This window comes from Nymphaea colorata, chromosome 7, assembly GCF_008831285.2.
Source record: "Nymphaea colorata isolate Beijing-Zhang1983 chromosome 7, ASM883128v2, whole genome shotgun sequence".
In the NCBI taxonomy this organism is placed as follows: Eukaryota; Viridiplantae; Streptophyta; class Magnoliopsida; order Nymphaeales; family Nymphaeaceae; genus Nymphaea; species Nymphaea colorata.
The window spans coordinates 1,951,998-2,073,297 of record NC_045144.1 but is presented as its reverse complement, the minus strand read 5'-3'; the positions used below and the strand labels follow the sequence as shown (position 1 = coordinate 2,073,297).

The 121,300-nt window shown below is 37.1% G+C and overlaps 3 protein-coding genes across 18 annotated transcripts in view; 2 read left to right on the top strand and 1 right to left on the bottom strand.

Annotated features, from left to right (window-relative positions):
• The first annotated feature begins 24,455 nt into the window (after window positions 1-24,455).
• Window positions 24,456-31,704, top strand: LOC116257774 (uncharacterized). Of its 4 annotated transcripts, none has more exons than XR_004173466.2 (6): window positions 24,456-24,629; window positions 24,954-25,040; window positions 27,789-27,855; window positions 27,929-28,020; window positions 29,661-29,713; window positions 31,083-31,462. XR_004173466.2 is itself a non-coding variant. In XM_031634750.2 (5 exons), the coding sequence occupies exons 1-5, from the start codon at window positions 24,492-24,494 to the stop codon at window positions 31,123-31,125; spliced, it is 408 nt and encodes a 135-aa protein (XP_031490610.1). In that variant the 5' UTR covers window positions 24,457-24,491; the 3' UTR covers window positions 31,126-31,462. The 4 variants fall into 4 exon arrangements, 2 of the variants coding, with proteins under 2 accessions (XP_031490610.1, XP_031490611.1); XR_004173465.2 differs by lacking the exon at window positions 24,954-25,040 and adding an exon at window positions 31,487-31,704 and having other exon boundaries at window positions 24,457-24,629; window positions 27,929-28,035; window positions 31,083-31,383; XM_031634750.2 differs by lacking the exon at window positions 24,954-25,040 and having other exon boundaries at window positions 24,457-24,629; window positions 27,929-28,035.
• Window positions 31,705-65,674: 33,970 nt separating this feature from the next.
• Window positions 65,675-95,695, top strand: LOC116257434 (zinc finger protein BRUTUS-like). Of its 8 annotated transcripts, none has more exons than XR_007573824.1 (16): window positions 65,676-66,266; window positions 68,454-68,663; window positions 74,538-74,732; window positions 74,820-75,130; window positions 75,976-76,213; window positions 76,292-76,460; window positions 76,560-77,813; window positions 77,998-78,169; window positions 78,272-78,490; window positions 78,579-78,716; window positions 81,406-81,640; window positions 81,749-81,808; window positions 83,361-83,432; window positions 84,756-85,058; window positions 94,867-95,069; window positions 95,249-95,695. XR_007573824.1 is itself a non-coding variant. In XM_050078687.1 (15 exons), the coding sequence occupies exons 1-15, from the start codon at window positions 65,871-65,873 to the stop codon at window positions 94,966-94,968; spliced, it is 4,056 nt and encodes a 1,351-aa protein (XP_049934644.1). In that variant the 5' UTR covers window positions 65,675-65,870; the 3' UTR covers window positions 94,969-95,695. The 8 variants fall into 8 exon arrangements, 4 of the variants coding, with proteins under 4 accessions (XP_049934644.1, XP_049934643.1, XP_049934645.1 ...); XR_007573823.1 differs by having other exon boundaries at window positions 95,244-95,695; XR_007573822.1 differs by having other exon boundaries at window positions 94,867-95,080.
• Window positions 95,696-114,041: 18,346 nt separating this feature from the next.
• Window positions 114,042-121,300, bottom strand: part of LOC116257391 (uncharacterized) — a 12,872-nt gene continuing 5,613 nt past the window's right edge. For 2 of the 6 annotated variants that reach the window (XM_031634104.2, XM_050078713.1), the window contains 2 exons: window positions 119,678-120,952; window positions 114,042-114,626 (listed from right to left, as the gene is read on the bottom strand). In XM_031634104.2, coding sequence (XP_031489964.1) covers window positions 114,145-114,612 — 468 coding nt within the window. In that variant the 5' untranslated portion in view covers window positions 114,613-114,626; window positions 119,678-120,952 and the 3' untranslated portion in view covers window positions 114,042-114,144. Of the gene's footprint in view, window positions 114,665-119,677; window positions 120,953-121,300 lie in introns of all 6 variants that reach the window. The other 4 variants (XM_031634102.2, XM_050078711.1, XM_031634103.2 and 1 more) reach the window with 2 other exon arrangements.

Here is a 121,300-nt window from a genome sequence, read left to right as displayed (position 1 = left end):
TGTTCAATGGGGGAGCTCAACAAGAAACCACTTATTGATGACCTTCATCAATAAAAATTAAGTTCATTAATGCTTCAATTGCAATATATGACTTAGTTAGATGCTACTGCTGATGGTGGAACAAGGGCGAGCTCAACAATAAACCACTTATTGATGACCTTCATCAGTAAAAATTAAGCTCATTAATACTTCAATTGAAATATATGACTTTGTTAGATGCTACTGCTGATGGCAACTTTGTTAATGACTTCTAGTCGCCATCGTTGTTAATGCCTTGCAGCCTTCGTTGTCACAGATCATCATTAGCTGAAGGGAGGATCGATATTTCCTTGTAATGGGATTAGGTTAAGGATTTTTATTCTTGAAGGATTTTTGTATGTGCTTATAGTATGAACTTGGAAAATATTTTCCTTTTAGGATTTTCAGTACTAGTGCAAGTTGGAATACTTTATTTGCTTGCTACTTTTTCTATTTCTAGTGCTGAGATGGTCCAAATTTCAACTTCTGCCACTCTTTATTCTCATTTTTCTTTTCTTTTGCTTATACTTAATTTGCAATATTGAAATTGACACAAGGGATTTTCAAGCTATTTACATCATATGTGTATCTTATGATAGATAATTTCATGATTGCATTCTCTATATTTTTTTTATATTCATTTTATTGATGACGGTTACTTGTTTTGTTTGTGGTAATATACTTATTTTTCTAATACAGTCATCATTAAATTTATATAGTGATGAGAAACAATGAAGGTACAATTGAAAAAGACAAAGACATATTAGTATGGAATGATGGTCAATAACAATTTTTATTTGATTTCTTATTAGAACAATCTTGTGTTCCCGGTATGAAAATTAATGGAGGGTTAAGAGATGCAGCCATGAAGGAATTGGAGAGATATATGATATGAAAATATGGTGAAGAATATACGATAGAGAAAATAAAAAACAAATTAAAGCATGCTAGAACAAATATAACTGTTTTGGGTGAAATTTTAAATGCTCGTGGATTTGGATGGGATGCAGACAATAAAATGGTCTTGGCTCACAAGAATGTGTGCGATGAGTATGTAAAAAAATATCCAGATAGAAAGAAGTACCGAAGGCCATCTACATGAAAATTTTATGAGCATGTAGTAGAATATGGGGTAAATCTACTGCTATGGGTATCACAAAAATGCATATTCAAATATACTAATACTGTCAATAGAAGTCCCACATATTACTCCATTAGTTGAGAAAGTGTCTCAAGCAAATAATTTTGATGATCCCATGAGTAACTCATTAGGCGACCAAGCTTCATCATCAAGGGGAATATGCATAAAGAGAAAGTCATCAGGGAATGCTTCTATATGTGATATGATAAGTAGTTTAACTGAATAAGTAAGAGCTTTTAATGACGCTACTCCATATCATTGACAAAACAAGCTAGTGATATTTTATTGGAATTATTCAGAATTGATAAAATTGATTCATCTACTTGTTTGAAAATGACTAAATTTGTATAAGATTCACAACATGCAACCACATTTCTTTGTGTTCCACCAGAGTTGAGGACTGAGTGGTTGTGTCGCAAAATTAGAAGATATTAGGTATGCTTATTTTTTCATTACACATGCTAAAGTTAATTTTGTTTGCTTGATATTTCATTTTTTTATTCCATATGATTTGTTTTACGCATGTTTATAATGAGTAATTGAGTAGATATATTTATGTTAGTTCATTTTTTAGTATACTTGTTTATCTTAGTTGAGTTAATATGTTTCCTTCTCATCTTATGCATATTAATTTATGTTGTCATTAGCATGCTTTATATAAGTTGACTTTATATTACTTTTTTTGTCTATTCATTAAGTTTATGGATCATTTATTATTGATTTCTCATATGTTATACCAGAAATGGGAACTCATGTGCAAGAAATGATTATTTTTCAAGTGGCAATAGTTCTTGTACTTATTTTGCATGAGGCAACTGTGCCATAGGGTCATGGTCTATCATAGGAAAAATGCTGGTCAACAATTTGTCTATGATTGTATTTATGGTCACCCACAGAACTCTTATGATCTTGTGCGAATGGAACAAGCAACCTACGTAAGATTGTCTGAAATATTTCGAGTTAGAGGATTACTAAACGATTCTTGTCATATATCAATTGAAGAATAAGTTGTTATGTTTTTGCTTATTATGGGACATGATTCACAAAATCGAAGAATTCAATATGATTTTCAACATTCAGGAGAAACAGACAGCAAATACTTTAATTTGGTTTTACAAAAATTACTTTTCATTGGTCATGAAGATATGGGGGCGACATGATGAGACACACCTCCAAAGATTAGAAGAGAACCATGCTTTTATCGATATTTTAAGGTATTTAAACCTGCAAAATAATTTTTTAAATAATGTCTTTTTTATATAGTTAATGTTTTTTAATGATAGGATTGTTTGGGCGCAATAGATGGGATCCATATTCCTGCATACATGAAAAAAGAGAATCAATGCCGTTAGAGAAATAGAAAAGATTTTCTATCGCAGAATGTCATTGTTGTTGTAAGCTTCGATATGCACTTCCATTATGTCCTTGCTGATTGGGAAGGAAGCACAGTAGATGCAAAAGTGTTATATAGTGCATTAGATGATGAACATAATCCTTCAAAAGTATCTCATGGTGAGGTTTGAATCTTAAATAAGTTATATGATTTATAATTTGTCATTTATAACAACTAAAGATACTTTTTGTTTTTGTAGGAAAATATTATCTTGTCGATACTAGATATGCTAATATTGTGGGTGTTTTGACTCCTTATCATCGATATCAGTATCATTTATCTGAATACAATGTCTTTGGTGCATGACCAATCCAAAATAAATAAGAATTATTCAATCATAGGCATTCATCTCTACATACTATAATAGAACGAGTTTTTGCTTTGTTGAAAGAAAGATTTCCAATTCTTGAAAACCATGTGCAATATCCAATTGACACACAAGTCAAAATTGTATATGCTGCATGTATGCTTCATAACTTTATAATAGAAAGCAATCCAAATGCACTGCTGCATAAAGAAGAACTTATTGACAATCGATTCACACAATTTGAGAATGATGATGAAAGTCTACAACAAGAACAAGCTTGAGGAAGTAATAATGTGCTTAGCGATGCAATAACAAATGATATGTGGACTGGTGCAAGTAAGTAATTTTGAGGTTTTACAATTATTTTTTATTGTTGACGATGTGTATAGTGGTTGAGGTTTTGTTTATAAATTGTTATTGAAATTTTTATTGATATATTATCGTGAAATAGCAATTGATTCCGATGTTTGTTCATTGTCAATGTAAAGCATATTCTTATATGTTTTCTCTTTATTAGTGTCTACTGTATTATCACTAATATTCACATAAATTGTTGTTGAAATGCAAGGATCAAGGTGAACATGCAATAAACAAGTATTATTTTATGGTTGCAGTGGGCTGCTTTGATTACATACGAATCGTCATCATTTTCAAGTCATGAACTTCACTGAAGAATATGAAAGCTTTCCTTTTAGTCATATAATATCATGATATACATTTGGTTGTTTATGAAAGCTTGTATCTAAATATTTTTGTATGGTTTGTGTCTAACAATTACTCTTCAATCATGTTTTTTGTTGTTTATAATTGGATGATGTTTTTTTTTATAATATATGGATTTTATGTCATTTATAGGAGAGAGAGTGAGCGAGTGAGTGAGAGATAAAAAAACAAGAATAAGATAAGACAGAGAATATTATGTTGGTTAGTATATTTTAGGTTGTTTGTATTTGTAGAGATAGAAAGAGAGAGCACTTTTTTTAGCTTAAATGTTTTTTATTGTTTTTTAATTATATTTTGATTTTAATTCTCTCATTTACAGAGAAAGAAAAAGAAAGAGAGTGAATATTTCTATTTTTTTGTATTTTTAATATGTTTTCTGAAATATTTTCTTTTGTCATATGTGAATCTTTTATTGAGATAAAACAATATTTTTATTAGTCATATATTTTTCATTTGTTTTGTTATGTATTTTAGATAGAGATATATATATAAAGATAAGAAAATACAAAACATGTGTTAAACTTGTCCCTCTAGTTATTTAAACAAATGGCGGACAAAATAAGTTGAAAAGAAATATCTTTATAAACAAACTTTGGACAGAATTACAGCTTGTCCATATGAAGAAGAACTCTTTGTTCTTAGGACACTTTTTCATTTTGTTATGTAACCGACATCAAACACTCACTCTTGAAACTATGGCATCATTTCTCGCCTCTCGACTTTACTCTCTTGTTATAATAGTTGTGAATGTAACCATCTCCCATCCCCCCCATCCCTTTCTCTCTTTTTCTTCATTGTTCATTCCCCTAATTTGGTGGAGAGCACTCTCTCTTGTGCTGTTCACCTCCTCTTCTTCGTTACTCCTCAACATCATCATCTTCTTCTACATTCCCCCTCCTCATCATCATCTTCTTCTCCAAGCATCTTGTTTCTTCTACCAACATATACAGGTGAGTCTGATCCCTTGATCCATCGGACCTTCAACTGATACACTCATCAAGAAAGTTTTCCACTAAAATTGGCATGCATTTCCTTTGCTTAATTATTTTTTTTGTTTATTCCATTGTATCTTATGTGCTCCTGGTGGAAGTTGAGTAAGTTTGATGTTGTGAGGGTGTTCTTTTATGCACCTATGAAGTGTGTGTTGAACTTCCAAAGTGACTAACATTTAAAAAAATAAAAATCATCCATATGTCTTTGGATTTTAGTTCGTCTAGACCACATTTGTCTTCTGTTCTTTTTTTCCTTTAATTATGTAAACCATGGCTCTGTTGCTGCTTATGGATTAACATTCTTGACCAACTATTTGGTGCCCTTCCCTCTGGCAGTATGCCCATTGCAACAACTTACGCTAATGAGTTTCATTTTCAAGATATTTTGAGTGGACGATACTATTCTCTCTTCCCTTAAAGCATTCAAGTTGAAGGATATCAAGATTTTGATATGCTTCACTAGGTAGCATGGGCCAATGGAAAATATAACCCTTGTAAAGCAGAGAAATGTTTCTAGAGCTTGATTAAGTAACAGCCTCATCTTTATATGTTCAGAACAATGACAGACACTAGTTCATTATGTTGAATACATGAATGGATGACATGTTGCTGATCCTACCAGCAGAGTTATTTACAATTCAGATTGAAGTCCCTCACCATGCATTTGGCTCAACGAAATATCGTTAGTTCAAAATGTAGATTTCTATTGAGAGTTAAAACCTTACCAAGTTCCCTCAATCCTAGATAGTTCTCTTTGTGCAATGGAGGAAACCTTAGTCACTTACTACACAAATCAACTAATGGTAGTACATGATTTAGTGGATTGGATCCACAGTAGTTCTCATTTCAAATGGGTCAGTTAATTTTCAAGAAAACTTGAAAATAGAAGTTACATGCTGTTTTTCACCAGTCCTTCTTTAGACACTAATTTTTTGATAAGGTGGATCATTCTAGCTGGCTTTCTCTCGTTGCTATTAGCTCTTAATTTCTTTCCTCCTTTTGGACTAACCATTGATCCTTTTGTCCGAAAAAAAAAATTGCATAAAATTTGTATAAAAGTACCAACAATTTTTGAAGGAATGGCAAAGATAGGCTCATCTTTGCATATTCGACCTTCCTCTGCATGAATTTGGAACTATTAAAAGAATATTTTTTGAACTTAAGAATATACATCTTTCTTATATCAACAAAATTTAAACACCTTTTGATTTGTTTATTGAATTTTCCAATTGCCTTTATTACAAATGCATAGTTATCTGCAAACAGGAAGTATCCTTATGGCCTTCCTCTATTGTTTATTTCATTTTCAATTTGTTATTTCCTTTCGTTCCACTGTTTTCTGTGTAGAAAGGACAATCACGTGAATTGATGTATGGCTGAAAGGAAAATAAGAAGAATATGCATTTCCAATGGATGCGCTGTTGGGCTGGTTGATTACATGGCAATCATTGTCATTTTCAAGTCATGAACTTTTATCAGAAAAGAAAGTCTCCTTTTTAGTCATGTGCATTTAGTTGTTTTATGAAGAATTGTATCAAACACTTTCAAGTGGTTTGTATTCAACAAATTGAAAACTTAAGCGTCAGAGTATAGGTCGTTTGTATCTGTGGGCAGAGAAAGAACAAGAGAAAGAAAAGATAGGAAGGGCTTTTTTTTCTTGTATTTTATATATATATATATATTTCAAGAGAGAGAAAGAGCAAGAGCGAGAGAGAGATTAAAACAACGAGTGAGAGCATATTTTTATTAGCTTACATGTTTTTTATATATTTTACCAAGTACTTTCTTTTATTATATGGACATTTTGGGTCGTTTATATGAAAAAGAAAAGAGAGAGAGAGAGAGATAAGTTACATGCTTTTATGAGGTTTTTTTTTAGTATATAGTTTTCTAGGTTGTTCATATTTATACAAGGAAAGAGAGTGAGAGAGATTATATTTATTGGCTAGGATATTTTTTACATATTTATTAGGTATTTTATTTCATTGTGTGTTGATTTTAGGCCTCTCATATGTCTGGAGAGGGAAAGAGAAGGGGAGAGAAAATATTTTTATTGGCTTATTTTTAATATGCTTTATTGAAAACTTTTCTTCCTTGTATGGGAATTTTAATTAGTTCATCTATGTAGAGAGAGAACAAAGAAAGTATTTTTATTAGTTAGTATGTTCTTTATATGTTTTATCATGTGCTTTATTTCATGTTTGATGGATATATATATATATATATATATATATAAAGAGAGAGGGAGAGAGCAAGAGAGAGAGTGAGATGCAAGCCATGTGTTAAATATGTCGGTCCAATAATTCAAATAAATGTTGGACAAGAAATTGAATATGTTATCTAAGCAAATAAATGTCAGGCAGAATTGCAACTTGTTTATATGGCCAAGAATTTCTTGTTCTCATAACACAAATTCCAAGGACGTGTTCCAGGAACAATTGTTCATGCAATCAAACAGTATCAAATAAACGTGGGATACAGGTTTATATATAAAAAGGCCAGAATGATATAGCTCAGTCTTGTAGTAGCAAAATGGTTCCAGATGTGTGCATACCTTGATAAATTGCATCAGGGACTGTGTGCTAAAGCCTACCAATGCATTACGTTAGGCAATTGTTAATGGTAATGCATTGGGCAGTAGGCAATTGTTAGCAGAAGTGCATCTGGCAGTTGTTAGCAGTCGGATCATTGATGTGGTTCTTGATATGTACTTTTAAAATCAACAATTTTATTTTTAAAATCAATTTTTAATTGTGATACAAAGTGAAACACACACAAAGAATAATTTATTTGTCAAGTAGAGAGTACCAAACAGAACTCAAGGAATGGTTTATTGAGAAGAAAAATAAACTGTGAAATTGAATTTTTGTTGCTTCACTATATAAAATTAACAAATTGAAGCCTGACTTCAAGGGAAAAAAACCAAAAATTTGACCAAGAGTCTTGCTTCAAGATAACTAGCAAATCAAAAATAGAATTTCGATAGCTCGTGCAAGCAATGGAATAGTGTTAAAAACAAAACAAAAAAAGAAAAAAAAAACCCTAAATATAATGGGAAAAAGTTAGTAGCACAAGCAAAATGGTGACTACTTAAATAAAATGATTTCATTTGTAAGCTATATGAATGCAAACTTACATCACACTGAACATAATTCTAAGTAAAACACTAAATTGTAAATTAAGAATGATGAAATCACAAAACACAAGCAAATGAATCATAAAGAGGCCGAACTAGCTCAAATAAAGACTAAAAACATAGAAAAACCATTTTAGAATCCTAGACACCAATAAAAAGTGATAAATGGCACACTATGACACTACAAAAGGCCACTTACACATACGAGAGACATGACATGAATCTTGTAGGATAGAACTAAAAATTACAAAAAATACCCTAAACTATTTCCAAATTACTCCTAAAACCCCTAAAATGCCTATGGAACTAAGACTCATGGTCAGATTCTAACAACCTCCGATAACACTAGACCTGTAAACCAAAGGCTTAGGGTGTGTAAAACACCTTAACCACAATAAAAACACAAATGAACAGAATCAATCATGAGTATATGGGAAAGAAAGACTTAACCTATACACAAAAAAGTCTTAACAAACTGAGTCACGATGAAGGAAAGTGACATTGGGCAACGTGACTTCTAAATGAGATTACTGCGCTCATTGAAAAGTTCCAACAACAACACAAGTCTCATACTTTGTTATTGCGCAGGTGAGAAGTACTTTCCATACAGAATGTCCCATTCCTGACTTCTTTATGATGCACGCACTTGGCTTCTAGTCGGCACAAGCTATCACGTAAATTACCAGCTGAAAGCTATTGCCCATACCATGCCCATCCTCATGACATGGATTTATATAGTTAACAACTAACAGAAATTCAAGGTATCCATTAACAGGAGAAAATGACATGTAACCATTCATAACATTCGTAGATAACTTGTATGTTCAAACAGTTTACAATGCCCTCTGATCCACATTATTATCACAATTACATTTCTGTATCTCAAACCCAAAGGTGGGTTGTGCCACATTTATCCAAACTTCATCATGCCCTCCATTTTTACCATCAACAACTAATATGGTGTGCAATGAGTGGTACAAAATTAGAGGGTCTTCAATGTGTGTGGCAGAGCAACATAAGTCATTATGGTGCCCAACTGCATTAGATCAGTGCATTCGATGCATAATTGGTGGCCCTTGCATGATTAATAGTGACATGAACTTGGTTTTGTCCACCCACCTATGGGTTAACACCGGGCGATAGCCACACATTGTAGAGACCTAGATGAATCTAATGGCATAAATGGGAACTTGAAAATCCATTTGCCAAATCTTACAAACTTAAATGCAAAGTAAACTGTAGGACATCTGTATTTTTAATGCATTAGCTCATATTTCATGTGGTCTGAAGATGCCATGAGGACAAAGCATGAAAGGTGCATCCATTGCACCTGCAAGAGTTTGAGGTAACCAGGCATAGCTTTCCCTATCTGGCCATGGTTGACCTTTGCCAAGCCATGGTTGGGCAATGACCCGACAATGGCCTGTTCAAAGCGATTCATGGCTAGCCATATCTCACCAACGTAGGCCACACCCAACATATGTAGGTGACTTCACATAAACATAGAGTTAACAGAGTTCACTTGTAAAATCATGCTATGGCAAGCTCAATTAAGGCATAGGGGTCTGTTTTGTACAAACCACTATGCATGCAAAAGCCTCCAAAGGTTTGGATGTCATCTACACCTAGGGTTTGACACAACCCATTAATTTAGAAATAAAACCAAAGTTTGTGGTCCTAAATCATGCAATCGATGCTCAACATGTTGAAAATTAATCTACTAATGCAAAAATCACTTTAACATAGTTGAATCTTCGACTTAAAAAAAAAACCAAGAAGCTGCCCTCTCCCCCCTAATCTATTTATTTTGATTTTGTGGATCCTAGGCCGGGTCTAGGTCTGCCTAAGATCCAAGGTCAAGTTTCTCATAATTAGTAGTATTAATCATGATTAATGAATAGTAAATTTACTAACTTAGTCGGTGCTTAATGACTTGATCCTTACTAAGTGGTCTCTAAGTCGATATCTGTGTCTCAAATCCTGTCATTATCGAGTAATAATCTACCCTTTTGTTTAAATTTCATCTGTAACCCTTCCTTATTTATGTCAGTACTCTTGGTCTTTTAGGGATTTCCTAATGTGGCCTCAGAGTTTGACTAAGTATTAACTGGTACTACGATGTCCAATTTTCTCCTATTTTGAACTGTCAGTTAGCTAAGGTTTTGCTCTCTTTTCTAGGCTCTAACTCACAAACAAAAGGTAAAACACGAGAAAAAATGTTGGAAAGTCAAAAGCAAGTTCTGGCAATAACTTCATGAACTCAATAAAGTTAGGAATGAGATGTACCTAAAAGGTAGGACGTTACAGTCATGTGGTCACTATTGTTTGCTACATGATTGTGACTAATCGTAAGATATATATTCTGATGATCTCAATGTGTGCTCCTTATGAATATGTGGAGACGGAAGGTGCTTTTGCTAGCTTCTTTATTTGGTTTGCTCAATCATTTTCTAGGCTTTCAAGGATGGAATGCAACATATTGGGAAACTTAAATGTAGCAGCATGGGTGCAAGAATGGACTCTAAGCCAAAAATGGTGGAAGACTTTATGTCCTTCTTCGTCTTATTACTGCAAAATAGGTCTTCATTTTCATATTAAGAAATTTAAAATCTTTTGCATGTAGCAATGTAGAATTATGTTTTTCCCTACAGCAGATATGTCTATGATTTTGGGACTGGATTGGAAGTTCTTTCTTCTTTATTCCATCATTTTTTCTTGAAATGGCTGGAATTGGAAATTTGTAAATTCTAACTTCTTGACGCGCTTCTTTTTTATTCTTATTGGCCACATTTGGAAAAATGTTTTTTCATTCCGTGATTTGTTTTACTATTTTCTTCTTTGGTGTCAATAACTTATTTCATTGCCTTTGGATATATTCTTCCTTTACTAAAATAGAACAATCTTAGCAATCCCTTTGCTAAAATAGAAGTAATCTCAACACCGTTTAATGTGGTGGGGATGGGAGTGGACATTCAGTTAGCATATACAATATGTGCATGCATCAATGTAAATTTTATCATCTTCATTGAGTTGCACAACATTTAATTGACATCTTCATTGATTTTTATTGATTTAAAGAAATGTTGACAAGCATTTTATGATTTTTTTCTGAGTAATTTGGAGAACCTCCTAATTCTACTCAAGAAGCAAAGTATGAAATGCATAAATGCTTAGAGTTCATATGAAGCACTATCAGAATGTATTTCTGTACAATATATCCAACAAAATTATTTTCAATTAATGTTGGCAATTATTCAACAAATGGTAATGTAATAAGTACATTAAGAAAGAATTTAGGAGGAACTTATTCCATTGAGGGGGGTATCACTTCTATATTAGTTGTAGTATACTTATTTTAAATCTCATAGTTTAAAAAGGTATGCAAGATATGCATGTACAATTTCAAAAATCTGTGAAAGACTTAAGTATGTAAAGGGATCACCAAAATGTCTGCATTGTTTTGTAGATTTGCAAAAGCAATGTGTTTGAATGTTGTAAATAAATTATCATATAATGTTTCGATACAATGGAACTGTACTTATATGTATTAAAAAATGCATTATTCTATAAACATACCTTTCAACAATTGACTTTTCTTGATGCTAATTATACAAGCTTGCTTTCTCAAGATGAACATGTATAGTTTTTTATGATATCCGATGACGTAATAGATATCTTTTCTACCACTAAGCAGGTAGCAACCCATTTGCTTTTTATGAATTGTATGAGATTTACAACCATTTGCATGAACATAGTGTAGTAGCTAATAGTATATAAAACATTGACATATAAAATGTGAGAAAAGTTTGACAAATATTGGAAAAAATATAGTGTCATGTTTGCAATCACGTTTATCCTGGATCCAAGATATAAGTTGTTACATATGAAGTTTTTACACAAGAGTTTGGATGAGCTTGATACAATAAGTCAAAATTGCAAAATTGAGAACTGCCATTATGAATTTTGTGATGAGCACAGACGTATGTATTCTGTGTGATATAAAACAACTGCATTTAGTAGCAACATGATAGTTGAAGCTAGAGGTCCTTTGGCTAGTGGTTAATGCCTTCCGAGCAAATTTGTTTCTACTCAAGCAGCTCGCATAGATCTAGAAATATATTTAACTGATAGGCTATATGAAATATAGAGACACACACACACACATCTCATTTAAGTCATAGTGGGTAGGTTATGAAGAAGTAAATGGTATGCACTAAAGCAGGAGTTATAACTTTTGATACAGGAATTAGTAGAAGATGATAATGGGGGCATTAAAGAGGATGGTAACTAAATGAAGAGCCATTATCAACAAATTCATAATTGAGTGTTTACCCATAGTCACAAATAACGTCTTGAAGTTTTAAACAGCGAGATTTTTCTCTGGTATAATACGACAAACTTAAAAAATATGAGAAAAAATGGTGCTTTTTAAAAAATTAAAAAAACTAAAAATGGGGAAAATAAAATAAGTGAGAAAATAATAACACAAACATCAAAATATAACTAGATTTGCAAAAAATAAAAAATGAAAAATGAAAAGAAAAACTATTTGGCATTAAAAAATGAAAAAAGTGAAAATGCAAAAAAAAAAGCGTTGGAAACACATTTTTTTCGTTTTTCACATTCTTTTCAAAAAAACTCGTTTTTTAAAGTTTTAAACGGCATTTCATTTTCTCGCATTTTTTCGCTTTTTTCCTGAAAAAACTTGTTTTTTGTGATTATAATAACCTATTTGGCAGCATTCTAGATTCCCATTTGCTACAGCTTGAGGGAGAAGCTACCTGCAATAAGAATTTGGGGAAAATGAGAGACATAGACCAGTATTTTGCTGCATAATGGGTCAGTTCCAAAGCTTGGTATTGATAATTCTTCTATCATCTCAGCCTTATATTAATGTGGAGAGCAAGACACGATTGGAGGAGTTGTTGGTTGATACCAAGGCTGTCCCTATTTAAAGGAGACTCAAGGAGGAAGATCGGAATAAGTTCTAGTGAAAGGAAGGTCTTTAGGTATTGACAGTCATGCATGTTATTGGACTTGACTCATCTCTAATTCAATAGGTACAGAGTCATAGGTGCAAAATGTACTTCATGTATGTTTTGTTGAGCTTATGTGCACATATATATATATATATATATATATATATATATATATAATTACGTACTCATGTAGTATAAGAATAGGGATTAGAGTAGGGTCCATGTTGATTATGAGAGCATCATATTGATAACGATACAATGCATCAAAATCATGGTTATAATAAACTAGGCATGTTTGCAAGTTTTCTAAAAGTTCATGATGTCATCATGATATAATACAGAAATTCACATACTTATTAATTTTATATGAATATATATGCTTTATAACAGATTTCATGGTTGCTTGTGGTATTCATCATTAAGAAACTTTGATGTTCTTTTGTACATTTTGATGTATGTATAAGCATTCAAGAAAGGTGTGTGTATATGTGTGTGTGTGTGTGTAGATATACATGTTCATGTAGATATTGATATGAGAATATGCTTGGAAATTTAAAAGTTCATAGAGCTTAAAAAGAACTCCCTATAATAAGTTATGCTAAATGGAAATCCTTAATGGTAAATTATTAGATTTTATAATCATGTATGTTTGTGCTTTATTACAAGTTATTTTAAATGAATGTGTGTGTGATATGAGCATGCTTGAACTTCGTATTGCTCAAATTGAGTTTAGTGGACTCCATTATCCACCCTACTGACTAAAAAGGACACAGACAAGTACCTTTTATGAACTGAACCAACAAGCTGAGTAGGAAGAAAACTATTGCTTGTTTATTAGTATTCCCCTCAAGAAACTCATCTTAGGTACAAATTAATCTCCAAATTTGGAAATGTGTAACAGGATCACAACAACCTATATGTCTTAGAACGGAAACTATACCATCAAGAATCCAATAGTAATAAGGATGTGTGAAGTGTTTCGAAGAGACGAGTTATGTGTGTTTTTTTTTTATCTATGAAGTGATCAGGTTGTAACAGAAACTCTATGATTTCATTAAGGTAGTGACACATGTACATGATTGTGTTCTATGTTTTATTTGAATGAAACAACAATTGAGACATCAGAAAGTTTGAGTTTCAAAATTTTTTAATCAGAGATACCAATTATACCTTTTGATCATTTTTACTGAACAACAGTTTTGCAGAAGGTCTCCTGTGCAGAATAAGCAAAGAGATAGAACATAGAAAAGATATTGTTCACTTGTTATGATTCTATTGGCATAGTTATTAAAAAAGTGTTGTACTCTGATAATTCAAAAAGTTGTAGTAGAATGGAAACATCCTGCATTTATTTTTGCCAGCAATTGTATGGTAGAGTATTCAACATTAATAAAGAGTACATAACATTAAGGGTACAACTAACCACATGAAATTTATAGTGTGATAGGTTGACTTCCATGATCAATATTTAACGTACACTTTTGGTCTACAACATGATTAGTATGGGATGTTAAGACATTGATTCAACATGTGGTTCATGTAAACTTTATTGTATTCATATAATATTCATATATTTATTTTCATATATACTGAAGTGCAAGCATGAGGTCATTTTCATGGTTCTCACAAGGACTATGTTGTTGTGAGAACATCATGATTGGTGCAATACCATGGTTCAAGATATGTCTATAAGGAGCTAGGCAAGGCTACGTGACCTTATGGCATCCATGTTTCATCCAGGTCATAGCATACTGAAGTTTCATGAATGTGCATGTCTAATATATGGTCAAAGTCTAGCATGAATGAGTAATATGCAAGAACATGCCGAAAGTCCAGTAATTCTAAAAGAAAAAAGCTTAAATAGTTGAAATCAGATTTGACAAGTAATGAATGCTATAATAAGTTTACAAAAAACTTTACTATTTTTGAATTAAATAGAGAAAAAGGTTGCCTAATTCTATGCAATCAGAACCACTTTTATTGAAAGTAGCATGCGTAGGTCTGTGGCTGCTGTTCTTTTTTCGATCTACTGACTTGTCAATGGTGAACTAAACCTAACCTAGTTTGAATGATAAGATTGCAAGAAACTTTAAATATCCTCCTTGCCATTATGCTGATTATACAAATAGTGACCTCTCTAGAAAGAAAATTAGAAGACATAATTAAGGAAGAATACAAAAATTTGACTGATGATGGATTACTATCACAATCAAGGGAAGTGGACCCTGATTAGCATCATAGAATCCTAACCAGAGGAAAGAGCAAAACATAAATTAAAGTGGGCCCAACTAAGCAAGGGCTGTCAGTAGGTGGACCGCCTTAAGGTCCAAGCATGGAGTCTTAATGTTACAAATAAGATAATCTTGCTAGGATTTATTGGAAATAGTCATCTCCTTTATTCTGAAATAGACAGCCCAGTAAGAGAGTTATGATGCATGTATATATATATATATATATATATATATATATATATATATATATATATATATATATATATATATATATATATATATATATATATACACATGCAATTGTAGCCTCAATGCTTAATTGAATTCAGTTAAGAGTTGAGACATGAATAGTAAAGACCCTGTCATAAAATATATATGAATGTGTGTGTGTGTATGTGCACATAAAAGAATAAAAGTGTGACTATAATCAGTACAAAATACATGTAGCAAGGTACTGCTAAAAAACAGTGTAAACAAATTATAAATGTTCTTGCTTAAGAAGGTGCATTTATTCTACAATGTTTGACACCAGCCTCTTTCTGAATTTGTGGTTAGTCAAGCTGAAACAGTCTTGGTGATGTTCCCACCGTACATCCATGATTATTATTAGAACATGGAAAATCCTCAAAGTCGGTGCATAGTAAGGAAACACCAACCATGCTTTGAGCTATGGAACATGTGAGTGCAAGCTGAGTTCAGTGGATGGTTTTTTATGGAGATGTAAATGGTGTGACATGAGCTTACTGGGGTCACGCTTTCCTCTATCTGCATTGGACTGCCCACAGGGTAGAGTGACACAAGGGTACGGGATTATATTTTTGTTGGAGAGCAAGGCATCTTCTGATCCCTCAACCCGAGTGCCTAGAGGAACTAGTGTGCCACTGTGGGTGATACCGATACTGTTACCAAGCTGCAGCTGCTGTGATGTAGGATATCTGTGGAGGTTTTATTGCAAGTTACCCTCAATTTATGTGGATGACTTAGTAAAGACTTGATCTTTTTTTCCCTGTGTATTGTGCCAACAAGATCTTCTATTGGTGCTCATCACAATGATCACATTGGTAGCCAATAGACTACTGGCGTGTTTAGGTAAAGATATGATTTTTGCAACCATCTCATGTTATCAATTGTTATGATAAATGATAATTCTTTTGGTATCACAAAATGTATGACCCATGGCAGTGGCCATAAGTCTCCATGTTGATTTGTTTTAACTATGAATTTTATACTTTGCTGAACCATGCTTTAATATTGGTTGGATATTATTGTATGAGAGCAATCTGACCTTGTTTTTTGCTCTACAAGTAGTTCTTGATGATCATTGACTATCAAACTGACATCTCAACTTTCACGATAGATTGACATTAGTGATTTAGGCACTGCATTGAGTTCGGTTTTTGTGAATGTTTTGTTAGTTGAGTCTAAGTGCCTTTGTGTGGGATCCGATGATACATAAAAAGAAAAAGTGAAGGCTTTGTTAGTTTTTAAGTGGTCTTGTACTTGTCATTCATCTAGTTGTGGTTTGGTTTTAATGGTATGATGTTTATACTTGTTGTATAAAAAAATTGTGTCAAAAAGTTGGGTTGTGGCAGTCTCAATTAATAAAGATTGCAGCATACTATCTTGATGGAAGCTTTAACATTTCAAAAGTGTCGGGATAAGTCCTCCCCGGCTGACCACCCCAACCACGGGCCAGCTCGGCCTGTCTAGGCCTGGTGTCCAGGCCTAGGCTGGTGAGCCTTGGGTAAGCAAGCTGCTCCTGGTGTGGTCAACCCCCCAATCAACATATTTTTGGACAGATTTGACCCTTTTAGTGTTTGTAAGCTATTTTAAGCCAACAATAACCAATTAATGACTATTTTCATTTTAAAAAAAAAAACCACAATGCTCTTGAGTGTTCTTCCTCTATAAATACCTCCTCATTTCTCTTATTTAACATGGAAAATCAATCATCTTTTCAAGCCTTTGAATTTTCTCTCTTCTTCTTTCTCTTCTTCTTCTTGTTCATTTTTTCTTGTTTGGCTCTCCCAATTTTCAACCTCAAACCTTTATTTCTAACAAGCGGAGACCTTAGAGGAGCTTGTGATAGACTCTTGGGGAGCATCTTCAACCCATTCATGCCACCGTCAAAGAGTTCTCTTTGCCTAGAAGAGCTAGGGAGCTGCCTCTACATCAAATCCTTTTTTTTAGGAAATTTATAACTATTCTTTCTACCATTTTTTTTCTCTTTTCTTCAGAACAAGCCATTGAAGGTCTAGAGTCTCTCTGGAGCTAAGGATTCTCTTTAAAGCTCTGGAGAACATGACCAAGGCAAACATTTTTCTCAATATCATTTTCCCTCTCTTTTAAACTCATCTTTTTTATCATTTTAACTAGCTTCTTCATTTCTTTTAACTCATTTATCTCTTTTAAATTTGTTTTTCTCTCATTTTAACTTTTCTCTCTTTCATCTTAACTTTTCTTTCTCTCATTCTTTAGTCCTCTCATTTCTATCTTTTAATGTTTATTTTTTTTCATTCTTAACCTTCATCTATCATTTTAACTTATATTTCTCTCATTTTAATTTCTCATCTTTATTTTTTTTATTTTATTCTTCTTCTTATTTCTCTCCCATTTATTTCTTTCTCTTTCAAATATCTCTCTTTTTCTCTCCCTCTTTTATCTTTATTTCTCTCTATGTATTTTCAATTTTTTCTCTCTTTTAATTTTTCTCTACCTATTCTTGCTCTCTTATCATATATTTATCTTTTTATTTCTCTATCTAATTCTCTATTTTGATGATTTGATTGTATATGGATGTGTATTATGATGTGAGGATTTTGGGTGGGTCATTTTGCTATTTTTGTCATTTTGAAGTTGGGACATGTCCAACCCGAGAAACACCCAAACACACCTGATATACATGTTAATTTGCATTGACCATGTCATTTTCGATTTTTCAAATTGCAAAACCATCTTTCATATTTTTCTCATTCATTCTTCTAGAGTGACTCGCTAGATGAAATCTTAGCTTTGTCACTTTGTATCAAAATTTTCTTTCCATTGCTCCATAGATGTATGTTATGGTAGCAACGGTTTATTTCTTATTATGCGTATACAATTTATGTAATCATGCATACACAATCACTTGTAGGAATCATGAATGCTCACAAGCACATCCCTAAGAAACTTAAGCAAGACAAGATCAAACCCTAATGAGGTGATAATCAAATCTAGGCAAAATCTTGAAACTTACTTAATATTCAAGGGAAACACCCTACAAATTATAATGCTTTCTTGTTTCAAATATCAAATTTTTACATTTTTCAACATATTATTTTGATATTTGCAATATTTCAAAGTCTCTCTCTTCGGCCCTATGATGAAGAAAAACTATGGTCATCATTCATCTATTTTGATATCTTATTTTCAAACAAAACTTGAAAAACTTGTTTTTGCAAAGCATGACAAGTTGAAGTCATGTTTTGCAAAATAAGTAATTTAAATCATATTTCCTCAAAAAAGTTGAAAACTTCAATTTTCAGAACTATCTTCAAATACAAGTTATCTTCTAGTTGACTTCTAGTGACAATATTTAAAGAACTCAAATGATCTTACAAGTGTTTCTTTTAAACAATTCGTTTTTTATGTTATTTAGCTATTTCAATAATTCAATCTCAAGTTTCTAAAGTTATTAATTATTAAGGGTTTGTTAACCCTTAAGACTATAGTTCTAGACCTGTGGGCACCACCACTTTTTTCTAAAACCAAACCATATTTAATCATTTCAAAATTTGTCTCAATACATTTATACTTGAACACACATGCATGTAAGATTTATGATAACATTTTAAATACATTAATGTGCAAAGCAAGAGGCTAGTTTTTGGTTGGGTTACCCCCAATAAAGGCGTTGGGAACGGCCGGACCTCATACCGACGAGCGAATCCATTTCTCTCTCATTTCAAAATAAAACCTTATTTTTCTGAAGCACTCCAATGACCAAAATAAATTTTGGAGATACACATACACACACACACACACACACACACATATATATATATATATATATATATATTGAATCTTATTTTTAAAAGAATTTCAAAAATAAAAACCTCTTTAATGGGGCAATGAAAACTTAGCCTAGGCTCTCTCATGAACCCTAGTTCATCTCCGGCCTACATAGAAAGATTAAAGTCAAAAAATCCTCAAATATATCTCATGTCTATAGAACAAAAAAAAAGTTAGAGATTATCATAGGCATTTTTCTCGTCTTAATTTTTTCTCTTCCTTACTAATCTTTCTTTCTCTCTACATCTTTCTTTATTTTAAGATTTACATCTCCTTCTCTCTTATTCTTTGTTGAAATCTCTTTCTTTCACTCTTTAATTACTTTCTTTTAACAAGTTTTACTACTTTATCTCTCTCACCCTCTAAAATTTCTTTCTTAACTCTAAAATCTCTCTTTTTACAAGTTTCCTATTTTATTTCTCTCTCTCTTAAACATCTTTTTCTCTCTCACTCCTTAATTTTAATCTCTCTCTTTCTTACAACTCTCTTTTTCTCTTGGATTCTCTTCCTCATTAACTCTTCCATTTTTCTCTCTTATGTTGTTAACGATCATCTTTTTTTTTACTATCACCTTTTTCTTCCAATCTTTTCTCCAACATCTATAATTTTGATTTTTGTGTATAAACTTCAACAGGAAGAAAACTCAAGTAATGCATTCAACATTGAAGCCATGTTTGGTGGCCTACAACCCAAATCTATTTCAAAAACTTTTTCTTGAAAAGTATTATGGTAACAAGATTTTTCAATAGGAAACATAAAAAGAAAGTATGAAAGTCTAGATGCATGTGGTGGTAGGAATCATGCATCCACAATCACTTATGAAATTTATGAATAATCACAAACACTTCTCTAAGGAACTTAAATAAGTTGATGTGAAACTTTAATTAGGTAGTAACCGAATTAGGACAATACCTTGAGCCTACTTAAAGATTCCAAGAGAACACTAATTCATTGCAAAAAAAAAAAATTCAAAATATAAACCTTATTTTTCAAAATTTCAAATCTACTTGCAAAAGATTTCTCAATTATAAAAGATTTCTCAATTCTAAAAGATTTCTCAAATCAAAATATTTTATTAACTCGAAATTACTTCAAATTTTTCTCATATTTTGATAAAAGTTTATGAGATGCTTATCTTTAAAACGATTTTCTTGTTAGGTATGCACTACATTTAGGTTGAAGAAGTTGTTCAAGTGAATATGATATATATCAAGAATAAGCATAGCTCTTGAATTAGTTACCTCAGGTAAAAGCACTGGGAATGGTCAATTTTTGTATCGATAGATGAGTTGCTTTTTCCTCTTCAAAATAATTTTTTTTTATTTGCACTCTAAAAATCAAATCAAATTTTGAGATGTAAATAAAGACCATGTTTTTATGTGAAAGGTAAGATGTTCAATATTATATTGATTATTGCAGTTGTATTTCATAACATACTAAGATAGTAATATGATTTAAAAGTTTGTTTGTTATAGTTCATTGGAGGGAGAGGAATATTCTAGCAAAGGTTTTGATGTATGATCTGATTCAGTATGGTAAATCTTCTATATTTTTGAGGTGTTTAGTCTTCATTTTCATTCCACCGTTGTATTGAAGTAGTTTGTAGACTAACAGTGGCCATATCTTCATGATTTGTTAGGAATAGAGCAATCTATAAAAGCTTTGGTGGTTCAAAATTGATTGGACGTGTTGCTTTTTGATGTAAACTAATTATTATAAAAATCTTGATAATCCCTGGGTATGTTTTTGTTAAAACTCACAAACTAACATTGCGCATAATTTATTGATGTAAACTGTATTTGCTTATTGATATAAATAATGCTAGTGATAGGTAAGAATTATTAGACATTATGTTATTTCTATCACCCTAAATTTTTCCAAAATGACTGTATTTCATTTTCACTCAAACCAAATTCTCAGTTATTTCATTTGGATCTAATGTTTAGACCCGACACCCAACCCTAGACCCTAAACAAACTTCTATATTCATACATAAGTCCAATTCATGACTATTTGATCTAAAACGAATCTCTAGACCCATGTCTGAGTTCAAACACAAGATTCACACTCAAAATTTTACTTTAGATGCAATATTCAAATCCGAAATCCAACTCTCAGGTCCAAGTTAGATTTGAAACCAAAGTCTAGATCCAAATTGAGAATTTCAACTCAAAATCCAAAGTTGAGACAAAAATAACAAAATTTGATGCTATCGAGTGCCACATGCGCATGTAAAAAACTTTCCTTTGTTTTATGTCTCGTTGTCGTGCCAAAAATGTGTTTTTGAGCTTAAACTACTCACTAGAACGTGTCAGTGACCAATCGAACCCAATCCGGATCTAAAACGAGTCTGGAATCACTGAAAACAAAGATTTCTAACAAAAATCATTTTACCCCTTTTAAATACACATTTAAAGACATAATTTTTATGTTTTTTTTTTTTTATGAACGGACCCCTTGGAGGTCAGGTTGGCAAAATACACCCCTTATTAGTCCAAACGAGATAATAAGAGGGGCATTTTGCCCCTCATTTGAGCTCAGTGCATTGCAACATGCTACCATGTGTGGCAGGGCCGTGCCAGCATGCTGCCGAGCTCTGGCGCACGTGGCAAGGATGTGCCAAGCACATCAGTGCTTGGCCCACTGCCACACAACAGTCGTGCCCAGCAGCACGTGTGCTGCACAGGCCCTCTTTTTAGTTAAAAAACTTGGGGATGGTTTTGGGTCTATTGGGTGGGCACTAACCCTGCCCACATCTCAAATGGGCATTTGCAGGGCTAAAGGCCAATTCCACTTGGTCAAAACTTATTTTAAAAAAATAAAATTATTTAAAAATACTTGATTTGCATGAAAATATTTTTAAATTAAAGAAAATTAGAATTTTGAGTTTTGGCTCCAAAACTCCATATAAATACCTTCACAATCTTCTCTCTTGGGCATGAGCTAATTCTTGAGGAATCTCTAGTGCTTTCCCATTTGAAGATTTAGAGTTTTTCCCTACCTCTCTCTCTCTTCATTTCTCTCTTCTTCTTCTCCAATCTTGAGAGCAAGCTTCTCTAAGTTTAAACTCTTCAAGGGAGCATGAGATCTCTTAGAAGAATATTTTCATCACCTTGGAGCTTCATTCGAGAAAACCCTAAGATCATTTGAAGAAAGAGATTTGTTTCTAAAATCATTTCTATTAGAGATATGTAGTCCTCCTCTTGATTTTTTTTTTTTTATTCATTTTCGTTTCTCTTTGCCACTTCCCAATGGTCATGCAAGATTAAAAATTTCATATCTGGAGTCGAGAGCTACTCTTGAGTGCACCGGTAGTATAAGGAAGACGAAATAAATTCTTTTTCTTCATTTATTTTCGAAATATGCTCGTTATATTGTTTGTTTTGTTCATCGTGTATATTTGTGATGATGTTCATGCATGATAGACTAATTTTTCCTATTTAATAGGCAAATTAATAGTATGAATGAGCATTTGGGTTGGGATTCATTCATTATTATGTTGATTTTGAGGTTGAAATTTGTCTAACCTGGAAAAACCATTGACTAATGTGTACTAAAATGCATCTTCATGACATTCTAACGTTTAGCTTATCTCTTAAGCATCTGATTAGGGATCCCAACGAGTGTCTTATTGTGCTCTATATTTTATGTGTGTTTGATTTTTTTCCATACCCAATGGTGGGAGAAATAGATTTCTTTATAATAAACAAAATAATTATAGTTTTATGCTCACATATAAAAATATTTGGAACCATGTTTTCAAAAAATTTTTGAAATCAAGACCCTCTTTAATGAGGCATTATAGTTTTGCCTAGACTCTTGCATGAGCCCAAAGTCCAATATTTTATAAGTTATTTCTTGATTTCTATTTTTATAAAGGCAAACATGTATATACATGTTATATATGTAGACATGCACATAATTATCTCTCTTTGTCCTTTTCTCTCTATGGTCTAACATATTCTTCTACAAATTTTCATATACATATAAATGAATATATATATATGTTCTATTTTTTCTCTTTAGAATCTTTTATCTTTCTCTTCAAGTTAAATGTCTTCTTTTATAAATTTATATATATATATATATATATATATATATATATATATATATATATACATATATATATATATATATTCCTCTGTCTCTTTCTCTCTATAAACTTACTCTTCTCTCTTTCTAAAATCTTTTTCTCCCCCTCCATTCAAGTTAATACTTTCCTTTCATAAGCTTTCACATACGTATACACACACACACACACATATCTCTCTCTTTTTTTAAAACCTTGTATTTTGTGATTTTCAAAATTTCTTTCTCTTTTTCTTTTTCTCTGTTCCTTTCAGATTAAAGTTTTCATCTTTTCCATTCTTTCACATATTCTTCTACCAAGACTTAAAATTTTAACCTTTTATTTGTTGACTTCACCAAGACCAAAATTCAATCAATGACCGAATTGCAAAAAAATTTCAAACCTACTTAAATTCTTAAGAGAACACTAAATCGACATAAAAATGTGATCTTCAAAGGGTTATAAATTATGTTTGTAAAGATTTTCAAATCAAAATAGGTTACACTCTTAAATGATTCTGCAAAACTTTTTGGAAAATTTGAAACATCAAATCTTTAACATTTTCTCAAACACTATACCGCATTTAGAATTAAAAGATGTTCAAACAAAAACGAAATGCATCAAGAATAAACATAGCTCCTAGATTGGTTACCGTAGGTAAAAGCACTGGGAATAGTCAATTCTCGTTCCGACGGATGAGTCCATTTTTCTCTCATGTTAAAAATAAATTTTTTTTGAAGCACTCCAAAAACTAAAATAAACCTTGGGGATGCAAACAATTATGTAGATGACTATTTGCTTATTAATTATTAATGTTGTTAATGCTAGTGACTTGCTTCGTGTTCGTACTAATGTCTCTATGTGTACTTTGAATGGTTACGTTTAAAGACAACATTGACAGGTTCAAATTATGGACCTTCCTTTTTCTCCTTTGTAAATAGCATTTTTTTTATTTAATATTGCCAACATCTTTTATTTTGTTATTCTGAATGACACAAACTTATAAATATTGGCGGTTTGTTGTTATTTTAAATAGGAAAAGCTTGTAAAGGAAGTGAATGGGAAAAACTCGTGAAGCATGCTAATTTTTTTATGTGTGAAGCTACAAACTGGAAAGATAGAAAACAGTTTTTTTTTATAATAAAGATATTAAATTTTGTTTCTATTGTAATTTATGTAAGCATTTTGTTATAGGTTACTTGTTCAATGGGCTGTATATCAGGAGGGTAAAAGCCGGCTGATATTCTTAACAGCCCGGGTGGCTTGGCCTGACTGGGCTGGGCACTGGGCTACCCAGTACTAGAATACGCCTCGGGCCTGGCCCGGCCCAGCCCAGCCCGATTATTATGGGTGTGCAGTTGTCGGATCCACATCTCTATTTCACGTGGATCCGCGCACATAAAAGCCGATGTTTCAAGCCTCTCTCTCTCTCTCTTTCCATTTCCACCAGACATGGGGAAGAGCATAGGAGAAGGGGCGATGGCAGACGACCACGACGACCCACGTGAGGCAGCGATGGCGGCAGCCCCCGCTCTGCATCCCGATTTCCTTTCCTCGAGAGTCACCCGTGGCCAGATCGACAAGCTCAAGGTTCCCTCTTCTTACTTGTTTTTCCCCTGTGCAATCAATTTTCAGTTTCTTCTTTCATGCCGGAATTTAATTATCGTTTGCCCCATGTGTCTTACTTTCTGTATTCACATTGAATTTTGATATACTCACTTGGTTTCATTCCTTGGTTTTGTAACCAATAATTTTCTGAGCTCCGTTATTTTCTGCATCTGGTTTCTGTGGGAAAGTCTTGAAGATTTCGGCTTTAGTTAGTTTATTTTCGCTTTTTCCTTTAATCTTTTGAAAATACGTTCAGCTTCTTTTCACGGTAATATCCTTCTTACCACTCCTTTCTGATAATCACAGCACAGGGACTTGACTTCACTTCATTTTTGCTGAACGAGTTAACTTCTTACGAGATAAATTTCCCGCGGCCATTTGATTTCTCGATGAGTATGATTTCTTGATTTTCTTTTCTATATCTGTCGTTTCTTCTGCATCTGTTTCTTTTCATGTTTTAGTGTTGACCAGTGACCACAGTGTTGAAATTAAATATTTATATCTTTTGTGTTCATCACGTCCAAGTTAACAGTCCAAGTTTGTGCTGGGAAGATTTTTTTTTTACGGTATAATTATTCAGTTTTTACTAGATTGACAACCAAATAAAGTTATAATATTTTGGAAAAACTCGTGACGAAATAGGAGTTCACATATGAAGTTGCTAACATGTTTAGGTTCCCTACAAAGTTAAACATTTCCTCAATAAGGAATTGCATTGCATGAAGTTTTATGAGCCTCCTATACGAAAGGGATGAGGCTTGTTACATATAAAATACCCTAACTGCAATAGTCCAGTCCTTGTTGATAAATCTTCCATACGGCAACGTTTAAAGAGATATACTCAGAAGATGACCACAGTTCTTGTATGACATATAGGTCCGAGTAACTTTTATCCATCTAATATGTAATTCTTTGTGAGGCTATTTCACAAAAAGGAAAGAGAAAGATAAAAATAGGTTTAGGAATTGATTTGATGCGCTAACTGTGAAACTGAGATTGAATGTCACTGGATGCTAGGAACAGCTCTTAACAATGACAAGACAGACATTGTCACATTCCTAATTTCCTATAGGTATAGTTTACTGAGTATCTGGTAAATGGTAATAGATTGGTAAAAGTTTCTTGTACAACTTCACTTAATATACATATGAATATCTGTGCTTTCTTCGAGCCACTGGGGCGTGCCTGATACTACTCCTGGACCTAAGAAAGGGGCATTGTGTGGGTTTCAGGAGGAGATGAGCCAGACGAGCCATCTCTGACATGGACCTGGTGAAATTGAATTCTCCATGACACATATTGTTCTGTAACTGTTATCAGAAAAGACTAAGGAACCCAGAGGCCTCCTAATGCTCTTTGGGGCTTTGCTCGTGATTGCACAAAGCACTCGCCAAGGATTTCCTCCAAGCTTGTAAAAATACTAACTTCTTTTTTTTTTTTTTTTTGCGAGGTCGTTATCATGATAGTGAGACTTGTAAAATCTTAGTTGTGTTAATACTGTTAGTGGTAAATAAAGTCATTGATTACATGTGGTCTGGATAGGAAGTTTAACATTGAGTTAGTAGTGTAATACTTTTTCAGTTAAAATACCAACCAACAGGTGACTCAAGGTCATACATGAATCCTTTTCCTGTTTTTGAAAAACAGAGAGCTGTAGACATTTTTAATTCAACGAGAAACTACTGTTTGTTGTTTAAATATATAAAAAATGCAGACATGCTGAAATATTGTTAAACACAAGAAAACTTCTGAACAATTAAAATTTTCACTCGTGCTTGGCTAGGTCGTGTTAGTGTACCATAGCATGTCCAACTTCTATCACCTATTTTCACACACCCTGAGTAGCATGTCATTGTGATGTATATTAGCTAGTTTTTACTTGGAATAAATTCCTTACTGTAAGGTTCCCTTTGTGAACTCTGTTATGTCTCATAATAGCCTTTGACAACCACATTAACAGTAATTTGTTGGTTGATCCTTTGTCTATCATTCTTCTACCTTCTATGCTTTTGCTTCTTCCTCTTTTGGATGGTGCATTGGCTATGCCATCAAGAAACTGAAGATATATCCCAATAGGTTGTCTCTGTTATTAATGTCAAACAAGATGAAGTGCTTTTAAATTTATATGCACCACTCTCAAGTTCTACAATGGCTGCAAGCCACAGTCTCAAACATTGGGTTCAGCTGTATCTCATCAAGGTAAAATCAATAACAGTAGCTTCTCTATACAATCTTGGGAAAATCTATGCTACATAAAAATTGAAAAGCATAAAAAGTGCAGAGATGAGTAAGAAAAAAGTATTTTTGCATGGAAAAACATATGTTGATAAAATATAATAGAGAATAACTAAAGAATATAGAGGAAAAACTAACACATGCCTAGAGTATTATGATAACTGAAACAAAAAAATTATGAAGAAACTAGTCTTAGAACAACCATCATTTTGCCCCCAAAATTATTGAGGAGCTACCAGATTTAAAGCAAAGAAGCTCACGCTGAGCAGGAGATGCTAGTTGGAAAACTCAACATGCCGACTTGTAGCTTATCCAGGATGACACAATTGGACCCCAAGTAAGTTATTAGTTCAGGAGTGGTTATAACCAGACTGAAACTTTTAGCAAAATGCTTTTCTATATATGCATCATGTCTTCTGGAAGATCATAAATAAAAGTTTGAGCATGCCTTTCCATTATCATTGGATCCTTGATCTCTGCCAACCTGATGGGCTTAAGTTCTACTTCCTAGCCAAGTGAACAAGGCTCTTGTTGACATACAGACACACTCCAACCAAAAGAAAAAAAAAGAGAAAAGTCTAAAAAATTTATATGTTAAACCCTTTGAAGGAAACTTGTCTAAATCTCATGACAATCACATGAAACAAAACCATAGATTTTGTGAAGCAAATGAGGGGCATATGAAATATTAAGTATGAATAAACTTGTCATTGTACGTCTCACTATCACAAGGCTATACATGGCATTTTTTATATGTTATGCTTGTAATTATGTCTATTTCTTGGCAATTGGCATGTTTTTTGTTTTTCTCTTTTCTGCTGTTCTAGTTCTTTATATTATGATGAGCTTTGGTGTTGTCATTGCCCGTGATCCAGCCATGATATTAGTTGTCATAAATTTTGGCAGGAGTTGCATCAAAGACGCTTAAAAATGAAACAACTGGTTAGCTCTAAAAGCCAGAAGAACTCAAAAGGTGATGTGTGACGAGACTCAATGCACTTTTTTTCTGAAGTTCATACTTTATCTTATTTCTGTTGTGATTGCAGGTGTGAAGGAAGCAAGCACCAAGAAGATTGATGCAGATTTACAACAACCAGTGGCTCACGCTTCTATGCAACCCACTTGTATCACAGACAAAGTAAGAGTGGCTCTGGTGATTACTCCATTTTCTCTTTTGACTAATCCATTTGCATCCCTCTTCTTTTGGTAGTAAAAACTATATGTAGAAAGTCACAGGCTTCACTCCATGCATGAAATCAGCAGACAGTGTTCAATTTTCACTTGGTTCCCTATGTTGGATATTGTGCTAGTCTTGTCTCTAATTCACTGGGTTATAAATTGTTTTTATGGCTAAATTCAAGTTGACAACATATTTTTCTGAACACTGTGCATCTGTTTGGTAATATTGAATAGGATTTCTTCCCTTTACACAATAAACTTCAAAAAAGTTTTGGCTTAATTCAAGTTGGTCAGACACTCTGCATTATTCAACATATTTTTTGTAAACACGTAAAGCAGTTATTGGTAATATTGGATAAGATTGAAAAACAAGGAATTGTACAAACAAATGCCTAACTTTTGGTGGTATACCAGATCACACTTAAGTTTACTTCCTTTTATTAACTGCTTCTTTATGTGCAATTTAAGCAGTTAAAGTAACATATTCAAACCTCATTTTTTAGTTAGCTGTTCAAAAGTCATACCTGTTTATGTAAATCTTTCACAAGAAAACAAAACGTGGACCCAAAACCTCAGGACTGTATCAGATATAGCAGTTGAGGGAATGTTAACCTTGTATATCTACAATCAAATATTGTCATTTATTTGTTAAACTGATTTAGATAATCATTTAGTTGGTTTTGCTTCCATTTATCTTGTTCTTGTTTCTCATAATGTGAAGGACAGAACCACTTTGTATCATATCACCAGTATTTTGAAACTATTGGGATGATATTATTGGCCTTTTGAAGTCACAAATATCCTTAAGTATCATAAAACCTTTTAAAAGAGTTACCATAAACATAGATACCGCAATATCATATCAAGGTATACCTGACATTTCTCAGGGTATTCCAAAGACTTTCAAGAGTTCCCCTTTTTTAATATTTTTAAGAATATGATTTACTTTTGTTTTTCCCTTTTATGTTGCAAAGAAACTAACTTTTTTTTTTGCAGAAAAAAATTATTCCGAAATCTATTATGTTACAAATATAAACATGTCGAGTTTTTTATGTTTGTCCTAGGAAACCACATTTTGAAAAGAAAAAGGCCCCAAAGAAAAACCTTGCCTAGAAGGCTAGAACAGTACTGATGACAATTGCTTTGAAGTTTTACCAATCAAAAATCATACCTTCAAGGCTTCAATGTATTGAGGAGGAAATTTAAAATTTCTGCTTGAGCAGAGTAAATGGACCATTTATCTTTATTATGATCGCTTCCTAATCCTCGCTGTTGCCGTTGCATGAATTTTTTTAAAGGTGCCATAACGTGTTGCTAAGATTGGAAATGCAAGAATAATCCAATTGCGGTAACTCCTAAAATTGACAAGATATAAGATGGTATTTCCTCTTTTTCCGAAAACTTTTGAAATATTTTTCCTTGTGATATCATTTTTATTAGTAATTTTTTTTGGATTCTAAATATGCCTCTATTCTGCACTGTTTGAAATTTATTCATTTTCTCTTTATAGTTGTTGGGTTGCATTTATAGTAATTTATAACTTTATATCTAGTTAGGCTATGGTTTTTATCTCTCTAATGCAGATTATCTTTTGGCCAGAATGAAGATTCACCATCTTATCCATGGAGAAAACGCCAGAAATTACACTGGGGGTATTATCTCTTCTATCTTTTCCTTTCGCATGGGTTGACCAGTAATGATAATTCCAGATATGATATATCCATGGATATGAGGTTGGTGGCACCATTTTTGAGATGTTTTTTGACTTCACAAAGTCAAGATTGGCACAAATTTTAACTCATTGGTTCCAAAGTCCAAGCTGTTCACGTTTTCTGTGCTTCCTGGGTAATGGATGAACAGTTTTCTGTTATGGACTACCGACTTATTGGTTTATGGGTAACTGAAAGTAATCTCGTGAAATGAACAAGTTGAACCTGTAGTTGGATATTGAGAACCACCTAGGAACAAGCTTGCTTTTTTTCCTTAACACAAAACTTGTTCGGTGTTCACAGGCTCAGGCAGATTTAAAATGTATAATTCATGATATTTCCCTTTGGTGCTTTTGCTTTGCCAACAGAAACATAGTTAATTTCAAAACGAGACAGGCAGTGAACGATACACTCTTGCAAATGCAACCCCCAGGTCATGACCGGAACGGTGTTTGTCCTTCATCATCTTAAATAGTTCAGCTCCGGTGTCTTGTAAAAGGGCTACACTGGATTGAGTTGCTTGGCCTACATTCCATTCTTAGAGATGAGCCGAACAGTCATTTGAAATCGTATGCAGGACAAACTTGACAGAGAGTCAATCAGACCCATCATGCTCGTATTGCTGCTAGTTATTCCTGATTGGTGCATAAGACAAATAAAGAATCCAAAATTCTATGGTTTTGATTTGTTCACTGAGTCAGCTACATGCACGTATTTAAACCAGACAGGATTGTTACATAATTTTGGAACTTAGTTTTCTGTTTGGTCAAAGATCGGATCTCCACTTGAATGGACACAAATGATATCAATTAGTATTGACCATGATTTTGTGTTTCTGACTGTCGTATGCAAAACATATAGTTAGTGTATCATAGTGATCATTGAACCTGATAACCTTATTCGTCAGTACATACTCTGATATATGATGAGCAGGAATTCGTGGTGTATAAATACAGATCCAGTGTTTGATATGAAATGGTGATGGTTATATGGTTCTGGCCGGTGTCGAGTTCTGAAATGTTCTGAAGTATGACTTGGTTTAGGAAATCAATGCGAGTTTTTAAAAATGTGGGCCTTGTGTGTGCCTTCTAAGATGAACCTTTTACTAACGCATGGTACTGGCAAGGCTGATAGAGGTTATGCAGGAGTGTCAACCATCAATTTGTCTGTACCTCAAACATATGCTGTTGTCACTGATTGTTCGTCTCTTTTTCTCATTATGTGATCGTTTACTGTTTTCGTTCCAACGAATTATCGTTTTTATCACCTGCTTATCATAGCTAATTTTATACGATATTTTTTTTTTTTCCAGACTTGATACAAAAGAGAGATGGGAGAGGAAGGCCAACATGTAAATTGTCTGGCTGGCTTAAAGTTGTGAGGAGGCCAGACTCCAGTGGACCAGCATATCAGTTGCTGGTTCTCTTATAGTGTCGGAACTGTCAGACGAGATTATGTTCCGGTGGATTTTGATGGCCAGTTGGATCAATCGCGGCTGACGTGTAGATCGACTAGGCGGGCATCAACTCTTGCATTCCGTGTGCCGTACAGGTTTTTATGGAAAGATGGACTCAGACTGTTGGCAACAATCACATGAGCTGATCATGTATGAGGTAAATTTTCCGTGGGCGAATTTAAGATGTCAAATGTTTATCTAGGCAATGGAAAATCTCTCTCTCTCTCTCTCTCTCACGCTTGTGTGCACATCTTTCACAGGCTAGCTGGTTTGGCACCCTCTTGACCTTCGTCTAGTAGAAAGACAACTAGGACCAAGTGCCAATGGCATGAGCGGAGGCTCCCTCTCTCTCTCTTGAGGCTAACAACTAGGAAAATGTGATTCACTTGTCAATAATAAAAGTAATGCAAGTCGAATAAAAGTACTCCAAAAGGATTTCTCAAATTGTACAAGACTCAATTAATAGCAAAACGTCACACACAGAAGGAGGGTATAAATTACAACACGCTTTTGACAGTAGTCAAGATGACCTTTATTGGTTGATCTTCGCATTTGTGTTGTATATGAATCTGAAATTGCACTAAATGGTTGTGACAATCTGTTTTTCCCGATGAAAACTTGATAAATAAGCACTGAATAAAACAATCATAATGGTTTGTTATCGAAATAAAGGACAAAGTTTCAAGGTCAAATGGCTAATTTGTAACCATAAACAATCATCCTAACGCGCATTTCATAGATGAAACTATATTAATGGATGTTAAGACTAGCTTTCTCAGTAGATTATTGAATGAAAATGATTGATTCTGATTTCCTTAGCTCTTTAAGGGGCGTTTGATCGTTTCAGATTTGAGATCCAAAAGTTTGATGTGGATTTGGTAAGACATTCTTTTGCTGATGTAGCAAAAAGTCCATAGTAAAATCCTTGTTCTTAAACTTAGCATTTTAGGTTTGACCTAAGATCCACACCTGAAACCTTTCTTTTGTCCTTTTTTCCATTGAGAAAAGGTCTAATTTAATATTACAAGGGCCATGGCCTGACCTTAAATCTGTATATCTCAAATCTTGAGGATTTTAGATTAGGTGCAATGAAACATCCCTTCGAGGATTTTTCTTCCGCTGCAGACGGGCTGGGGAGACCCTTCCATTAATAGTGAAAAAAGTATGCAATGAATAAATAATCAAAGAATTACAAGCATAAAAAAGCAAAGCTCATAGAGACAAGGGTGCAAACAAGGTACGAAATCGGCAGAACCTACTAAAAGCAAAAGGATTTCCTTAGACATAAAGCTATCAGCAATTACTAATCACCCCATCATATTCCAGAGGCAAGGTAGTTAGGCAGCATCAAAAGACTGCTTGACCGTGGAGTCTCGAAGCCATATCTTCCATCCCTTGTTATTTGATCTAACCTCCACAATGAAAGGAGGATCTGTGATTACTAGAAACATTTGATTCAGGAAGACAATTCCCTCAAGAATTATATCACTCGAGGAAAGACACCTTTGAGCACTAATTTGTTGACTGTCATGCAATAAAATCCCTGCATGAATCCTCTCATGTTTGGCTAGAAAAAGAAACAATGTCTATCACCCATCCATTTCTAGTAGGTGCCATCCAAGTAGGGCTGAAGATTTTCCTACATAGCCATAATTGAATGGCCAAATGAACCTGAGCAGGCCATTTGTGCTCCAAAATAGGTCTGCTAGACCTCCTTCTGCAACAAAGGGAGAGGTCTAGTCCTTCCAAGCTACAGAGACTGATTATAAAAGGTTAAGGCTTTCTAAATCACAATATTAAAATAGCTCTGCCAGCATCTCTTCTACTCTTTGCAACAGTTTTTTCCTCATCCACCATAAGAAATTGGCACAAAAGTCTGGAGGCATAGTTCTGGACATGACAAACCATGATAAGATCAAAATACCATATTCCAGCTGCAATAGAACAACAAAATAACTAGTGCCCCTGAGACTCTATAGCTGCAAAGCAACATCTACATCTTGATGCAAGAAAAATGCCTATACGGTGCAGCCTAGTTTCAGTAAGCAATCTACCAAAGTTGCCTAAAAAACCAAGATGCCCTTGGAATGGAGGCACAAAGCCAATCAACATGGCTGTTGGTCCTATGTTTTTCCTAGAGTTGACATCTAGAAACAATAGGTTAGTTATTGGCAGACCACACAAGATCTTTGCCCTCACAAAAGTTGGTTTGTAAACATTTTGCAACATAAGACCGTCAACAAACTTTCCACTCTTTTTAGATAACAAGACACCTCTCTTTAATAGGAGAATGAAGTCAGGCAATGCCAAAGTATTTAGCTAATCACCTAAAGTAAAGTTAGTCCAAAGATCAACCTAGAATTTAGCATAGATGCCAACTTTTATCTTCCATTGAATATCAGGAATGGAATTCATCCATTCTTTAATAATATCAAGTGCGGGGACCAACCACTCTTTATTTTGCATTTGGATAATTAGAAGAACTCAAGTTTTTATTTTTGTTTTTACATAAATATTCCCATTGACATTGTTGAGACATTATCACACATCCCATATATACTACACAAGCATTATTAGTTTTAGCAATTTTCCAAAGATTACATCCTTCGTCACTAGTGGGAAGAGTCAACGCTTTTCAAGCCACTATATGGATTTTGTGATTATCCTCAGTATCTTCCCATAAGAATCTAGCAAAGAGATCTTCTAGCTTCTTAATTACATATTTAGGACATTTGATTGTTGTTAACCAAGAGGCAGGAACTGGATAAATGACAACCTTAATGAGGCAAAGTCTGCGTGAAGACTATAGTAACTTGGAATTTCATATGAAAAGTTTTTTCTGCACCTTAACCACAACTTCATCCTAGACTTCAACTGACAAGGCATAAAGTGAGAGAGACAGACCTAGATACTTGTAATAAAGTTTACCCTTCTCCAACCCATGGTAGATTCCAGCTGGTTACACATAGAATGATTCAAGTTGAAGGAAGATAACTAGGTTCCTTTTTTTAGTTTACCATCATCCCTGCGTGGTGCATAAAATCATTCAATAATTTTTTGAATACCTTGATATTTTTCATTGAGGCCTTGAGAAAAAACAAGAGATCATCTACATAGGCAAGTAAGTGAGTAGACTGAATGTATTTTCCTCTCTGAGGTGACTTCTTTTGATGATTATGAGTAGCATATTGAGTTCTCCAATAAAAAATTTCCATATTGATGAAGATTTCTCTTTCCATAAAACAAATGTTTTGCTTCCATTTATCAACATCACTTAAGAAGTGGTGGAACCACATTTGAGAACTCTAACCATTGAAGTTGGATGAAACCCAAATATGAAAGAGACTCTTCTAAGTACCTCAATTTGACCCTATCATATGTCTTAAATAAGTCAATTTTAGTGTAAACACTATGAGAAGACCGCTTTGACATAGAATGAATCGTTTCATGGGCCAAAAAAACAATGATTAATGATTCCCCCTTCCAAGAACCGCCATGAGTGCTAGCAATAATTCTAAAGAGAATATCTTTCATTCAAGGCACCATCACTTTGGAAATGAACTTGAATATATTGTTCCTTAAGGCAATTGACCTAAAATTGGATAACGAATCACATTCTCATTCCTCCTTATCAAAATAATATGGTTTCTATCAATTGTTTTGAACATCTTACCATGTTGAAATAAATTTTTGATTGCTATAGAGGCATCTTTCCCAGAAACATCCCCATAATGCTGAAAAAAACATTTAGAAAAGCCATCCGTACCTGAAGACCTATCCGAATTAGCTTCCATAACTGCTTAACAGATTTATTCATTAGAGATTGGAGCAAATAATTTGGCATTCTCCTCTTTAGCACTCTAGGTCCATCCCATAAGTCTGCCATCAGCTGCCCAAATGAAGAATCCTTAGCAAAGAAACCCTTGAATTGTTGGAAACATGCGTATGAGCCAGATCCATGCCAACAAAAAAGCCCAAACTTGATTCAAACATATCTATGGTATTCCTAAATTTCTCCTATTAACAACTGAGTGGAAAAAGACATTATGACCATCACCCTCTTTGATATAGTGAGATTTAATTTTTTGGTTCAGCATTATCTCATCTTTCCTCATAGCATGGATGAGCTCCGATGAAATTTGCTTCTCCTTAACAATCCAGTCTTGATTATGACAGCAATTGACTCATATAAATCTAATAGCTCATTTCTCAAAAAATAAACCAAAAATCAATTCTTCCAACTGAGAGCTTATTTCATCTACTAGGCCATCTTCTCATCCAATTAAGCTTAGGTACCAGCTAGACCATAAGGTACCCTCTAGTAGGAGTATTCCATGTTTTAATGATTACCAGCGCAACCAACATGTTCCTACAATGTTTAAAATATAAGAAAATGCCTTTTTACAAATTGATTTGCATTGAAGGCATAAACTGGAACAATAAGACATAACAATTAGATGATGTTGTCATTTTAACCCAAAGACTGCATCAATCATCTAACTAATCAAGTCATAATTTGTTGACAAAACACCTATCAATTTTACTATAGATAAAAAAGTAAACATATGTTTATTAGACTAAGTAAATTGATATTTCTCTTGATTGATCTCTTTAAGGCCAGAGAATGAAAGTAGCTAAAAACATATGCACATATTGTTGCAGCTGGCAGACTTAGAAAGAGAGAAAAGTAATCCATTGACTAACCCTAATCTCCATAATAAAGAGATTAAGGTGGAAGAGAGATTTACAAATTACATCAACAAAAAATAGAGAAATGTTTAAAGAGACCTCATAACTATTAAATTTTACAAAGAATCACCTAGAAACATAAACTCTTCTAATTCAACACTCCTTCTCAAGCTGGAGCATACATGTTAAACATGTCTAGCTTGTCACAACATCTAGAGAAATCACCAATAGGTAGAGCTTTGGTGAAGACATCTGCAGCTTGATCTTCTGATGGTACATGAATAGTGGCAATGGTTCCTCCTTGAACGAGATCCTAAATGTAATGGCAGTCCACTTCAATATGTAGAGTTCCCTCGTGGAAAACTGGATTGTTTGTAATGTATGTGGCTGCTCGATTGTCACAATACATCTTCATGGGAAGCGAAATTGACACACTTAGGCTAGATAGCATGGATTTAGCCCAAGTCATTTCAGTGGCAGTTTGAGTCATAGGTCTGTATTTGAATTCAGCACTAGATCTTGACACCACACCTTGCTTTTTGCTTCTCCAATATATAAGGTTGCCTCCCACAAATACACAGAATCCTGTGGTAGATTTCTTGTCTTCGACTTAACCAGCATAGTCAGCATCACTATAGGCTTCCACTTCTAGGGTTTTCCCTTTGGTGAACAAAAACCCTTTTTCAGGAGATGATTTCATATATTTGACCACCATTAAAACAACATCCCGATGAACTTTTTTGTGTTTTTCCATAAATTAACTTAGCTTCCTCACTGCAAAGCTAATGTTCGGTCATGTCACAGTAACATAGAGGAGCTTTCCAATAAGGGATCTACATGATCGAGAATCCACTAATTTTGATTGGTCATCATGAAGATGTATGTGTGGATTCATAGGTAGATTGGCCGGTTTAGCTCCTAGCATTCCGGTGTCTTGCAATAAATCAAGAACATACTTCTGTTGAAAGAGACTACACCTTCCCTGTTGTGAGCAACATCTATTCTCAAGAAATATGGCAGTGAACCAAGATCTTTCGTCACAAAATGTTTTTGAAGGAACAGTTTTGTATCATAAATTTTTTGATCGAAGTCACCTATCAGGATAATATCATCTACATAAATCACTAGAACGGTCATACCCTTGGACGTCTTCTTGATAAATAGAGAATGATCATGAGGGGATCTCGCAAATCCACACTTTGAGACTTCTTTAGAGAACTTGTGAAACTACGCAGGAGGACTCTGCTTGAGTCACATAAATAGCTTTCTTCAGTTTGCACACTTTTCCACACTCCCCCTATCGTTCAAACCCTTATGGTTGTTGCATATAGATAGTTTCATTGAGATCACCACACAAAAAGACATTTTTGACATCAAGCTGATATATGTGCGAGTTATAGTGTACAATCACATAGATGATAAGACGAATGGTTTCCAACTGACCAACAGGAGAGAAAGTCTCAAAGAAATCAACCTCGTAAGTCTACGTGTAGCCCTTAGCAACCAACCAAGCTTTGTATCTTTTCATAGAATTATCAGAGTTCTATTTCACTGTAAATACCCACTTGGAGCCAACAATGTCATAATCAGGAGGAGGATCAACAAGTTCTCAGGTGTCTTACTGAACTAATATATCCACCTCATCTTGCATAGCCTATCTCCACTGGGTATCTAATAAAGCCTGTTGGTGACAAGTAGGAATTACATGGGTAGTCAGAGCGTGAATAGACTATTGTATATTTTTACCAACACCATCAGTAGAAACATAGGATGCAGAGTACATTGTCGCTTGCCTTTGCGAAAAGCAATAGGTAAGTCTTTACGGGGATCAGATGGACTAGGTCTACATACTTCAGATGTACTTACCTCCTGAAAAGCGGTTGGGGAAGGAGCATGAGAAGGGTCTTGTCGATCTGTGTAGACCAGCAAAGGATCACGAAACTTGGGCACTACATAAGGAGAATCTCTAGAAAGAGACTCAAAAGGGACTGACTCCAAAGGAATAGGAGGAATAGGTAGTGGGTGAGGTGACAGTGGCATTTCAATAGACATAGGAGATGGACTATAATAGGGCTAAGACTCAAAAAAAGTCACATCCGCACTGATATACTCCTTTTAAGTCAATAGGTCAAAGCATTTGTAGCCTTTATAGTTTCTGGAGTAGCCAATAAAGATACACTTAATGGCTTAAGCACCAAATTTATCATGTGTGGGTCCAAGTATGTGAACAAAACATATGCAACAAAATACTTTGGGAGCTACTAAAAACAACGGTCGTTGTGGATGCACAAGTTTAATGGGAACCTGCTTGCCAATGGAGGATGAAAGTAAATAATTGGTCAAGTAACAAGCAGTGAGGATGACATATCTCTAAAAATATGCTTGTAGATTAGTATAAAGCATTAGGGAACGAGCCACATTTAAAAGTTGGCGATGTTTTCGCTCATCTACTCCATTTTGCTGAGAGGTATCAGACAAGTAAACTCAGAAGAAATGCCATTATCAGAGTAAAATTTCATTAAGGTAGATGTCTTGAACTCAAGAGTGTTATCATTGCAAATGCTTTTAACAAGAATACCAAACTGGGTCTTAATTTCAATAATAAGGTTTTTGATCAATAATAAGGTTTTTGAGAGTATATATGACTTCAGACATTTCTTTCAAAAGAAAAACCCAAGTGACTCGAAAATAATCATTAACAATGACAAAAAAATAATGAAATCTAAACCGACTAGCAACTCTGCTAGGGTCCTACACATCAACATGAAGAAGACCAAATAGTCCACAACTGGACGAACTAAAACTCAATGAATAACTTCTACGATGTGTTTGCCAAGTTGACAGGCTTGACACTGGAACGACTCTGGTACTGAAAGATGAGGAAAAAGGTGACCAAGCTTTGAGACACATGGATGACCAAGTCTAAGTTGCCACTGGAAGTAGGAGGACAATGAAGTAGTCGAAAAAGCTACAATACCCACAAAATCTGACAAGAAGTAGATGTCTCCTTTCTCATAGCCTCCACCAATCGTCTTCCCAGTTTGCAAGTCCTGAAATGAACATAAACTAGAGTCAAATGTAACATGACAATGTAAATCATTAATCAATTATCCAACTGATAAAAGATTAGTGGGTAACTTAAGAACATATAACACATTAGGAATTGTTATAGACTGAGAAATCTTAATATCTCCATAACCCATAATAGGAGATCATTTACCATCCGCAAGTCTCATATGACGTGTTTGAGGTAATGAGTGTAGCACGATAAACATAGAAGGTCTACTACAAAAGTGTCTCGATGCTCCTGAATCAATAATCCAAGTAGTACATGTATCATGCGGGGTACTATCAATGGACGTAGCATTGTTTGTCATAACTGTAGAGGCTGATGGCTGGGTAGATTTGTGTGCTAATAACTCTTCATACTCTAACTTGTTGATATTCACAGTCACAGTCGTAGGGTGGGGAGAAGAAGATAAAGACCCCTCTACTATTGAGGAAGCAGCCTATAAAGATCCAATAGGAGATTGTAAATAATTCTTGCCCTACTTAGATGCAACGCTTCTTCCTAAGGATGCAGTAGAAGGACGACCATGTTTATCCCAACATCTGACTTTCAAATGCCCTATTTTCCCATAGTAGGTGCACTGAAATCTCTCCCGACCTCCTCCTGACCCTCGACCTATGCCCTAATCCTTGGAAAAACTACGTTCACGATCTCTTGAAGTCACCAAGGAAGAGGCATGGGCATCACTAGAAGGCGGAGAAATGGTTACAGCAAGGCGGTTGAGTCTATTGTAAGGTTCAGCTAGGTCATGGATTTCTACTCCAGTCAACATTTGCGCCTTTGCTACTGCATATACAGAATAGAGACCTTGTAGAACTTTGCAAACATAGACTGTTCACTATGAGTCTTACAGCATGTTGGACATGGGGGATGTAATGCTTTAAGCCGTCCATAGATTGACTTGAGATAAGCAAAGTACTGAGCAAGACTTTGGACATCTTGCTGCAAATTAAGTAGTTCCTCTTCCACCTATAATATCTTGCTAACATTCTTGTTATTTGAGTACGTTTGTTTCAAAAAATCCCACATTTGTTTGGCAGAGGTATAGTATGCAATAATAGAAGTAATCTACGGTTATACACTATTCATGATCCATGACTATTATCTTCCTTCCATGAACTATATTTCCACTCTTCTCCACATGTTCATTTTCATCTATAACATGCTCCTTTCAATGTCCAATCATAGACATCATAAACACATAGAACCAAATCTCATAGTTAGATTCATTTAACTTTATAATAGAACCATAAGAGAATGAGTTTCCTCCAATTTTAAACTCATGAGAGAAATCAACTTTGGGATTTTCAGCCATAGTAAATCTGTCCACAAGAGTTCAGCAAAAAACAACGAATAATATATATATATATATATATATATATATATATATATATATATATAATGAGACTGATCAGCAATGAACAATTGTCCAACACCACACAACAAGAGTAAACATTATCATGCAGATGTGTAGCACTTCTCCAAACAAAATTACAAACAATCTGATAGTAGAAGTGAATAATATTGTAAGGATGAAACAACCATTCTTAAATAAAAATAAGTACCACCACAGCAGACTCCTATCTACCTGCTAACAGCACCCCATGACAACAGGTTGTTATTCACCTGCTGACAACAACCCCATGACAGAAGTTTGCTGTCCACCTGACTGCTGCCCACCTGTTAACAGCAACCCCACGACAGCAGAAACTAATCCACAACTGCTTGTACTGTTTGCTCAAACCAACAACTTGTTGTTTAATGCATATAACAATGCCGTATCAGCCGACTATCCTCCACAAATCATCAACAACAACAGAAAAAAAAGATTCAACATTGACTGCCGCAGCATTCATAAAGAGCAGTCCTCCACTTAGCTTCTTTGAGCATAGAACAATGTCAGTCCATAATATGTTAATCAACATATACTCCCACATAGCTGTGATACTATATATTGTTGTTGAAATCCAAGGTTGGAGTCTATTCAGGCATATTTTAGAGCCTGAATAGACTCCTTCACACAGTTTCCTTACTCAAAATCATCAACTAGAACAGACGAAAGAGGAGGGGAAGAAAAATTAAAGGAAAAGAAGGAGAAGATGATGGAAGAGATATCACCTGAGAAGAGACAGCCTGATTCATGTTGCCAGTTTCAAGTCGCTGGCTCTGATACCATGTTGCAGCTGACAGACTTAGAGAGAGAGAAAAGTTAATCCATTCACTAACCCTAATCTCCATAATAAAGAGATTAGGGTAGAAGAGATATTTACAAAGTACATCAACCAAAAATAGAGAAATGTTTCAAGAGACCTCATAACTATTAAATATTACAAAGAACCACCTAGAAACATAAACTCTTCTAATTCAACACATATAAAGTCGAAAAGAACCCTACCAGCTTTTTAAAAGCACCTAAGTAGGGTCTCTATCAAGCATAAGAAACTGAGTTCTATGTGCCATAAAAAAATGTGGGAAGATAAAATCCCACAACATCAACCATGCAAGTAGAAGCTATAATTTCAAATATACAGTTGACTCAATAGAGATTAAATATGTAGGAAATGAATTTGAATAGCTGACAATTCCAACCATAGATGATGCATCCCAAATTTTGATGAGCTGTCAAATTTGAGTCAATGTCATTACTACTAAACTCACAAGCAAATCTATCCAACCTCTCATTTGATATCATTGTATCAAATAAGAAAAATGTACATGCTTTTAACTCTCTAATTAGTAGAAACCACCCATGTTGGGATACAAGACTCAAGCCTTCTCACATTCCAGCCAAGAATGTTCATGGGGTAGGCGTGTTAGATATATTTTTCATCCCTCTACCAAGGTCTACATAGACTCCCCAAAAACAAAAATGAACTCATGCACAAGGATCAAACAGTTCGAAGAAACCTTGTAAAGAACCTAGATGTCAAGCAATTTCTTCATCTTTCGCTTTTCTCTCATAGAAACTCTCATTTCCTTAATAGTACTAACTTCTTTACATTTGAGAATGCGCTTTTTCCCTACAGCCCCTGTAGTCGAAGTACGTTCCCTTCCTCCAACCACCTCCATTTCTATTCAAAAAACAATCTCCTTAACTAAGCTTCCATCAAACTCATATGAGGCTAATGGACTCAATGCAACTTCCCTAGCCCTCTCAGCATTGTCAGATTTCTAAACATCCACAGCTATCACGGGATCATCAATCTAAGCATCTATATCATTCCTTAAGACTAGATCATCATTATTCATAAATCTGCATGCATTCTGGGGATATCAGAGACAGTTTTGTCATCAATATGCACACATGAATCATTAATATTTTCTTTCCATTAGGATCAACAACAAGTTACAATCAGTGTCAATCTTCAACCTGCTTGGGCACATTCTTGGGTTGCCTCATAACAAAAAAGACCAGGCCCACCTTGAGCCTGACCATCATAATGAGATACTTTAATAGGAGAATATGCTGCCCCACGTAGCTCCACATTTGTTATAGAATTATATTTTCCCATCATAAACTTCTTGTTGTTTCAGAAAAATATCACCATGAAAAACAAAAAATCAAGCAACATGCATAAAATCAATAGGAATAGAAGAAAGCATTCTTGCATACTTTTATCTGCACAACTTTTGGTAAAAGCATTTGCATCTACGAAGACGTCCCCAACCAATTTTGCTATCTCAATTAACACCTAGTGGTTCCAGATATGAACTGGAAAATTCAAAAGCAGAGTCTATAGGGAAACCTTGGATGCAGCTTCAATCTTGAAAGACATCTCCAACTGCCATTTGATAGATAGCAAATCATTTTTAGCAACCCTCCATAATAGTGGTTGAAGAATCGTCTCTAAATCCTCCTTTGATGCAATTCTAATAAGAAACAACCTTTTTGAGAGAATTGTGAACCATATAGATTTGATCCAATTTCATAACCCGTGCAATTCCACAATGATCTGAGAGAGTCCCAACCAATAGGGTTGCCTTCCCATAGGGTAGCTATCACTATCCATTGAAAAGAGGCCAACATTCTTTTCCTAGTATTTGGAGAGACGAATAGGTTTTTCTTGCCCTTAATCTCCTAAATACATAGATCTGGAATAGCCAGACTCTCCTCCCAGTTTGCTTCACTTCAATCACCAGTGCTATCAACAACTTGAACCCAAGAACACTTCTTACTCTAAAAATTATTCTTGCCTCCATTAGAAGAAGGGGCTGCCATTCTGAACGTATGAGAGTCTTTTCCAGGTTGAATGCCATCTCTTGGATCGATCGCTTCAGAGAGTCCTGTATACAAGCCCTCAATGAACGCTTGCCCCCTAAGACCCTAGAAGCCCAAAGCAGAGACCCTCTCGAAGCTTCTATCAACTACACCTGCTAGTCGAAACTTGGAGGGAACAAAATTAAGAGCACATGGCTCAAACAATGTCCCTTAGAGGTTACGTGACCATGTCTTGAGAAGATAACTTAATGTGCAATATAAAACCAAAATTGAGTTATTCAAGTAAAATATATCTATGGAAACAACTAATTTTAATTCAAGAAGTATAGAAGAGGTACAAAGTCGTTTGTGTTGGGAAATTAAGTCACTTCATAGGAAAGTTTGATGTAACTACAAATATGAAGTACATAATACATGCCTTAGTTGAGTATACTTATCATCAATCATGTTGAGGAATCAAGTGTGCTAGGGGCTTACAAAGTAAACATAATCTAAAGCATAGTGGACAATTTTAGTTGTCATAGGGTGTGCTGGCTTTAGTTTATTACAAGCTATTATGTCACTCTAACTAATGCCTAATATGCTTTCACTCTTTCATTCAACTTGCATGATTCATTTTGCCCATACAAAAATCTAAAAGCCAAAATGCATCAAGTGAAAGAAAATAGTGTGAAAAAAACTAAATAGAAAATAAAATAAAGATATTCCCAAACCAAATCTCTAAGCAGTTGATTACGGCAAATTGTTTGATTTTCCAATCTTTGCTGCATCCCTTGAGTCTTTTAATTAGGAACAACTATGTGAATCGTTTGGATTGTGAAATAGTGCGAAATTACCAAATTGTATATTTTGTTGGCCCATTTGAGCCTTTGAGAACAACTTGACTTGCAAGAGGTGATCAAACATAATATATATGTTTATTTAAATCAAATTTTTTGGATATATAGCGTGTAGGGGAAACCAGGAACATTGTATATATGAAAATCATTAAGGACCTTTTGGCCTCTTTTCTTCACACAGCTCAAGTAAATAAGCGGCTCCCTTTTGTGGTGCTTCTAGAGAGCCAAAGGAAATCTCAATCGATTCCTATTGAGATCTTTTGCAGTGCATGCTTAGTTATGAAGGGAGGAGCTTACTATACACTAGGAGTCCACGTCTCCAAATACTATTAGCCTTTATAAATAACTAAACATGCTATTGGCATCTGTAGGTTTCGATCTAGTTGGTTTTTCATTTGTTCATTATTTTGAAAACAAACCTTATAAATGTAATATACAGAGTTGGCTTCATGAAGATCAGTTCTTGAATAGATAACCAAAACTTAATGCATTCCAAGGTTTACAATGCACTTACAAAATTCGACTTGTAATCCTCTATTTGCATTTTTAAAATTTTTTAGTATGATGATCAAAGTTCTAAAGACAACACTTACCTCCTTGAAATCGATTCATTCCATAAAGAAAAGAAGTACTCATGGAGATTTGCCAAACCTCAGCTAGATACAAAAAAAAAATTGATTTTAAAAGGCAAATTGATTAAAAAATATTGTGAATTTTCAACTCTATTTATGAGGAATGAGTGCAATTCTCATGAAAGAAGACTCGTCAAATTGCACTTGGTGACAATTTTTTTTTCTGCTAAAAAGGAAAAAAGTAATTTCCTAAAAACACACTCAAATATTTCAGAATAATGAAAACACACATAACTTTTTTATATTGCCAAAAAGACAATTAACCATTTTCATAGTTAATTAAGATGTTCATAAATTTATTTTTGTCAGCTTAATTGTGATATTAATAAAAATTTTCTTTTTGGCCATCTAAAAGGACTTGAACACAATACTCATTTTGCAAGTAGATGCACTTGAGTTATTCTTGCATTAACTTTTAAGGCTTAATAAAAAAGTACTCCAATAATTTTGATATTAATAAAAACAATTAATTTAGGTTAGGCATTAATCTACAATATAGTTGGTGTAGTCTTAAAGGGCTAATAGAAACAACAAACATAATTTTTTTTTTTGTAATAATATTTTAGTTTTTTTTTTACCACATTAGCGCAACCTAAGTGATATTCAACCTAGCGTTTAATTGATAGAGCATTATATTTTTTATCGTTGGTGCAAAAGTTGAACATGCTTTTACTAGTATTAAAAAGTTAGGTGTGATTTTTGTTATTGTATTTTTTATTATTGTCAAATCTTTAGGTATACTTTTGAAAAATTTCTAAAACTGAAAAGGTAGTTCGTTCATATGGCTGGAGGTTTTGTCCCGTGCAGGTGCTGGAAACTTTAGATTTATTCCGGATCTAGTCAAGAAGGCTTGTTGAATTCAACATGGCCAATTAGGCAGGTAAGGTGTGAAGCAGTTGTTATCAGTGAAGGCCCAGTACTAGCAAACCAATAAAAGTATTAGACTAAACCAAGGGGGTCAAGTAAAATTAAGAGGTAAAAATGACGTCGATGATGGCCTGGGAGATATCCAAATTATATGAACCCTAAGGGGCAGTTTAGCAACTTAACACACTATTGTTGTCATATATATCTAACCCCAAAAATTGGGCAGATTCATGGAACACTTTAATGAGCGTTTTTTTTTTTTGGGGAGTACACTATGGGATAAGAACAATGTGTTACTGTCACCAAACAATCCCAATGGACTATTTGACATTAGTAATACATTGTTACTATTTCATAAATCTACCCAAAGAAAATGTTGCAGATCCATGAAGCACTTTTTAAAGTATCCAATGGATCTAACCAATTTTTTGGGTTAGGTGCGTGAGATAACAATACATTGTTACTCTTCCCCAATAATGAAGCAGATTCATGTAACATTCATTACAGTGTCCTATGAATTTACCTCATTATTTAGGTTAGATTCATGAAACAGTAACAGAGTATTACTGTTGCCAAGCGACCCCCAAGGGGCACGCATCAACCTCAATCTCTCATCTTACAAGAAAACTTGAGTTATGTGTGGCCCAAAGTCTAAATTGTTGTAGTAGACTTTACAATCATGATAACGTTCAGTCAGAATCATATAGATTATGTTGAAAGTTCATGCAACTTTCACCATTTTTTCATGTAATTGAAGCACAACAAGCCAAATGCATATGATACCGATTAATTCTGTAGCAAGGCTAGAATTTTAACCTATGAACAGATCGGTTAATTATTCTAATGTATGTAGATGTGCATTTGTCAAGTGTGTGTGAGGATCATCACCATTTTATCCTCTGTCTGGTCATTCTACAAGAGAGGAGCTTCTGAAAGGCATTTGTCAAGTTGACATCTTAGGGGCTTTCAAGATTGTGTGTGTTGGTATCTAAGCATGCATGGGCATTTATAGGTTTGTAGTTTGATCCAAAGAACCAAATTACACCGAAGAACGCCAATATTATCGCAAACTTGAAGCAGTTGAGTTTTAAGGACTAAGAGTGACACGAGGAAGTGATCTATAGAAGGATACTACTGATCACCAAACTAGAAGCAGGATGTTCTAGTTCAGCAAAACACCAAGGTCCATAGATGCACATTTCATTATCTATCAGTAATCCATACAAGTGTATGGGCAGGTCTTGGACAGTTGGAAAAATGGAAAACTGCTGAAGAAGTTGCTGCATTAGTACAGCACTTGCCTATGGAAGGGCAGCGGAACAAGTTATTGTTACTTGTGAAGGCATTCTTGTTCCTTTGGAGATTCATTTAGTTTGCTTGATTTTTCAAATATTGTGATCAAGGGGAGTGAGTTGCAGTTGCCCTAATTTCCAGGCTTGCTTGAAGATCGAGAAATTTGGTGATTTAATTATCAAGGCTATAGAGCTGCAGATGGTTATTTGCAATATATTTGATGATTGGCTGAAGAGGATTTCACTATATATTGCATTGGCTTTTTGTTGTTTAATATTTTTATGTAATTTTGAAATATGTAAAGAATAACAATTACAATTACTTATTTTTTATCTCTCTCTCTCTTTATATATATATATATATATTAATGACCATGGTTTTTTTCATGGTTAATGCATAGGTAAACCATGGTTGGCGGATGTAACAACCACAGTCTAAACCATGGCCCAAGGTCAATAGCCACAAGGGCTATTGCCACGGTCACTTTAGTTAACGGCCGCAACAGTCATGGTTTTTAGCTTCATTATCCATGGTTTTGACTGCAGCTACCTAGCAAACCTTTTTTTGTTGTAGTGGAAGCTGTTCAAACGACCCGTTAGCCCATGTTGTGCAACTTGGTTCATTAGTAGATGCATCTCCCTCCAAGTTGATGATGATCTCCACCAAGTCAAATAACCCTCTATGTGAACTCAGCTTCTCGATTTCCTCAAGTATGAAGTGGTTTATTCTTTTTCCTTGAGAGCTCCTTAGATGATAGTTGTACACCGCAATCAGTTTTCCTTCAGTTGCAACATGCCATTGAGTCCCTTTCCTAAATTTTGATGGGGTTTTATTACCAATTAAGGTCATAAGCCTACTTCCTAAAAGCAGCTATAACTGTATGAAAATGACAGTCCACCCAAACATCACAAGCATTGGTGCAAAGTTACAATCCAAATACAAAGAAAGCAAACCTAAGAAAAGGGCATTGATCGTCTGCTGTTTGCGCAAAGTCACAAAATAAATACAAAGAAAGCAAGACCAAGAAAAGAAAAGCACAACGCTGTGGACTTAGCAGAAAAAAAAGAAAACATTACGAAGATCAAATAAAATGTACAAAGTAAGCAAAAGAAAGCAGGTGAAGAGATAGTCAAAGCTTTGCAAACAGAGCTGTCATGGCCAAGTACCATGTGTTTGCATGCATATATTTACGCATGCACTCAACTAGATCGAAATGCAAACATTAACTTCTTCTATCCATTTAGTTAACTCAATTCACACAAGTCACTATTTCCTACTCGTTAAGCAACTTGACTTTATGGGAGCTTAAGTTTTCGACCACAATTTTTTTTCCTCTTTTGCATTATATGCACACATTGACTTTTTTCTTGCTTGAAAAACACATTTAAACATATAAGTGGTCATTCCTTGGGTTTTACAGATTTTTTTCAGTTTAATTGCAAAAAAAAACATGTCTATGAGAAACAAAACCAAAGTCAGGGCATCTTGTAATAGGAGGATCACTGTAAGAAGGCATGAAAGAAGATCATGGCATATGTTTGTAAGATAGGACTAGGGGTGTCAGTATATCCGATTTGAATCGGATATCCGATTGAACCAATCCAAAAGAAGAAATAAAATTAATATTGGATTAAGAAATCAGATCTAATATCGGATTCTGATATACATAAGCATCCGATTGGATTTAGATACAGATTTAGATCAGATTCATTTTTAGACAAATATCACATATCTAATGCTATGAAAATTGGTAAAATCTGATTCAAAAATCGGATTCGGATTGTAAAACCAGATTTTGGGTTCGGATTTAGATGTGACTTTTTTTATTCGAATTCGAATTCGAATCCGAATATGTGAATATCTGAAAAAGCAGATATGATTAAAGATATACCCGATCCAAATCGAAACCGTTGACATTCCTAGATAGGATGATAGACCGTGTTTCATGAATTCTAAAACTTATTTTTAAATCGCTCTTATTTCGTCAAGAATGCCGACCTTTCAAATTCCCTTTAATATCTACATTCAAAGAAGAGGTAAGAGGGAGCGACAGCACTAAAGAAATTAAGGGAGAATTGCGATCGCGGGTCGCGGCCGGGCCAGGCCACCCCTGGGGGTTTAACGACTGGAAGTCTTGAGGTTAGTCGGCACGTGACCCTGAGGCGGAAGGCACGTGTAGGTCACGTTGCACCAATGGGGCGCGTCGAAGGGAGCCACTCGTCACCGCGTGGCACTCACTGGCGCCACGACGATTTAGTTAATGAAGCTGAATGTAAAATGACAATCGTATCCCTAGTAGCCTGGGAAGACATTGTTACGTGCCGTGGATAAGGATTCCACTTGTATTTTTTCAAATTTTAGTTTTAGCCTTTATAAATTTGAACGATCATGTTTCGGCTTTCATTAAAATTTTTAATTTATAATTCGGTTCTTTCAATAAAAAATTTCCCTAAATAATTTAGGAGCATGATGCCTAATCATCCAAATCCTCTGTTTGTACGGCAATACAACCGTAGCCCTTCTAGCTTTCGATAATTAGGACGCCAGAATCAGATTTTATCATATGATTTATATGCCATTTTAAATCCGAGTTGGTTGCATTAAAAAATTGTGTACTGTGCAATGACCAAAATGCATTCATAAAAATATAAAAACAATTAAAAGATAAAAAATAATTGTAAAGAAATAAAAAATTTAAAATACTCATTAATTTATAAAAAATTCAAAAATACTCTGACTGCTTTTGGTGCATACTTATTGTATGCACATAAATCTGCATGCAAGTTAATCTCCTCATCTTAAATGGGTCTTACAGAACGATGCAGGTCTCTAAAAGGGAGAACTGTAAATCAGCCATTTTATGGCAAAAATTGTGTTAGTTATCGCCCTTACTCGAGGGATACTTCGTAAGAAGATAACGTTAAGTAGAAGATTTTGGATTTAAGTCTCGATCGCTCCATTTTGTCACTTGACGGCCTTGTCAATTGTCGTTGTGTTGTCCTTGTAAACTTATTCCATCGGTGGTCCTTTGTACAATATGCATTGCTTCAAACCCCTTTGCGGGAAAAGTTTCAACTTTCATTAGCTGCTCCTTTACGCCAAACGCAAAATGGTCAAACGTGACATGCTTTCTTCTTTTTACATTAAAAATTGAAGTCCTTTTTTTGCATGAAATATTCAAGTGCAGTCTTTATAGGCAACCGACCGATCCCAGTCGGATTATGTACTGGTCTTCACCCCGCAAGACTTTCGATGGCGTCCAACAGCGCGAGGCTTGCCGGTTATTTTATCATTGATAGGAGAAGCGATCGATTTGAAGTCAAAATACTCCTATTTGACTTGTCAATAATGTCTTTAACGACGTTTTACCAATAATGTGACTGTAAGGTTTACCAAAAATTTTGAAAAGTTATGTTTCGACTCTATTAAAATTTTGAAACTATAGTTCATCCCATGTGACAAAAAAAATTATAGCTTTGCCCCTACTCATCAGTTTCTTTTCAGTTTGCTTCTCTTCATCTCTACCTCCTTTATCTCCTAATCATGTCCTGCATTGCTCTAATCGACTTGTCCACTGCATTAGTAATGGTGTCCTCTGCAATCAGCATATTCCTCTTGTCATTGTCTCCTTCATCATATCATCAGACAGAAGATGGGTCATCACATTAATCATCTCATCACATAGAACTGGATCGGATGTGAATCATTCATTATCTGGGAATGGAGTAGTGTGAAACTACTTAGGTGAGAAATGCTTTAAAATGTTGTACCTCTCTAGTCATTTGATCAACTAAAAAAAGTGAAAACTTCATTTATGTTAGTTGAAATAAGAGGCATTTACAGAAGGAAAACATGATGGTTCTTACAAGGGTGATTCATCCTCTATTGACATCAATTGAGCTAATGATGATGCTAGAAGTGAATGTTCCCATTGACGTTCTGAGATCATAGAAACTGAGTGGCACTTGATCCATTCTGCATACAAAAAACCTTGAACGAATATATGTCCACATAGCCACCATCTCTTTATTTGGCTTTCAGTACTTTTATTCATCAGACGTCTCACACATGACCACTCCACAAGATTGTAAATGGTCTTATGTATGATGTTGAAGTTTAACCTTCCAGTTACATGGAAGTGGCAATATTTTTATACTGTGCATGACATTACCACATAGCTGCAGATTAACAAGGAAATCTTTTGTGTAGATTTTGAAGGAGGAGATCAACATAAATCATTTTTCAACTCAATAAGGACATTTATTGTCACCAATTCTAGCATCTCTCAGTAGATTTGAGAAGACAAAAAGAAAAAAATTTTGGATGAAGATTGATTGACTCCTATTATGGAATTGTAAACCTTCCCATTTCTCATTATAATTTGTCATCCTTATGTACATGTGATGAACATCTCTCACATGTTTTTGTAGAAAGAATGAGATTGGTATAGTAGGAAATAGTTTTTTGGTAATGCTAGGTTAGTAATTTGGATGTTGGTAAATTGAAAGTATATAAATGGAAGCCAACAAGATGGTGGATGATGGGAAGGGTCATAATCAAGGGCAAAGCCAGAAATTTCCAGCTAAGGGACACTTTTATTTAAGTTTCAAACTTTATGGTGCATTCATATGTAAAAAATTGAAAACTACTGAAGTTTTTAGGTGTAAATAAACCAAATATTGTCAGTTGGGGTGGGCAATTGCCCATAGCAGCCAAATTGTGGCTCTACCACTAATCATCATAATAAGAATGGGCATTTCGGTTGTCATGGCTGGAATTTTTTTTGCTCAATCACCCTAAAGTTGTTTATTAGTGTTGAGTAAAGCCTTGAGTTGTGAGGGTGGTCTTGTCATGGTTATGGGAGATTTTAATGTTGTGAGGTTAGTGTTGTGAGGGTAGCAACTGACAAAACTAGGGCTATGCCTAATTAGCTAATCTTTCATAGATCAAGATCACTTCATTGATGCTTGTAACAATCTTGAACTCAATTATCATAATTCTAGCTTTACATGGACTGATATAAGGGGATGGATAGCACAAGTCTTGGATTGATGCTTTATCAATCAAAGGTGGGTAAGATGGTGAATGTGATCTCATACAAGTTGGAGACCAAGTCCAAGCCTACCTCAAACCATAAGGCCCTAATCCTGAAGGCCTATAATAAGAGGGATTCTATCGAAAGATCATCTAGATTCAAGGCTATATTAAACCATGTCTAATGACCTCACACGGCAAGAGTGAGAAAAGTCGTGCACAAGGTTCCATATGATCAAAATCTTGCAAAAAAATGACTTTCAGTAAGATAGGGATAAAAACGTAGAATTGAAATGGCTTTGGCTGATAGATGGTAGAGCTCATGATTTGTAGAAGAGCCTTGAGGCTATCAAACAGAGGGTTAAAGATGGCAACCTCAAGTACAAAAAGGAGAGCTATTAGAGAATAATTAATTAGAATGCTTACCCTAAAGGAGGCATATTGGCAAAACAAATCTAAAGTAAAGTGGATAAAGGAAGGTAATAAAAATACAAAGATATTTTCATGCTATTGTAAAAAAATTGAGAACAAAAGAACAACATTTGTAATTGGAATTTGAAGGTTGAACTTATTTATATTGTTGGGACATATTGGAAGCTGCCATGAGCCAATTTCAGTCATTCACAAATATAGATCAAGCAGATGAGGACCTATTTGAAGAGATGGAAGTTGGGAAAATTGTGGATGAATAGAAAAATGAATTCTTAATCAATTGAATGGCCATCAAACAGATAAAAGTGCAATCTTTAATGTTGACAAGGAGGGTATGGTGTGTCCAAATGGATACTCTAATTTTTTTTTATGAAATTTATATTTGGCATTGATGTTTGCTAGGTAGTAATATTTAAAAAAAAAACATGATATTTGAAAGCATAAACTATAAAAATATAATAATTATCTATGAAATGAAGGCTATAATGATGATTAAAGAATTCAAGCCTATTTTATCTTGTAAATTCATATTTAAGACTATTGTAAGGTTATGGTCTCCATGATGTAAGAAACATAAAAGCAAGGATGACTTTATGTTTAACCTCTCCTCCTTGAGATATTCAAAACCACACCTTCTATTTTATATGTTTACCGATAACACTTTCATATTTAGTAGAGCCACCAAATTTGCAATCAAAGAAATAGAACTTTTTTTTTAGGAGATTGAAATTAGGCTGAAAGTGAACCCTTGGAAACCAATAATTATACATTTCCAACTCTTAAATGCAAAAAGCTCAGCAGTTGGTCAACATCCTATAGATTGGTCATTTTTCAGCACAATTAACACTTGGGGCTTCCTTTATTTTTAAGAAAATAGCTAAAGTACTACATAGGGAGATTGTAGAAAAGTTTGAGAAGAAATTGTCATAATGTATATTTTCAAGTCCCTAGATCTATCATCTTATAATTGGAATCCTACATATTTGCATCGAGAAGAACAAGTCAAAATGTTTGGCCTAGAGGAAGTGTCTTCATAGAACAAATTCAAGGTAAGATGGATGAAAGAAGTCAACAGAAATACAAGATATTTTCAAATTACTACAAAGAGAAAAAAATAAAAAAGCATCATTGCATAATTGAAAGTTGAAAGTTGGACTTACTTTTCTCAAGAGGACATATTAGAAGCTGCCATTAGTCAATTTCAACTATTCATGGATATAGGTCAAATAGATGGGTACCTATTTGATGAAATGAAAGTTGGGGAAATTGTGAATGAAAAGCCAAACAAACACTTATTCACTTCGATAACCATCGATAACCATCAGGAAAATAAAGAGTTCAATCCTTAGTCTTGCTAAGGAAAGTGCAATGGGCTCAAATGAGCTCTCCGATTTCTTTTATCATAAACATGGAATGCACTTAGCATTGATGTTTGCAAGGTAGTGAGATCATTTTTTAGATCTAAAGCATAAACTACACTAATATAGCACTTATATTCAAATGAAAAGTGCAAGGACGATTAAATAATTCAAGCCTATTTTACTCAATAACTCCATATATAATAAAGTTATGATCACCATAACATAGGCAGTATAAAAGCAAAGATTGCTACAAGATTGATCTTTTCTCCTAGAGAGATTCAAAACCAAGTCATCTATATCTTATGCTTACTAAAATGTGGTCATATGTAGTAGAGGTACCAAAGTTGTCATAAAAATGGAAGGCACAACTTATATCATATAATTGATGTCTTTGCCTTCTAGAACACAATTTTTTATTAATCTTGGTATTTTAAATGAAATTTTTTCAAATTTCTCAATCTATCATCTTACAATTGAAATCATGTATGGCTGCATTTTATGGGTTGACCTTCAAGATGAGAAGAAGATGCCATACATAGTCAATTGGAAAACTATTTATAACCCTCTAGAATAAGGCAATGTATCAAGCCCTCAGAGGAGATTGACAGTACGCTTCTAGCAAGCAAAGTTTGTAAACTATATAATAATGATAAACTTGTTTGGAAAAGATGATGGTTAGCAAGCATTGGAAAAGATAATGGCTTGTTTGAAAATGTTTGATTGGAGGTAGTTATATTAAACAACATATTGGGTGCAAAATAAAGAATGAAAAATGAGTACTATTTTGAAAAGACGAGTCATCAGATAATGTATCAGAAAGAGAATTGGTTGTTTATCAATTTTGCATAGTAATTCAAGATTGAGCTTCAATACTATAGGTGCTTAATTCAATTTTCTCATATCTTAGGTGTTATGCATACTATTTTTTAATTTATAGTTATTGGATTAGCATGATTCTTTCGTTTAGCAAAAAAATAAATTGTCAAATTTTAAAATTTTGAGAAATTTAGAGGGCCACATGGAGGATAGGAAACACCCATTGTTGTTACAAGGATATTTTGAATAGTCAGGCCCTGCATGTGCCATTTTGCTTCTATTTATGATTTGTTTGGAAATGATTAACACTCAAGAGATATGTAAAAAATGGGAATCAACCCTATTAATAAAGACAATCTTTGTGAAAGGGACAAGAAAGCAACTTGTGTGTAATTATTATGTAAACTCATATACTTTGGAAAAGGGTAAATAAAGAGTTTTGTGCTTGGAATTATGTGAGATTTAAAAAATAGTTGGAAATGTGTTAGAGCATTGTCATATGTTTGTCGAAGATTATGAACATAAATAAAACTAGTCATGAAATCCCAATATATGTTCATGGACAATTCATAAATCGACTTAGGCAAGTTGTAAGAACACCTACCTATCACTCAAGTAGGATGATAGGCTGATAAAACTAGCTAGAATTTCGTTGTGCTTTGGTATAGTCAGCAATGACCATAAATAAGTTGCAAAGTTTCTCCTCAATCCACAATGTTGATAGAAAGATAAGAGCAAAACAGTGATGTTTTGTTTTTCTCTACTAAGATAAAAACTAATGAAATGCTATTTCTTTAAGCAATGTTGAGTAAGGAGTAGATAATGCACAAATGAGTGTGTCAAAGTAGGGTCTATATTAGCTAGGTGTCACTGAAAGATACTTAACCATCTTCATAGCAAAAAAAGTTGGAGAAAAAACATGAGATGTCTATTGTGGGGGGGAGGAAGTGGCCTCACAAATGGAAGATGGTAGAAGCATTTAAGGATGACTTAGTGATTACACCAGAAAATATTTTGAAAATAGTGGGCATGTTAGTGTTGAGTGATGGGAAACGAGAGGTCTCCCACATCAATGAGAAGGGGGAGGCTGTCACGTAGCCCTTGTTGACCATGGTGTCCCACTGCTTATCCTCGGTGGAGGCTATCACCCACTGGTGGGAAGGCAACAACCTCCTCATTCTCTTTTTGTTTTTAGAAAAAATAGAAGGGGGAGGCCGCCCCTCCTCCTAGCCAGCCACGGGCCCCATACTTCATTTAACAAAGGAGACAACAACTTTCCCCTTCTCTCAAATGCTAGACACTTGTTTGATTTCTTTTGTTAAAAATATATAGTCGTTATAGGGGACTGCCTATAACAGCCAAGCAAAGGCCTACTAAGTCTTTGCATAAGATATATATATACATATAATCTGAATGATGACATTAGTTTATAATAACATCTTGGGACATCAAATCTGAACCGTCTGACCAGATCGACCGCTCAAATTAATCTTCAACTTTCTCTTTTTCTCTCTATCCTCTCTTCTTCCCTCTCCCTCCCTGGCCGGCCAGCAACCCTCCGCCGTTGCCCTCCACCCATCGTCGGGGTTCCTCCAGCCGATTATGGGTGGAGGCTGGGGGGCAATGGGGAAGCTGTTGGGGCTCCCTTATCGCCCTCCACGGATGATGGGCCCCTCCACCGCCATTGCCGACGTGCCTGCTGGGTCTCCGCCAGTTTGGCAACGACGTAGGGGGATGCCGTTCTGGCCTCCCCTTCCCTTTGGTGGAGCTTTGGCTGCCGTTGAAGGGAAGTAAGCTGCATTAAAAAAAATAAATTAAATGTGAGGGCCATCCCTCTTTGTCCAGATGAATGGCCCTACATTTATGCAAGATTAATATATATATATTGGATCAATTTAAATTTATTTTGAATTGTATAAGAATTCTAAGCCAACATGTTGTTAATATTCATAGGCTTTTTTCAATTTTAGAATGTTTTCATGGATTCTAACTTTTCAATTGCATAATTAAACATTTCCTGACAATTCAATTGAAGACTAATTAGGAAAATATCCAACATATCGACTACACTTTTGGACGGTGTCATAAATCTCAGCTTCTTTCGTGTGTTGGAAACTAACAAAATCAATGCACAATAGCTACACACATGAGCCTGCATTGACTTATAATAGAATGTTAAAATTTTAAATTGACTTTGTAAATTAATTTTTTATTAATATGTTAGATTGCATGAACTAATTGTGGACTTCACAGCCCCATAACTCATTGTCAACTTTATCATCATATGGGTCCGTATGAAATATTAACAACAAAGCTTTTTGGTACCCTATATTAAGTAAACAATATGCGGCACTCTGACCTTTGGGAAAGAGACTGATATTTGCAAACGTTTGATGACGTTTATGAGCTATCACAACAAAAAAACTATTTTTTTTTGCCTCTATTAGTTTCCATTAAGTAATCTCATTTATCTTGTTATTCAATTTTTGGTCGAAGTAATAGATGTGAACCAATTCTACAAAGAGAGGACAATGATTTGGAGACACTCATTTTTCTTTTTATGAATAAAAAGCATTAGAACTTTGACTTCTAAGTATTTATTTGATTGTTGGAGCAAAACACCAATCTTAGAATACTCAACTATTGGGTAATCTTCAAAAAGTTAATCAGTAAATAGTTTTCCAGTATATTATTTATTTATATTTCAAAACATTTTAAGGATTGTTTGGCTAATAGACCAATTACATATCATTTGATGAACATAACCCAAAATCGCGATAGGATCATAGAAAATTGGTTCTAATATTTCATGAATTTACCACATTTTTTTGGGGCAGGTTCGTGGAGTGGTATATAACTATTTCATTAGCTAGACAACCTGTAAAGTATTTTTCAAAGCAAAATACGGATGTTTGTAGCACATGCTAGTGGGAGAGCAAAGTTTGGACTGGTGTGTGCAATTGCTCATATCAGCCTACCAAAATTCATGTATTTATGTATTAATATCTCTTTAATGTTTTACCTATTTACATGTGAATGCCCCTTAAAGTTTCAAATAATTTTTTAGTGCCCCTTGGCAGAAATTTTTGGCTCCACCACTGGCACATGCCCTCCAATATAGAGATGGCATGCACTTCCACTACTTGCAAGTAGGGCTGCATACGGACTGAGTTCAAGCAGTTGGTAACCCGTCTGAACCTTTGATGGGTCTGGATTGGTTGGCATTGAGCTCAATATGGTCCTAAAAGAAATAGAGCCAAGTCCAGCTCATTGAGGAGTACGTCAGTTTATCAATTCAAGTTTATGCATATTATTGTTTAATATGGGTTATACATTACATTAGTTTTTGACAAAATTTAATAAGTTCATTTTAGTCTGCTTAATCAGGAATTCTTAATCTGAAGTTCAATGCTGAGATTTAGATTTAGATATCAAACTTGGATTAATTCAGAATGGGGTTGATTTTGAAACTGAACTCGAGCCCTAAGTGGGTAATGCAAATTAAATCAAATTTTCCCAAATCAAACCAGCTCCTAGATAGACTATTTTATCACATAACGGGATATTTTATTATTTGCGATTCACGATAATTGATTAATTGGTGAACCCCCTCCTTTGAGTGGAACACAACTTTTATACGGTGTTATAAAAAAAGTAGGCCAAGTAAGTGGTTCAATGAATCAACCTATTTCATAGAATTAGTTGCTAATCGATAATTAATAAAAATAATCATGAAAATATATGAAAATATATAAAAATTACTTTTAAATTATTAAAAATTTTAAAATATTCCAAAAGGCATTAGAAATACATGGTACTCTTGAATCAGCCACTAGATGAAATCAGCTTGCCACAATTAGTTGCTGATTATCACAATGTTGATTCCACACATTCAAATGACATTTTAGGGTTTCTAGCAATGTGTACCTACCAATAATGCTTTCCCCTACATGAAAAACAGGTACCAAATGTTCAATTTTAATGTATATTCATTGGTTAGAGTTGACTTGTAATCTAAATTGAGGGAGGCTGGCCAAGACTTCATAAGCAGCTTTGGTACATGAATATCTCTTAGTATGTATAGCTGCTGTATAATTGGTTCTTTAATTTGTATAAAAAGTGCAAAGAATGCTAAATTGTGCAAATTTGCAGCATAAGTCTGCAACAACTTGAATCAATATAAGTGAGATGGTAATAAATATTTAACGAACCCATGTATGCCTCATGAGTAATCTAAATGTTTATATAAAGCAAGTATTCTGAATCAACCCTGTTGGAGATTAAACCTCCCACCTTTATTAAACAAAAATAGGTATATAATAACAAACCTATAGTAGAATCCTTCACCCTTTCCAAAACATTAGGCATGGAAGAATGCTCTTCCAAGCATATGGTAAGCCATGAAGCCAATTACCATTGTCAGCAATCAGTAATATATTGCCTTGTTCAAAAGTTACAAAAGAGTTCAGTGCTTCCACTAGTAGAAGTGACCCTAGCTATTTTAAGAGGAAACCATTTTTGTGCATCTGAATGTCACCTTGGCAGTTCCTATGAATCCCCAAAACTCTCATCCTATGGTTCCTATTTTTACAAGTGACAATCTGAATGCATAGGTCTTCATCAGGAATATTGGGCTAGACACTCACGAATGACTCCATATTTAGTGAACACTTCAATTCATGATTTTCATTGGACTCATTATCAAAACCACCAAAAAATGGCCCTCACAAGTCTTCTACACGTTGCCAACAAGGTCTTTAGTTGTTGGAGAGATAAGGTCATAGACTTTAGCATTTCTGTTAGTCCAAAGTTTCCAAATGGATATTTGAAAGTTCATGCTCCAACACCTCATGAGCCAGCTTCTTTTGGAACTAGCTATAAACTACCATTTCAATTCTACAACAAAGCTTTTGTGAACAACATGATTTTTACAAAACTTAGAAGTCATGGCTTTCCAAACTGTCATCGCTACAAGGCACTGAAAAAAGATATGATTAGTAGATTCTTGTTTCTTACGGCACACATAGTATTGATTTGCTTGACTCAACCCTCTTGCTGCTAATGATCTTAGAGTGTTGAACCTATTATGCCCTGCAAGGAAGCAAAACCATCTAGCTCTACAAATAATGTCATGGTTTCAAATATATTGCTTCTAGCTCTCCACTAGCATTTTCCTCCTTGTGAATTTCCAAATATCCAAGGATCACATGTTCCTCCACCAACTTACCTTGAAGAAACATATTCAGGCCTTCACTAGGTATGGGGACTTCCATTCCAGAGCGAGAAAACAACTCTTTAATTATATAATTGTTGACATAATTTGAATTGATAAACTAGTTCACTGAGAGTTGAGAAAAGGCCGCAAATCAAGGAAGTTGTCCGTTAAAACATGCTTCCTCAAAATGATGGCAGTCCACTTGTTGGACAAAAAATTATGCTAATATTCTCCTACAACACATTGCAAATGATGGGAAACATCTTTTCAGCTACTCACTAATCTTCTCCTGCAATATAACTATTGCTAACTTCACCAATGCTCTTCAAACATGATCCTCTCTCTTCTACAGGCCTTTTAAGAGTATTCCATGGGATTAAGTGGTTAACACCACTATGGATACTGGAAGCTCAAAGGAAACCAAGCATGATAGACTTAAGCTGCAAGGCAGTGGTCCAATATTAAACGATAAGGCACAAGCGGTTGGAGTAAGAACGGAGTCTATTTTTCCATCATGCCAAATGCTTGTTTACCTTATAGATCAGCACTTCATACAATTCTTGCCTCAATCTACTATTAAAGAGAGGGAACATCCAAATAACGAATGGGAATACTACCCACTGACCACGTTAGAATGGAAGTGATCATACTAAATGCCCCACTTTCTACATGGAAAGGCAAGGTAACAGATTTTTGAGTGTTATCCTTCAACTCAACATGGATCCTAATTAGTTGATTCAACAAGGACAAAATTTCTCTCATGGAGTTTGACTTCACTTGACCAAAGAGCAAGGCAACGTTAGCAAAGGAGAAGATAACCGGGGCAAGCATCCACCTACTATAAATAGGGAGTCAAAATGTGCTTATCCTTGACAAGTTCATTAATGCACTTTGAGAAGATTTCCATAACTATGAATAGGTAAAGGGAGAGGGGTCACCCTAACTCAAACCTCTCTTCATGTGAAAGTATTTCCTTGAAGATCCATTCACTAAAATAATAGGTCAAGCTGTGGAGATGTACATGAAGATTTTATCCACCCGCATCTAATTGAAACCAAGATGCAAAAGAACATTCCAACAAACGGCCCAACTAATTCTATCATCCACTTTTGAGAAATCCAACTTGAGGCAAACTGAAGGCTTCTTATCTTTTTCTGGGCTATAGATAATCTTATGAGCCAATATGATGTTATCATGAATGGCCCTATTAGGAACAAATGTGAGCCGATACAATTCTCTTCAAAATGTTCTTCATCTTATCAATAAGCGTTCATATGTCCTCATGTTGTTATAGTTGGTACTTCTACATGAGGATCAAGCATAGTCTCATATACTATTTCACCTTCCTTCTAGAAAAAAAAAATCAATTCTAGGACAAATTTTTTGGTTAAGTATAGAATACAGGTTATGTTTGTTACTTTTACATACATAAACAATATTTAATTATGAATTTTATACAAGAAATTTCTGGAATCAACAAATAATTGAAAAGGTTAGTTTGGAGCAAATAAAAATTTATCCAATGCCAAGATGGTTTAATATTCAAAACTTCTAAAATGAATGAATAATAGAAACAAATTAAGATCATAACTTGTGCTATCCAAGATTATGACCTAAGCTACATACTCATAACCTTTAATAGTTTGTTTTCTAATTATATCTGACACTATAGTAGCATGCATACCTCACAACACGTCCAATGTATCTTAAGCAATTATAATAATAGTACTTCTTCAACTCAAGTTGATCAATTAGTCTTTGTACTAATAAATATGACCCAACCAACTCAGACTTGACTCGTAGCTCATATTCACCAAAAACATAAAGTCAGCTTGACTTGCAACACCATATATGTGCAGATGATTGTATATTTCTCCTGAAAATAGTCATGTATTCAAGATCTCAAGATATGGTATCACATTTTAAGGCATTCATATAATATCATATCTAAGATTTAAATGAATCTTAATGATAAAATGTACCTTGTGAAAGATATGGTATCACATTTTAAGATATTCATATAATATCATATCTAAGATTTTAATGAATATTAATGATAATATGTAGCTTGTGTCTCACTTCATACTAAGTTGTCAACAGTTTTTTAGCAATGCAAGGAAAATGATGCAGAGAGAAAGAAGAAGAGATTTAGTTTTGAAATTTGGTTTTTATTTATTGTTTTCTTTATTTTGGATCTGGATTCAGGGATCCACCTTTAGTCTAGATAAAGCGATCTTAGGGCTGATATGTAAGTAATCATTGATTCAATCAAAATGTTAATTGTTCTTTTGTGTTTCATTTCTCATTTACTGTTGTTATTTTTGTTCTATTATTTTGTTCCTTCCATTTTTCCTTAATTTAGTTTAGACTTGGACAGGGGGACTAGAGCGATGCAACAATGAGATGTCTTATAGTAAATTCTCATTTATTTGGACACTTTCCAAATTTGAGAGTAAGCAATAAAGAAAAGTCAATAACTGAAAATGTTGCTGAAGCTACGATAAATGTTGGTTGTTTTGACTGCCTAGGATGCTTTCAAATTTGGTAAAAGTTTGCTTGGCCTGAATGGTTTTGCATATGGCTGAAAATCAAATTACTCGGGTATCTTGTTACTTTTGCTTACAAAAAGTTTTTCCATTTCATTGACAACACCTTGTTTATATCTTTAGAGAAGTGAAAAGTTTACCGCAAGGCTTTTGTCTACCCATTTAGATTTGCTACTTCCCAGTGCACCTATATAATTGCTGTTGTGGAAGCCAATGTTAGCCCATATTGCAGCAAGCACTGTGGATAATGGATTATTTGAGTTTATATTTAAAATTAGACTCTTAATTTCAGCTTCTTCCAGTAATATTTATCAAATTCACCATCAACTCTAGTTGTGGATCAGAAACTATACTTATCACCGAGTTGAGGGTGTCAAATATGTTGGTTTTTCTTTTGGGCAAGTCCCATGGCTCCTTGTTACAATATATATTTAAAATTGATTTTTTTTTTTCATTTCATTTCTTGATCAGACATGTACCTGGTTGTCATTGAAGATGTTTAAAATTAGGGAGCTTTTGAATGCTCAGAAAAGTTAGTCTGGAAAGCCAACACATTTGAACCATACACTACCTATTAGAAGCATAATGAAAAAAAGTCTTGACTATGATGTGTAGATTTAACACACAGTGCACATGGTATTGAATTTCTTGTGTAGCTTTAACACACAGTGCACATGATTTTTGAGCATTTCTGTTGGATGAAAACCCAAAAACCACTGCATTTGCATTTGTGCAATTGGAAAACACACAGTAATTGGACACTAACCACTGGACTTTCAAAAGTATAATATCTTCTTTTGTAGCATCAAACTAATAAAACAAAATCCTCGCTACCTTTTTGTTGACTGAAAAGATAAACAAGAAAAACTTTTGTTGCAATACTTCTGCCTTTTGGTGACTTGAGCTAGATAACTAAACAGACAAATGCATACAAATAATCTCTAAAGGCTGTTCAATGCTTTCTATTTGATATCAAAAGTTATTGGGGATCCTCAGAAATAATATCTTAGGATCTCACATCCATGTTTTCAACAGAAAATTATAAATCTTTTATAAAGACGACTTTCCAATAAGCAGAATGAGTATTTCCTCATACCACCCAGTTAAAAATGTTTTCGGGGCTTCAACTAGCACATTGGTAAACTGTCTTTTAAGCACCGGGGTTTATACCCTCCACACATGAACCATAAACTGGTTGCTTATTCGACTCCCAATGTTGAACCAAACCCGTAAGGAACATAAAGATGCATGACTTCCATTGTTGTATAAACCTCTAATCCTGAGGTTGAGCCCTCTCTTTACAACTATAGACCCATGGACTAAAAAGAAAATGAAAACTTTAAATCTATGCTTCTGAAATATGGAGTTTGGCAATGTCATAAATCCAAGGTGGGTTCAGTGACAGACCCTTCTGTTGGAGGTAAACCAAACGCCTCCTCCTCATATTTCCACATCATCACCTCGCCCTTCTCTTTCTGAACGAGTATGGCGGTTCCTTTAAAAGGACAAAACAATAGATTCAAAAAAGAAGTTTTTTCCAAATGAAAAATATACGCTAGAGGGAGTGCGCAATACCGTAAACAGAATGACACCATGCTCTCGTATGCCCAGGTCGATCATTTGTTGATTTTGCACCACCTTCTTTCTTATTTCTCTCCTCACTCTATTGATTCCAACCAAGTGTTAGCTGCAAGAATACTTGGGCATCTGTTTACTAATCAGATATGAGATTCGAGGTGATTTCAAATACTCGGAAATCTCAAATGCTAGCCTTCGGATCCAATCTCAAATCTGAAGTTTTAGCCAAATTATTATGGGCGTGTTTATTTCACCACGGATTTTATATCATGGATTTGTAAATTTAATATCCATGTTATCGGGATCTTCAGTTTAAACAAATTGAGGATTTTTTAAACATAATTTTCATGCAACATTGGATTTAAGATCCGAGACTATCAAATGCAAGTTAATGAGATCTTCAGTTTAAACAAATTGAGGATTTTTTAAACATAATTTTCATGCAACATTGGATTTAAGATCCGAGACTATCAAATGCAAGTTAATGAGATCTTCAGTTTAAACAAATTGAGGATTTTTAAAACATAATTTTCATGCGACATTGGATTTAAGATCCGAGACTATCAAATGCAAGTTAATGAGATCTTCAGTTTAAACAAATTGAGGATTTTTTAAACATAATTTTCATGCGACATTGGATTTAAGATCCGAGACTATCAAATGCAAGTTAATGAGATCTTCAGTTTAAACAAATTGAGGATTTTTTAAACATAATTTTCATGCAACATTGGATTTAAGATCCGAGACTATCAAATGCAAGTTAATGAGATCTTTAGTTTAAACAAATTGAGGATTTTTTAAACATAATTTTCATGCGACATTGGATTTAAGATCCGAGACTATCAAATGCAAGTTAATGAGATCTTCAGTTTAAACAAATTGATGATTTTTTAAACATAATTTTCATGCAACATTGGATTTAAGATCCGAGACTATCAAATGCAAGTTAATGAGATCTTCAGTTTAAACAAATTGAGGATTTTTTAAACATAATTTTCATGCGACATTGGATTTAAGATCCGAGACTATCAAATGCAAGTTAATGAGATCTTCAGTTTAAACAAATTGAGGATTTTTTAAACATAATTTTCATGCGACATTGGATTTAAGATCCGAGACTATCAAATGCAAGTTAATGAGATCTTCAGTTTAAACAAATTGAGGATTTTTTAAACATAATTTTCATGCGACATTGGATTTAAGATCCGAGACTATCAAATGCAAGTTAATGAGATCTTCAGTTTAAACAAATTGAGGTTTTTTTAAACATAATTTTCATGCGACATTGGATTTAAGATCTAGACTATAAATGCAAGCTAATGGTTTTAATACTCATTCTTTCTTTTTCATAGTGTTGAAATATTGGGTTTCTGGTATTTGTTTATTTTGTGGGTACATCACTTGCATGTAAGATGTAAGACTATCAAACACACGGTTATGTTTTACTTTTTTTTTTTGAAGTAAAGGTTAATTTTTTTTTTAGCTTATTTTGTCTGATTATAAAATTTTCAAACAGTTAAACAATCCATCTCCGTTCGTTAACCGCTCCCTTCCTTCCGAGAAATTTAAACGGCGGAGTGGGGGAGAAAAGGGTCAAAAGACATAGACAAATGAGAAGGCAGGTGTCCACCGACGGCTCCTCCGCTGCCTCCCCCTCTCGCTCAGTGCCGACGTGGCATCTTCGTCTGGCGTGGCAATATCCGGACACGTCAGCAGTTTCCCTGCTCGTAGAAGCGAACACTCATGGCCTTATAAGAGCTGGAGAGAGACCAACCACTCCCTCTCACATCACTCGTTTTCCCCTCGTTAAAAAAACATATATTATATTAATTTAAATAAAAAAATCCGAAATATTCTAGAGGGACGAAGGCCGACCGAGGCAGACGCTAACGAGAAGGGGGAGAGAGACTACGAGAGATCCGATTCTTCCGCATTTCTTGGCGAAACAAAACGTAGCGAAAGAAGATGACATAGCAGAGGCACAGCGAGAGAGTGGGAGAGAGAGCGGGTGCTAAATCTTCTTCTTAGCCTCTGGCAGGTGCTGGGGTGGGTGATGGCGACGCCGTTGGCGGGGCTGCAGCACAACGACAGGGTGCTCTCTGCGCAGATGGCGGGCCCCATTGGCAACTCTGCCGTGGACTCTGCACCGTCTTCTCCGTCTCCTCCTCCTTCTCCTTCTCCTTCTCCTTCTCTTCCTCCTCCTCCTTCTCCGTCGTCGTTGGTGTCTCCGGCCTCGGCGCCTGTGAAGGAGAACCTTCTCAATTCCTCTCACCGGTCGCCAATCCTCATGTTCCTCTTCTTCCACAAGGCCATCCGTTCGGAGCTCGACCAACTCCATCGCGCCTCTCTCGACTTGGCCACCGACTATGGTGGCGACATCAACGCCCTTCTTGGCCGCTACCACTTCCTCCGGATGATATACAAGCACCATGTCATCGCCGAGGATGAGGTATCCCTCTCGCCCGCATTCCTTTCTATTTTTATTTTCCTCTGGAATTTGACGAAGTTTCAAGATACCCATACTTTTCAACATTTCTGATTCGTTCTGAGTGTTTGATATTGGGAATTCATCCTCAACTGGTTTTCCTCTATTCGCAGACTATGACGTCCTTTGCCTTACGTAGTTTTCTTGATTCATTTTTTGGTGCATAGGGTGGGGAATTTATAGTTGACTTTTTCGTGCCTTTCAGTTACGCGGCAGTTACTCAAGTTTGGTATTCATTTTGATAGTTTCGTGGAAGGATTCTCGTTGGTTTCCTTAATTTGTCTCTGTAAAGGAATTCGAATATGTTATAGAGCTTTGCAGAATTTGCCCCCGGAGTTCACTACCGATATCTTGTATGGTTTGTCGGAGCCGGGAGCATCAATCCAATATGCTATAGTGGTCCATAGAATTTAGCTTCTTGAAATTCAACTTCAAGATCCTGTATGGTTTGTGGGACTGTGAATTCCAATCTGTTACAAGGTTCTGCAGAATTTAGGTAATTGAAGTTCACCTTAAATATCTGTACGGTTTATGGGATTTGATTGTCGTTTGAGGATCTTGCGACCCGTGTCAAGTGATAAGATTTTCTAGTTGCATCCGTGAAGCTGCAAATACATCTCGTCAGAACAAGATTGTGGTTGCTTTACCTAACAAAACACATCATATGTTATGCAAAATCATGTCCGGGAAAGGAGCCAAACAAACTGACAGGGAAGCTCTGTTCAGTAGCTTATAGGAAGTAATTTAAAATTTTAAACTGAACTTATGTTCATCATGAGCTGAGCCCATTCATTTGATAACAAACGTGGCCTTTCTGAGCTTGTCCCTTGAGCTGTTCTACTTATATGACAACCTGAGCTTCAACTTGATTCAAGCTAAAGCTGTATGTGATGAGGGCGATTTAGCAACTATGAGATCGTTTAAGAACAATTTGGGTTTACTTTTCCTCATGAGTCTATATGAATTGACAAAATACAAAACTGTGAGTGCATGTCATAAATTTCCTTTATATATATATATATATATATATAAGCCGCTCACTAAGAGCTCATTTGATCAATGACCTTAATGTAGATAAGTTTGAACTAATACAACCTGTTCTTACTTGGATTATTGGTCATAGTGAGCTGGTTCATGTTCAACTCATTGACCTGTTGAACCAGTAGAAAGGACCATGACATGAGCTGAACCAATTCACACCAAGAGCTACTTGATTCAGATCCCTGGCCTAGCCAGAGTGAATCATAGCTCATTTGATTAATGACCCTAGTGCAGATAAGTTTGAACTTACATAACCTGTTAAGACTTGGTTCACTGTGAGTTTGCTCATGCTCAACTCAACAACTTGATGAACTGTTGAAAGCATCATGATACGAGTTGAACCAATCAAGCCAAGAGCTGCTGGGTCCAAATTCCAACCCTGGCCAAAATATATCAGATGTTCTCAATTTTGAAACAACAAGATATACTTACTTCAGTGGTTCGTTTCAAGTATTTCTCTTTCAAAATATCATGAATATGTCCTGATAATATCTTCATATCTAAGATACTGATGTTCATCCTCAGTAAAAAAATATTTCTCTCCGCTGTACGTTGGAGACGTAAATGCTTGTGATAATGCTGGTTCCCTTCAGGAAAGTGTCAGGAAAAGTTCCACATATGAAAATTGTAAACAGTAAAATTAACAAAAGTTCATAATGAAAGGTCATATTTACATGGTTTCAAGACACATCTATAAGATAAAATGAGAGAATTTGGTTAATGATAAAGAATAAAGAAGAAGTAACGTATCCAAGATATAGCAAAAGGAAAGAAAATAAAAGTAGTGAAAATGATGGAATATTATTATCATAGGCTTTTCAAAAAGTAATTAGAAAACGTAGCTATATTAATCATTTAATGAAGATCCTGCTTTAATATCTCCATTTTTCCAGAGTTTTCCTGAATCTTTATCCACATTTTGATTTATCCTTTAGTATTTGATGGGGCTGTTTTTCCTATGAAGTATATGGCTTGTTCCCCTTTTCCTTTTGTTTTACAATCCCAAACATCTGTTTATTTTTCGGGCATTCTTAGTGATAAATGTCACAGTAATAGACTAGTAATATTAAATTCCATCTTGAGCTTATGCTAGAAACACTGTTGAAACAGGTGATTTTTCCAGCCCTTGACATACGTGTGAAAAATGTAGCTAGAACATACTCATTGGAGCATAAAGGGGAGACAGACCTTTTTGACCACTTGTTTGAATTATTAAGCTCTAATTTGCTAGATAATGAGAGTTTCAGGAGAGAATTGGCGGGATGCACAAGGGCCATTCAGACATCTCTTACTCAGCACATGTCCAAGGAAGAAGAACAGGTAAGAGATGCTATTATCTGCATATGAAGTTTTGGGAAGGATGTTCAAAATGATACTGAAGTTGTATGTTGCAAATGCTGTTGTTTTAACCCATTTGTCTTAACCAATATCTTGATGCAGTGCCCTTTCCTTTAACTAAGAAAATTGCAGCACCAATTGTATTTGGCAGTCAAACCTAAATTGCATGGATGCAATCATGGGCACATGCTACAAATAAAGTTGGCATTCGCATCCAATAAAGTGAAAGTTTTCAAGCATATTCACAAGTGAGAAAAGGAAAAACTGTAGGCAAACATAATTAATTGATGTCATACTGGTGCGCCTACTTCATTGTGTAGACACCAAGCAAATGGAAATCATTTTTTGCATTGTCATTACTTGAATAACAATGGAAGCCTTTCTAACCCAATAGGGCCAATACAAAGTAAAGAGCTTCTTCAACAATTCCAGGAAGTACTCTCTCAATTGTTTTTTCTCACAGGTGTAGTAGTAAGATGAAGAGATATAATCGTTAATGGAACAAAAGGGACTAACTATGTGCAAAGCCCTACAGGCTACAGGTGAACTGTGTGCTTGCTTTGATCATTTGGTGATCATTCGCAAGTCGAACATCTATAATCCTGTATGCCTAAGATAGTAGATCCATGTATGCCTCATAATTATCTATGAGTACTACATAAAAACAATGCCCCTCCTTAGGGAGCACATGGGTTGGATCCCATGCATCTGAATGCAGTTGTTTAAAGAAAAACATAATTCAGACATGGAAATGGAAGCTTTTGCATTTCTTGAAAAATACAGTCAATACATATGTAGTCTTTTCATTGTAAAATTCCTAATTTTTTTGTTACAATAATTAATATCAATTTTGACATTATAACATAGTTCTTGCTTCAATGGGTCCAAGAAAATTGTGGTAGTAAATGCCTCATTCTCTATGGCCGTGTCCAATCAACCTCTCAAGTTGGGAATCCTGCACCCAATATTTGTTTAAAAGAAAGGTATTACAACCATTATCAGTGATATGAAAAACAGATAGAAGGTTCAAATTTAGTTTGGAATCAATCTAACATTGGTGTAGATATTTTCTTGTTGAAAATTATTTTGTTCAAGGTTTTCTAAAGCTTTGACCCCCTTTATCTTCTTTCTTGAAGTTTGGCAATATGGCTTTATGTATCTGGGTTCTTTATAATTACGATGACATTTCTTCATTGAATTGAATTTGGACCTGTATATACCTCATAAGTAATGCAATTCTTATTGAAAAAGAATTGTCCTATAAGGTTGTCCATTGTTTTTGGACCTTGATCTGCTCGCAATGGAGTCTCCTCCACTATTAGAGAGTTCTTTGAGCCTACTGTTTTTCTATTGACAATTTGGACAAAGCTTCCGCCATAGAAGGATCCTTGGGCTGGTGGAGCAAGTTCTACATAGCTTGCTCAGGTTCTAGCCTTAGATTATTAAGGAAATGAAGACATTGTTGCTTTTCGTTTTGATATTGTCCCATGTAGGCTAAAGTGATGTATTTTCATTCCATAACTTGATGAGAGAAGTAAAATTCTGACATTGTAATGTCACTTTACTTGGTGAGACAGATTTTTCCCTCAAGATAGTATTGATATTCAATATCTTTTGTTGTTGTATTCCTATTTGAAGATAATCCCATGCTGGATGGTTTAGCAACTAGTAGAAGGCTAAATCCTTGTCTGTTTCCCATGGGTGTCAACCTCCTGGGCAAGCCAACATAGCCCAAACCTTGAAGGCAAGAGGAAAAGTGTGTTTGATGGGGTTGTGGGGGTTGAGGTGGGGGGTGTTGGGAGGGGGGTCTCTTGGCTTCTCGGTCCATACTAGAAGATAATCTCGTGCTTCAATAACAAGGGAAAACTTGGCTGCATCTGTACAAAACTTAACTTTGTGCTTTTGAGGATTTAAAACGTTACATTTGAGTGCTTTATGTGTTAGGCATCAAGCTTTTTCTCATAATTCTCAATGGCCTTGATTCTTTCATCTCCATTGGGTCTCTTGATAATTTGACCTATTTTTTTGGTTAGTTGAAGAGTAGGCTTTACTTTGGATGCATCAATATATCCCAACAGACCTCTCCCTTGAATGTCATGCTTCATGCCTCAAGTCCATATAACATAGTTTGATGAGTTGAGTTTATGAGGGACAGTTACATTAAACTTACCTTTCATGATAAATAATTTAAAAGGAACAAAAAAAGTCAAAAACAAACACAAGAAGAAAGAACTTAACTTCCAGCACAAATTCGGAGGCATCGAGAGTCTTCTCTAATCAATCAAAGCTCTCATACCACATAATACTGGAATGCTCTCTCATTCAATGCAAATTAGAGAGCTCCTACAACAATTTCATGAAGTAATCTCTCACTTGATTTATCTCACAAGTACACTCCACCACAATAAGATGAAGAAATATGATCACTTTCACAAAATAATAATGTTAAACAACTCCTTTTATATCCCTAAGATGCATGCAGAGATTCATGGCTAATACAAGAGAAAGAGTTCCTTAAAGAACAGAAGGGCTCCCAACATCTGAAACAATAATGACTGTAATGCCCTTTGGGCATTAGCTTTATCACATTAAAAAGGAAGAAACAATGGAGAAAGAAAAAAGAAGCATTGGCATCAAGAAATAAAAGGAAATATTTACTTCAAGCTACGTACAAATATATATGCTAATATAGTGATAATATACATACATATATTGAAAGGAGTTGTGAGATATACTGAATTTTATGTGCTGCACATTCAGGTTGCTGTAAACAAGATAACACGTTCATAGTCAAACAACTGAATCTACAGACTGTATCAGTGACAGAAAGAATCTTCATAAGGAGAGAAGACAAACTCTGAATAGTATTATCGATCACACATAAAATTAGCTTACCAAATGGCTAGAAATATAGCCAATGGATATTCCCAGCTACTCAATGGCTGCAACAAGCAACAAACAAAAATAGAAAAAATAAAAAATAAGATACAGAAATAATTTTACAGATATGACATCAAATAAATAAATTGAATCTAATCTAATGCTAATAATCCTAATTTAATACTATATTTGATGACATATTCCTTAACATTTCCCTCAAACTTATGTTGAAATCGCTGAAAATTTGCTGAGTAGAATGGAGAATTGGGTGCGGCCAGCCCCTTGGTGAAAAAGTTTGCCAATGGAACTATGATGTAACAAGGGGCAACTCAAGGTACTTTTTTAAAAATTCATCTCTTACAAAGTGGCAGTCCATTTCAATGTGCGTAGTCCTCTCATGAAAAGTGTTGTTGCTATCATATGTATAGCACTTTTATTCTCACAGCACAATTTTGCTAGTTCTTCAAGCTCAACTCCCATGTCTTGGAGTAGACTTTGACCACACAATTGCCATAGTAGTTGATGTCATTGATCCATATTCTGCTTTTATGGAGGACAAAGATACTTTTTTCTGCTTCTTACATCTCCAAGAAATTAATGAAATACCTAAAAAACACACAAAAACCAGTAGTGCAATGCCGATTGTTGGAATCTCCCTAAATCAGCATCAATATATGTGATTAATTCTAAAGAAGAAGATGAAGGCAAAAGTACTCCATTGTTAATGGTATTCTTTATGTACCGAAAGGTTCTTATCACTGCACCCATATGAACTGTGGTGGGAGCATGTTGGAATTGTCTTGGTACATGCACAACATGAGCAATATCAGGTTTGGTAATAGATAGATAGGAGAGAGCTCCAACCAAGTGTCGATATGGTGTAGGATTTATCCATGGTTCTCCATCATTTATCATCATTTTCACTCCAGGTGCTTCTAGAGTTTCAACTACCTTATCATCAGAGATTCCAGATCTGTTAACTATGTCGGCAGAAAACTTGATATTGATCTGGGACAGCGGATACCCTCTTCTAGAATAATTGACTTTATTACTGTTAGAACTTCAGACCCAGAACAGAAATCCAGCTAAAAGTGCAAGTTCCCAGGCAAATATGCATTAGCTTCAAATCTGCTAGTATGCCTGCAGCAGCCACAAAGAGTATGAAGCTTGACTCTAGAGAACAAAAGTTAGACTAAAAGAAAAGAAAGTAACCCTAAGTAAAGCTACAGAAAATAAGATAAAGTACATAACTGCCCTCACTTAGGACTCACTTGTGAGGGTTAAAACAGTAAAACAAGTTATAACAATGAAAACATACTTTAACCAGAATAAGGAGATACATGTATTTTCACAATTACCAAGAAAATATGTGAGGAAACCCAAGTCTAACATTTCTTTTTAAAAACTGCTTGCTTTTACTTACTTCATCCTTATCATCACATGTAATGATCATATCATCTACATAAAGAAATAAAAGCACAATAACATTAGATGAATTTTTTACAAACAAAAGTGTAGACCATAGCCTTCAAGTATTTTATATCTTGAAGGGGTGACATATAAACTTTCTCCTTTAGTTCATCATTTAGAAAAGCATTTTTAACATCCACTTGATATATAAGCTATTTTTTAATGGAGATTATAGTTATCAGGGTTCTAAGTTCTAACTAACGTCATTCGGGCAACTGAAGCAAATTTCTCTTCATAGTCAATTCCATATTCTTGGGAATATGTTTTGACTACTAATCTAGCTTTGAACCTTTTTAAGATATTATCACTTTTGGTTTTAACTTTCAAAACCACCTACATTCCTTTTCTTTTTTTTAGGTAAATGTACGATCTCCCAAGTCTCACATTTTTTAAAGGCTTTTATTCAGCATTTATTGCTTCTATCCATTGAGGACTCTGGATAACTTCATGGTAACTAGTGGGTTCAACAAAAGAGTGAATGACTGCCAATCTATTCCTGCATTTGGGACTAAAAGACTCGTATAAAACAAACCTTTTAGGATGTCTAATACTCTTTCTAGGTCTTTCCATCAGTGGTTCAAGAGAAGGATCATTGAACCATGGATGGAAATGCACTCTAAGTAATATACAGAAAAAATGTGTACAGTAGAATAGCATTGCAGAAGAAGAAGCCACATACTGCAAACTGAATAAGGTGCAAAAATAAATTAGTAACCTTAAAACTTGAAGTGTACAAAAGATCTATAAACACTGAAAAAATGAAATATGTGTTTCACCCATGAGGTGTGCTTCATAGGCATAGAATGATGAGGCACAAGCTTTCTCCCACTCATGCTATCTTGTGAGTTTCTGAAATGTTCATTGTGCACTATGCAATAGAGCACGGTTTTGGCAGCATTAATAGCAGAAGCTCATCTAAGGACTAGCCTTATCGCATCAATTCTATGGGTCAAAAGAAGCGGCAGTCAGAGTAGCATTGCCTGCTAAGCTATTCATCTGTGCTTCTAACTGTTTTAATGGTTTCTGACTGGGGAACCGTCCATCAGAAAACAGAAGAAAAAGCAAAAAGAATCCAAGTTCATATGCAGCTTTATTATTTGTTGGTTGGATTTTGGTCATGGGCTTTTTTTGTTCAAATTCTAGTCGTGCAACCCATCCTATTTGCAGCTAGACATTGAGCACATCTTGAGCCATAAGGATCAGATATTTTATCTGCTTAGCTTCTCTTGTATGAGACATTCCTTCTTTACCTTGCCCATGATGAAAGTTGGATATAGATTTGAAGTCGCAACATGTTTAATTGTGAATAATGTTAAATCATATGCAATTTTAGCTGGTGCATTGTAGATGATTGTTTATGCCACAAGAATACAATCTTGGAATTGCACACTTGTTTTTGTTCAAAGTTTGGCATGTTAACTACATATTCTCAACATAGAATTTGTATTGGCATTTCAAAAAATCTTATTCTCTCGCTTCATGCTGTTTTATTTTGCTTGGCTGCAGGTCTTCCCTTTGCTTATTGAGAAGTTTTCGTTTAAAGAGCAGGCCACATTAGTTTGGCAATTTTTGTGTAGTATTCCAGTGAGCATGATGGCTGAATTTCTGCCATGGATCTCTTCTTCTCTTTCAACAGAGGAGAAGCATGACATGCGAAAATGCTTATTCAAGATAGTTCCTGAAGAAATGCTTCTTCAAGAGGTGATGCTGCTTCTGACGAATGCAAGTTTCTTACTTTCTGTTTCTTTTGGACAGATGTCTTATTATCATAAATTATTGCAATTACAGGTTGTATTCAACTGGATGGATGGAAAACACACTACCAAGTTCAGCAAATCGGGTGAAGAATCTCAAATAAAAAATGCAGTAGATACATACGGATCTCCAAAAATCAGTAAAAGGAAACAAGTTGATCCCATCGCTCCAAGTCCGGGTCCATGCCCTATTGATGAAATTTTGCATTGGCATAATGCCATTAACAGGGAGTTGCAAGATATTGCAGTGGAAGCAAGGAAAATACAACTATCAGGAGATTTCTCTGATCTGTCAATGTTTAATGACAGATTACACTTTATTGCTGATGTCTGCATTTTTCACAGGTTGATTTTTTTTTTTTTTTTCATGATTAGGATGTCTGATGGTCTTTCTTCACCTACGTCACATATGCATGGATACCAGCATGGTTGCTGGTATGGGTGCAGAGAATTTTCAAAAACATGGGTACGGAGACACGTTCGTGTATAACACACACACACACCCAAATTGGTAGAAACCCGACCACTACGTCAGGGACAAAAACCTGACCCTTTAATTTTTTTACTAAAAAAATATTTTAAATAAAATATAAACATTCTAATATATTTATAAAAACTATTTTGATATAAAACATGCTTTGATTCAAGTTGTTTTTATGAAAAATGTGGATTTTTCTATATCAAAATGTGGATGCTATGGGAGCCAGTCTTTTTTTCTTATTATGAGATCATTGTTAAAGCCCAAAAAATAATCAACTTAATATATATTTCGCATCAACCTATTCTTAAGATCATATTGGTAAGGTTAGATTGCCAAAAAAATACTTTAAACATCACATTTAAATGATCTGGTTTTTGTCCCCGGCCTAGTAGTCTGGTGTCTACCAATTTCCCTACGTATATATAAAATAAGACTATATAGCTAAATAAACACATAAATTCATTGTTTATATTCACAAAAATATATTACTGATTAAAAAGTACTAAACTATTACCAAACGATACAAAACATACTAAAAAATACCCAAAAAATACAAAATTTAAGACAACCATGTCCAGTCCTGCACCCACACCCATGTTGACATGGGTGTTTCATTTCAGCCACACCCATCACTTACCTTGTGTTTATTATTTTTATGTTTTTTTCTGTTTCTTTCTATGCCTTATTTCTTTGCCTTTTATTCTTCCAGTATTGCTGAAGATAGGATCATCTTTCCAGCTGTTGATATGAAAGTCAAAAGAGGAGTTTCTTTTGTCATGGAGCATGAAGAAGAAGAAAATCAATTCAATGAGATTAGGTCCCTCATTGAAGATATTCAAAATGCAGAGGCCAATTCAACTACAGCTGACTTTTACAGTAAATTATGTGCACAAGCTGATCAAATAATGGATACCGTACGGAATCACTTTCAAAATGAGGAACGTGAGGTTGAACTACAGCATTTTGTTCTCTGTTCCTTTTTTAATCAACATTTGGTTGCAGAAAGTGATGAGCTATTTGTATAGGTACTCCCCCTTGCACGTGAACATTTCAGTCACATGGAGCAACGAGAGCTTCTGTATAATAGCCTTTGTGTCATGCCACTGAAATTGGTGGAGCGTGCCTTACCATGGTTAGTTGGCTCATTAAATGAACAAGAAGCAAAAGCTGTTCTCCAGAATATGCATTTGGCAGGTGGTGTAGTTATCTGTTTTTCATTGTTTTTGCTTGTATTATGTTTTTGACTATTAATTTTGTCTTACAAAAGTAGGCCTAATGTTTTCTGTCATGCAGCTCCTCAATCTGATGTAGCACTTGTTACACTTTTTTCTGGCTGGGCATGCAAAGGGCGTGTTCATGATCCACCTGGTGCTGGAGGATTCATATGTCTATCTTCGGATCAAGTTGGTGGCTGCCCACTAAGAAAATTGAATGGGGTTGATGATGATACCAAGGGACAATGTTTTGCATGTGTTTCTTCATCCATGTCCAAAGAGGCATCCTGTCGATTGGTTGACGAATGTATAAGACCACCAAAACGTGCCAATTGTGCAGAAAAGCATGACAATCTTCAAGATCTTGACCATTCTGAAGTAGTCAATTCTCAGAAGGCTTGTTCTACGAAACCCTGCTGTGTTCCAGGATTGGGTGTGGGCAGCACTAATCGTGGAAAAAGTTCAATTACTACTGCAAAATGCTTGCGTTCCATGTCCTTTAATTCCTCTGCTCCACATCTTTCCTCCAGCCTTTTTATGTGGCAATCAGAGATGGGCTCCTCTGGCATTGGACAAGCTTCAAGGCCCATTGACAACATTTTCCAGTTCCACAAAGCCATCAGAAAAGATTTGGAGTATTTGGATGTTGAATCTGGGAAGCTCACTGACTGTGATGAGAAATTTCTCCACCATTTCATTGGACGGTTTCGACTTTTGTGGGGTTTATACAGGGCTCACAGTAACGCAGAAGATGAGATTGTATTTCCCGCTTTGGAAGCTAAGGAATCACTTCACAATGTTAGCCACTCCTATACCATTGATCATAAGCAGGAGGAAAACTTATTTGCTGATATATCAGCTGTTCTTTCTGAGCTGTCACAACTACACGATGACTTTAATGATGTCAAACATTGCAGGGATGATATTATAAGTGAATTTGTTAAATCTGATTTTAATGATGCCCATTGGACCAGAAAGCACAATGATCTTGCAACAAAAATTCAGGGAATGTGCAAATCATTAAGAGTTGCACTCGACCAGCACGTCTTCAGAGAAGAGCTTGAATTGTGGCCATTATTTGATAGACATTTCACTGTTGAAGAGCAGGATAAGATTGTTGGTCGAATTATTGGGACCACAGGAGCAGAGGTACTTCAATCTATGTTGCCATGGGTGACTGCTGCCCTCACTCAGGAGGAGCAAAATCAAATGATGGACACTTGGAAGAATGCAACGAGAAATACCATGTTTAATGAGTGGCTGAGTGAATGGTGGAAAGAAAACCCTGGGAGTTCTTCATCTAGAGCTTCAGATGGTAGTGTTCCTGAAAAAGGTCCTGCTTTTATTCAGCAAAATTGCTTTGCCTTTTTAGATTTAGTTTCTTTGACATATTCTAGTGAATATCATGGGCAATTTTTGTTGAATGTATATACCTGTAGTTCTTTCTGAGTAATGCATCATGTGGAGTTAAGTATTCCTTTTATGCTTACTGATGATTTTGCCATGCTGATAACCAGGTAATGACTTCCAGGAAAATCTGGACCAACATGACCAGAAATTCAAGCCAGGGTGGAACAATATTTTCAGAATGAATCAAAATGAGCTTGAGTCAGAAATAAGGAAAGTGTCTCGAGATTCATCATTAGACCCACGAAGAAAGGCATATCTTATTCAAAATCTTATGACGAGGTAAAGGTTCCAGAAACCCTCTACTGTGGTCTAGCATGAACATCCGGAGTTTTCTCATTCAGAGTGGTTGGGGATGAACTAACTTATTTCTGGTTTTACTAGTCGCTGGATAGCATCCCAGCAGAAGCAAACTCAGACTGAAGAAGCAACTGTAAATGGTGATGACATACCTGGTTGCTCCCCATCATTTCGTGATGAGGAGAATGAGATATTCGGTTGCGAACATTATAAAAGGAACTGTAAGCTTGTTGCTGCATGCTGCAGCAAGTTGTTCACATGTAGATTCTGTCATGACAAAGTCAGTGATCATTCAATGGACAGGTTTCTTTCTGAACTTGAGAGTAGATGCTGGAATCATATGGGAACTGTTTTGATATGAATATGGTATGGTGTCTCTTTGTTCTTGCAGGAAAGCAACAACTGAGATGATGTGTATGAAATGTTTGAAACTTCAACCTGTTGGGCCAACATGTGTGACACCATCCTGTGATGGATTTTCTATGGCAAAGTACTTTTGCAACATTTGCAAATTTTTGGATGATGAAAGGTTAGGATAAGTCTTTGTTTAAGTCTTCCTGCTGTTGGATGTAACTTTTTCCAACATGATGGTTCTAGCTTCATCTGCATGAATGCTCAACTATTTCCAAATCATGAATTGCTTTTAAATCCTACATGACATGGACATGCATCTGGTGAGGTCTGTGGTTTGTTTATGTGTTTCATAACTTGATCTTCTTGATGAATATCTGTAGACATGGTTTATGTGGTAAAATTTCATACTTGACAGCCTTTGTTCTAATAAATTTAGCAGAATGGAAGTCCTGGATAACTGATCATGGTTTGGCCATCCACTAGTCTAGGTGGCCCATGCATCCATCGTTTGACTTCCTAGGCTTTATTATACATTAAGCTACAAAATTTGATGGGAGAAGGCAGCTGCTACATTGAGGTATTCAGTAGGCTTGACAGCTCTAATGAGGAGGTGATGCAATATAGATAGTTTGAAAGGGATTCCCAGGTAGTTGGAAACTTATTTGACAGTAATGACAGGATGAGTGAAAGCTGCTGGCCAATCAAAAGCAGAAGCAAAAGCTCTTTTCAAAACAAGCTGACTAATGAAAGGATGCTTCCAAAGGCTCGACTTGGTTTCCCTTTTCTTTTGTTTGATTTGCAATTATTTGCTTTTTGGATTTCCTTTTTCTTTTGTTTGGTCTGTACTCATTTGATTTTTCAGAAAGTGGAGATAGCGTAATGCTTTGTCTTGATAATGCTATAGACCTTCCAATTTGATCCCCATTTTCCCAGAAACTATTCAGGTCAGTATTCACAAACTCACTCAGTCAACTTGTTGACTTGGTTGACTCGCCCTCTGCCTGGTCAACTCAGTAGGGGGACTCATTTTTTGTTGAAACTCCGGATGACTTGGCCGTGATTCAACCTGACTTGGCTTGAGTCAGCCTAACTTGGCCGAAACTCCATTTGACTTGGTGTAGTCCAGTGGTAAATTTGTAATTAACAAGGTGATTTGTTTATTAATCACTTGATTATTTAATTTTTGACATGACTAACATATTGAAATGTAAAACTTTAGAATTATTGTTCATTTTATTAAATTTACATATTACAAATGAAAAAGCTAATTAGGCTGAACTCTTTTACAGTGTATTTATTTCAATTTTCAGGACATTGGACTCTTTACTTTCGAATTTTTAGTTTTACATAATACTAACATACATGTCGAGTTTGTTAACCATTAGATAGTCGTAAATGTTAATATTGAGAAAGAACACAAAATGAAACTACCAGACCTATTGCGGCTGATTTTGACTTTGAAAGCCATGAGTCCAATTCACGAAAGCCTACAGAACAAACTTGCTACTTTTGATTAACTCGTCGCTACTTCTGGCCTCTCTACGTACCCTCTCTTTCTAAATCTGACCCTTCTATGTACTCGACAGTGATCTTTCCCCTTCTCTCGCTCACTCCCATATGACTGTGCGAGCAACTTGGAACCATCATTGCCCTCGTTGACAATTAATCTTAATGTTTGATTTTTGTTGACTTGTTTTCCATTGATATTTGATTCTTGCCACAGTTTTTTTTGAAATATGCAATTATAGAGTTGGAGCAGTAGCTTAATTGTCCAATTTCTTGTTATCAAAAGAAAAAATGTAATTTAGTTATTACTTGATGGTCTGAATTATACATGTATTCAAGTCATTTTATAACTTTTCTATGTTTAAAGGACAAGTTATATATTTTTTTTCTTTTAAAAACAATGGTCAATGAAACCTGGCCTGAATCATCGAGTTGACCCATGAAGTCACAAGTCAAGAATGAACAAGTCGAGTCCTGAGTGACTGGGTTTTAAAACATTGGTTTAGCTACCATGGGTTCTAAAACATTAGTTTAGGTAGCATGCTTGCTTAACTGTTAAACTCACAAGACCAAATCTTCTTTAAATAAAATTACAAATTTACAACATTAATTTCCCATTCAGAATAATGGATAGAGTTCCTTCTAGTTCTAGGGACAAGAGTACAGCCATCTATCTGAACCATGCTAGCATACCAGACTCTTATTCAGCTAATGTCTTCCTTCATGAGGCCAGTCTAACCTAGGTAAGTTGGAATGATGTTCTTAACATTCATGTGGTTGGGGAACACACATTTCTTGAAAGTGTTTTATGTGACAGCTCCGAACTGTTACAGTTGGAAGAGGTCGGGTGCTTATGCTCAAATGGTAATCCAGGGGGAAGGGGAAATACCACATTCCGTGGCCTACAGCCCTTGAAGATAATCACAGTTTCACACTATTCCTGTGAATAGTTTGGACTTTGCATGGTTGTGTCTGTTAATTATTATGCTGTACTTGATTTCATCTAGTTGACAATGGGATGATGCAACATAAAAAGGTGTCATGAACCATTCAACATTGCCCAACCGTGAAGAAATTCCATCTTACCCTCAGGATATAATTTAAGCGCTTTATTTCAAGATTGACTGGTTTCCAATGTATCATGCATATATATTTATGCTACAAACACAATATGCCTCTTCAGGGTCTTTTTGGCAATGGGAATAGTTTGTTACTGTTTGATGAATAGAGCAGATCCATCATTAACATACTGTTTCTGTCACCAAACAGCCCTTAAAGTACATTACCTGTGCAACGGCAGGCGTGCATACACTCAAGCATATACATCCCATACTGAAATGAACTTTTGCTTACTGCAGGACTGTATATCATTGTCCTTTTTGTAATCTATGCCGTGTTGGTAAGGGGCTTGGTGTTGATTTCTTTCATTGTATGACTTGCAATTGTTGCCTGGGAATGCAATTGGTAGAACATAAATGCCGAGAAAAAGGGTTGGAGGCAAATTGTCCAATTTGTTGTGATTTCCTCTTTACTTCAAGTGCATCAGTGAAGGCTCTTCCTTGTGGTCATTTCATGCACTCAGCTTGCTTTCAGGTATCAGGCTGGCGTTTCCATTCTTTCCTAGAAAATTATCAACCTTTGTATTATAATTTTCCATTGGGACTGTCATTGATGGTTTATTTTTCTTTTTTTCAATGCTAGGCATATACGTGCTCTCACTATACCTGTCCAATTTGCTGCAAGTCTTTGGGAGACATGGCTGTAAGTGAACTTTCTGATTTCTTACCAAACTTAGAATAGGTTTGTTTAAGATGATTACTAGTGGAAATACAATACTTTTTCGATGACATGAGTGCGATACATAAAATAAAAACAGGAAGCAAACATATAGAGTCCTGTTGACAAGTTTCTCTGAAATTTGTTATCTTAAAAATCTAACTCTAGTATTTGCATGTTTCATATGCTCAAGGGATTCCTCATTTTGCTCTACTAAATTATGTGACTGGTTAAATTAGGATGCTCAACTCAGAAAGCTAAAAGTAAGTCATGAGTTTTTTAGGATGCCATTCTAGACACATGAATTTGATATCTTGATCTGGATTATTTTGAATGGCAAGCTGGTGAAAAGACCAAATGTGTTGTTTTACTTCAGATCTACATGGCAGTGGCCTGTATTGGTAGAAATGTGGTGATGCTATGGCTATTTTTTTAAATTGAAGTTCTTTTATTGTTTCATGTTTTTTGCCACAAAATGTGAATGGATTGATGACATGCTTCTATCTGTAAATTTTGTGTCTCAAGATGATGCTTTTCATTTCTTTTAAATTTTGAGTAGCTTTTCTTTTGTGAAATTAATACATTCCAAATGGTGCCTTGAGTACTTCAATCTCTCTCAAGATGTTTAAAGTTTCAGACTTTCAGTTTCTTGACCAAGAACCAAAGAGTATTATGTTAGCAAATAGCATGTACTCTATTTCTATTAAGACACATTGAAGATTGAAAATTAGATGCACTTTATTATAGTTTGATTTTTACTGTAGCTAGTTGAGAAATACTTTGCATGCATAAATGTGGTCCAATGAATGCGTATTTGTCAAGACAGTTGATTAAGGGGCGCTTTTTCATTTTTAATACCATTGATGGAAATATTGTCATCAGGTGTTTTTCTCAGAAGATTTCGGACGATTGCTAAGAATTTTGTTTTTCTTAGGAAACCTCTGAAATTCAAAAAATTTAAAAATAGATAAAAATAATGAAAAAAATATGAAATTATGAAATTTCCATTAATTTTTAAGAAAAAGTAATGGTCGAGATTCAAAATTGCTTTTAAAACTTGAAGGGAAACAAAGAACTGGAAAACACCGAAATGAAACACTTAAGGTACATTTAGAAAAAAATTCCTTTGAAAGGGAGAAAATAACAGATATTTTGGGTGCCATCTTGAAAAGATGGTGATATTTTCCTCATGAAAAGGTTTTATTCTTTTTTGGTGATAAAATCATGATACTTTCAGAATATTACCACAGTGGTGACAATGTTTAATACTTCTGCTCTGATTGACTTTTGCAATGCTCTTTGGGAATGTATAGCTTCATGGTAGATTCAAGGTGCAACACATTGTCCGATGTAACAATTTCTTGTGACGTTTTCAATATTTAGTCCAAGCTGTAGTTAGCCGCGGAGTTGTTATTGTGCAGCTGCCTCGTTATGTTGGTTTATTAAATGGATAATAGAGAACAGATGGCATAATCTGCTGCATTTTTTTTATATTTTCTATTATGATTATCTATTCATCATGGTACTTGTCAACCAGGTCTACTTTGGCATGCTTGACGCCTTGTTAGCTGCAGAAGAGCTTCCTGACGAATACAAAGACCGATACCAGGTAAAAGGAACAGCTACGAACATGTGTTACTGCCACATGTGTGTGTGTTTGTGTGGGTGTACCTTCTTAGTGATTTTGGTAATGCTCCTTATTTTTTTGAGAAACAACAAGTACTTCTGGTTTTTACAGCATCCATTTTAGGGTGGGAACTGGTTTTAGGCTGGTGGGTGAGACCGTGAGGGGCTCTCATGTTCAGGATTGGATTGCTTTTGGTGCTAGGCTTAGTTGTTGTTGAAGTATGTTAGACGGGTCTCGGGACCAGGTCCGGATCCATACCCAATCCATCTTGTAGCCCTTGTTGGGCATTACTTAAGTCGTGTAACCCTAATCCTTATGGTATATGAAATCTTAAGAGAGAGAGAGTCTGGCGGCTAGTGGGCAACCAGCTCCTCCTCATCCGTGGTTTTTTTTTTCTCTTGTTGAGGGTTTTTCCACGTTACATCGTGTTCCTCGTATTCTCTTTCTCTGTGCTCGTGTTTCTACATGGTAACAGAGCCCATGAGATTGAGACTTTTTTGGTGATCGTGGAGTTTTCTTCACCCGCCGCTGCTGCTGTCACCGTCGTCGTTTCTGCCACCGCCGCTGCTGTCACCGTCGTCGTTTCCGCCGCCGCCGCCGTCACCGCTGCCGTCACTGCCGCCGCCGCCGTGTCTGGTGTCGTTACCTTTCGGCTGCGTCATCCGAGGACGCTGCTGACACCGTCGTCGGCTCCGCCACCGGCGTCACCGCCCTTGCTACCGCGCCGTCGACCTGCTCCCTGACATCGCGCCCTGCTCCCTGCCGTCGTCCTTTGCACTGTCGCCTTCTGGGTCGGCCCTGCTCCAGTGGTGCCCTCCATTGCTGCCGCCGTTTGCTGTCGCCCCCCTTCCTCCCTGCCGTCGCCCTCTGCGCCGTCGATATCGGCACCCGACCTACTCCCTGCATAATTGTTCTCCTGCGGGATCTGCTGCAGAGTTCCAGCACCTCTGCTCACGCCAGTTGCTGCGTGCTCCCCATTGCCGCAGCTGCCCTTTGTTACTGCAGGAGAAATTTGGGTGGTCGATCGACGTGATGGCGGTCGACAGTGGCGCTACTCACCACATGACCGGCGATCCTATAGTCTTTCATGGGTATAAGCTTTCGTCAGGAAAGTAACGTGTTTCTCTTGTTGATGGTTCCTCTATCTCTGTGGTTGGGAAATGGAGTCTTCCACTTTTGAACAAGTTCTTTGTCCACAATGCTCTACATGTTCCCCATCTTCCCTTAAACCTCTTGTCGGTTAGCAAGATCACGAAAGAGTTGAATTGCGAACTGATTTTTTCTGTTGATCGCTGTGTTATGCAGGACTTGGTGATAGGGAAGATGATTGGGATTGGTTTGACTTCTGACGGGCTATATCGTTTACCTATGCGTACTTCTCAGGCTCTCATGACGGCAGTCAGTCAAGCAACGAAGAACAGAGAGGAGTCCCTTCAATTGCTTCTACAGTGGCATGAGCGCCTTGGACACCTGCCTTTTGGAATTCTTAGACAGCTATTTCCTGATTTATGTTCCAAGTTAGTTATGACTATGGTGTCCTGTGATGTCTGTCACCTGGCCAAACATGTTAGAGCTTCATATCCTTTGTCTAACCATCGGTCTAATGAGGTATTTGCCATGATTCATTCTGATGTGTGGGGCCCTTCAGGAATTCCTTCTTATCATGGTTTTCAATATTTTATCACCTTTATAGATGTTTGTTCTCGTAACACTATTATCTACTTGTTGAAAGACCGTAGTGAAGTTCCTACGGCCATAGAGACTTTCATTGCTTATGTGGAAACTCAATATGGAGCATCTGTTAAGACCTTTCGATCTGACAATGCTCGTGAGTATGTGTGTCAGTCTGTTGATAGCTTCTTTCGAAAAAAGGGAATTGTTCATGAGACTTCCTGTAGTTATACTCCTCCTCAAAATGGAGTTGGAGTTGTTGAACGAAAGAATCGTCAGTTATTGAATATGACTCGAGCTCTTCTTTTTCAACGTCATGTTCCAAAAAGGTATTGGGGGGATGCTGTGTTGATCAGTGCGTATCTTATAAACCGTTTGCCTAGTCGTGTGTTGAATGGGCAGACGCCTCACTTTATGTTACCGGGGAGTCGTGAACCTTTCTCTCTTCCACCAAGAGTCTTTGGCTGTGTTTGCTTTATTCACAATCATAGTCTTCACATAAAAAAGCTTGATCCAAGGTCTATTAAGGGCGTATTTCTAGGTTATTCTCCTACTCAAAAAGGGTATAAGTGTCGGGACCCTTCCACTGGTCGTGCCTATGTTACCAAAGATGTCACTTTCCTTGAACATGCTTCCTATTTTGGTGAGAATCCTCTTTAGGGGGAGAATTCTATGTCAAAGGAAGAGTATTCTTCGAGTCAGGAAATTCTGTTTACAGATTTTTTAGACTACAGGCGTGAATCCATTGGTCCTTCTATTGAGGTGCTTGAACAAGAGAAAAATGGAGAGTGTTCTACAGAGGCAGGAGAGGAATGCAATCGTCTGTTTGGGCAAGTTTACTCTAAGCGAAGAGTCTGTACTGAGGAGATGACAGGTGGTGAGAATTCTGCTCCCAATCCAGTTAGTCATTTCCTGGATGACCCAAGTCGTGCTCAGAAGCAACCTGTTGAAGAAGAGATTCAGACTGTTATTGCAAGTGAAGAGCTTCCCATCGCCCTGCGAAAGGGTGTCAGGTCATGTACTCAACATCCTATTGGTAACTTTGTTTCATATTCTAGACTGAGCAAGGACTACAAATGTTTTGTATCTTCTCTTTCTTTGGCTATGATTTCCAGGAATGTTGCTGATAATATGAGAAAGAATAATATTTGATTAACATCGAAATCTGCCCTAACTCCTCTTTATATAGACTAAAGGAGAGAGATAAGTTACAAGAGAACCATCTAAAGGAAAAGTTATTACAAAAGTACCCTCTTAAACCTAAAACTGAATATAAACACATCTTAACACTCCCCCTCAAGTTGGAGCGTATATGTCAAATAGGCTCAACTTGGAACAACAGCTTTGGAATGGTCCCCTTGCAAGAGCCTTAGTAAAGATATCAGCCATTTGCCCTGTAGTTGAAATGTGTGAGGTACTTACAAACCCCTTTTGAATAATGTCTCTGGTATAGTGACAATCTACTTCAACATGCTTGGTTCTTTCATGAAAAGCCGGATTATTAGCAATAAACAGTGCAGCTTTGTTATCACATAACAGTTGCATAGGAAGAGGCACTTCGACAGTAAGATCCAACATCAGGGATCTAACCCACATAACTTCAGCAGTACCCTGAGCCATAGCTCTATACTCAGATTCTGCACTTGATCTAGCAACCACAGTTTGCTTCTTACTCTTCCATGTAACCAAGTTGGATCCAATAAACACACAAAATCCAGTAGTGGATTTTCTGTCCGAGGGGCATCCTGCATAGTCGGCATCAACATACACAGATATAGTGAGTGAGGTACCATTCTGAAAGAAGAGTCCCGTTCCTGGTGAATTCTTTAGATACCTAAGAATCATCATAGCAGCATCCCAATGAACTTTCTTGGGCTTATCCATAAATTGACTCACTCTGCTAACAGCATAGGCAATGTCAGGTCGAGTAACAGTGATGTATAGGAGCTTCCCAACAATCCCTCTATACTGTCTCGCATCAACATCTTCAGTATCATCATCATACAAGCGGGTATTGATATCCATAGGCGTGGATGCAGGTCGACACCCCAGCATCCCTGTCTCTTGCAAAACATCAGTAACGTATTTCCTCTGGCACATGATAAGGCCCTTTTGATTTCTGGCAAACTCAATACCGAGGAAATAACGTAGTTCACCAAGGTCCTTGGTGACAAAGTGTTGTCCAAGGACATCCTTGATGTTGGAAATCCCCTGATCATCATCCCCTGTAACAATGATATCATCAACATAGACAAGAACTATCACCGTACCTGTAGAAGTCTTCTTGACAAAGAGGGAATGGTCGGCCGAAGAGCGTCTGAAGCCCTCATTCTCAATATTCTCTGACAATTTCTGAAACCAAGCTCGAGGACTCTGTTTCAGACCATAAATCGCCTTTCGCAATCTGCACACTTTCTGACACTCCCCCTCAGCAACAAACCCTGGTGGTTGCTGCATATACACTTCTTCATGTAAGTCACTATAGAGAAAGGCATTTTTGACATCAAGCTGTGATAGGGACCAATTCTTGCTGACAGCCACAACAAGGAGAATCCGTAAAGAAGCATGTCGTGCCACAGGAGAGAAGGTATCATAATAATCAACCCCATAAGTTTGGGTATAGCCTTTTGCAACCAGACGAGCCTTATATCTGTCAATGCTGCCATCCGCTCTGTATTTGATAGTAAAGACCCATCTGCAACCAACAATGGCTGCATCAGCTGAAGGAGTAACAAGTGTCCAGGTGCCTCTAGACTGAAGAGCATCCATCTCTTCTTGCATAGCTGCGGCCCATTTGGGATCAGAGAGAGCATCCATGGGATTCTGTGGAAGAGCAATAGCCGACAGCCCCTTTACAAACTGTCGGTACATAGGGGTGAGTCTATCCATGGATAAATGACCAGAGATAGGATGCAAAGTGCAACTGCGTTTGCCTTTCCTTTGAGCAATGGGCATATCAAGTTCATTAGGAGCATGAACATGCTCGTGACATTCTCCTATGTCATCATTACATAAAAAATTGTCAGTTGAGTTTGTGTCAGGAATTACCTTGGGCGTGCTGGGTGAAGGCACAGGTGCACATGGAACAGGCGCAACAGGTTTAGTACGACGTTGGTAGACAGCCCCAAAACGTGGATCTACTGGTTTTGGACAACTCATGAGAGGTAGAGGAAAATGGACTTCATCATTCAATTCAGGCGCCCTTAATTGAGTTCCATTGGGGGAGAAGAAAGAGGTTGCTTCAAAAAATGTAACATCAGCACTCACATAATACCGACGAGTAGAAGGATCATAACATCGATATCCCTTTTGAGTGCGGGAATAACCAACAAAGATCGTTTTGATGGCCCGAGGAGACAACTTATCTCGCCGAGGACCAAGCAACTGAACAAAGGCAACACATCCAAAAACACGAGGTGGAACAGAAAACAAGTCTCTGTCAGGAAAGAGGACAGAGATAGGAATAAGATCTCCCAACACAGAAGACGGCATACGATTAATAAGATAGCATGCTGTGAGAACAGCATCTCCCCAGTAAGAGTGGGGAACATGGCTATGTATGATAATGGTTCTGGCAACATCAAGAATATGACGGTGTTTCCGTTCAGCAACCCCATTTTGTTGGGAGGTATAGGCACAAGAGGTTTGGTGGATGATACCCTTATCCCTGAAAAATTGTTCTAAGGAGGAAGCACAGAACTCAAGAGCATTGTCAGAGCGCACAATTTTGACACAAGTATCAAACTGAGTCAGAATTTCATTGATAAAATTTTTGATTACATGACCGACCCACTTCAGATTTATGCTTCATAAGAAAAACCCAACTAACACGACTATGGTCATCGACAGCAACAAGATAATATCGATGACCTTGAAGATCAGGTGTACGACTCGGACCCCAAACATCAAAATGAAGTAACTCAAACACAGAATGGCTACTTCTACTGGGCCGCGGAGGAAAGGATGACCGATGGTGTTTGCCCAACTGACAAGACTCGCATTGAAAAGAGGACTTAGGAGACAGCTGAGGAAGAACATGCAGCAGTTTCTGAAACGGTAGATGTCCAAAACGTAAATGCCAAGTATAAGCCGAGGATGAGGACGACCCTGCAGAGGTAGACCCAGCAAAGGGAAAGGGATGCACTAGCCTGTAAAGACCTCCCTGTTCACGGCCACTGCCAATCACCCTGCCCGTCAGTATATCCTGAAACACAAGAGAAGAGGAGTCAAATATCGCACGACGGTTTAAATCTCTGGTAATCTGACTGATAGACAGTAGGCTATGTGGGAATTCTGGTGCATGAAGAACATGTTGCAACGGCAATGATGAAGTAAGTTGGACCTCTCCATGTCCAACAACTAGAGAATATTTGCCATCTGCTAGAATAACCGAGCGACCAGGTGGAGTAGGGACATAAGAAGTAAACTGGGCCTTGTCTCCACAGAGATGGGTCGATGCACCCGAATCAATGAGCCAATCTGTAGTGTCAGTAGCAGAGTCATAATACATACCAGATGAAGACGCACTGGCAGCAGTAGTGATAGTAGAGGTGGTCGGATCAGGAGCTTGTTGAGTTCTATCACCAATCAAGTTTCTCAACTGAGAGATAATATCATCTGCACGTAACTCACTGGAGGAAACAGTATGCTGAGGCTTAGGCTGCTCTGGAGAATCAGTAAATACAGTTTGATTTGCAACAGCTGGACGACCATGTTTCTGCCAACACTTATCCACAGTGTGACCAATGCGATGACAAAACTGACATAATGGGCGCGAAGTGGTATTGCCACGACCACGGTATCCTCGTCCTCTGGCAAAGAGGGACCCACCTCTGCCACGAGTAGCAAGCATAGCAGAAGTGGTATCAAGAACAGTCGACGCAGGGATTGGAATTCTGCTTAGCCTACTATAAGCCTCATCAATAGGAGGAATCGAGGGACTAGTGAGCATCTGATTCTTTGCTGATTCATAAACAGAGTCTAATCCAGAGAGAAATACCCCTACCATAAGCATATCTCTATATGCCTTTTGTTGTTCACACTTACATGCAGGAAAGTAGCTATTTAGTCTCTCAAACATGGACTTGAGACTAGAATAATAAGTATGAAGAGGTCGACCATCTTGTCGCATCTGATGAATATCATGATGAAGCTGCATAATTCTTGTTTCATTCCTTGCTTGTGAATAGGTGGCTGCAAGGGAATCCCACATATCCTTTGCACTTTCCTTATGCAAGACTTCATTTGCAATGTCTTGAGAAAGAGTACCAACAATCCATACCATAACCAACGAATTATCTTTAAACCAAGTAGTATATTTTCCTACCTTCTGTACGGGCTCGGGCTCCAATATGAGATGTTCCTTCTCATGAGCGATCAAGGTTCTTTTTACTTGCATGGCCCACATCTCGTAATTTCCCCCATCCATTTTGGTGATAATGCTAGAAAATGGGGAACTCTTCATCTCTCCCGACGATGCAAAGGAAGAGGTATTAGCTCCACTGCTAATTTCAGACATCTTTCAACACAAAGGAGGACACCGAGCCACGGAATAAGAAGTGCAGGCAACAAGGAATATAATCACATATGTAAAGACAGCATGCTGATCATCGAGCAATAGCAGTCAAACGCACGAAGTAATCCATAAGTCTGATCGGCTGGAACGAAACTGACAACGCTGATCAGACACAAGCCGACGAAGAAGAATGAAGAGAGATACCAGAGACGACAGCGAAGCAGCGGTGGCAGGCAGCGGCGGAGCAGCGACGGTGCAGGGCAGTAGCGAAGCAGCGGCGGTGCAGAGATGCTGCGAGAGCAGGCAGAAACTAGGAGCGAAGATGGGCGGAGATGGCAGCGACGGGCAGAGATGCTGCGAGACGCGAGCAGCTGCGAGACGCGAGCAGGCGGCGGCGGGCGATGACGCTAGGGCGATGACGGTCGTGGTTAGGCGGCGACGGACGGAGAGGGCAGCGATGCAAGCGGCGGCGACGGGCGGAGGTCAGAACAGCGACTGGCGGAAGCGTCGGGTGGACACGAGCGGGCAGAGGAAGCGCAGCGATGGGCGCGGTCAGGCGGCGGGTTGCGCCGCTCAATCGGTGCGCCGAGGAGGAGACGGTTGCTGCTCTGATACCATGATAATGTTAGAAAGAATAATATTTGATTAACATCGAAATCTGCCCTAACTCCTCTTTATATAGACTAGAGGAGAGAGAGAAGTTACAAGAGAACCATCTAAAGGAAAAGTTATTACAAAAGTACCCTCTTAAACCTAAAACTGAATATAAACACATCTTAACAGTTGCTGAGGCTCAAAGTGATCCCAAGTGGACTTATGCAATGCAAGAAGAGATGGAAGCCCTGAGAAGAACCATGACATGGGAAGTTATAAAGATTCCTGAGGCGGCTCACTTGGTTGGATCTAAGTGGGTCTACACTATCAAGTACAAACCAGATGGAAGTGTTGAAAGATACAAAGCTCGTCTTGTGGCCAAGGGGTTTAGTCAGAAATATGAGATTGATTATTTGGAGACCTTTGCTCCTGTTGCGAAGATGAAGACTGTCAGAGTCATTATCTCCTTAGCTGTGATGAAGGAGTGGAAGATGTACCAACTTGATGTCAAGAACGCATTTCTCAATGGAGACCTTGAAGAGGAAGTATATATGTGTATGCCTCCAGGATATGAGGAACCTGGAAAATGTTGCAAGTTAAGGAAAGCTTTATATATCATCAGAAATTGTCAGAGAATATTGAGAATGAGGGCTTCAGACGTTCTTCGGCCGATCATTCCCTCTTTGTCAAGAAGACTTCTACAGGTACGGTGATAGTCCTTGTCTATGTTGATGATATCATTGTTACAGGGGATGATGATCAGGTGATTTCCAACATCAAGGATGTCCTTGGACAACACTTTGTCACCAAGGACCTTGGTGAACTACGTTATTTCCTCGGTATTGAGTTTGCCAGAAATCGAAAGGGTCTTATCATGTGCCAGAGGAAATACGTTACTGATGTTTTGCAAGAGACAGGGATGCTGGGGTGTCGACCTGCATCCACGCCTATGGATATCAATACCCGCTTATATGATGATAATACTGAAGATGTTGATGCGAGACAGTATAGAGGGATTGTTGGGAAGCTCCTATACATCACTGTTACTCGACCTGACATTGCCTATGCTGTTAGCAGAGTGAGTCAATTTATGGATAAGCCCAAGAAAGTTCATTGGGATGCTGCTATGATGATTCTTAGGTATCTAAAGAATTCACCAGGAACGGGACTCTTCTTTCAGAATGGTACCTCACTCACTATATCTGTGTATGTTGATGCCGACTATGCAGGATGCCCCTCGGACAGAAAATCCACTACTGGATTTTGTGTGTTTATTGGATCCAACTTGGTTACATGGAAGAGTAAGAAGCAAACTGTGGTTGCCAGATCAAGTGCAGAATCTGAGTATAGAGCTATGGCTCAGGGTACTGCTGAAGTTATGTGGGTTAGATCCCTGATGGTGGATCTTACTGTCGAAGTGCCTCTTCCTATGCAATTGTTATGTGATAACAAAGCTGCACTGTTTATTGCTAATAATCCGGCTTTTCATGAAAGAACCAAGCATGTTGAAGTAGATTGTCACTACACCAGAGACATGATTCAAAAGGGGTTTGTAAGTACCTCACACATTTCAACTACAGGGCAAACGACTGATATCTTTACTAAGGCTCTTGCAAGGGGACCATTCCAAAGCTGCTGTTACAAGTTGAGCCTATTTGACATATACGCTCCAACTTGAGGGGGAGTGTTAAGATGTGTTTATATTCAGTTTTAGGTTTAAGAGGGTACTTTTGTAAATAACTTTTTCTTAGGATGGTTCTCTTGTATCTTCTCTCTCTCTCTCCTCTAGTCTATATAAAGAGGAGTTAGGGCAGATTTCGAGGTTAATCAAAGTATAATCTTCTCCTAATTTATCAAGATCTGAAGACCAAACAGCTGATGTTCTGACGAAAGCTCTATCTTCAACTTCATTCGAGAGAAATGTATCCAAGTTGGGCATGTTTGATATGTATGCCCAACTTGAGGGGGAGTGTTGAAGTATGTTAGACGGGTCTCGCGACCGGGTCCGGATCCATACCCAATCCATCTTGTAGCCCTTGTTGGGCATTACTTAAGTCGTGTAACCCTAATCCTTATGGTATATGAAATCTTAAGAGAGAGAGAGTCTGGCGGCTAGTGGGCAACCAGCTCCTCCTCATCCGTGGTTTTTTTTCCTCTTGTTGAGGTTTTTCCACATTACATTGTGTTCCTCGTATTCTCTTTCTCTGTGCTCGTGTTTCTACAGTTGTCATGGTGGCTACGTGTTGCCTAGGTGCACCTAGGCTAAAAAGGCGTCCAAAAGTCATTGCAATTTTGCTTAGTTATTTTTAGTTGTAAAATGGTAGCTTTATGTTTTATGTGTTAAGTTAGCATGTTAGCAAGTTAGGATTAGTCAAAATCAACTTATAAAACAGCAAAATAAAATGTTTAATTCATTTGACAAATAGTGAAATGCCAGCTATAGTTGGTTCTGGTCAAATGCATTGACAAATAGCTTTAGGTTTTTCAAGTTGTATTTGACAAATAGTGAAATGCCAGGCTATAGTTGGTTCTGGTCAAATGCCAGGCTTTTCAACAGTTTTCTGTGTATGGGGATTAGTTCCTCATAAGTCATAACAATTATCAATAGAGATAAGATTGCATTCAATGTATGGAGAGATAGAAGAAGAGAGATAGAAGAAGAAATTAGTTACCAGAATTGATAGGATGCATTCAAAGTATGGAGAGTTAGAAGAAGAAACCAGTTACCACAAAAGCTTTCACTGATGTAACAAGTTACAATATATAGACAAACAAATATGGAAAGAGAGAGAGGGGGGGGGGGGGGGGGTGGGGTGGGGTAGGAGTAGAGAGAGAGAGAGAGAGAGAGAGCAAAGCCAAACATTAAAAGGATGTCGATGTTAGTTTGCTCCCATGTCATGTTAACTTCTTTATACATGCTTAGCGTCATTACAAAGAAATAGCATGCACAATATGTAAGTTAAGTTGTGGTAACTTCCATAGACAGAATGGTCTGAAATGCTTAATGAATCTCAAAATTGTAATGAATTGTTACGAATATCAGCAATAGTTTGGAAATATTGCAATATTATTGTAAAACATGAACAAAAAGTTTTTATCTTGAAAAGTATCATGATATTTTCCAACTACTGCCAGAAAATAAATTTTGAGATAAGATCATTATATTTTAACATTTCTATAAAAGTTCTGTTTTCTATATATACATTTTTTTTGTTTCTTTCAAACTTTTGTAGACTATTTTGAGTCCTTGTCTATGTTTCATGAAAACGAAATTAGTAGAAAACTCATAACTACATAAATTTCCTTTCATTTATATATTTTTATTTTTTGAATCTTCAAGACTGGAGATTTTCCAGAGAAAAGTAAAATTAAAAAAAAAAACGTTGTGAAAAATTTTGCTGATAACTACCCAAGGATGATATTTGTAATCATGGATGCTGAAAAGCCTGAAATAGATCATGATTCATTGAAACCTTTTTCATTGTTTATGACTCTTTCCTGTTATTGAATTATTTGATTACTTTTCAGGATATTCTTTGTGATGATTGTGAGAAGGGAATGTTCCGCTTCTCCTGGCTATAATCCCTTTTCATTGTTTACGACTGTTTCCTATTAAAATGTTTGAATACTTTTCAGGAGGTTCTCTGTAATGACTGTGAGAAGAAGGGAATGTCCCCCTTCCACTGGTTGTATCATAAATGCGGATTTTGTGGTTCATATAATACTAGAGTAGTCTAAGGAAGAACCAGCTCTATTTTTCTACTGCAAGAGGATGATGTAGATATCAACAGCACATTTGGTACAACCATCCAGCTGATGACAAGCTCGTGGCAAGGAAGGTTTGTCTAAGGTTCGATGGTTGTGAGCTGCTTCTGTTTAGTCTTTCTGTACATATGTATATGCACCAACTTTTCACCCTCGTTTATGGCAATAAATTCACCTCTCCCTCTCTCTCTCTCTCTCTCTCTCTATACACACACACACACAAAACTATGAGTAGTTTCTCCATGCAGCACAGGTTGTACTTCTGGGAAGGCAGAAATGAAGGTGCTAGGTCAAGGTTATTAACATACTGGCTTTCATGAAGCTGGTTTGAAGTAATGGTTCGGATCTAGAAGATGGACTGCTCAAATGAGGTGATAGTGATACCTAGCACATACTTGGTGGATTGATGCAAGGATATGGGAGCACTATAGCTGCTACTTCGAAGATCAAAATCGCTGTCAGACTGCATGGGAAGTGTAATGTGATGCTCGATTAGACCTGAAGTGTTTGAATTTGCGAAGTTGTCCACTTAATATTAACTGAGAAGTTCAGCAAAACCAGTTCAGCAACATGAAATATCAGTGTTGGTTCCCTCTATTGTGGCAATTCTTTGTTATATCTCTGATGCTTTTGTGAAATATAATCAATTTTTTGTTGTAAATTTATATTACTTTTTCAATCTTTGTTAGGTTGATCTTAATTGCTGCTTTTCTTGTCACTATGTTTCCAATGTGATGGTATTGGACTTAAATTCGATAATTGGATCAGTTCATGAGTGGAGGCTTCAGCCATTTTGTGGTTATATTTTCCACGGGTTGGCTGGGGTAAAATGACAGTTTGCATTACTGATAGGAAGAGATAATGGCAGGTGGAATTATCAGCAGGTGATTGAGGTTATGGCAATTGTCTGTATGGTCCAGGTATGACAACTATCATTAGAGTGTACGCAAGGATATTTGCTGTAAGAGGATAATGCAGAAAACAGGTTCGTGTATCACTTCTTGAGATTTCCTGTAACGACGATCACCATTTCTAGGATTTACATGTGCATGTTTACAATAGAAATATTTTATGGCACTGCATGAAATAACCACTCTTCATTTCTCGTTAGTGCGAATGTATTGTTCACCAGACCATGGTGACCTTATCTTATGCAGGTCCGGTGCGTGAATATGCGTATGGTTAGGATATAATATATATATATATATATATATATATATATATATATATATATATAGAGAGAGAGAGAGAGAGAGAGAGAGAGAGAGGAAAAGTCACTGCTGGTGTTGTTAGCCAAAATTTAAAAAGTCGTTACTAGAAATACTGTAATCATCACTAAAGTGACCATAAACGATCTATTACCATGGACAATGTAGTGACTATTTTTTAGGGATAAATTTTAAACTTTAGTCATCTGACATCTAGTCGGAGCACACACACACACACACACCCATATATAGGATTTGTAGATTTCTACATTTGGGTTTGAATAGAGAATACATCTGGCTTATCCTAACACACTATCCGGTGCATTGCATCGGTTGGCTGTACGTTGAGTAAAATCATTTCACCAATCTTCCTATACAGGGGTTTGAGTAAAATCTCTTCATGAATGATAGTTTGTTTTTGGATATATCATGATCTTGATTTGTAGTCGACAGGTTCTTGTCTGCCAAATTTTTGGAATAATATTTTGGATTTAAAGGATCAGCCATATAGTACAGATAAATATTTCTTTTATCCAATTTTTACAGTAATTATGCAATTAAAAAACTCTGAATCATTGACTGTAATGTTTTTTTGCTCATGCTTAAAAAATATAGATTGGATTTATTCAATCGTGTTATCCCACATTTCATGAACTGTATGAACCATGAGTTCATCTTTATCAACTTCCCTCAACAAAAAAATGCGTATTATTATGTCCCATCACAAATTGACCAAAATGATGTCTTTGATTGCTTAAGCTTTGTTCTCATCTTTAGCACAATAGAATAACGATCTTTATCTGCCACGATCAGAACCAATGTGTTTTTCATTCTTCAATTTGTTTCATCATGACAATAATGGAAGCATACTTGTTTCAACAACTTTATGCAATTTCAAATGAAATAACTACTAAATTGGGATGATGAATGTTAGCCAGTCACAATAAAATTCCTGTTGTTCTTTACATCACTTGCTAGATCTTCAATTCAAGAAAACCTTCCTTTTTTAATGGACTGGTACAGCACCTGCATCATGTTCACCACAAGTGAGATGCCTGTTGAGTTTGTTTATGTCACATAGTGGTCAAATTTCTTTAGTTGAATATTTGCATTTTGAATTTGAAATTATTACATGAATTTCAATAGTTTACTCAAGTGGACGCTTTTACATATCTAACCAACTTGTTAATTAGGAACAATAATTGACCTTTGACAATAGCTTTTCTGAATAAGTACACTGGGCTATAAATTTGTGGAGTGAAGGAGGTGTTTGACAAATGAAACACTTTGTAAGTGTTCCATGAATCTCTCTGAAAGTTTGGGGCAGACTCCTAGATACCTAGTTCTAATGTTTTATGAATCTGCTCTAATTTTTGGGGTAAATTCATGGACCATTCAAAGAGTGTTCTAACTGCCAAATGACTCTGAAAGATCTTTACCAGTTTGTCTTGTATTTTTGCGTTTACGAAATGGCAATTTAACTCTATGTTTTATTCTTTTATAAGGAGGGGTTTGCAGTTATGTGAAGGGCGGTTTGCCTGTCATAATATAAATGAATTCTTTGTTTGTGATCAATCTAGATATTTGAGTAATAGATCTGTACTCTATTTTTAGGGAGGATGTTAGAATTCTTTTTTCCCATCCCAAGAGAGGGACTATGGGGCAATCTGGTGAAAGTAGTTCGTCTCTATTTTTCAAATTATGGGACATGAGCACCGATGTGTCATAGGAAGCATTAATTTGTAACGGCTTGGTGTAGGAAGAAGGGGTCCCTCTGGCTGAGGATTTTAAATGCCTTAGGGCTTGAAGGGCAAATTTACGCTGTAGTTTCCATGACCATTGCATAAATTGGCTCAAGGATTAAGTTGCACTACAAACACTATAGCTGGTTAGGTCACTATTAAGTAAATTAGTGGTCCTATCAACCTTTTGTAGCTGGCTAGATTTCATGGTGGCCCTCTATCCTCATTTTTGGGTCTTGTTTTTTCTGATCTTTTGGAGATATGGATGGGCTTGCATGTCAAGTACTTTAGTCGGCCCAAGAGAACAAAATGCAAGTGTAAATGTTGCTTTGTTTGAGACATTTCTTTGTCTTGTTACCTGAAACGATGATATCATTAGCATAGACTAAAATGACAATGGGGATGCCATATATCATTTAAGATGCAAATGAAATGCCATCTATCATGTTGCAAAGAGGGTGGTGTCAACAAGTTGCATGAATTTGCTTTTAGTAAGGCCTCCGTCAATTTGTTAAGCCAATTTCTGTGATAATTTAATTTGCATGTGCAGACTACAAGTGATCTCCAAACCGTGCTGGATATTAACCCATCACACGGCTCTCAGGGGACAAAGTCAAAGCGCTTGGTCCCTAACCATTGACGCCCCACTGATCGAACAACGACGCAGCTCGTGATAGGCTTCTTAGCTTAAGCTGCTAACGTTCGGTTCAGATAAGTCATCTTCCTTCTGTCAGCTCGTTCTGGTGGTCTTCCCTAGCGTTCACTTCTGGTTTGAGAGAGGGTCACTGACCAAGCGCCTGAATGAATAAGAACATGACAGGAAAGGATTCAAGTTTCTTCCTATTCGACTGAGAATAAGCTCGCAACTATGCGACTGAGAATAAGCTCGCAACATTTTGATTAAACATAGGAGGTTGGTCAGAACAGAGGTTTGATCGGTTTGGTTTTGTGCAACGATTGGAGCGAAAGGAAAAGGTGGTTGCGTCTCAGAAAGGCATGGCAAGATGCTTTGAAAGAATAACCGTCTCACGAAGGCCCCGCCCGCCCGTTTCTTTTCTCGCCAGCAGGCAGACGGTCACCCTTAATTGTTCCCAGAAGAGAAGCTTCTGGTGGGCGACACTCGAGGCATTCTACTGGTACGAAGGCCGACCAGAGGCTACTTATAGTTGTAGCATAGCAAGCAAAAGGACGACACGTGTTGACTTCCTAGCTCGTTCTTCATCGACCAGCAAAACCAGAATTCATAGGTGAATATCATCGGGATTCTGCACTTCTAAATCTCGCAGGGTTGCTGCGCTTCGCTCGCTCAGTGCTTTGCTTACTCACTTTAATTCTTCCCCCTTTTTACGAAGCTTCGTAGACTAGCTTCGCTAGAACTTGGAAAGCGAACTTCCCTTTGCCACTCACGGCAACCCAGTTATCTTATCAGAGTCACCCTTGACCTTCACTCTAGCAAGAAAAGAGATTGCTTGGTTCGTGCTGTGCTTTCATAGAGGTCTGCCACCCTAAAACAGTCGTCTCCCATTTAACATAGTCTCGGGGCTTTTCCATAAGTCGATATTGCCCTGTGGCGTCGACGTTTCGTAGGCTCCACTTGCGAACCTTCCATAACTCTTCTGAAACAAAGAAAAAAAAAGGCACAGTTCTTCTTTCCATTCGCTGAAATAAATATCATTTGAATGACAACTTGAAGTACGCTCCACCTTGGTAAGAGTTTCCGGTCTTAATTAATGTAAGTCAAGGGCACGTCGGAACGGTGGCTGCTTAGTGTCGTTTGAGAGTACAATCTCGTTGTACTACTTCTTTCTTTGAATAAAAAAGAAAAGAAAAGAAGGGGGTCAGGCTAGGCTCCTTCCCTTGCAAGCTTTTGTGCAGTTGCTTGCCAAGCTTACTTGCATTGTGAGTGCATTTTTTGCGCAATGCACTAGCTTTTCAATGTTTTGATATGTTGAATTGCTTCACGTATCTTCTTTCACTTAGAAAGATTACTGATTCCAGTGAAGGGGAGGTCCATAGAAAACGAACTATGAGTGTAGACGAGGAATTGGAATGTGCTTACAAGAGAAGGCGAAATGGGCGAGTTTCAATAGCATAGCACTTACTTCTAGGCTCAAAGAAGAGTCATCACTTTATGCTCGTAAACCTTAAGGTTGTTTAGTTCGCTAGTAAAAAAACTCACTCCTACAACTTCACTCATAGGCAACACTCACTAAGAGTTAGGGCTAGGGGAGGGGCGTTTTTGAGTTCCCTCCATCTGAACAGAAGACACACTTCTCAGATCAGGCTAGGCCTCTCTAGTGGAGCTACATGGGGGTTGCAGTGACCAGGCCCAGGTGACTTTTTACCAAACGATGACGAAGCCCCCGTGAATGAAAATGTCAAAAAGAGGAGGTGGGTCGCTTCAAGAAAAACGTTGCTTAGGACCAATAGGGTCACACGGCAAATACATCATCGACTTTAAACTCCCCAGCCTTCGACCCTTTGCCTATTGGTTTGCTAGGCAAGCTATTGAAGTGACTAGCTTTTACCATAAGCATTTGTAGGAACTTCTGGAGGCATGATGGTAAGAAGGCCGACCACTACATAAAGCATAAGCAAGCACTTGGCTTGGGAGCAAGCTACCTTGATTTGCCTTCGGCTTCGATTCATTATGTTCAGCAGCTCCAACAAGAAGTAAAGTTTCTTGTTGCCGAGAACTCTACCAAGAAAGCGTCGTTTGATATTTGATCCTATGTTCCTCCACTTTCAGACCTTGAGCGAAAAAAGGGAGCTTTGCCCCCACTACTGCTATCTTTGGAAACCAAAAGAGTTACAAAAGGAAAGGTAAGTTGCAGTCCCTCCCTTGGCCTTTGGAGAGGAGCAAGCAGATAAGAAAATGTCATTTGGGGCAAGTTTTCTTGCTTTCAGCGCTGAATTTGCTCTTCGACCAAGGAGGCATGATGGGTGGAATGCTGACGAAACCGTAAGCCTCCATCCGCTTGGGATAGAATCAAGCTACCTTTCTTTGATCCACTTTTCGAAGAAGGAAGAAAATGAAAAAAGGTCGGAGATGGTGGCCGTGGTAAGTTCGAGGATCTTGTGCAGTGAAGCTTTCTCTTCTATCATGTTGCATCTCCTCTTTTGGCCCCTTGATCGATCATAGTAGAGCAGTCTGAGAAGAGCAATTAGGGTCATATTTGATCCTTTCTACAATGCCTATAGACAGAGTGCTTCGTGTCATATTAATTCTTCGTAGGCACTACCTTAGCTGTGGCACATCTCTCTCTCGCCTTCTTCTTTATGGCTGTATTTAAGGCTCATTTAATGTTCATCAATGCATCTCATTTCTACATATGGGTTGTGTTTGACTGAATGAGAGAGAGTCTCACTAGATTCTGGCCTTTCTCGCCCAATTCCAACCGACAGCTAGCCTTTGCCATTGCCACCGATGGTCTACGGACTGCGGTTGCACCTCCACCACCCACTGATGGAACTCTACTACTGGGAGAAACCACTCCTCTGGCAACCTACACCTCACTCCGACGAGATTTCCAGTAAACCAGCAACGCTACACCGTCACTGGCAAAAGACAGTGCCGCTGGTAAGATCTCTCTCATGCCCCCCACTTCCAGCACTTTCCTGCCTCTTCTAGCCTTCACTCTCCTTCTGGTAGGCCCAGCCCCTTTCTTGCCGTGCCACTCTTGGCCCGCACTCTTCATGAAACAGGTAGTGGCTCTTACATTTTTTAATTGTTAAATGTGGCCTTTACAATCTGATTTAAGTGTACAAGAATTACTTGCACACATTGCATATGCACATCTTCTCCTTTGCATGGTTTGTCTATGGCCCTCTCTCCATGCATTCAGGCTAATCTAATAAGAGACGAGAACATTAGGAGGCCAATGCAAACTACCTAGATTTGAATCCAGATTGTGCATACGGTTTGATTGTGCATATGTATATACTTGGATAATTTTATCTACGGCCAGGCATTGTAGTTTTGTAAAGATTTTCCGATGCTTCAATTTGAACGTGTGATGGAGTAGTTTCAAATCCCTTTTGATTATCTTTTCAATGCACCACCTGAAGCCCAGCTAGGTCAGTGTTTAGCGTCGATCTGGTGTATATAGACAGAGAGAACTCTTGGTTGGCGTCTCGAGGATGAAGCAAATATGTGACCCTTTCACAATAACTCTTGAGTCTGAGGCTCATTCCCTTGATTGATTCTAGCTGAACCTGAGGCTACATTAATAATGCTTTCAATATTTTTCAAATCCAAAATCTGAATTTTGAAACCCCATCTAGTTTCCGTGATCATATACAGTATCGTTTCATTAAACAAATCTAATTTTCCAAAACACATTTTGAAGCCCAAATAAACCATTCTTTAAGATCCAAATCGATTTAAAGTCAATCCAAGAATGATTTCCACCAAACTAACTTTCCAAAAGTCCTTATCCAAATGATTTTGATCCAGATCTAAAATCAATCTCCCAAATCCCAACTTAGATAGATTATTCCCAAGTCCAATAGCCAAATTCAATTCAAATGCCCATATCCAATTGAATGTTTCAAAACTTTAACTTTGAAATAAACTATCAAGTCCAAAATAATATGGTTTTCAAATGAGCTTCCCAAAACCAACAAGGTAACGTGTGGAGATTACACTGATGACTCTAAAAAGCCATCGAGTCTACCTCAAGCAACCAACATCCGTTTTCTATTTCTAATATGTTACTCATTTTCAAATTACGATTCATTCGTTAATTAGTGCACATACTTTCATTTACTCCAATCTCTTCTAATTTTCCATGCTCTTCTCTTTTTTGGTTTATAAATTCAAATGTGCATTGAACATATATATTTTCTTTCATCTTTTGGAAGAAAACATGCATTATACATGTATCTAGGTAGTTCCAGTAGCAGGCCTTGAGGCAGTAGCCTTGGCGTGTGAAAATTTGAGCCTAGATTAGATCCCACGCTGAAAATCACATTTCTAAAAATGTTTTATTAGAATCAAATAATTTCAAATTGGTTTCAAAGGCCCTAGGTTCATGCATGAACAAGACCTAACTCAGGTTAAACCCTCCATATGTCTTCTAAGCTTAAACTTAGACCAGCCTTAGACCCCTCAACTCAATCCGAGAACCTTAGAATTAGGATCCTTAGTCAAAACCTTGATAAAATCTTACTGCAATATTCATTAAGACAGAATGTTGAAGTCATCTACTTAAAGTCTTAAGCTTTGGCCAATCTCCACGATTGGCTATTTCAACATTTAATGGTCTACTAAACTCAGATGTCCGTGACCAATATATTGATGGATCTTACGATGGTTTGATCATTGGACATGAAAATTGGATCTTGAGAATGTGAGGATCTTCAGGCCTGATTAGATCTTGAATCTGGATTTAAAATTGATTACCTCAGATCATGACTACAAACGGACCACAAATTTGGATGATAGATTGTATTGGATTTTAGAACATGATCAATGGGATTTCGTGAAGTTTGGATCATACAAGTCCTAGATAATCCTTAAGACTATGGTATGAGTCCCAATCTACATCATTCAGTTTGGATCATGATCTGGATATGTCAGTTCAATATGACTCACAATGTTGGATCTTAAGGACTAAATCCATAAAACTTTTGAACTGGATCCTAATTTGAATTCAATTTGGATCAATAAATTTCGAGATTGTTGCTTGGATCATCTACCTGAACTTGGAGCTTTATATAAAAATTAAATCTTTGGAATTGGGTTAATCAAACTTTTGGGAATTGAATCTAAATCAGAATTTGATTTAGATAAAAAATCTTTTAATAGAATCTTTAACATGACCTTAGATCAAATCATCAACCATCTTTGGATCACAGTATCAGATCCCTGATCAGGCACTCCGATGGGAAACATAGTTTCATGGGATTTGCGTTTCGTATTGAAGGTGCAAGCAGCTTGAAGAATTGTCGGCTACCCATTTTTTCTATTCAAACCTTAGTTTGGTGACGTAAGTGGAGCAAACATGCCTGTTTACCATGACGCAAGTGGACATGAAGTCACTATCTGTAACCCCATATTTAAAAGCTTAAAGTTTTTCATAAATTTCCCCATTTGTATAGTGTTAGGGAGATTTCTGGAACTAGTTTATAGTGCGGTTCCCTTCTTTTTTTTAAAAAAAAAAAAAAAAGAAAGCCACAAACTGTATTGGTAAAATCATCACCGTTACAGGATAAGTTAACCTCCACCGATGCCTATACCGGTGTATATGTTCACCACTATATCCTTTGTGCACGGGTTCAGCACACAAGTTTCCAACGGCCATAGCTCTGAGCATTTCGAACAGCTGAAGGCGTCAGGAATAATCTCCCCGACGCCCATAATCGTCGGGACAGATCCTGGTCCCCAAGCTGAGACCGTCGACAATGTTCATGCCCGCGAAATGGCCACTGGGAAGGTTTTGGCAACGGTTTTTTTGAGTTTTTCCAACAGCTTTGGCCGTCGCCAGAACCCAAGATTGTATAGTAACATTAGTCGCTTTGATATTACCCAGGCAGTGAACATCGTGAGTAAATTTCAACGTGTTTTGACAATAGTACATATGAGCAATGGTCTTCATATATGACATATATCAAAGGAACAATAAATGAGGAACATTTTTATCATCATCTTGATCACTTGATTTAGTTGCTTATTCTGATGATAATTGAGGAGAATATCCAAATGATGGACATTCAACGATTGAGTTTCGTATCTTTTTAGGATAATCTTTTATTTTGTGAAAATGCAAAAAGCAACACAAAGTTTCTCTTTTCTTGTTTCACGACATCTAATACCATGGAGATTATATGGTTGCATCAACTATTGCTTGATATGAAAAAAAAATAGGAGAATCTACCAAGTTGTGTTGTGACAATAAAACCTTTATATATATTGCCAAGAACTACACATTTCATAAGCAATCCAAACAAATGAAAATGGATTATCATTATGCTCGTGAATAATTTTTGAAGAAGACAATTGACTTATCATATATCACATACGAGTTCCAGCTAGTAGATTTCTTCACAAAACCCTTATGTTCACCATGATTTAGTTTTCTTTCGATGATAACACTGTAAATTTGAGGAATGTGTTAGTAAAATGTCAAATACTTTTGTACAAGTTGAACACATAAAAATATAGATAAAGATATATATATGTGTGTGAGTGTGTGCACAAATAAGTATATAAGAACATTATGTAGTTTTAATATTTTTGTATTATTTTTATTTTACTATGTTTTCTTATTGTGTTGGAGCTAGACGTATGGTTCACTTAACAACCGTTGGAGCTAGTCCAATGGCTAATGCCTCACTCTTTTACTCTTTATTTCTTATTCTTTTGGATAAGTATACGTTGAACCTCATTCCTTATTGTTCGCTGCAACCCTATTGGGGGATCACCCCTTAAAATTCTACAAAACTGATTACAAACAAAAGAAACAAGACATAACTGAGGGAGGACAACACAGATTAGAAAACGTTGTCCCAACACGTCCTCAGTTGCTCTACAACAGGGTCTGAGCAAAAGAGCCAAAATATCTGCAGCGGGGTTGCATTCAGCAATCAACAAGAACCCTCTACAGGAGTCTAGCAGGGAGTGCGAGACAATATAAGCGGATGGGTTCAGCAGGTTGGACTTCACTGGGCAACACCACTTGCTGGGCCTAATGATCATGCAAACACCTTGCTGGACATTGACCAGCATCACTAGTTCTTCAAGGATCTCTGAGATGGACTGAAATGAGGAGGGTTGAAGAACATGGTTGCCTCGACACCATACAACCAGATGCTCGTTTGATTTCAAAGACACTCTTGTTTGGTCATCCTCTTGAAGCAAACAAAGGCTTAAATCAAACACTGCCATAGATGGAGGAGGTCATGGCTCAGGCGTACAAGAAGTGAAAACCAGGTTTTCATTTCCACGTCTAGCTGTGCACATGAAATGACTTTTAACATCCTGCTAGATGGACCGCCAAAGCAGATTAGACCAGTAAGCTGTTGTCATCATGCAAGACTCTGTTTCTGCATTTCCAGACTGCACAAATAATGAGGGGTGCACCTAACATCCATAACTCAGAGAGAGAGAGCCACCCACATTTGGAACCGTAGCAAATCCATTTCTGCAGTAGGAATCTTAGGCTTCTGTTCAGCGGAAAACATTTGTTGAATTTACAACTCCACTTCCACCAGATTCGCTTAGAGTTTTTGCATTTAGCAAAAAGGTGACTGGGGGATTCCACGTCTTGACCACATAACATACAACGGCTGTCCAAGGAGATGCCTAAGTGCTAGTGTCTATCTTCGGTTAGGAGGCATCCCCCCACTGCTGGAAAACGAAGAGCCACAAGGAAGATGGAGGTGCCTTGCAGTCCCAAAGTTGTTGATTCCATTCCTCCTTACGGCGACGGCTCCTTATTCGCTCATAAATTTGGGCACAAGATAGGTTAGCGACATCTTGATCAACTCCACATAAGTTACCCTTTCACGCGGCTGTTTGCGTGTTCTGCAGCAAGAATTTAATCCAAGGAGAAGACAATCTGTCCCGCAATTGTGTATTTCACCGAATGCATTGCACCACTGAGAAATCCAGCATCTCCTCCAGAGCTCCATAGTCAAACCCACTCAGCAGATACTCCACTATATCAATCTGCCACGGCTCTCTCCAAACCAATGCTGACTCTTCATCACCAATTTTCCGTTGAATTGCATAGCCCACTTCTTCCCACCTCCAAAGAATGGCTTTCCAAGCCCACGAAGCTTTTGGGAGTGGTTTTATAGTCTAAAGGCTACCTCGACTAAGATATTTCCTACTTATCACTTGCGCCCAAGAGGAATTCTAAAGACGTCTATCATTTGTTCCTAGTTGTAAGTGCCTAGGTTCCTCATGTTCACTTCTCGTTCTTTATGAGGGCAGCAGAGCGCATCCTAGCCAACAATGTGAAATCAATGGGCCGCCCCTTAAGATCCGCTTAAAAAATCAGCCATCATTTTATTAAGTTTGCTAATAGTTCCCTTGGGATACTTGATCAAGTTGGTCCATTAAACATGGTTTACGAGACAAAGTCTGCCCGCATAAGATTAGTAATTTGCTTTCCAATTATTGAACTTTTTTGCAATCCCCAGGTATGTTTGAGGCAGAGAGTTAAAGTGCACCCAAGGGAGTTGTAGATGTTGGCTAGAGCTCTTGAGTTGACTTTGAAGGGGATAATAGAAGTGTGGGTTCTCCTCGAAGTCAAAAAGGGTGGATTTGATGCTTTCAACTACTCTTCGTATATGCTTTACTAAACACGATCATGTCATCTACAAAAGCCAAGATTGGGAAAGGAAGGTGAGCCCCCTGAGATGTGGTACATGGATAGCTTGCCTCTCTTTGCCATACCTGAGCTTCCTAAACAATATCAACATTTTTGTTCAATAAGATACCAAAGTGGATGATTGACTCACTCCATACTAAGAATAATCTCAGGAAATTCTTTGATAACACCGATTCCTATTTCTCAATGATATCCCACGATCGGGACAATTGGCTGAATCCCGTGAAACCATTTCATAGAAGTTCATTGATATTTTCTTTTTATAAAGCAAATCTACTTCGATTCTTGAAGAGGGGGTCTCCTTGTCTAAGTTCTCCCTGATGACAAGTAGGGTGAGAGGGGGTCTCCTTGTCTAAGTTCCCCCTGACCAGAAAAGAAATCACCCTCTCTATCATTTATGAAAACTGCATAAGTCACTGTCGATGCACACATCATGACCCACTCAATCCATATATTCACAAAACCATGTTCTTCCATAGAGCACTCCATAAAAGTTTACCGTCATAAGCCTTTAAAAGGTCAAGTTTTAGAAGAATGGATGATCCATTATGTCTTACAAGACTATTACCAGCTCGTGAGCAATCAAAATTTGCTCCTTGATCACCCTATCAGGCAAGAACGCCCCTTGTTCCATGCCCAAAAGATGCCCCAAAATGTTCCTCATGCAGTTAACCATAATATTTTGTTGAACTTGTTAATGCAGTTTCATAGGGCAATAGGTCTAAAATCCTTAATCTCCATTGCCCCCTGACTCTTCGGCACTAGCACTAGATGGGCCTGGTTGATTTTCTTTACTAGACAGTCTATGCATAAGAAATCTTAGATTGCCTCAATTACATCATTTCCCACCATATTCTAGTAAGCTTTATGGAAGCCTGTTGGAAAATCGTCTGGACTAGGGGCTTTCTCACTCCCTGCCAAGAGAACCACTTGCTTGACTTCCTCTGCTGTGGTCGGCACCAATAGGGTTGAATTCTCTTCTGCAGTGATAGTGGTGACGAGAGACACTCAAGCGTGGACCCATTCGAATCATCAGCACTGTAGGAATCAACAAAAAAGTTAGAGCAAGCCTCCATGATTTGAGCAGGTGAGGTAAATAAATTGCCATTCATACTAACGGCAAAGATCTTATTCTTGAATTTCTTGGCATTTGGTCGCGATTGAAAAATCTGGTATTATGATCACCATCTTTAAGGTAAGCAACTTTGTTGTTTCTGTTTCCAGAAAAGAAATTCCTCCTTCAACGTTCGGTTAAGCTCTTCTCTAATTAGTCATTCCTCGTTGGGATCACCCAGTTCTCCCAGTATAGCACCATTTTGGGCATGATCAAGGGCTTCCCGTAAGTTGGAGATTCTAATGGGAATGTCACTAAAGATAAAGACATTCTTATTCCACCATGCAAGTTTCCTTCTAGATGTCTCTAACTTGCTAATGAGCTTAATCGTTCTGCATCCTCTAGGATCAACACCCCATTAACCACTTTGAAGCAGCCCTCCTTGGTCCAACATGAGTAATTTCCCGACTTGAAGAAGTTGAGAACTAGAGATAGAGAGGATAAGCGGGTTGTAATCAGAGGAAGATCCGGGCAGCACTGATAAGTTAAATTGGATGTTTAGGTGAGTAGACCGACATGGTTTTAGTCGCCCAATCGAACCTGCAACAAACATTGCCCAAACCAACTCTGTTGTTACTCCAAGTGAACTTACAATTAACATCATCTTGGATGGTGAACCCACAAGTCCTAATGAAGTCGGAGAAAGTGACACAAAAAGCTTGTTGTCTTGTCATTTGCTGACCTCATAGCATTGAAATCCCCCCAAAAGGAGGCATCGGAGGGTGAGAGATGAAACAAGATCACTCAGCTCAACGAGAACACAACAGTGCAGACCAAAGTTTGGCTATAAGTACACCCCGAACACTACGAAAGGAACCTGAAATTGATGGTTTCGGTGTAAGTACACCCCAAACACCATGAAAAAAACTTGAAATTGATGGTGCGTGCATTGAAGAGCAATACAATATTCATCTACTGCAATGAGCAAAACTTCCAAGCAAGCCGGTTTCTAGCCAACAACAATACAAGCTACCCTCCTACTTGCAAAAGTATTAGAGATAAAAGCGAAGCCATGGTGCATAGTACAGCAACTACTCAAACATGTCAAAGACATATAAGTATCAAGGAGAATTAACATATCGAGACCATAACATCGAATAGGGGAAGCTAGACCAAGTGGTTCCTCTCTACACACTAAACCAAGAATATTCCAAGCTAAAATATGCATTTAGGGAACAAGCAAGGCAGAAGAATCCTGGAGGCACTAGCCAAAGAAATGGTAGAGTCGTCCGCTTCGCTGTTATTTCAGGACCAAGGTCTAAAACCATGACCCCGATGCTACTCTCAGCCTTCATGAGTTTTGGAGCTGTCTCGACATGAACTCTAGCTGTCGATGGCAGACTAGACAGCCCATCAGCATCACTTGCCTCTATTGAAATTCATAGTCAGAGTTGGCCAGGAAATCCGAAGATTTTGAGGAAGCAATGATCAAATGTCTCACATGTTTCTTGATGTTGTATGGCACTAGATCTAACTTAGATTTTTCTCTTCCATGCTTCACCCGCACACAGAGAGTTTTGGTAGTCAATATGAGAGGCTTCAGGCCAGGACTCTCTGCCCCTACTGTACACATTGGCACCAAACCATCACCACTTATCTCAATAGGTGTTGGGGTTGATATGCGGTGGCAACCAAGAGGAGATGCCAAGGAATTATGACAAAGGGATTTACATGGTGATTGTGGATGAGGGATCTCCCTCTGCACACAAGGTTTATGGCAAGCGCTGGGAAAGTTAACTCTTCTTCCCCCAGGTCATGCAAAGGCCCGTTGTTGCTGGTTGTGTTGCTCACATCCAGTGCCTTCCTCAACAGCGCTGCGTAAGGGGGATTCTCCACTTCATTTGTTGCTGCACCAAGCTCGGGTGTTGTGCCTCTAACTCCCGTACACCTAAGAGATTTGAAATAGAGGGTGAGACAATCGGGACTATTCCCTTGCCATTTCGTGTATTTCAGGGATGAGCGCTTCAAATCTATTGTCGTTCCCACCCCTCTGCAACGTAGAGATCATGCGACGTTTTCTGCTCAACTTCTTGTTTCTTGCACGCTTTAGGACCTTGACTTCTGTCCAACCCTCTACCAACTTGGGTAGGTATGAATATCCATTGAAGGATTGATGTTCTTGTTCACCCCGCAGTTTTCTGTGAAGTGCGAGCTAGATTTGTGGATCGCACAAAACTTTAATTCTCCTCATAGAGCACCTCTTGCAAGTTGCAAGTGAATGTGTGTTTCATCCACTTGTATCTCAACGTGAGATTTGGGAATGAAGTGATTAAACTCACTTTCAGCATTGACTTTGTGAAGGGATCCACCTCCAGGAGGTCCCCATCAAGGCCTTCGCCATTGCACAAAAAATCCGGTTGCTCTTGTGTATGGGTATTATACAGCAAGAAATTTCTTGCGTTTTTTTCACGGCTGACTATGTTTTGGTATATTATATTATACACGTACGTCTTTTTCAATAAGACGCATTTTCTGTGGACTCGCCGCAGGAAGACATGATAATATGACCCACACATGGCGCAGGAAGGCATGATAATCTGACCCACACCGACAGTCGAATGGTGTCCTCGAAATTCATTGACATTTCTGCACCAGTTGCAAATCATTGCCTTCTATTTAAGGTAGCAGTTAAAATTGGATCATACATCAAGTGAATGTGCATAATCTGTTTCTCCATGGACATTCACATGAACCCCATAGGAATATGCATTGAAGAGGGAGAACTTGCTCAGCAAGTTGAATCATTCTCTCTATGGGCTCACACAAGTCCTTCGACAGTGGTTTACAACATTTTCAGCTGCCTTACTCAATTTTGAGTTTATTCAATGTAAAATGATCATTTGTGGTTCACTTAAAAAAAAATTAAGAGGCACCTTACTATTTAGTATACGTAGACAACTTGGCAATTCCAGGAACTTACATTAAAGTGTTGGTTTTGTTTTGTCGAACCTAACTATAAGTGATGAAGTCCCTCCAAAATTTTTGAAGGCCTTGCGGCGGCAGCACATACAGAAGAGGATCCATATTACTAGATACATGTTGGCTGAGCAGCCAGGGTGAAATCGAACAAAAAAAAAAAAAGTAATAGTTTCATTTTGTAAAGCGAAAGAAGTGATACATGAAAGAAAGAATATATATATATATATATCCTGGTAATAGGGGCAAAACTATCAAGTCTGATTCTACATTTGTTTGAAGAAAATGCTTAGCCAATTCTTTTCTCCTCCCAATTCCTTCCATTCCACCAATGGATGATCTATAAGAATCAGAAAATCCAAATCGGCTAATTGTTCTCTGAAAGCAGTAGCTCTGGGTCCCTAAAAGGTGACGCTATAGTCACCAGCCATTAAACGAGGGCTGCCATCCATCTGAAAGCAGATGGATGGCTCTGGTTGATGTTTTTTACATCATCTCTAGCCCCACCACCACTGGCAGCCCACTGGAGTTCCCCTTATCATCCACCCATGGTTGGGTGGAGTTGGGTGTTTGCTCCACCCAAAGATGGGCGGAGGTAAGAGGGAGCCCCGGCGTCTCTCCCTGCACCGTGCTAGCGGGCGCGTATGTGACAGCAAGAGGAGAGAGAGGAAGAAAGGATGGAGAGGGAGAGAGATAGAGAGAAAGAGGGGGGGGAGATCTAAGCCATCCGATATGTAATGGACGGCTCAGTTTTGATGTCCCCTGGTGCCCACATTTTGTGGGCTCATCATTTACAACCCTTATCACCCTCATTAAGGAAGCTAGATGCACCAAAATCTCTCCCTCTCTCTCTCTAGGATATATATATAGGTAGAGAGAGAGAGAGAGATGAAACTAGCTTGCTTATTGAGGGTGATAGGAATGAAAATTTGTTTACTTGGGGAGATGATACCTTCGTCCTTTTCTATACAACGAATGTAGATTGAGTGGTTACGACTGCCTGAAAACGTAGTCCAGGATTTAGTATACAGATTTTCCTGCCAAACAGGGAGATCAGCAGGTAATCGATTGCCTGCTTTAGTTATCATTACCTCTAGTTACTCATGTTCTGGTGTAAAAGAAAGCGTTCACAAGGATGGGGAAGCTTCCTAAAGCAGGTTATGTGTTCTGACGCTGAACATGAGTGCATGTTTGGGGTCCAAAATGATGAAAATGCCCTTCTTTCAGAAAAGGAGAAACCCCTGTAAAGATAAACATGGAATGGGAAAACAAAATTTCCATAAAAAACCAAAGTACCCCTCACATAGTCTCGTTTGAGGGAAGAAAGAAACACAAGAGTGTTCCAGCCCAAAAACCCACTGCTCCCTAAAGTTTATGCTGAGAAAGCTAGGAGGATTGTGTGGGCTGCTTGTGTGAGAAATTTGTGAAAAATTGATCGAGATATCGCTACGTTAGCCATTCCTGGTATTAAAAGTATCAGTACTTCATTGGTTTCTCCAGGAAGCAACCCACATGGATCATGTGGTAAAGGACAAGTTAGGAAAGTATCATAGAGCAAGGCGAGGTACCTCTAAATGCTGATGGAGAAAAAAATATAGGTAAATGGTCGAACAAAAGTTGGAGATGGTTCCCAGAGGCTGCCAGGTGCGGTGGAGCGGAGCTTCTTATTGCACTGATTTTTTCATATGTGGTCCATTTCAGCTATTGGGCATACATTTTTGCAGCACTGCATCAGCAGGTTAATTAAGATTCAAAAGGCTTTGGTTTTCACCTATATGGGATCCGCTATTAGGTAGTAATATAGAACTGTAAATAGGTGGCTCTATTCTCTAATTCCTTCACGGTAAGAGGGACGATCCCCAACAGATTTAATGGAAAAAGAAAAACCAAACCGTCATTTACGCAACTTCCAGTCCTATGACGCAAAGGACTGAACGTGCTGCAGTTTATGGCGTGGAAGTGCAGCTGGTCATGTTATTCTCGAACTATTTGGGTGCAGAGTTGTTTAACTTGAAAAGGCCGCATCAAAATTCCTTCTAACAGATAAAAACAAAGATTTTACCCGGTTATGCTGCTGAACATGGTACTATATCCCCCCTTTTCAGCGGGAAAGGGGCAGATAATCACCCGTATGATGTAAGGCCTGACACCCTTTATTTATAATAGTGCGACATTACCATCCAAGCATCTAAAGCAAACCCATCGATAGAAAAGACAAGTGGAAAATCCGCGCTTCTTGTGGTAATCATATCCATTGCCAAGCTGTCGCTGGCATGAGGATCGAGCTCGATATGAAATAAACTTTTCCAAATGAAGTCCATACCGACCACATCTGATCTACATAGTAAGTTCATCATGATTGTAGTATCTAGCTACTGATTTTATCGTTGCAGATACTAGCTGTACAATTGCAGTAGAATCATTAACTTTTTTCACCGTATCATATCACAACTAATGCTGAGAATTTGATGACATGTTAGTGCACGTTAGCAATGAAATAAAAAGTGAATCACCTTTTCATAATAGCAGAACTTTTAGGATGCCCGGGAACAATCACAGAATGGTCTTACCATGACTGTCCAGGAAGAAAGTGTCGTCATTGATATGGAAAAGGACATGGGGCCATGATAATGGACAATGACTTCCCTTCTGATCAACCAAGACCATGTTTCCAAAAAGATTTTGCATTCAATACGGAACAGGGAACTATCAGCGACAAAGCCAAGAATCAGGAATAAAGGTTGACATTTCTGAGACCTTGAATGTACAAATGGAAAGTCGGGAGACAATTATTATACATATCAAATAAAATATCAAAATAACCAAGGCAATCACCAACTTGGACCTTTATTGCGTTTGTTGTTCATCATCTGCTTCTGTTTTTGTACCAGCTTCTCAAGAGCAGAATCAAGGGCATCTCGACCACCTATCAGTAAGCGAGTGATGGTCTCAGGGTCAGTCTCATGCCTTGCTTCTTCAAACTCTCTCCTTGCGTTGTCTCGTAATATGTCTCTCCACAAGATTCCTCGATCATCTGGCCAAAGAAAGAATCTGGATGCTCTAATTATATCTCGGTAGAGACTCAAGGCCTCCCTCCTGTTGCTGGTTAGACGCTGCCTGTTTGTAATTATAGATTCTTCTTCTTTCTTGTCTTTTTTCTTCAAGTGCCGATCCAATAGCTCTTCAATGTTGTCTGGTCCATTGTTCATTATGCTTCTTCTAAATAGATACATGAATTGTGACAACTTTCTCTCATCCTTTAGAACTGCCATTATACTGAATCCCATTTTCTGTAACATTACTCCATTTGGCCCTGAAAGAATTTGACCATAATTGTGGTGATCAGTCTTCCTGAAATAAAAGCAATGATGCTTCAACAGAAAGCACATCATGGCCTCCTGGGGTACTAAAAAGTTGCTATCAAGTGAATGTTTTCAATTTGAAGCTTTCCTTTATATGATATTCTATGTCACATAGGTACGGGTGCGGGTACGGGTACTGGTGCGGGTACGGAACATTTTCAAAAAATTTGGGTGTGGGGGTATACTAGCTGCACACGCGGATATATATATATATATATATATATATAATTCAAACAATTCATAAATTATGATCCAAAACACAGTATGAAAATGAAAAGTTATGAGGAATACAAGAAATGTTTAGAGTGAGAAGGGAAATAGGAAAAGAGAGGGATTTTTAATTTATAACTAAAAAAAGTGGGCAGATTGAGCAATTCCCACTCAAAACTGGAAACAATTCCAAGACCCGGAAAACAGGTCTGGTCCAGACCCGGCCAGATCAATTGAAGTGACGGGTGGGAAACAAAAAAATTGATGAAATGAGGTGGGAAACAAAAAATTTGATGAAATGAAAAGGAGCGCCTACGGGCCCTCGCTCGATCTGCGAGCATTCAAAAGGAGGCCTTCTCTCTCCTTTCCTCCACCCTTCTCCCCTTCTTCTTGCTCTCCGTAGAGTCGCCCGACCGCCATAGCCATGTCCAGTGACCAAGAAAACCGAGTACCAGTCACGTGGGCAAGGGCCAAAAGAACCGCTGACTCCTCTGCTACCACCGTTCCTCCACAGAAGAAACGCACCGCGTTGGCCGAGCTCATCCTCATTGACACCTCTTCTAGCGCCCCTGCTCGATCTAGAAAGAAGTCGACCAAGGCCTTCGCTGGAGTTGATCTTGGTGCCCAATCTCGGCAGAAGAAGGGCGTCGCCTTGGGCAAGCTACCTGAACTTGCCCATTCATTGTTTGGTGTGGCAGGCCGAACCAGGAGGAAGGCAGGGAAGTCGGGCACTCGAGAAGGGGTTAGGGTTTTCGATTGTTCGAAAATGGACAACTTTGGACTCGGCAAAGCTCTTCCCTCCCTTTCCCTCTTTCTTTCTGGAATAGTAGCAGCAGACCGACGGCGGCAAGATGGGGCGAGTGATGGAAAACAACGATGATGGAAGGCTCAGCCAAGAAAAGCACCGTATCGGACAACTATTGACCGTATCCAAAAATGGATGGATACGGCCTTCAGTACGTTGACCGTACCCAGTACGGTCAACGCCACACCATCCTGTACCCAAGCCCGTAACCGTACCGGTACCGGTGTCGTACCGGTACCGGATGGGTACTCCACCCTCAAAGCCGTACCCGTGTATCATAGATGATATTGGGGTTTCTCTTTGATCCCAGTGTGTATTATCAACCCAGGCAAAAGTCAGCACTCAGCAGCCAAACAACAAATCGCTCTCTCTCATATATATATATATATATATATATACAAGTGTTTAATGTGTGTATCTGTAATATTGATTTTTTTTGTCTTGCATCCATTTATGCATATGTTTATGCTTAACATTTATTGGTACAGTTATGTCTTTCTGTATATCTGTTTACATGTTTATTGTAGAACCTTTTTGGCATTGGCAAAAACAGAAGGCTCAAGGGATCTCTCGCTCTTTATCCACCCAGCCTATGACCAAGGAATTTCTAAAACATTGTTCCTTTTTCTATTGAACAAGGACTCTCTCTCTCTCAACCTTATTCTATAGCATAACATGCTTAAGGGTGACAACTAGTGATGGTTTAATTCAATTAGTTTCAGTTCTACCACTATATAAATTAACATGAGTTCATGAGTTATGTTAATGCATGTTTGTAATTTTTCATCTAAGCCGGAAAGTGCCGATACAGGTAGAGGTGTGTGGTGTGCGTGCAAACATGACAAATTTAAAATGTGGTTATGGGAGAGTGCATGTTGTCTGTCTGTATGTGTACATACTACATATATATAATGTCGTTTTGCTTTTTCTGTAATATGAGTAAAAGTTGAGAATTTTTGAGAAAAACTTTTAAAAGTAGAAAAAATAAAAAATAAGTTTAAAAGGGGATGAAAGGATGCAAAACCTTTGTCCTCCCTAAATCTCTCTCTCTCTCTTTCTTTATCTCTCTCCTCCCCATGTTTTTGCACTCTGCATATTAGTAGCTATCATGCCCCTCCTAAATCCTTTGATTCCCCCATCACTACTCCCCACCACTAGAAGCAAGCTCCTCCCTAACCTCCATGATGCCTATCATTTTGCTTCCAGTAGAACAATTGCTGTTGCACCACTCGGTACAGCTGCTTCCAAACTACCCACCACCCACCAGGACAAAGTTCTTTCTCCCTCTCTCTCCCCCTCCCTCTCTATCTCTCTTGTGACACTGCAAATGCATTTAAAAAGTTTCTTTAACATTTATATTTCTGATTGGGTCTAACCTAGAAGCAGTCCAAAATGTACCTGATTTCCCTCCCACACAGCCTTCGAAAGGGTGTACTGGCATGGGCACGACAGGGTAAACCCTGTGAGCCTGTGACATTGTTGCTTGGCTTTTCATATATTTTAGCTTGAATGGTTTGAAGTTGTAAGCGCAGAATTCAACACTTCAAGAGCCATTGTGATTAGAAAGGAGTACAAGCCAAGTAACAAGTGTTTCAGTGCACATGTTGTGTTAAAGCAAGTGTAGTTTGTGGATTTCTTATGGGTGTCGAGGCATATGCAGAAATATGATAGAACCTATGTCAAGGTACGTTTTGGGGGGGGCGCGGATGCACGTACCTGGGATACGACTAGGTACGTTTGGATTGCTTCCAGGTCGGAACCGATCCAAACCGCAAAAAAAACCTTAAAAGTTACTCGCTATGGCCGGTGCTTCCCCTACCTGCGATGTCTTTCTGCTTCACCCTCCAGCAAATCTACAGAGGGAGCTTCGGCACTGGTGGGAGATTTGGTGGCCGGCAGCGGCGACAGATGGCGGCAGCTTTCAGCTGAGTAATACCTTGTTTTCTTTTCATTCGACTGGCTTTACTTTTTAGGGTTTCTGCCCTTTTCTATTTTGCATATGCCCTTGTCGCCATCGGCTTTATTCAGCATTGCCAACAGCTTTCAGCTTTGTCGCCAAAGTAATACTTTGTTTCATTTCTTCATTTGACCGTTTTTAGGGTTTCTACAAATTTTTCATTTGACTGTCTTCAGCATCGTATGTAGTTTCCCCTGCTTTTAGTGTCGTTGGCAGACCTTCATCAGTCTATTTATGTTTTTAGGTGGACATGAAAGAGGAAAAAGAACCAAAAGAATGATCCCAGTCTATGTCACATAGGTGCGGTATGCGGGTGCCGGAGCAGCACAACCCCAAAAATTTAGCTGCAGAGGTGCGGCGAGAGTATTTGTTATTATTACTAATTTATTATTATAATATATATATATATATATATATATATATATTAAGAAATTAATAGTATACACTATAGTCTATACACTGTACACTACACACTATATGGGTAAATTGTATATGAATATTATATGCTACATACTTATACGTTATAATGTATTGTGTACATGAATGTAACATAATAAGCATTAACATGCTTACAAAGTACAAACAGTAAACAAGTAAACGAAAAACAACAAAAACAGGACAGAACATAGACAAGTAAAAACTCAAAAAAAAATAAAAGATGCAAACTTTCAGTCTTTCACAAATCAAGTTAACAAAAAACAACAAAAATATGACAGAACACAGAAATGGAAAAAATAATGACAAATACTTTGCTGCCTAAGGTGACGATGACGAGCACAAAATTGCCTTGGGTCAAATAAAGTCATTGTCTTTGTGTGAACTGCAGCTTGCAAATGGTGACTTCAGCAAAAATAATGTCCTTGGTCAAGGTGGGCTTGGGAAGGTTTACAAGGGCATCCCTTCAGATATGACGAAGGTTGTTGTAACAGGTTTGACAGCATACCACAGTCCAATTGGTGAAGCTGCATTCTGTAGAGGGGTGGGGTTAATAAGTGTTGCCCCTCATAAAAAAAATTTTAGACCGATTGGTTTCTGCATCACAGCACCAGAAAGGATTTTAGTATATCCATTAATGGGAAACCCGGGCATTACTTATTGTTTAGGAGACCTGAAACTTGGGGAGAAGGCCTTGGACTGGCCATCCAGGAAGTGTAGGGCCCAAGGGACAGCTCATGAAATGGGATATTTGCAGGATTACTTCAATCCTAAAATTATACATCATAATCTAAAATCTGCTAATATTTTGTTAGATGAAAATTATGAAGGGGTGGTTGGGGACCTTGGGCTAGCAAGGCTGAACGATCCAAATGCTAGTCATGTGACAATCCAAGTGCATGGTACAATGGGCACATTGTTCCGAAATATTTAAGCACTAGACGATCATTGGAAAAGACAGATGTGCTTGGCTATGGGATTAAACTTCTAGAATTTGCTACTGGAAAACGTGCAATAGACCTCTCACGTCTTGTTTAGTTGCAAACTCTGAACAGAGTTAAGACAGGGGAAGCAGTGGCATTCATAATTCCTTCACAGAGCCAGTTGTGAATAACATTTTCAGGGCTATTGCATTTGTAGATGCCATTTATTCATTGCATTTGCATAGAATTCCTTGATAATTACAAAAAATGCAGCACAATACTCATATGTAAGAACACGTCTCATCCAGCAATTGCATTTGCATAGAATTCCTTGACAATTACAAAAAATGCAGCACAATACTCATATGTAAGAACACGTCTCATCCAGCAACAATTTCTTTTCAGATATTCACACCTTGAGGACAAGGTGCTTCTCGAAGGAGGGAGTAATGTTAGTGTCCAGGTTTCAGATTTGGAATTGGGTCCGAATCGTGTCTACTGGACTGACACAAATGATGGTTATAAATAAGGGAATGGGGTGCAATTAGGGTTATCGATGTAATAGGGATTTTCCTCTGGTGAGAGACGCTCTAACTGGGTTAGGGCAGTGCGCGCGGGTGAGTATTTTCTTGTAGCAGGAGGAAGTTAGCAGGTGGTGGCTAACACACATACCTTGGCAATCTTCTTCCCAATGAAATTATGTGTCGACCCCATGTCGACCAATATCTTGACAGTCCTCCCCATCAATCATCCTTCAACTCTCATCATTTGAGTAATGTTGTCTTCCGCTAGGGCATGAAGAGATATTCCTAGAGTTAATTCATCTATACTGTCATCATTCCCCTTTTCTATGCCCTCTTCCTCCTGAAAGTTATCCTCAGATTCATCTACTAAGTACGTATATAGCTTTTTACAAGCATGTCCCACGCCCCATTTCTTGTCGCATTGAAAGTACAATCCCTTCCTGCGTTGTTCCTTGATCTGTTTTGGACTTAGTCGCTTGACCAACACTTATTTGTTCCCTGCACCTACTCTGGATGCTAGCAGAACCTCACGCAATGCTGGCTGGACCTCACGCAGGTCTCTTGTGACTGTGGGGTTTTTGTTCGGCAAACTTCTGTTGGTTCTACTCTGCATCCAACCGTTGAGGAGTCTGCTCGATTTTCTGTCTGCAATTCTTGCCAGCTCAGAGGCTTGCTTTGGGGTCTGGCCACTTGCACTTCTATGCAATACTCCTACAATCCCCCTACAAAAGTGCCAATCAAGGCCTCGACAAGCCACCCAGGCACCATATTGCTCACTTCCTCAAATTCTGCTTGATATTCCATTGCCTTCCCTTTTTGTTTGATTTTAGTCAATAACATGTTATAATCTAAGTAAGCCGAGGGTCGGAAGCTCACCTGGAGCGCCTCCACGAAAGCCCTCCACAACGGCATCCCTTGTTGTGTGATGATCCACCTGTACCAGTGTATCGCTGACCCCTCTAAGTGAACAGCAGCGTGCAAGACCCATTGGTCTGGCACAATTTTCTGGCAATTGAATTACTGTTCCGCTCTAAATACACAACTGATGGGATCCTCTCCATTAAACTTGGGAATTCCATCCTAGAAACCTTCTTATACCCCATCGTCTCTCCTGTTTCCAGTGGTTCATGCTGAGGTGTGGATGATTTTGGTTGTCCACAACATGATCCTCCTATCTCACCTGCTGTCCTGCTAATGACTTCCAATAAGAGCGTCATCATCTCTTGCTGTCTCGATCGCACCTCCCTCTCTATGTCGCTAAGTTGTTGCCCCAATTCACCGCTACTCTTTTCAATGCCTTTCAGTCTCCCAGCGATCGCGTGACGATTGGCCTCCGCCTGCCTGCGCAAAGCTTCCACCGTGACCAGCGCTTCTTGGTTGTCATCAGTCTCTGATACCATATCTTAGCCGTCGGCTAATAGAGCTGCGAAAAAACTCACACACAAGCGCAATTAACCTAATTCGCTTCTAAATTAAGGCCAAAAACTCCTTCGGTACGAGAGAGGATCCATTTCATTAAAATCATGAGGTACTGATATAGTATTAGACTATCAGTCCCTTTATATAAGAGGGAAAATGGGAAAAATGGGTCTCCTGCTCCTAAGACCCGACCCACACCTTATTTCTACGCCCTACACTATTGCTAATAAAATTGTTCAGGGTCAGAGGCTAACAACCTTCCTTGTAGACTAGAGTCCTTCCATTGTGAGGGTGGTGAATTAAAAATGTGAAAAAAGAAAACGAAGCTCATCTCTCTCTCCCTCTCTCTCTC

Coding starts and splice junctions, on each gene's coding strand:
- LOC116257434 (XM_050078686.1), top strand. CDS start 65,871: ATGGCGACGCCGTTGGCGGGGCTGCAGCACAACGACAGGGTGCTCTCT. Junction 78,491..78,578: donor AGTGATCATTCAATGGACAG/GTTTCTTTCTGA, acceptor TTGTTCTTGCAG/GAAAGCAACAACTGAGATGA. Junction 81,809..83,360: donor AGTCTTTGGGAGACATGGCT/GTAAGTGAACTT, acceptor CTTGTCAACCAG/GTCTACTTTGGCATGCTTGA.
- LOC116257774 (XM_031634750.2), top strand. CDS start 24,492: ATGGGGAAGAGCATAGGAGAAGGGGCGATGGCAGACGACCACGACGAC. Junction 28,036..29,660: donor ACAAAGTAAGAGTGGCTCTG/GTGATTACTCCA, acceptor TCTTTTGGCCAG/AATGAAGATTCACCATCTTA. Junction 29,714..31,082: donor CGCCAGAAATTACACTGGGG/GTATTATCTCTT, acceptor TTTTTTTTCCAG/ACTTGATACAAAAGAGAGAT.